This window comes from Ammospiza caudacuta, chromosome 27 (genome assembly GCF_027887145.1).
Source record: "Ammospiza caudacuta isolate bAmmCau1 chromosome 27, bAmmCau1.pri, whole genome shotgun sequence".
NCBI classification, from domain to species: Eukaryota; Metazoa; Chordata; class Aves; order Passeriformes; family Passerellidae; genus Ammospiza; species Ammospiza caudacuta.
This window is the reverse complement of record NC_080619.1, coordinates 4,024,033-4,165,530: the sequence shown is the minus strand read 5'-3', so window position 1 is coordinate 4,165,530 and position 141,498 is coordinate 4,024,033. Positions and strand designations below refer to the sequence as shown.

At 40.6% G+C, this 141,498-nt stretch overlaps 9 protein-coding genes and 6 non-coding genes across 19 annotated transcripts in view; 3 read left to right on the top strand and 12 right to left on the bottom strand.

Annotated features, from left to right (window-relative positions):
* MEOX1 (mesenchyme homeobox 1) overlaps positions 1 to 3,424 on the bottom strand; it is a 5,531-nt gene extending 2,107 nt beyond the window's left edge. The window contains exons 1-2 of the mRNA XM_058820724.1: positions 2,998 to 3,424; positions 510 to 682 (exon numbers count right to left, since the gene is read on the bottom strand). Coding sequence (XP_058676707.1) covers positions 510 to 682; positions 2,998 to 3,424 — 600 coding nt within the window. The remainder of the gene's footprint in view (positions 1 to 509; positions 683 to 2,997) is intronic.
* Positions 3,425 to 28,306: 24,882 nt separating this feature from the next.
* Positions 28,307 to 36,056, bottom strand: SOST (sclerostin). Its single transcript, XM_058820622.1, has 2 exons — positions 35,837 to 36,056; positions 28,307 to 31,160 (listed from the first exon to the last, which is right to left on the bottom strand). The coding sequence occupies exons 1-2, from the start codon at positions 36,054 to 36,056 to the stop codon at positions 30,742 to 30,744; spliced, it is 639 nt and encodes a 212-aa protein (XP_058676605.1). The 3' UTR covers positions 28,307 to 30,741.
* A 4,339-nt stretch (positions 36,057 to 40,395) lies between these two features.
* Positions 40,396 to 49,779, bottom strand: DUSP3 (dual specificity phosphatase 3). Of its 2 annotated transcripts, XR_009275726.1 has the most exons (4): positions 49,619 to 49,779; positions 46,131 to 46,357; positions 42,447 to 44,691; positions 40,396 to 42,118 (listed from the first exon to the last, which is right to left on the bottom strand). XR_009275726.1 is itself a non-coding variant. In XM_058820490.1 (3 exons), the coding sequence occupies exons 1-3, from the start codon at positions 49,738 to 49,740 to the stop codon at positions 44,486 to 44,488; spliced, it is 555 nt and encodes a 184-aa protein (XP_058676473.1). In that variant the 5' UTR covers positions 49,741 to 49,779; the 3' UTR covers positions 40,396 to 44,485. The 2 variants fall into 2 exon arrangements, 1 of the variants encoding a protein (XP_058676473.1); XM_058820490.1 differs by having other exon boundaries at positions 40,396 to 44,691.
* Positions 49,654 to 54,348, top strand: LOC131568425 (ras-related protein Rab-18-B-like). Of its 3 annotated transcripts, none has more exons than XM_058820488.1 (7): positions 49,683 to 49,966; positions 50,037 to 50,092; positions 50,386 to 50,447; positions 50,809 to 50,881; positions 51,829 to 51,914; positions 52,302 to 52,368; positions 53,210 to 54,348. In XM_058820488.1, exons 1-7 carry the CDS (start codon positions 49,902 to 49,904, stop codon positions 53,383 to 53,385), a joined length of 585 nt encoding a protein of 194 aa, XP_058676471.1. In that variant the 5' UTR covers positions 49,683 to 49,901; the 3' UTR covers positions 53,386 to 54,348. The 3 variants fall into 3 exon arrangements, with proteins under 3 accessions (XP_058676469.1, XP_058676471.1, XP_058676470.1); XM_058820487.1 differs by having other exon boundaries at positions 51,796 to 51,914; XM_058820486.1 differs by lacking the exon at positions 50,386 to 50,447 and having other exon boundaries at positions 49,654 to 50,092; positions 51,796 to 51,914.
* A 1,922-nt stretch (positions 54,349 to 56,270) lies between these two features.
* Positions 56,271 to 82,824, bottom strand: MPP3 (MAGUK p55 scaffold protein 3). Of its 2 annotated transcripts, XM_058820792.1 has the most exons (19): positions 82,730 to 82,824; positions 79,842 to 79,994; positions 75,467 to 75,585; positions 74,904 to 74,981; positions 73,208 to 73,288; positions 72,587 to 72,724; positions 71,655 to 71,736; positions 70,806 to 70,891; positions 69,269 to 69,343; positions 67,126 to 67,322; positions 66,005 to 66,069; positions 65,341 to 65,361; positions 64,575 to 64,616; positions 62,381 to 62,545; positions 61,625 to 61,705; positions 61,131 to 61,224; positions 60,111 to 60,219; positions 58,147 to 58,269; positions 56,271 to 56,598 (listed from the first exon to the last, which is right to left on the bottom strand). In XM_058820792.1, exons 2-19 carry the CDS (start codon positions 79,864 to 79,866, stop codon positions 56,419 to 56,421), a joined length of 1,761 nt encoding a protein of 586 aa, XP_058676775.1. In that variant the 5' UTR covers positions 79,867 to 79,994; positions 82,730 to 82,824; the 3' UTR covers positions 56,271 to 56,418. The 2 variants fall into 2 exon arrangements, with proteins under 2 accessions (XP_058676775.1, XP_058676776.1); XM_058820793.1 differs by lacking the exon at positions 65,341 to 65,361 and having other exon boundaries at positions 64,575 to 64,613.
* Positions 76,159 to 76,230, bottom strand: TRNAC-GCA (transfer RNA cysteine (anticodon GCA)). Its single transcript has one exon. It is a non-coding gene; the product is annotated as a tRNA-Cys (tRNA).
* On the bottom strand, positions 76,646 to 76,717 carry TRNAC-GCA (transfer RNA cysteine (anticodon GCA)). The gene has a single exon. It is a non-coding gene; the product is annotated as a tRNA-Cys (tRNA).
* TRNAC-GCA (transfer RNA cysteine (anticodon GCA)) lies at positions 77,148 to 77,219 on the bottom strand. The gene has a single exon. It is a non-coding gene; the product is annotated as a tRNA-Cys (tRNA).
* Positions 77,651 to 77,722, bottom strand: TRNAC-GCA (transfer RNA cysteine (anticodon GCA)). Its single transcript has one exon. It is a non-coding gene; the product is annotated as a tRNA-Cys (tRNA).
* TRNAC-GCA (transfer RNA cysteine (anticodon GCA)) lies at positions 78,156 to 78,227 on the bottom strand. Its single transcript has one exon. It is a non-coding gene; the product is annotated as a tRNA-Cys (tRNA).
* On the bottom strand, positions 78,670 to 78,741 carry TRNAC-GCA (transfer RNA cysteine (anticodon GCA)). The gene has a single exon. It is a non-coding gene; the product is annotated as a tRNA-Cys (tRNA).
* Positions 82,825 to 84,447: 1,623 nt separating the features above from the next.
* LOC131568686 (G protein-activated inward rectifier potassium channel 1-like) lies at positions 84,448 to 96,182 on the top strand. The gene is made up of 3 exons (XM_058820795.1): positions 84,448 to 85,098; positions 92,171 to 92,387; positions 94,152 to 96,182. The coding sequence occupies exons 1-3, from the start codon at positions 84,448 to 84,450 to the stop codon at positions 94,721 to 94,723; spliced, it is 1,440 nt and encodes a 479-aa protein (XP_058676778.1). The 3' UTR covers positions 94,724 to 96,182.
* A 1,390-nt stretch (positions 96,183 to 97,572) lies between these two features.
* LOC131568736 (acrosin-like) lies at positions 97,573 to 103,642 on the bottom strand. Its single transcript, XM_058820821.1, has 5 exons — positions 103,569 to 103,642; positions 102,415 to 102,624; positions 101,070 to 101,335; positions 99,052 to 99,197; positions 97,573 to 98,148 (listed from the first exon to the last, which is right to left on the bottom strand). The coding sequence occupies exons 1-5, from the start codon at positions 103,637 to 103,639 to the stop codon at positions 97,573 to 97,575; spliced, it is 1,269 nt and encodes a 422-aa protein (XP_058676804.1). The 5' UTR covers positions 103,640 to 103,642.
* Positions 103,643 to 123,438: 19,796 nt separating this feature from the next.
* Positions 123,439 to 133,178, top strand: LOC131568735 (olfactory receptor 10C1-like). The gene is made up of 2 exons (XM_058820820.1): positions 123,439 to 124,323; positions 133,005 to 133,178. Exons 1-2 carry the CDS (start codon positions 123,439 to 123,441, stop codon positions 133,176 to 133,178), a joined length of 1,059 nt encoding a protein of 352 aa, XP_058676803.1.
* A 1,505-nt stretch (positions 133,179 to 134,683) lies between these two features.
* LOC131568734 (histo-blood group ABO system transferase 2-like) lies at positions 134,684 to 139,841 on the bottom strand. Its single transcript, XM_058820818.1, has 5 exons — positions 139,777 to 139,841; positions 137,819 to 137,887; positions 136,992 to 137,024; positions 136,342 to 136,476; positions 134,684 to 135,401 (listed from the first exon to the last, which is right to left on the bottom strand). The coding sequence occupies exons 1-5, from the start codon at positions 139,839 to 139,841 to the stop codon at positions 134,684 to 134,686; spliced, it is 1,020 nt and encodes a 339-aa protein (XP_058676801.1).
* Between the last annotated feature and the right edge of the window lie 1,657 nt (positions 139,842 to 141,498).

Below are 141,498 nucleotides of genomic sequence, written 5' to 3'. Positions count from 1 at the left end.
CCTTTCATTAGGATCTTTTCTCCTGAGAAGCTGAGAAACTTCAGCTTCCCCATGTTTTGCTGCTTTGGAATGTGATTTGGAGAATTGTTTGCCCAGCATGTGAAATTGTTTTTACTTGATGACCAATGACAGCCACCTGTGTCGAGGCTGTGAGCAGTCACAAGATTTTATCATCATTCCGTTATTTTCCTTGCTAGCCTTCTGAGGAAATCCTTTCTTCTATTCTTGCAGTATAGTTTTAATATATCATTTTAGTTTGATATAATATATATCATAAAATAATAAATCAGCCTTCTGAAACATGGAGTCAAGATTCTCATCTCTTCCCTCATCCTGGGACCCCTGAGAGCACCACCACAAAAAAGGTGTTTGAAAGAATGTGGAGGCTTGGTTTTAAAATACCTCTGTGCCACTGCAAAAACAGACCCTTGAGTAACATAATCTGATTTTTAGCATTAGGGAGAAGTTGTGGGGGAGGAAAGAGGAGCTGGGGAGGGTTTGGGAAGTACTTGTCTTTCGGTGAGATCCAGGTTCACAGCTATCTCGTATCTCCTGAGCCTTGTCAAGTAGTTGTGGTGGGCAAATTCAGCTTCCAGCTCCCTCAGCTGCTCCTTGGTGAATGCTGTCCTTTCCTTCCGTGATCTGCTGCTGCTTTCTGCCTTATTGCTGGAGATCTGGGTCTCTAGGAGGCAAGCACACTGCTGTGATTTGGGTTATGCTGGTGTGGATGAACATGTGGCAGTGGCAGAGATCTAAAAAACTCCTTGAAGTGCTCAGTGGAAGATTTAAGATGTTTCTTTGTGCCCCCTTGAGCTCAGCATGTTGATTTGGAGAGGACAGAGGTGGGACAGCTTGTGGTAATCACCTAACCTCTGAACAGAGAGAGAAAATAAACGATAACCAATGCAAAGTACCTGGGAGCTCCTCACAGCCCTGTGGGAAGAACTCCCTTTCCAAGGGGCAGTTTTCACAGTGGGAATAATTTTAAATGAATATTTGGATATTATGGTGTGTAGCTTGGAACCTCTCATCCACACTGTGTGCCACACGGTATTGTCAAGAGAAATAATCCTAATCCATGGCTTGAGGTTCTGGGAGATTCCAGAGGTGGAAATGTGGCCCAGCTGCTTCAGTTTTGACAACAGAATGTGAGAAATGACAAATGTGTGAAAGGACAAATCATCTTGGGCAGGTTTTCCTACTGTACTGCCAGTTGAAAAAGAAGAAAGGAGAGCAAGGGAAGTTCAAGGAAATTCAGGAAAGGAAATTCAAGGAAAGAAAAGGAAAGGAAATTCAGGAAAGGAAAATAAATAAAATAAAATAAAATAAAATAAAATAAAATAAAATAAAATAAAATAAAATAAAATAAAATATGTTTGAGTGTGTCTCCTTCCAGGATCCCAAGCAGCTTCAATTCTGTGTTTAATTTAGCAGCTGCCTCTCCCCTTGCTGCAGTGGTCACTGGTAGGTGGAAGCTCAGAGCTCTCAGGGATGTCATTGCTTACAGCTCCCTGCAAGGAAGAGAGCAGGGGACAGCAGAAAAGATGAAAAGAAAGTGTGAAGAGTGCTAATAAGAGAGAAAAAAGAAAATTTTTTCTTCTGTTTAAAACAGGGAGATGTGCTTTGGAATCAGTCTCTTTAATGATAAAGATAATGTGAGGAAGCTGTAATCTGCTGTTTACCTATGACTAGCTGATGTTTAAATGAAAGTGGTGTTCACCTTTTAAATTATTATTATTTTTAAACTTCTTTGTATTTGGGAAAATTTTGCCTAAATATGCTTTTTCAGTATAAATGAACTTAAATTCTACAAATGTCTGCAAAACCTAGAAATCAATCAATCAATTAATATTTTTATCCCTGCATTCTCTGCCTGTGAAATGAGGCTACAGGAAAATACTCTCCACTTGGTAGCAGGGCTGTGGGAAAAAGCACAGTGTAGCTTTTAAGTGAATATTATGGTATTTTAATGAATAGAAGTATCTTAAATTTTAACAACCTCCTAAGTAAAAACAATTTAATGCATATTTCACTGATTTGGATCTGAGATATCAGCAACTTAGAGTTTTTATAACTATGAGATTATTGGTTTTTACACTATAGAATGTGCTTTGCCAGCTAGGGTGACACCATGAAAACCATGAACATTTTCTGCCCTGCTGGACATTGTCCTGATGGGCAAACTTTTAGAACCTCCTGTTCTGAGGTTAAAATATTTAACATTTAGGGACCCCAAACAGAATTTATATTTAAAGGAAGACTTTGCCTCTTGTACTCTTGACCACAACTGAGATGTCAAATCCCTAGTATGACATTCCCTACTACCACAGGCAGCTCAAAGTGAGGGATCTTTGCTTTCTGCCATTCTTTTGCTCAGACAAATGGCAGGTGTGAATGTAAAACTCTGTAACTCCACATCCTAGTGGAGTTCCGTGTGTGTACATGCCATGGGACTCCTGCTCAGTTCCAGCAAATTGTGCTGGTGAGTAAAATGCCTAGCTCAGTTCCCAAGATCTGCAGGAGTAAAATAAAATACAAAGACCAGAAAAAGAATAAGACAGTAAGTTAGTCATGTTAGACCAGTTTAGACAGTCCTGTTACTGTCTAAAGTTTCCCCAGTCAATATTATGAAATGTTTTGCCCAGCAGCTTGCTTTCTTAGGTCCCAGTCTCACCAGGTGTTCTCGTTTCTGCTCGGAATTCCTGCTCTCAAACCGCTCGGGCCCTGATCTCCTCAGGGAGCTCTCGCTGTCATCCTGCACTCCCAGATGTTAAAAATAGGTTAGAAAGTGTTGTAAAATAGTCGATAATTGTTAAGCATGTACTGTTAGTCTGGTTGTTATGTTGTAAAAGTGGTGAAAAGGGTGGTTATAAGAAATTACACCTGAGTGAAGTGCACCACTCCCCAAGCTAAATGAGCCAGCCTGGAGAGAACTGTAAGGGCCAATCAAGCACCTAAAACAGCACTGTCCCACAACCCTGATTTCACATCACCTACCTGAGCTTTCCTTTTTCCTTCTGGATGGCTTTTTCTCAGAGTCACTTGTAGGATTTGCTGGTGCCTCATCATCCTCATCCACAGCCACGCTCACCAGGCTGGCGCCGCTGCCCTCTGACTCTCCAGAAGCCAAGGCCAGCCCTGGGTTTGCTCCTCTGGTGGCCTCAGGCGCTGCCAGGTGCCACGAGGGGTGCTGGAACGAGGGGTGCTGCTCCTGGGGGAAGCTGTGGGCAGCTGGCACCAGGCAGGAGGCTGAGAAATCAGGGTAAGCAGCAAAATCTGCTTTTTGCTGGAAGGAGAAGGGTGCTGCTGGGTAGTGGCTGAGCCCTGGAGCCGAGCTCAGCTCGGGCTGGGAGCTCCTCACACAGCCCCAGAGCAGCGGGGGAGGCTGTGGGCTGCTCATGCAGCTGCTGCTGCTGGGATCCATCTGCTCCCAGTCCTGCCCACACCTCAGGGCTCCTGCCTGCTGACAGCTCAGCCTCCAAAAGCACCGGAGGAGCAGAGGGAAACTCTTCCAGATGTTACAGAAATCTCCTCCCTAAGCAGCAGTTTGCTGGTGATGCTGCAGCAGGTTTGCTGCTTTAGGAACTCTGGTTCTGAAGGTCTTCATTGCCAAGCAGATTTAGGCGGGGATTGCCATGAGCTGCTTCCTTGCGAAGTGCTGGGCATGAGTGAAACACTTTTTAAACACTGGGCTGGGGAGACAGTGACAAGTTTGTGAAGTGAAATGTGAGCGAGGGAAGGAGGGGTTAACACACATACCCTCAGCCCCTCCAACCAAAGCAAAGCAGGCAGCTATTAATCATCTGAAACCTTATATGCACATCTAATGGGATTTGCAGATGGAGCCTTTTAAAGAAACAATGTCTGTATTTTTTTTTTAAGGGAAAGAGAAGCACACACACAAAAAAGTCTTTAATGTTTCCTTGTAACACTATGAAGTTATTTTTATTGCATTGTTAAGAAAATTCTCAGTCTTGGGTTTAGAAAAAGCTCTAAAACAGGATTCAATAGACACCAAATCTCAAGAACTAAAGTGGGAAATAGAAGCAAGAAAGGCCTTCACTAATTATATATAATTTAAGGCCCAATCCTAAGGTTAAGAAAAATTATTAAACCTGGCTTGTACACACATGCAAGGCTTTGAGTGCTGTTTGTTTTGTTAGATTTGTAACACATGTATTTGCTGAGGGTTGGAGTTTGCTGCCAGTGGCAGTTATTCTTTCTGTATTATGCTTTCTAGGGAATTTTCAATACACCCTCTTGCAAGGAAATCTCCTGATTTTATGCCAATGAAAGGCATGTTTTTCATCTTTTGTTGAACATTTTATAGTTTTTCCTAACAGAAAGCAGATTTTTTTAGACCCCAGAGCCATCCCAGCTGAAAAGACATTAACAGGGAATCTGTTCTCAATCCCTTTTTCCCAGAAGTGAGAATGCCCCAAACCCTATGCCAGGGTTACTGCAGCTCCTCACTAGGTTGTTCTCCATATTTTTAATGACAATTTAGGTATGCATGTGTCCCATGTCTCCAGAATCTGCTTACAAACATTTCAAATACTCCTCCAGGCCTTGCTCCATGTTGTCTGTGCCTCTTTCCCTTCTCCCACCACTGCTGCTGCATTTTGTGAGCACAGGAGCACAGAGATTTAACAGACATGAGGTTTTCATCTTCCACAAGAGCTGAGGTGAGGTGATACTGAAGATATTTTGGTTTTTGTATAGTTCAGAATTGTGAAATTTCATGGAATCTGGGTGAGGTGGGCAATGTGTTTATCCTGTTGTATCTGTTGGTTTTTAGAACTTGGCCTTTTCCAGGAAATCGAATTATTTTAGTTTAAATCCTTCTGAAGAAGAACATCAAATTCCTTTCTATCACAGGAACCTAAATTTTCATGCAAAAGACTCACTATCTGATAGCTAATTCATTCTCTAGGAAGAACTCACCTAAATATTAAATCTGTTGCATTGAATAGTAAACATTTAAAAACATTTCGTACTCACAGGCAGGAGGAAGACCCCAGACTGTTCTTTTATGAAAGGTCAGGTTATGATGAATTTGTGAATGCTGCAATTTTTTCAGGAATTGGCAGGATCTCAGTCAGAGTCCAGAAAGTTTTGCCAACGTAGAATATTTAATTTATATTCTGTGTGTGTGTGTGTATGCGTTCACTTACACAGGTTACTCATGGTTTGCATTAATTCAAACTAAATCAGTTTTTCAGTCCTGCCTTCAGTCTACAAAGAGATCTCTCTAATTAGCAAACATTCATCCTTGCAGGGATAGAAGAAAGGAGAATTATCCCTTAGTCTCAAGCCCACTTGGGTCATTGTCTCCCTTGAGCTCTCGCTGTTATTCCTGCAGCCCCAGATGTTAAAAATAGGTTAGAAACTGTTGTAAAATAGTTGATAATTGTTAAGCATGTACTGTTAGTTTGGTTGTTATGTTGTAAAAGGAGTGAAAAGGGTAGTTATATGAAATTACACCTAAGTAAAGTGCACTACTCCCCAAGTGAAACGAGCCAGCCTGGACAGAACTGTAAGGGCCAATCAAGCACCTAAAACTGGATTTGCATGAAGGATCCAAAAAGAAACCAATCCAAAGGGACAAAAAAACAGGATAAAAAGGGGCATCTGACCCAGGGCACCTGTGCCACTCCATCTGGAACATTGGGGACGTCACTGCTGAAGACCTGCAGCATCCTCAACGGGATCGTTCCTGCTTGGCCCTCAGGCCCCCTTGCTTCAGGCCTTTCTTTTTGTTACAATAAATGCTGAAATCACTTTTAGTATTGGGAGTCTGGTCCTGTTTTTAACACCAGATGTGAGAACAGGACATGTCTTCTTTCTGGGAAGAAATTCTCCCTCCTGCCCAGCCTAGACCTCGCAACTTAAGGCTGTGTCCTGTTCTCCTGTCCCTGGTGCCTGGGAGGAGAGGAGGTTCCCTGAACTGCTGAAATCACTTCAGCACCAGGACTCTGGTCCCATTTTTAACACCAGATGTGGGAACAGGAGATGTCTTCTTTCTGGGAAGAAATTTTCTCTCCTGCCCAGGATGGAGATATCTTCAGTACTGGGAATCCGGTTCCGCTTTTAACATCAGTGGCTGTGTCCTGTTCTCCTGTCCCTGGTGCCTGGGAGGAGAGGCTGTTCCCTGAATTACTGAAATCACTTCAGTAGTGGGAGTTTGATCCCATTTTTAACACCAGTGGCCATGTCCTGTTCTCCTGTCCCTGGTGCTTGGAGGAGAGGCCGTTCCCTGAACTGCTGAAATCCCTTCACACCATGAGTCTGATCCCATTTTTAACACCAGTGGCTGTGTCCTTGGTGCCTGGGAGGAGAAGCTGTTCCCTGAACTGCTGAAAACCCTCCAACACCAGGGGTCTGGTCCCTTTTTTAACACCAGATGTGGGAACAGGAGCTGTCGTGGCCTTTCCTGGCCTGGGAAGCCTCGGGCCTGTGGGGCTCCCTCACCCCGGCAGCTGCCGCTGTCACTCGGCGCCTCAGCGGGGGCCGGGGCCGCTGCATCTTCCTGACACTTTTCTGCTGAAAAAACAACAACCAGCCCCTCCTGCCCAGCCCCGTTTGGTGCCTGAGGCTGCCACCTTTAACCTTCTTAAAGTCAATATTTCTGTGGTCAAGCTCTGGGAAATGGATGGGGAAAATGGCATGGTGGAGGTGGGCTCTGTGAGGAGCGCTCCCGTAAGGAGGCAGAGATTTAGCCTTGATTTTTTTCTTGGGAAAATTAATCCACAAATATCAGAGGTTTACGTCCAAAAAGGAGGCAGAGGAATCCTTTCACTTTATTCAAATAAAGTGTGCTGACAGGCACTGACCCCCAGCAGAACACTGAGGCTGTGGAGAAGCTTCCAAAATGGAATGACAGAACTGGGATTGTAGGTGTGGAGTTTGAATAGAAGTGTGTAATATCACAGGGTGGAAAACTTGTACTTTAAGGGTTTAGAATATTGTAATAAATATAGAGCAAGATGGAGGGTTTAGGGTGGAGGCTAGTCCTTCTTCTTCTCCTCCTTCTTTTTTACCTTCTTCTCCATGGGTTTGGGTCGTATTGTGTAATTAGATAAAAAAAAACAAATCTACAAAGCAAGATGGACATTTTAGGGTGGAGGATGATCCTTCTCCTTCTTCTTCACCTTCTCTTTCTCATTCTTCTCCACCTTCTCCTTCTCCTTCTCCTTCTTCTCCATGGGTTTGGGTGGTTTTGTGTAAGTGGACAGAAAAATCCACATTGCGGCACAGGTGATTGATTATTGGGTTAAAAGTAAAAATAATTTGGGTGTCATTTCTTAATTGGACAGTTTATCCTTAAAAGGCCTTGTAGAGAGAGAGATGGGGCTCAATTTTTAGTTTGTTGAAGTGCTGTAGAACTCATGGTTTGTGAGGCTGTAGCATAGATAAGAAGTAATGAACATCTGAGTCCAAACAAGAAATACCTTTTCACACATTTAATCACAACCCTTGCAAAAAGAAGTTAAAACTCAACAGTGTAAAGCTTAGACTTTAATAGTGGCAGAGAACCTAGAAAGGAAAAATTATCTCCTACCAAGGAAAGTTAAAGAGCCATGTGATTAAGGAGTGCTATTAAAAGACATCAGATATTGGACAAAATCTCATTAAATGTTAACTTGCATTTTGGTGTAATGCCATATGACATATTAGTCATGTTTAAAAGGCCTGTATTTGTAGAAAATCAGTATTAGATTTTTGATAATTTGAAGGAGGAGATTTAGAGAGGAAGTCTGCATTCCTTCTTAAAAAAAATAAATTAAAAAGCAGCTATTTTGTAACAGTGACATCACAGATGTATGATGTCTTTATTTCTCTTCTACCTAAACTTCTAAGAACAAGTTTTCAGTCAATTTGCAGGGAATTCTGAAGCACAAATGATATGTAATATGTGAGAAATAGTGTTGAAGGAAGATGCCAAACAAGCAGCTCCTGGATCTTCAGTAGTGAAATGAATATATGAAATTAAATGAGTAAATAAAGTTTTTGGCTGCAAAGACTTTTACCTAAAATGTGCTGCACTTACTGAGAGGAGCGTCTGCCTTGCTCTGCAGCTGGCATCACCACCACAAGCATTTCTAATTTAATGATAATGTTTCCCTTAGCACTAAGTCAATATTTCCGGGATTAATTAAATTTGATGGCTTCACAGTAGTGCAGGAAAAAAAAAAAAAGAAATCTTACTTCAGGTAGAGGAAACATCAAGATGTGTAAGAGACACTTTACATGATAATTTATCTTAGGACAGAGAGCAGTAGAAGCAAAAAGCAGAAGAGAGAGGGGGCCAGATTTAAGTTTGCAGAAATGTTAAAAGGAAAAAAATCACCAGCTAGAAGCTGCTGTAATGTTACACAATATTTTGTTTCTAAAAAAATTAACATGAAACCCTAAAATAAAAAAAAGGGTGCTACTGTCATTGAAATTGAGAAATTAGACCAAATGAATTCTAGGATGGGTAGATGCATACATGTTTTTCTTCTACCTTAGATCTGTTCCCACTTAATTGGGATTATTTTACACAGCTTGCTTAAAACATTATCTTTTGGTTCCTCTCTACTATTAGGAAGTGAGTATGAATGCAAATAGGTAAATATTTATAATATTGATTGAAATTTAGCAATTACAGCAGCTGTGTGCTAAGGGAGCAAAGATCTTGGCTTGCAAGTCTGGACACAACTTCTGTATCCCTTGCTTGTCTCTCCTCTTGAAGTTCTTTTTGTGCATTTTAGGCCCAACATAATGTAAAAATGAGGAATATTCCTCCCTTGAAAGACCATAAAAGCAAATAGTGTCTCAGCTACAACATTAATCCTTAAGACAGGAAAGACCATTTGCCAGAAACTTTGATAAATCATCTTTTTTTTTAATGACCCCTGTCTTTATTTTGTGCTTGCTATTGTAGCTGTTTCATGGAGAGCTGAATGTCCTGAAGAACGTCCAAGGCAGCAGAAACTTTCTATTAAATCAAGATTATTTTGTAGGATCAACAAAGGAACAGTTAAAGAGTTTGACTGGCAAATAGTTTGAAAAATACAAAATTAGCTCAGCTTTTGGCAGATTGCAAAATTCTGTTTTTTTCATCAGATAACATGAAAGAAACAGGAATCATGGCCAGGAACAGAGAAGAGCAGAACACTCAGCCTTTTAAAACCATTTTGTGTGGATATGGATTAACAAATCTGAGTTTTGAGGCAGAGCAGAATGCAACATTTTTTCAGGTTTTGTTTTATTAAGAATCCCATCTGTTTCTGAAGATCCTACTAAATACATTTGTAGGATTATCTGACAAGTGATAAACTCCTGAATTCCTTCAGTGACAAGAGGTTTGCACTACTTCTCTTGAGACCACCCTTTGCCTTTAATACCGCAGTAGAGCTAGTTAAATTAAAGGAAAAATTAAATTAAATTAAATTAAAATTAAAGGATAAATAAAATGAAAATTTTATAAAGGATTTTTGGAGGAGCCAGAATTCATTCCTGCGTTGAATGACTGTAATGGAAATTGTTTTTTTTTCCTAAATTATAAAAGAATTAGTTAAATTATTATTATGTGGAATGCAGTCACAGAATATTTTGAAGAGATCTGAGCAAATTCCAATATTCAAGGTGTCCTATGTGATCCTGTCTAGTAATTAAAGTTCAGCTTTTTTTTTAGGGAATTCTGCTGAAACCACAGAACACATTGTGTTGTATTTCACCTTAGAACTAGGACATCAATGACTTGTTTCTGTTCAGTTTAAATTCACTTTTCCAGGAAGGAAAAGAGAAGGAATGAATTGTTGTGGTGGAGTATCTCCCTCTATTGGTACATTTTAAAATGTGCTGTAACTGTGGTTCCCATTTCATTGCACCAATTCCACTGGGTTTGGAACATTTTTTTTTTTTTCATTAAAAAAGTGAATTTAAACTGAGCAGTGAATTTACACAGTGAAAAGTGAATTTACACAGCAGCCTGTCAGCTTGTCCTGAAATAAAGGCCTGAAGGACGCAGGTTTTGTCTGCTGGTGACACCAGGGGTTCTGTGCTGGTGAATTTGGAATAATTTAGACAAATTAATCCAAATCTATTGTGGAGTACAATTAAATTTGTATTAATTTGGAAAAATTAATCCACATTTATTGTGGAATACAATTCTATATACTATTTGAGGGATGCTACTAATGTTCTACAATTATTGGCTTAGTCATCACATCAACAAACTTACACATTTTAAACATCTCTTGCTTGCAGAAGTCTGATGTAATTTTCTTTTTCTGGTAAATTGATCTGATTTGATCTTCTTGTAATCTTGATTTAATTCTCAGAGCTCTGTTTGCTCTTGCCAAGGCCTCCTGTTATCAAATCTCTTGTGCTAAGCAGGTCCAAAGTCCATCACCTGTCAATATATAATATATAATATATAATATATAATATATAATATATAATATATAATATATAATATATAATATATAATATATAATATATAATATATAATATATAATATATAATATATAATATATAATATAATATATATAATATAATATATAATATATAGAAGATAGAATATAATATATAATATAGAACATATTATATATAATACATTATATATAATATATTATATATTATATAGAATATATAACATATAACATAACATATAACATATATAATATATGATATATGATATAATGTATATTATATATCGTATTATATAAAATACAGAATATAGAATATATAAGTAACAGCGAAATAATTACACATAATTATTTATTGTAACTATACAATATAAAATAATTATATAGAATATAAAAAATCGAAATAATAATATATAATTATTTTTATAATATAGATAATTGTAATTATATTTATAATATATAATATATAATATATAATATATAATATATAATATATAATATATAATATATAATATATAATATATAATATATAATATATAATATAGATTATATTTAATAAATATTATATATATACACACATATATATACATATATATACATATATATACACATATATACACCCCCTATATATATATATATATATATATATATATAAGATATAATATTAATATGTAAACTCCTTGCTCTATATGTAGCCAGTAAAACCTTTTTCCTCCCTCAATTTCTGTGTTTTGCTTACAAGCACAATTTGCTTTGGAGAATAATACACAGAAGTTGTTTAACCTGCTGCCTTTGCACAAAATAGTAATTCAGAATTTTTCGAAGGATACTTTGCTTTCACACCACGAGGTGGAGATGTCTACCTGCAATTCTAGGTAAAAAAAATAAAAAGGGGAAGTTGTGGCTGAGGTTTAAATAAAAAGGGTGCCTTCCCCCTCCCATCCTTCCACTTATAAATAAATAAATAAATAAAATAAAAAACAAAGGCTAAAAGTATGAGGATGCTTTATCAAGGACCTCCATTATTCTTTTGGTTTAAATAAAAAAAATTTAAAAATAACTGAATTGCAGCATTTGTCCACTGCTTGGTGAATTTCCATGGATTTTCCATCATCTGTTCCTCAGCCCCATGGGCAGGATTTGCTTCTCAACCCTCAAGATGCAGGTGAGAGCTGAGGATGCTTCCAGAAAGAAAAACAAGCCAGGAACTCCTTGGTGTGAGGGAAGCCCACATCCGGGCACAGGGATAAATAAATAAATTAATAAATAACAAATATATTAATTAATAAATTCCCAGCTGGAGCAGCTCTTGTAGGAAAGGCCAGAGCTGAAGTGCAGAGCCAACAAAAACACACCAGGTCAGACACCCCACTGCAGCTGATGGCAAAGGAGGAGAGAAATCATAAGGATTTCCAAATCCAAAAAAAGGATATTTATAAATTTATAAAAGATAAAACTTAAACTTAATATATATATAAATTTAAAATATATAACTTCATACACTTTTGAAAATTATAAATTAAAATATATACATTTACTAATTTATTAATCAGATTTTTATAAATCCTGGGTTTTATACAAATCCAGCATTTATAAAAAGAGAATTTTGCAGCCTTTTTTTTGCACTAGAACAAAGTTAAGCTCAGGAGTGGGGGCACATTCAGAATCCCTGAGCCTTGTGGGGCCTTTGGGTGCAGGGACATGGTTGTCACCAGATTTTGCTGAATTCATGTTCCCCTCTCCACGGCTGTAGATATATATACACTTATACTTTATATCGATATAGAAATATATATATATAAAATATATAAAGATACATATTATATATTTATTATTACTCCTCTTACTAACTTCATACACTTTTGAAAATGATAAATTAAAATATATACATTTACTAATTTATTAATCAGAATTTTTATAAATCCTGGGTTTTCTACAAACCCAGGATTTATAAAAAGAGAATTTTGCAGCCTTTTTTTTGCACTAGAACAAAGTTAAGCTCAGGAGTGGGGGCACATTCAGAATCCCTGAGCCTTGTGGGGCCTTTGGGTGCAGGGACATGGTTGTCACCAGATTTTGCTGAATTCATGTTCCCCTCTCCATGGCTGTAGATATATATACACTTATACTTTATATAGATATAGAAATATATATATAAAATATATAAAGATACATATTATATATTTATTATTACTCCTCTTACTATATATATTGTACTCCTGTTAATATATATATTATACTCCAGTTAATATATATATTATTACTCCTGTTAAAAAATACATATATTATATTCCTGTTAAAAAATATACTACTGTTAATACATATTTTATACTCCTGTTAATATATAGATATTATTACTCCTGTTTATATATATATTATATTCCTGTTATTATATATTATTACTCCTCTTAATATATAAATATTATAGTCCTTTTAATAAATATATATTATTACTCCTCTTAATATATAAATATTATAGTCCTGTTAATATATATTTTTACCCCTGTTAATATATATATATTTTTACCTCTGTTAAAAAAAAATATATTTTATACTTCTGTTCATATATATATAAAATTACTCCTGTATATATTATTACTCCTTTATACATATATATCACTCACTCCTGTTCTTTGTTGCTCAAGCACAGAGAGGCAAACTTGATTGAGGATGTAACAGCTATGGTTTATGGAGAAAAAAATTTAGATTTTCACATTTTCATGTCTTATTCTTTTTAGTTCCATGCATGCTAAAAAAAAATGTAAATAATTTTTTTTTTCTATTGGATATTTTATTTTAAAAAGCAACAGTTTCCTCAGCTGGAATGGCCTCTGTGGTTGCCATGACAGTGACTGGCAGGATCAGAACACAAAGGTGAGGAGCCTGTAAGTTGAAGGAGGCCTCATGTAGGGTTTGATTGATAGAAAAAGTGATTTTTAGCTTGGTAAGAAAGAGTGGGAGCAGCTCCTCCACTTTGCCCCTTGCTGGGTTCCCAGGGCCTTAAGCCCTCCAGCAAATAAGGAAGTATTTGCCCAGAAGCTGTGAGAACAGAAGCTGATCTAAAAAAACCCCAAGGAATCCTATTTATTTCTGAAGGACTCAAATTTGGGAAAAAAAAAAAAAAAGAAAAAAGAAAAAAAAAAGTAGAAAAAAGGGAAAAAACCAGGGGAAAACGCTAAAAATAAAAGGGTAAATAAAAATAAAAGGGGTAAAGAGGAGATGCTGATTCCAAAGTCTGAGTGTAGGAGGATATGGGGCCACAGACAGATTGAAACACTCTGACATTTGGGGTTTGGGTGGGATATTTGGGTATTTAGATATTTGGATATTTGGGTATTTAGATATTTGGATATTTGGATATGTGGATATTTGGATCTTTATTTGGATATTTGTCTCTTGGCCAGTCAGGCTGTGTGTTCAGTTCAGTTGAAATTCTCTCTTCCAGGAAGGAAAAGAGAAGGAATTGTGAAGGAATGAATTGTTCTGGTGGAGAATCTCCCTCTGTTGGTCCATTTTTAAATGCAATGTAACTGCAGTTCCTATTTCATTGCACCAATAATTGCAATTAACACGACTGACTCATTACTCAGAGCCCTGCCAGACCAGGTTGATGCCAAAATATTTCCCTTCTGATTCCCACAGTTGCTCCTTATCCATGTTTTTTAGGGAATCTTTAAGATAAAAAGCTGCTGCCTTTATGGTGCTGTAATTAATAAATCTTCAGGTCCTCATTAGTGGTAAAGATCTGGTAAGCTTCACTTAAAATGAAAAATTCTTGAATTTTTATTACTGTAATGTTCTGATTCCCAAATCCGCTGCACACATTTATCAACCACAAGTTAAAATGCATTTGTAGGATTAACAAAATATTCCCATTACCAACCAGTGAGTTCTGAGAAAAAAAAAATTAAGGGAAACCAAGGAAGAAATAATTTTATTATGCTTTGTTTCTTCTTGCTAGTGTTGTAAGAGTATCTCAGTAAAATGTGGGAAGAAGAGTGGCAGAATATCCTGTTGGAAACCTGGATGCTGAGAATTTTAAATTTTCTGTGCTTAAAGGCACAGACCCACGAGAGAACACTGCATTTAACCTAAAGCTATAGAACAAGCTTCCAAAATTAATTAATAGCACTGAGATTATGAGTGTGTAGTTAGTTAGAAGTGTGTAATATCACAGAGTTGAAAACTTAAAGTTTGGGGTTTTAAAATATAAGAATAAATATAAAAGAAGAGAGAAGTTTTAAGGTAGACACAAGTTGTTCTTCTTTACCTTCTTCTTCCTTCTTTTTCACCTTTTTCTTCCTTCTTCTTCAGCTTCTTCTTCCTTCCTCTTCACAAATTTAAATAATGTTTTGTAATTAGACAAAAAAGTCTAAATTATGAGGTTCAACAGATCAGTTATTGAGTTAAAAAGGAAAATAATCAAAGTGTCCTTCCTCAATTAGACAGTTTAATCTTAAAAGACCTTGTAACAAATGATAGCTAAACATTTTGTGCCTTGCAAATAAAAAGCTACAAAACTCATAATTATAAAACTGTTTCACAAATAAGAAATAATAAACACCTACTTGGCTCTCTCCTTTCAGGCACAATGGGATTTATGCTTGGGATTTAATACAGATTTGATAAACAGCTGGAGCCAAGTGTGGGAAATGAATTTGTAGAGAATTTTTCGAGTTTGATAGAAGGAGAAATAAAACTATGAAAGATGCATTGTAGTAGGAGCCACGAGGGGTAATTTTAGATTATTTGCTTTAAGGCATTTACAGCATGGTGTGGCAAAAGCTGATAGGCCAAGAAACACTTATAATTAGGAAATAATTAGTTTCTGATTGTGATGATGCGAATTATAACATCTGTATTGTCTCACCCTTCGCATGAGACTGAAAATGGAATAAAAGTTTTTAAAATTCCTCTCAGTTCCCCCATTTTTAGGTCAGAAAAAGGCTTAATCCAACATATATATTGTAATCATATTTCTTTTTATTTGGCAGCAATCAGAATCCCTGCTTGCTAGCCATGAATGACCCAAATCAAACATAAGATGTTTTTAACCTCTGAATGAGTGTGGTTATTCAGAAAAGATGAGGAACAGGGAAAGCTAAAAGGATTTTTCACTTTTTCCACTATATAGGTGTCTATGTGCTACACCCACAGCAGGAATTGGATATTCAGGAGCTCAGCACTCAATAAGAGTGATAAATTGCATTTTTTAGTTGTGTGTTCTGCCACTAGAAGCCAACAGCAGGAGAAGATTTAAAGGCCTGAGATGCTCTGCTCAGTTCTGTGCTGGACTGTCAGCCCAGTGCAAGTAGGAAATGGCCAAAATTAAACCCAAACTGACATTAAATCCACACTTTTAGAACACTGTAGGCTAGGTCCAATTAGGAATTACCACTTATTTATTATGAACAAGTAGAATTCTAATTAGGCTGATTGGAGCCTCAGCTACTCCCTCAGATGGGATTGGCAATTAAGGTACTTTTTGTGCCAGTAATTATGGTTTACCATGAAATTACTCTCCCTTCTGGCCCCCAAAAAAGCATCGAATTAGCCATGAGTAGAATTATATTTATCACCCTGCAGTAGAGACTTTGCAAATAAATACAAACAATTAGAAAAACCACCCAGAGTGCTGTGCCAGCACAGCAATTAGGGTTTGAAGAGAGGAATTTTTGCTGAAGCCAAAGTGGCTGGGTTGTCACTGCAGAGAAGAACCCTGAGGGGGCTGGACCTCTCCTGGTCCCCTCCCAGGACAGACCCAGCAGGAGGAAAAATGCAGAGAATTGAGTGTTCCAAAGGAGCCAACTTTGGGTATCGGATTAAATCATGGATTAAATCCTAGATTGTATAAATTTTCAGGGCTAATTTAATTGTTTTTTTTTTTTTTAACTTTTAAGTGAGTATCTTTGTGCAGAAATAGTGAACATTTTGTGCTTCAATTCGTTGAGCCATCCAAATATGCATGAAAATACTGAATTTCCTTTAGAACCGTCTGGTGCTCTCTGAGATGTCACAGTGACCCCCAGGTGACCAAGCCAGACCAATCCCAGGCTGGTGCTGAGGATTTCAGCCAAAAGTGCCACCAAAAGGTTACCAAGCACAAGCTAAACCTGAATTCTTCCCTTGCAAGAGAACTGGAAAGCAAATTTCATTTCCTGATATTGGAATTCTAGCCCTTATAGCTGCAGTTGTTATTTCAGTGACAATTTCAGCAGGATAATGAATAAATCAACTTCTGACTCTTTTTCTCTCCCTTTCTCTGCAAAAATCCATTTGTTTCTGGCCTCATAGCCAAAGAGGAGAATTCTGTGTGCCACAGAGCTTTGGGCTTTCATAGCTGGAATAACCACCCCCCTTCATTATCACATTAACATTGGAAGGCCATCTATAAATCAGTTGGGTTTATGTATCATCAGTGGGGGATCCTGGATTAAATCCTAGTTTGTGTAGATTTTCAGGGCTACTTTAATTGTTTTTTTTTTTAACTTTTAAGTGAGTATCTTTGTGCAGAAATAGTGAACATTTTGTGCTTCAATTTGTTGAGCCATCCAAATATGCATGAAAATACTGAATTTCCTTTGGAACCGTCTGGTGCTCTCTGAGATGTCACAGTGACCCCCAGGTGACCAAGCCAGACCAATCCCAGGCTGGTGCTGAGGATTTCAGCCAAAAGTGCCACCAAAAGGATACCAAGCACAAGCTAAACCTGAATTCTTCCCTTGCAAGAGAACTGGAAAGCAAATTTCATTTCCTGATATTTGAATTCTAGTCCCTATAGCTGCAGTTGTTATTTCAGTGACAATTTCAATGTTTTTGTACAGGATAATGAATAAATCAGCTTCTAACTCCTTTTCTCTCACTTTCCCTGCAAAAATCCATTTGTTTCTGGCCAAAGAGGAGAATTCTGTGTGCCACAGAGCTTTGGGCTTTCATAGCTGGAATAACCACCCCCCTTCATTATCACATTAACATTGGAAGGCCATCTATAAATCAGTTGGGTTTATGTATCATCAGTGGGGGATCCTGGATTAAATCCTAGTTTGTGTAGATTTTCAGGGCTACTTTAATTGTTTTTTTTTTTAACTTTTAAGTGAGTATCTTTGTGCAGAAATAGTGAACATTTTGTGCTTCAATTTGTTGAGCCATCCAAATATGCATGAAAATACTGAATTTCCTTTGGAACAGTCTGGTGCTCTCTGAGATGTCACAGTGACCCCAGTGGATAACTGGAGGTGACCAAGCCAGACCAATCCCAGCCTGGTGCAGGGGATTTCAGCAAAAAGAAAGATGGAATACAGGCAAAATAAAGCTTTGCCTGTCCTCCTTATATCTGCAATAGTCACTTTTCTGATTTGTGACAGGGAAAAAGGGAGAGTTGTAATGATTCTGTTCTTTCTGCTGCTGAAACATTCTGAGGACAGCAAACTTTACTGAAATATTCTGGAAAAAGAAATGGATTTCTCTGAAATGGAGGGTGGATTTTTCTCTGTAAAGTAATATGAAGTAATGAGTTATTTTTTTCTTTTTTTTAATAGCATACTTAAGTTCCAATCATGAGTCTGGCAATTCTTTTTTTCCATTTCACTTAGATGTAATTTTTGATCTTGAAAGCCTTAATAATGCAGTGAGGAATGCAATTCAGAGCCAAACTTTAGAAGTGAGTGGATTCTGAATGGCATAATAAATAATTAAGTTACAATTATTAATAAAAACACTTGCCATTAAAGGAAAATAGACAGAGTATGTCCATGAATTCCCTTCACCAGACTTATACAATGCATAATTCAAGGTACATTGCCAAAAGAGGGCTGATAATCATTTATCCACAGGCCTGTAAAATATGACATGATAATTCTCCCTATTTCAGTAGGAACGATCTGCCATGCAGACAGCACAGAATAGAACATTCGTATCATAGTAACTCAAACCACCAATTTAACTTAGACAAATGAAAAAAAAATAGGCTGCAGCCCACACACTGTGGCCTGGCACAGAGCAGCACCCAAAGATGAATGCAGATGATGAGATTAATTTGTTGGGCCCTTACTTATCACCTAGAGCCTGAGGCTTCCTATATTCTGAGCTCATTTCCTGCTGCATGCCCAAGGTGCTATTTCAGCTTGGCTCCAGCCAAACAGGGCAATTTAGTGCAGCCAGAAGGGGCCAGAATTACCACATTAAAATGCACTCACAGCTCAGCTCTTTGAGCCTTGGCTCTGTCTGTCTGTCTGTCCGTCCCTTGCTCCATCTCATGCCTGCTGCTTTTTGGCCCTGGCACGTTTTAGACCAGAGGGTCTCACAAGATCTGCTGCAGGATTTTCTTGTTTGCACTTTGTGCTGGTGTTTGAGCATGTCTTCTCTTCAGGAAAATTTTGGTGTGGAGTTTGAAAGAAACAAATTCCGCTGTGCTGCTCTCCAGCCTAAGGGGCAGAGTTGGGACACCTGGGAGGGTCACACTGACTTGTGGATTCTTTTGCTTCTTTTCTTTTGCTTCTTTTGCTTCTTTTGCTTCTTTTGCTTCTTTTGCTCCTCTTCTTTTGCTTCTTTTGCTCCTCTTCTTTTGCTTCTTTTCTCTGCCAATGTCAGGATTAAGTGTGTGAGATGGTATTTCTTATTTGGACTCTGATGTTTATTAGTTCTTATCTATGTTACAGCCTCACAAACCACGCAGCACTTCAGCAAATTAAAAATGGAGCCTTATCTCTCTCTCTCTCTACAAGGCCTTTTAAGGATAAACTGTCCAATTGAGAAATGACACCTAAATTATTTTTAATTTTAACCCAATAACTAATCACCCATGGCCCACAATGTGGATTTTTTTATCCAATTGCACAAAACCACCCAAACCCATGGAGAAGAAGGTGAAGGAGAAGGAGAAGAAGGTGAAGAAGAAGGAGAAAAAGAAGAAGAGGGATCAGCCTCCACCCTAAAACCTCCATCTTGCTCTATATTTATTCCTATATTCTAAACCCTTAAACTCCAAGTTTTCCACCCTGTGATGAATGCATCTAATAAACTTTTTATTTTTATTTACCAAAAATGCATTTTGTTTATCGCACTGCCTCTCTCATTTCAGCTGGAATTGTTTTGTTCCTGCAAATTGCTATGAAAAATTAAAGATTCACAGAGAGAAAGTTTTTTAGGCCTGACTGTTGGGAACAAAATCTCCTACAGTACCCAGAGTGTTCCTGTGTGCTGCATGTGATTCCAAAGAAAGATGAGCAATTTTCTTACATGAACTAATTAGTATTTAGCTTTGTGATATGAAAATAAGATATTGTTCTGATGACATTAAAAATCAGTGAAAAAAGCTTATTTTGACATCATTATCTGACTGTGGTGTTTGTGCATTTCTTTGCTCATGACACAGTCTTTCTTGTAGTACATTTAAAATCTCGTGGTAAATATTTTCTGGTGAACACAATAGATCTAACGGTTTAACATTTAGAATCCAGTGGTAAATGTTTTCTGGTGAACTCAATAATATAATTATTATTAATTATAATCTAATAATCTAATTATTTTACATTTAAAATCTAGTGTTAAATGTGTTCTAGTGAACTCAATAATCTCATGGATTTATATTTAAAATCTAATGCTAAATGTTTTCTGGTCAACTCAATAAATCTAATTATTTTACATTTAAAATCTAGTGCTAAATGTTTTCTGGTCAACTCAGTAAATCTAATGGTTAACACTTAAAATATAGTAGTAAATGTTTTCTGGTGAACTCAATAATCTAATAATAGAATGGTTTTCCATTTAAAATCTAGTGCTAAATGTTTTTTGGTCAACTCAATAATCTAATAATTTAATGGTTTAACACTTAAAATCTAGTGCTAAATGTTTTTTGGTCAACTCAATAAATCTAGTGGTAAATGTTTTCTAGTGAACTCAATAATATAATGATTTTACATTTAAAATCTAGTGGTAAATGTTTTCTAGTGAACTCAATAATATAATTATTATTAATTATAATCTAATAATCTAATGATTTTACATTTAAAATCTAGTGGTAAATTTTTTCTGGTGAACTCCATAATCTAATAATCTAATGGTTTAACATTTAAAATTTAGTGGTAAATGTTTTCTGGTAAACTCAATAAATCTAATGGTTTTACATTTAAATTCTAGTGGTAAATGTTTTCTGGTAAACTCAATAAATCTAATAATCTAAAGGTTTTACATTAAAAATCTAGTGGTAAATGTTTTCTGGTGAACTCCATAAATCTAATGGTTTTACATTTAAAATCTCACGATGTTTTTTGGTGAACTCAATAATCTAATAATATCATGGTTTTACATTTAAAAGCTGGGGCTAAATATTTTCTGGTGAACTCAATAATTTAATTCTCCCCAGAAATACTGGTTGATTAGGCTTGCATGTATTTTTGTTTTACAGGACATAAATAACCGGTCCTGGCAGCAAGATAAGATGCAATTCTTTGAGCTGCAGGATGGACACCACAAGTGAGTGACAGCAGCAAACCCGTGAGACTGGGGGAGAAAACTTTAATTTATTTGTCCAGCATGCACATGGAAAGGCCCTTCCCTCCCATTTGGCTGATGATAAATGACAAGATGTGACAGTTATTAATTAAACTGCCTGGCATGGCAATGTACATGATGATAAGGGCTAAGAAATGTGCAGCATTCCTCCTTCCCCATCCTGAGAATGAGGCCCCTGCACCGTTCTCTGGCCCAGCAGAGACTGGAATAAAGCAGCAATATTCCACCACGAGCTCCTAGTAACTGAACCCAGGGCCCTAAAAATTGAAATTCTCCCTTGTGTGATGTGCAGTAATTAAACTTCAGCATTCTTTCTGCAGGAAATGTTTCCCCTGTGTTGTTCCCACAGATTGTGCTACAAGAACAATTCCAGCCCCATGAACTGTTAACCAATTATGAAGGGATTTTCTCAGTCTGCTTTAACTGGGGATCAAAGACAAACCCCAATTTTTTTTTTCTTGCCAGATATTGTAATTTAGGACAGAGAACACCAAGCTTTGGTCAGTCCAACAAAATGGACTCAGTAACTCAGATCCATTTAAACTTTTCTGATTTGCCTTACCAATATTCCAACTGCTTTTCCTCCTTAACATATTACCACAAAATTCCAATATATTTATCCTGTTCTATTTCCATTTATTTCACATCTATATCCTATATAAATATCCTTCATATCTATATATATCTATCTATATCCTCTATATTTCCATATATATATATCCTATATATCCTTTATATATTTACTTTTAATATATATACTCTCTCTCTATATATATATCCTATATATCCTATATATCCTCTATATCCTTTATATATGTACTTTTAATATATATACTATATATCTATATCTATATATGTATATATCTATATCTATATATGTATATATATGTATATATATATCTATATATCTATATATATCTATATGTATATGTATATGTATATGTATATGTATATCTATATATCTATATATCTATATCTATCTATCTATCTATATATATATATATATATATATATATATATATATCTCCTTTATGTATATGCTTCTTGGAGCTAAGGATGTCTGTATACTGCCCAGTAACTCAGAGTGAAATTTTTGAAAATTAACTAATTTTAAACTGCCATCAGCTGCAGGTGTGAAGAATTCTTCTGCTATTACTGCTAAATATGTTTATTCTGGCTGATTAGTTTGGCTTTTTTGGCCTTTCATACATAAAAGATCTTTTTTTAAACTGCATAAATGCAATCTGGGCAAATACTGTATTAAGAGCTAGATATTAAAAATCAGTACAGCTCCACAGAAGCCCGTATCAATTGCACTTATCTCTTGGGCATGAATTTCTTTACTTATGGGAGGGTGGGAGGGTTTTTTGGGTTTGTTTGTGTTTTTAATTTTTTTATTTTTTGTTTGTTTTGTTTTGCCTTTTTGCCTTTTTTTTTGTTTGGTTTTGGTTTTTTTTTTTTCAGTTTTCTGGACCAGCCTCTCACCAGACTTCTGTGTGAGGTCTCCCTGGAAAGCCAGGTCTAAATAAATTTTACCATAACTGTCATTTCCCTAAAGACCACCCATAAAAACCATTTGCATGAATACCCTGTGCCATTCTACCTTCACTCTATGTATATATTAAAATTTATATTTCCACTTTTTGCAGAGAAACACAAATAAATTCAAGATCTTTTCCCATGTCTATACATAACACACACTTCAAAAATAATAGTGGTGTTTTTCAGTAAATACAGGCTGATGGCTCTGCTGACCAAACCAGAATTACAGATTTGAGGGCTGTGTAGCTTAAAAGTAAATTGGATGTGGGCTGAGTTTATTGCTCACATGCAAACTGCCAGCTCAGCCTGTGCTCCAAACCAACAGCACACATCCAGTCAAATTAGCAGAAGTTGGTTTTAAAAGTGAGAGTTTTCTCCTAAAATTAGGAGACTTTGGCCCCTTTGGGGTTCCAAACCCCTCAAAATAATAAAGAATCCTTACAGACACACAGAACTCCAAATAGAAGAAAGGGATCTGACTGAGGATGTGATGTTTGAATTCTGAATTGATGCCATTTTCCCACTCAGGATGTCCTATTCACTTTCTCCTGTGAGAATATTTGAATATTTGCATTTATTAACACTTTTCCATCGAATATTTACATTTATTAACACTTCTATTTCCACAAAGTGCCGTTGTTCCACTGCAAGGGCAGGTCCAATCCTTATGACTGATTGTGAGTTCTCAATGCCATATTAGAAACGGTACTAAAAAAAAACAGTTCTAGAGAAAAATATATTTCCCAATGGGCCCATTTTTGACTCCTGGGAGGACACTGGACACTTCTGATTTAAAGATTAATTTATTTGGAAGCCTATACTAATTGGTGATCTTAAGTACATATTTTCTATGTCATTGTTTGTCCTCTTCCTGCCCTGAATAATTTCCTGATTTGCACCACTTTTGTTTCTAGACATGCAGAAACTCAACATGAGTGAGAAGTTTCTGGTTTTGAGCGCTACCCTTAATCTGAAGAGCAATTTTAGGAGAAAACTATCACTTTTAAAACTTAACTTCTCCTGCTAATTTAACTAGGGGAAAAAAAATAAGGCCCCGCAAATAGCAAAACTCTCCAAATGGGGAAGTAATTACCTTAAATTAAACCTTATTTCTGGTTATAAAAAAACCCCAACAAAACAACAAAACCAACAACCACCCAATTCTAAAAGCATGTTGGGCAGGCTGGAAGCATTAGAGTTAAATAGAGTTTAGAGTGAAAGGGAAGGAAAGAGACAGGAGGAAGGAAGGAAGAAGAGATTAGAGAAATTGAGAGATGGAAATAGTCTCAGAGGAGCCACCGTGTCCCAAAACCTCCCCTAGGGGAAGTTTTTACACCAAAGAATCTGGAGGTCTGAATGAAGAATGACATCACTTATTTATTTAGCCAGAGCTGAGCTGTTTTCTTAATTAAAATAACCTCATGCTGCAAGCATTAAATTGTTGGGGGAGTGATAATGATGTCTGGTTAATTTAGGAGCTTGATAACCATGAAATAAATACCCTGTTATGGCTTGGTTTGAGAGTATATTTAATTTGCCTGGAAAGCCATGAGATAGAAAGCTTCAGCCTTAGGGTTGATGCTCCAAATATCCTGGGGTGGGAGTTTAATTTGATGCATGGTTTTGGATTTTCAGATCACCCAAGGTTTGGGGCACAGGACTCAGTCAAGACTTGGGGTACTTTGAGATGGAAATTATTATATTACCTTTTGAGATGAAAATGATGACATTACCCTTTGAGATGAAAATGATGGTATTACCTTTTGAGATGAAAATGATGGTATTACCCTTCTGGACACCAAGAACAGAGCAATGTGTTCTTTCTTCATCAGAAAATTCACAATTTCCATCTCAAGTTGAGTTCCCAAGTGGCACAACAGGAATCAGCTGTAATCTAAGTGGCCAATATGGGTAAAAAAAAAATATTATTCCCTTTACACACTCACCTGTGGGGGCTAAAATGGATGTTTATGGCTTCAGGAGAACTTGAAGCACATTTCCAACACCTAAATGGGGTCTGGAGGAACCATGGACAGGCCTCTGCAGCAGGGAGCCAGGGACAATGGTTTTAAACTGGAAAAAGTTCAGATTTAGGAAGAAATTCTTCATTGTGAGGGTGGTGAGGCACTGGGAGAGGTTGCCCAGAGAAGCTGTGGATGCTTCATCCATGAAGTGTTCAATTTGCCTGTGCACTGCCATGTGGTAAAGATGAGATGTTTAAAAAGTTCTCTTTGTGTTTGTTTTATACTTCATAATTAACAGGGCATGTGCTTGATGAGTTCAATTTCTCTGTACACTGCAATGTGCCAAAGGTGAAGTGTTTTAAATGTTCTCTTTGTGTTTGTTATACTTTTATTTCACAATTAACAGGGCATGTGCTTGATGAGTTCAATTTCTCTGTACACTGCAATGTGCTGAAGGTGAGGTGTTTTAAATGTTCTCTTTGCGTTTGTTATACTTTTATTTCATAATTAACAGGGCTGATGAGTTTTGCCTCTATTCAGGTTTCACTGATTAGTTTTTTACCCTCTTTTTACAGTAAGAAGTTGTTCTCATAGAAGAACAGTGAAAGCTTTAAGGATTGAAAGAAATAACCAGTTCAGCAGCATCAGAAATGCTTAAGAGAGAGAAAAATCAGCAATACTTCCTCCCTTTGGTCTTGAGACACTCTGTGTGTTCTACTCTACTCAGATTAAAATTCATTTTGGTGAATAATATAAAAAAAAATACATATTCCTAATGCAAACAAGGCATCATAAGCCTTGTCCGTGGAACTTTGCTGCTTGACTCTCCAAAATTCAGTGATAAAACCTCTTTCCACAGTTCTGGAAAGAGAAATGTCAATGCCTTGAAAAAACCTGGAGTTGAATTTTCCTTTTGGTGGCTCTGCAGGGAGCAGCTGCAGTTTTGTGCAGCTAAATGACATTGGCTGCGTGTGCTGCAAGTTCTGCAGTTTGTGCTGCCTTGATTTTAAATGCTGAGTTCTTTTAGAAGTTATTTTAGAGTTATTTTAGAATGGATTTCCATCGCTGGCCTGTCAAGGGGAGTTCCACTTTATCAAATTTCAGGTTCACAGCATGTTCAACCCAAACTCCAGCTGCATATAATGTGTTTTATGATAGTTGAAAGCTTTTGAGGCTGTTTATGACAGAAAAGTTGTTCTGTGTGCCCATATGCTGCACTAATTTGAGTGAAACAAGCTAATTATAAGTTGATGTCATATGGCTAAAAAAAATTACATGTTTATGCCTTGTGTATTTCACAATGCTGATTTTCTCAACCACATTGCAGAACACACATGGGATGTGTTTTCTGGGCCTAGGACCTCACTGGGTAAGGTTATGCTCTTTATTGTTCAATTTCTAATTAAAATGTTGAACTTTGTGCAAAATCTTTGGGGCCTTGTGGATACCAGCAGGATCCTTCTGCTGCTGGTAGGTTTATTTTTCATTTTTAAATGTTTAAAAATTTTTTCTTTTTAATTTTTTTTTCATTTTTTTCCCATTTTTTATTTCATTACAGCAGGATTCTACTTTTGCCAGAAAAAGAAATGAAGTGAGCACAGTGACTATTTTAAGGCAGTGAGTGCATTGTAGAGAATGTGCCACAGTCTACACAAATTGTTGGAAATAAAAATGAGGTGGAAAAGCAAAGATTTGGAGGAATCATGGATTCTGTCTGAAAAAAAGTGACTTGATTTCTTTTCTGGGTAAAAGTAGTGACCTGTTACTGCTGATACACCTAAATAATGCACAATTGTGCTGCTTTATTGCAGAAGTGACAACAAAGACATTCACTTTCATTTGAAGAATTTACAATTCCGAAGAAAAATTATCTAATTTAATAATCTAATCTAATCTGCTTTTGTAGAAGAAGCACAAAGCAGATCACTGTCCATTCTTTGAAAAGGAATGAAAATGTGTAATTTTGTGTAAAGGAGAAACTCAAATTTCCTACAAACCCACAGTTAGGGATGCTTTCTCCTCTGAAATTATGCAAAGCAATATTGGAGGTTAAAAATTAGAGGGTGATTGCATAAATAAATAAATAAATAAATAAACAATCCCAAATTCTCTGAAAAGAATCCATATGGATGTGGTGGTGGAGGAGAATGTGGCATTCCACCTCTGTAACATCCTATATTTTGATTTTTTCAGCTGTTAGCAAGGCACTATTTCCAGTTCCTCTCCTGATGAAATAAATTGCAAAAGTGCTGGCTGGAGGTGAGTGTTCCAGGAGAAAAATTACAGAAAATCAGTCATTTCTGCAGTGCTCCTCTCAGCCACCTTTACCCTGAGCTAAAACCAGTGAGAACTCACTGCAGACAGGATGGATTTTGAGAGGAAATGCAGCATAAAAGGATTCCTCACCCTCTGGGGTTCTTGTAAAAGCTTTTATGGCTTGCAAAGAATGAATCTTTACATTGTGAGCCTGGAAAATGCAAGATCTGAGTGGCAGTTTGACAGCAGGAAGCATTGACACTTTTGAACAAGAACTGTGTGGGACAATGTGGTTTTTTGGGGTAGGAATATGATTTTTGGGGTAGGAATATGATTTTTTGGGGTGGGAATATGTTTTTTTGGGGCAGGAATATGTTTTTTGGGGTAGGAATATGATTTTTTGGGGTAGGAAGATCTCTTCTAGGTGAAATATTTGGGACAGAGACAATCCTGGTCCACCTGAATCAGGCCTGATGCTTCTGAAGTGCCTGGAACCCAGGGTGGAGTCAGAGATGAAGCGCAGCAAGTCTCTCTCGCTGGCATTGATCACAATCCATATTTAAAAACCAACATTTCATTGATTTTAGATGCTTGGGAGACTGGAACAGCTCTCCAGGGAGCTGAACTGCTTTTCTCACTTCAGCACTGCTTGCAGGGCTCAAACTGAATCCTGGAATTCAAGGCTCAAATTCATGAAGGCAAAGGTAAGTTTGGAAAATGTCGTTGCAGTTGTGACAATGCTTTACTTTGAGTTTTTATGTGTTTTTTTATTATTTACTTTGGGGGTTTATGTGTTTTTTTTTATGGTTTACTTCGGGTTTTTATGCAGGGCTTTATTTTTTCCCCCTAGTCAAATCAGCAGGAGAAGTTAGTTTTAAAAGTGGTATTTTCTCCCAAAATTCTTCTTTATGTATCAAGTCATAGTGAGGAAAGGACAATTTATATACTGGTTTAAATTGAAAAAGCTGCTCATTTTACACCTGCATTGAAAGACCTGCCTGCCGTGTGCAGCCCAAGCTCAGTTTTCTCTGATTTTATTGAAAAATGATTCTTAAAGACTCAATGAAAACGAGCATAGCTCTACAATACCGAAGTGTAAAAGATTTTAATTGTTGCTTGGCAGCCCTTGCAAAGGGGATTCCACACCGGTTTTCTTTCTTTTTTTTTTTCAATGAAGGAAATCTGAAGCAATCAGATTTCAACCAAGATGTCTTGATTGAGATCTCTTGAGTTCACAGATTTATTGTTTTCTTTGGTGGCTTTATCCAGTTGTGGACACACAAATCAGGGAATGTCTGGGGGGAGCAGAAATGAGAATATGGAAATAATTCTGAGCTGCTCATGTGCCCAGGAAGAATTTTTCCATGAGAAACATCCTGTACCAGAGCAAGGAGCTCCAGGGTGGAGATTCTTTAGGGGTGTGTAGGTTGGCAGAATTAAGGATTTCAATTTTAATCCCAGAAAATGGACTTGACACCCTGACTGTTCTGTGAATCCCTGGCTTTGCAGGAAATCAGCTTTATGCTCTAGCTGGAAATCAATGAGTCTTTCTAGAATTAATCGTTGTTTCTACTTTATTAACAATTTATTTAAAATTAAAAATAACAGACTAATATTTTTAAAGCAGTATTACTTCTCGTTCTCTACAAGTTGAAACATTGCATAAATAATTTTCTGGAAAAAAATAAATACGTAATTCACTCTCTGAAATGATATCTTTTGTCCCTAGGTTCTGGTCTCACATAAAACAACTGAAAAATCTATCAACATTTCAAATTTCCACATTTATATTATTTCAGCATAAATTCTACAGGAGGTATACAGCATTTGACAATTCACTTTCTAACAATATCCTTTAATGTAAAAACATAAACATTACTCTGAGTGTTGAGAAGCTAAGCAAAGGAAAATTGCTGCCAAACTAAAGAAAAAACAAAGCTGCATATCCTAAAGACTTTTCTAGAGGAATTGATGACTTAGCAGAGGCTCACTTTTAATGCAGAAGCACCAGCTCACTCCCAGAGCTGGGTTTGCACAGTTTTACTGCTGCAGAGTGTGTGGCCACATAATCCAACCTCTACAGAACAGAAAATGTAAATGGATGTGTCTAAGCTGATATTAAAGTCAAACATGTTCTAGGAAATAAGGAATAATCACTATATTCTATGTTAGACTATGGATAATGTTAGCTGCTTACAGGACAAACATCAGTGAGCTTATCTGGTTTGGGAGGAGCATCTTGTTCGTAAATCTGCTCCGCTCCAATTCCAGGAGAATTTGTTGAATTGTCCCTAAAACAAATCATTGCTCCCAAATCAATATGGTTCTAGTTGCCAGTTTTGAACTTATCAACCCCATAATCTTCTAATTAAAAACATGAGATGGATTTGTCGCACTTTTACTTCTGTTTTGAGAACATTAATGTCACATTTTGGTTCGAGAGGCAACACCTGGCGCACGAGGACATCTGGTAATGTGCTCATTTCCCAGCAATTTGACTTCATGCACCAGAACCTGAAATCCCTGCTACCCCAAACTTTCTAGGGCTCCTTCAGAGACTCTCCTGGTGCTTTCAGAACTGCAGCGTTGTCCTGCATCCTGGTCTGGGGAACGGATTCCAAGATTCTATCCCTATAAATATTCCCTTTGGAATAAAGCAAAATGTGGCTGTGACCACACCAGCTTCACTCTCCTCTGCCTCCCTGCTCCTCCAGGACACACAAACTGCCATGCACCTCCTGTCACCCTGATTTTTCTGATGAACTCAATAAATCTCATGGTTTTACATGTAAAATCTAGTGCTAAATGTGTTCTGGTGGCTCAATAATCTAATAATCGGATGGTTTTACATTTAAAATCTAACGCTAAATATTTTCCGGTGAACTCAAGAATTTAATTCTCCCCAGCAATACTGGTTGATTATCCACAAGGCTTGCAGTATTTTTGTTTTACAGGACATAAATAACTGCCCAGTGCTGGGAGCAAGACAAGATGCAATTCTTTGAGCTGCAGGAAGGACAACACAAGTGAGTGACAGCAGCAAACCCGTGAGACTGGGGGAGAAAACTTCAATTTATTTGTCCAGCATGCACATGGAAGGGTCCTTCTCTCCTGAAAAACTCATATTTAAGTTTTTCTAAGCTTTCTGATGTTTACATTCTTGTAACAAATTTCCTCATATGCTTTATGTAAATAACTCATTGTTTTGCATTCTTTTCTGGAGGAGGAGAAATTTGACAGACTGTTGGTTTGTCCAGTGTCATTGGAGAGGTGGCACTGTCACCCTCCAATCCACTGCCACTTTTGGAAATCTATAAATGCTGGAGCCAGAAATTAAAAATTCTCTTTTTGCCTTGAGAGAGCTGCGTGCTATTTCATGTCCTGTAGTGACAGGTGCCTCCAGCTGCCTTTATCTCATTCTTTATCACACATAAGTGCTACAATCTGACCCATTTTTTGCCTATTTGACCCAGCTCAGCAGAACGAATTGGAACCTTGTGCAGTCAGAACATCATGGTGTGACCTCCGAGTGCCTTTTGATGGTTCAGCAAACATCTGGAGCTGCTGGTCTGTGTCACCCAGTGCCACTGCCACATTTTCTGAAAAATCCCTTCGCCAGGATTTCTTCTCCTGGGAAGATGAGAAGCCTCAGAGAAAAGTGAAAACAATATTATCTCGTTTGCTTCTCCCTGTTTTGCTGCTTTGGAATTGTTTACCAACAGGTTTGATTGGTTTCATGTGAATTGTTTTTACTTAATGGCCAATCACCACCAGCTGTGTCGGACTCTGAGGAGTCAGCCACGACTTTTTCATCATCATTCTTGTCAAGCCTTCCGGCCGTACCCTTTCTCTTAGTTTTAGTATATTCTTTTAATACAATATAATACCATAAAATAATAAATCAGCCTTCTGAGAACATGGGAGGCAGATTCTCACCTCATCCTGGGCACCTCACAAACTCAACAACCCAGAGCCACCTCCATCCATCCATCCATCCATCCATCCATCCATCCATCCATCCATCCTTCCATCCTTCCATCCATCCTTCCCTCCTAATAGGCATTTTCCAGCTCGTGCTGGTTGGATTTGCCGCTCCTGGCTCTGGCCAGATGCGGTTTCTTGTTCTTCTGGGGCCGGGACACGTCCTTGCCGAAGTCCTTGAGCTCGGACTGGTTGTGGTAGCGGGTGTAGCGCTTGCACTTGCAGGCCGTGGCCGCCCGGAATTTGTAAGTCCGCGTCTCCTGCTGGGGACAGGCCATGAGGACGCGCTGGGTGCGGCTGTGCGCGGGGATGCAGCGGAAATCGGGCGCGTTCTGCCGCCACCACTTGCCGCGGCCGATGGAGTTGGGCAGCAGGTGCGAGGGCTCGCACTGGCCCGAGCACAGCAGCTCCTTCACCGGCTTCAGGCTGCGGCACGGCCCGTCCGTCAGGAACCGCGTGGTGCGAACCTCCCGGCAGCTGAAGGCGGCATCTGCGGACAGGGAACGCGTTAGTGCCTCGGCTGCCTCCCTGCGGCCCTGTTCCTGCCTTCCTCTAATCCTTCATTTCTGCTCCTCCCTTCAGCCCTGCTCTTCCCTTCAGGCCTGCTCTTCCCTTCAGCCCTGCTCTTCCCTTCAGGCCTGCTCTTCCCTTCCTCTAATCCTTCATTTCTGCACCCTCCCTGCGATCCTGTTCCTGCCTTCCTCTAATCCTTCATTTCTGCTCCTCTCTTCGGCCCTGCTCTTCCCTTCGGCCCTGCTCTTCCCTTCCTCTAATTCTTCATTTCTGCACCCTCCCTGCGGCCCTGTTCCTGCCTTCCTCTAATCCTTCATTTCTGCTCCTCCCTTCAGCCCTGCTCTTCCCTTCAGGCCTGCTCTTCCCTTCAGCCCTGCTCTTCCCTTCCTCTAATCCTTCATTTCTGCTCCCTCCCTGCAGTCCTGTTCCTGCCTTCCTCTAATCCTTCAGCCCTCCTCTTCCCTCCCTTCAGCCCTGCTCCTTCATTCCCATAATCCTTCATTTCTGCTTCTCCCTTCAATCCTGCTCTTCCCCTCAGCCCTGCAATCCTTCATGCCTGCTCCTCGCTTCCTTCATTCCTACTCCTCGCTTCCTTCAGTCCTGCTCCTTCATTCCTGTAATCCTTCATTTCTGCTTCTCCCTTCAATCCTGCTCTTCCCTTCTAATCCTGCTCGTCTCTGGAGTCCTGCTCTTCCCTTCAGTCCTGTTCTTTCAGCCCTGCTCTTCCCTGCATTCCTGCTCTTCCCTTCCTCTAATCCTTCAGCCCCCCTCTTCCCTTCCTTCAGTCCTGCTCTTCTCTAAAGTCCTCCTCCCTTCAGTCCTGCTCTTTTCTGTCAGTCCTCTAATCCTTCATGCCTGCTCCTCGCTTCCTTCATTCCTACTCCTCGCTTCCTTCAGTCCTGCTCCTTCATTCCTGTAATCTAATCCTTCATTTCTGCTCCTCCCTTCAGTCCTGTTCTTCCTTTCTAATCCTGCTCCCTGCCTTCAGTCCTGTTCTTTCAGTCCTGATCTTCCCTGCTTTCCTGCTCTTCCCATCCTGTAATCCTTCAGTCCTGCTCCTCCCTTACTTCAGTCCTGTTCCTGCCTTCCTCTAATCCTTCAGCCCTCCTCTTCCCTTCCTTCAGTCCTGCTCTTCCCTAAAGTCCTTCTCCTCCTTTCGGTCCTGCTCTTCCCTTCAGTCTTGCTCCTTGCTTCCTTCAGTCCTGTAATCCTTCATTTCTGCTCCTCCCTTCAGTCCTGCTCTTCCCTTCAGTCTGTTCTTTCAGTCCTGCTCTTCCCTGCTTTCCTGCTCTTTCCTTCTGTCAGTCCTGTAATCCTTCATGCCTGCTCCTCCCTTCCTTCAGTCCTGCTCCTTCATTCCTGTGATCCTTCATTTCTGCTCTTCCCTTCAATCCTGCTCTTCTCTTCTAATCCTGCTCTTCCCTTCCTGTAATCCTTTATTCCTGTTCTTTCCTTCATTCCTGTTCTTTCATTCCTGTAATCCTTTATTCCTGTTCTTTCCTTCATTCCTGTTCTTTCATTCCTGTAATCCTTTATTCCTGTTCCTTCCTTCATTCCTGTTCTTTCATTCCTGTAATCCTTTATTCCTGTTCTTTCCTTCATTCCTGTTCTTTCCTTCATTCCTGTAATCCTTTATTCCTGTTCCTTCCTTCATTCCTGTTCTTTCATTCCTGTAATCCTTTATTCCTGTTCTTTCCTTCATTCCTGTTCTTTCCTTCATTCCTGCTCTTCCCTTTACACCTGTTGTTTCATGCCCGTGATCCTTCATTCCTGCAATCCTTCAATCCTTTTCTTCCCTTCATTCTGGGCTCTTTCCCTGCCAGAAAGCGCCCTAAATCTACACCAAACCCAAACCCCAACCCAAACCCCAACCCAAACCCAAACCTCCCATGCCCTGGCTACCTGAGCTGCCAGTAGGAAGGAGGAACAATTTGGGGAATAAATGTGTTTTTAAGGGTTTATTTTACTTCTCACTATCCTCCTCTGATTTTGGTAGTAATAAAGTCACTCTGTACCTCTAAGCCAAGCCTGTTTTGCCCTCAGCCTCCAAACCTCCAGCTCAGTTTCTCTCACTCTCTCACCAAGTGCTATAATCTGACAGATTTTTTTGTTGTTGTTGATTTTTCTCTCCTCTGCCCAGCTGTGGCAGGGGAGGGTGAGTGAGTGGCTTTTGTGGGCCAGTGTCAAAGCACAAGATTTCCTGCAGCAGATCTCTCTCTGAGCCAGACTTGAACAGCAGATTTGCAGGAGAAATACCTCAAAAAACTCACCCATGCTGCTCCTGACTATTCAGCTACTCCAGCTGTAAAACCCTTGAGTAACAAAGTACAAATTGGTGAATAAAATCCACCAGATACTTTTCCTGTCAGTGATGTGCAGGGGGAAATGGGACAGCTGGGAATTTTTGGCAATATTCTCCTGGCTCCATTTAACTGTGGGCAACACCTTCCTCCACTGCTCTAGTTTAACTCTATTTACTTTAACTCTATTTACTCCAGATTTAAATTTTTTTTTGCCAATAAAAAAAGAGTGCTTCTTAAGTGATTTTTAGTTTGCATGATGTGTTCCAGGTTAGAGAAATCCCAGGTAAGGACAGCACTAAGGAATTCCCACTATTCAGGCAGCAGCTTTTCCAAATTTCCTGTTCTCTGTGGTAATTCCACATGTCCCACAAAGCTCCCTGAGAGAGCTAAAGGCATCTTCTGGCTGTTAGAACCTTTTTTCCTCTCCTTTTTCTCAATGGATAACTCTAGGCAAAGGAAGCATTAGAAAATAGAGGATTTCTTAGCATTAAGTATTTAGAAATTTTCCAGTTGTAGGAAGATAATTTTTCCCAAAAGTGGCTCTTTTCCCTTGTTTAATTTACTTGTTGGGAAGACACAAAATTTGATTTTTAAGTGCTTATCAAATAACTTCAACTAGAAGTTATTAATTTACATTAGTTATTCATCTACATTAATGTTCTTCTCTTGTCAAAAGGACAAAAAGGACAGATTTAACTCAGGAACACTGTTTATGGTGGAAATCTTCAAAGTCAGCTCACAGAAGGCTGTGTCTGTTAGGCCCATTCTCCTCACTGTGTGCAAGGTTTAGTTCAGCAAAAGAGAATTCTGACCCTGAATTATTAGTGACACAACAGTATTTGGACAGACATTTTAATTTTTGTTTTTCCTGTGAAGTATAGAAACAGGATTTTCAGTGCTCAGATTTATATTTGTCAAAGTACAGCTAGCAAAATTTCATTTTTTTTTTTTTAATTTTGAAGGACTGCATTAATGAAATTAAGCAATCCTTGTGACAAAAACACTGCCAACTGAACCCCACATGCACTTCAGTAACACTCTCAAGTTCCCTAAGCAGTCAAGAAAATTATGTCTGTCTGTAAATAAATAAATGAGTGGAATAAGGTGCATTTTACCTCCATAAAGCACAGGCAGTTAAATATCCAAGCACTTGCCTCAGCTCTGTAGGTGATATTTGTGCATTTATGTCCTGTGAGTGTGCAGGTGCAAAATCCCTCATGGTCTGGTGCTTATGTTCCAGAAATGGCCACTTTGGATCATAATTTTGATTCCTTATGTTAAAAATCCCAAAATAAGTATACAAGCCCATTGTGTATCTTAAACAGCTGCCCACTCTCCTTCAGTCTTTGATTGCTTAACTTGCTGTGCTTTCCACTTGGAAAAATATGCACAAATCCGTGGGGCAGGTTCCCAGCTGATGGCAGAGTAGTAAGAAGTTAAAAAATGAAGGTGTTGAGATGAGATAAAAAAAAACCATTCTTTTAAAATATTGTTAACCCTCTGGTTTTAAATGCCCTAAAGGCAGCTGCAGCAGAAATTCCCAATTGCCTTCAAGCCGTCCCCAGAAAAAGGAGGCTGGCTCAGATCTGCAATGCCCAACAGTGGAAATTCTAAGTTTGATCTGTGCCTGTGCTGCTCTGTGCTTTGTGCTGTGTCTGGAGGACCAAACTTGCCCTATTTTCCAGTGGAAAACTTTTTTAAATCCACATTTCTCTGTTTGGGGTTGGCTTTCCACCTCCTGTCTCTCCCCAAAAGGATGATGTCTTGCATCACTGCTAAAGTTAGACACTTGGTCGGGTGACAATGGATTTTGGAGCATTTTTGGCTGCTGGAACCTGGCTGAAGATCTGTCAGCCAGGAAGCAGCAAATTTCTCTCATTTAGCTGAGCACAGCCTCAATGTGCCACTTTTGGTGTGATCTTAGCCACAGCTGGTGTGGATGTTCCTAAATTACAAATTTATATTATTGTCTCCACTGTCAACCCATTCCCCATCCTAATATTAAACAGGGAAAGAGAATTTGTGATATTTCCTCACAAAACACAGAGAAGTGTTAAGTAAAATCTACAGATATTTGTTTTTATCTACAGGTATTAATTTCTACAGGTTGGATGTTTTGGAGTTGTCTGCAGAGTAGCAGTATTCAACAGAGAGCTGATGTTTGCATCAGTAAACTCCAATATATTCTTCCTAATATTTATATTCATACTTTTTCAACAGCAGATGCAAATCCCTGTCACTTAAAGCAGCTGGGCCACACCTAAAAGTGTTAATAAACAAACATAGATGATCACAAGTTTTCTTTTACAAATTGCTATGATCCAAACAGAAATAATGATATTTTTCTTACCGCTGAGGTCTGGAGTTTGTTGTATGTGTCTTCCTCCATGTTTTGCCTGGTTCATGGTGTTGTTGTTGCTGAAAGTCGGCTCCATTGGCGTTTCTGGATTTTCAGTGATCTCAGGAATGATTTCTGTAGCATCATTTTTAAACACCTGCCAGCCTTGCACAGAGTGAAGCGTGATTTGTGTCAGGACACAGACAGCACACACAGCCCAAGGGATCTGCATGGTCACAGATCAGCTTTTCAGCACCCTGACAGCCTCAGATCCTGGCCAAAGGCACATTATTCCCCTTTTTAAAATCCCTTTTAGAACCAAGCCAGCCAATGACTATACAAAGTGGGAAGGGCCAGACAACTCATTCATCTCAGCTTTTGTCAGTGTGAAATAAAATGGGTGTGTGGGGGTGGGTTGGTGACAATATTTTACAACTGTTATGCAAAAACTTCTCTCATCTACCTCATTTTTGAGCCTGGCAACAAAAGGTGATAGACAAGACTACAGTGAATTGCAACCTGCCAAGCCTTTCTGCAGTTTTGCTCTGACAGTGGTGTAATTAAAACCTGCTTCTGCCTCCATCCATATTTGAAACTTTGTCTTTTCCAAAGGTTTTCCAGATTTTTTACATTTTGCTGTTGTTATTCAGCAAATTCCCTCTTCCCTTTGCTCAATGTTTAAAGTGAGTAAATCTAGAAAATGTAGCTCAGTAATTCTGCTTTTCAGTCTCTGCAGGGAAATTATTAGGGTTTTTTCCCTCTCCTTTCCATAACAAGGAGCTTTTTTCCCTCTCCTTTCCATAAAAAGGAGCTCCACATTTTGTTTCATGTTCTTCTAAGCATCATTTTCCTTACTTACATGTAGTAAATCTATTTTTGGCTTGGAGCTGTACTGAACAAGCCGTGAAGGACTCCAAGTCCTGAAGGAGCAGGGACTAAAGAAGGATTTTGGTATTATTTTGGTCAGACAGGAATAGCACCATGAGAGCCTTGTCCAAAGTGACATCAGAGCTGCAGAAAAGCAGCACAGGAGAGCAGAGCAGAGCTGAGTGCTGGCAATCACTGAGTCCTTGCTGCTTTTTTACTCCTCTGTTTAAATGCCCTCAAAGTTGGATGTATCCACCAAAGCTCAGTTTCTGTTAATTTTTCGTGCAATATTTCCAAAAGCTGTTGTCTCTAGTGGGCCTGCACTGACAACAATCTCGTTTAGAGTGATCAGCTGTCACATAAAACAGAAAAATCTTCTTGATGTAGCTTCTCCCAAGCACTTAGACAATATGTATTCACTCTTCTATACAAACTATTACTAACTATTGCATTTATCTGTATAACCCACATGGAGAAATAATACCAAAACAATGTCTGAATGAAAAAACCAGAAGATCTATTTAGCCTGTGGCTTAAAACTTCTTGTCCATAAGAAGGGGGGCGGCCTAATAGATGCCAGGAATGAACCCAAAATTCAGCCATTCAGATTCCTTAACTACAAAAACATTTTTTTCACACCCTGTAGCTGCTTGCCTGCTCACAGCCCTTCCTGCAGCAAAGCAGACAGGCTCTGTGCTGCTTCCCGCCCCCAAAAATTGGATTTTTGTAGTTTTAATGAAGCACAGGAAAAAATAAAAAGAGTTATTAGGGAGAGAGTGTTCTCAGAATGAGCCCTGACAGGGTGGGACTGATACTGGAGCTGAATATATTATATCAGAATATTATATAAAATTATTATATATATTATTATATATAATATTCAGAGCTGAGCAATTCCATCCTCAGCCACTGCTGTGGTTCGCCCATAGCCAGAGCCAAACCCACACAGGGAAATGGATTTGTAGAAAATTCTCAAAACTTAACAAAAAGCTCACACAGTATACATGTGTATGCAAACTTTAAAATAAGAAATACTAATTTAGAAATACCATGGAATAAGGTAGATATTGTTGAGAGAGAAATTGAACTAGAAAGAAGTTTCAAAAGATAGCCTTGGAAAAAAGAATAAATGCTTTAAAAAAATAGAACTATAAAAAAATACATCGTAGTAAGACCCACAAAAAGTAATTTTAGATGATTAAAGCATTTACAGCATAATGTAGCCAAGAAATGCTTATAGGGTGGAAAACGTAAGACTTTGGGGATTTAGAATATAGAAATAAATATTTAATTTCTAAAATTATATTTAGAAATAAATATATCTAAATGTATATAGATAATATATATATATATTATCTATGATTTAGACTATAGAAATAAATATTCTATAAATATTTATATATTTATAGAAATATTTTTCTAACATGTAGAAATTTGTATGATAATTATTTATAATAATAAATTTATTATATTATCAGTAAATATAATAAATTCTATTATATTATAAATAAATAGTAATTATTTATACTAATAAATTTATTATATTATCAATAAATATAATAAATTCTATTATATTATCAAAAAATATATCCTAAATATATTTAGAATATAGAAATAAATATTGAGGTAGTATCTTAAGCAAGATGGAGGTTTTAGGGTGTAGACTGGCCGTTCTTCTTTACCTTATTTTTCCTTCTTCTCCATGGCTTTGGGTGATTTTTTTGTAACTGGACAGAAAAGTCCACATTGCAGCTTTGAGGGATCAGTTATTGGGTTAAAAGGGAAAATAATCTAGGTGTCAGTTCTTAATTGGAAATAAATATGAAGCAAAATGGAGGTTTTAGGGTGGAGACTGGTTGCTCTCCTTTACCTTCTTCTCCATGGGTTTGGGTGGCATTTTGTAATTGGACAGGAAAATCCACGTTGCAGACTTTGAGTGATCAGTTATTGGGTTAAAAGGGAAAATAATTTAGGTGTCATTTCATAATTGGATAGTTTAGTCTTAAAAGGCCTTGTAACAAGAGATTGTTGGCCATTTTGTGTTTTGCTAATGAAACCTGCAGAACTCACGTTGCGAGGTTGTTGCATTGATAAGAAACAATAAACACCCGAGTTTGAGCATGAATTATCATCTCAAGTGCCTTCAATCCAGACCCAGAGAAACCAATAACCCCCAGCAGAAAAGGCCTCAGCTGTGTCTGCCCTGCTCAGCAGCAACACAAACATCTCTGTAAGATCATCACAAACCCAAAAATGGGAATAAAGTTAACCCCACTGAGCCCAAAGCAGTGCTCTGCTCTGAGGAGGAAGCAGAGCCACCAGGAGTTAATTGGCATCTCCTGCTCAGCCTGAAGCCACTGCTGCTGCTTTCTGAACTCCAGAAGAGTTCAGAAACTCTTGAAACACTGTCCTGAAACACTGGCATTGAAGCCTGCAATTCAGGCACAGCTAAAGCAGCTCCTGAAATTCCTCAGTCATTCCAGCTCCTGAAATTCCTCAGTCATTTCATCTCCTGAAATTTCTCAGTCATTCCAACTCCTGAAATTCCTCAGTCATTCCAACTCCTGAAATTCCTCAGTCATTCCATCTCCTGAAATTCCTCAGTCATTCCAACTCCTGAAATTCCTCAGTCATTCCAGCTCCTGAAATTCCTCAGTCATTCCAATTCCTGAAATTCCTCAGTCATTCCATCTCCTGAAATTCCTCAGTCATTTCATCTCCTGAAATTCCTCAGTCATTCCATCTCCTGAAATTCCTCAGTCATTCCAGCTCCTGAAATTGCCTCAGTCATTTCATCTCCTGAAATTGCCTGTCATTCCATCTTCTGAAATTCCTCAGTCATTTCATCTCCTGAAATTCCTCAGTCATTTCGTCTCCTGAAATTCCTCAGTCATTCCAGCTCCTGAAATTCCTCGGTCATTTCAGCTCCTGAAATTCCTCAGTCATTCCAGCTCCTGAAATTACTCAGTCATTTCGTCTCCTGAAATTCCTCAGTCATTCCAGCTCCTGAAATTGCCTGTCATTCCATCTCCTGAAATTCCTCAGTCATTCCATCTCCTGAAATTCCTCAGTCATTTCATCTCCTGAAATTTCTCAGTCATTTCATCTCCTGAAATCCCTCAGTCATTCCAGCTCCTGAAATTGCCTCAGTCATTTCATCTCCTGAAATTGCCTGTCATTCCATCTCCTGAAATTCCTCAGTCATTCCAGCTCCTGAAATTGCCTCAGTCATTTCATCTCCTGAAATTGCCTGTCATTCCATCTCCTGAAATTCCTCAGTCATTTCATCTCCTGAAATTTCTCAGTCATTCCAGCTTCAGGTGCTTCCCTCCCCACCCCTGGGCCTGAGGGTTGTGCTCAGCATCCCAGCCCAAAGCTGTGCAGGTGCAATTCCAGCTTCTCTGTGCACAAACTTCACACACTGCCCAGGAATTCTGGTTTTGACCTGATCAAAATTCTGAATTTTGACATGATCAGAATTCTGTTTTGACATGAACTTTGCTTCTCAAACAGTTGTTTGTTTTTTGTTTTTGTTTTTTTTTTTTTTTCCATGCTGCAGCCTTTCCCAATCAACTTCCAGTTGCCTCAGAAGAATTCTGCAATGTCACAGAGTGAATAAAGTCTGAATGCTGTGGTGTCATCTCCTGCAAGAAGCCAAAATAAATGGATTCTTATTATTTTCCACCTCACACTGCTAAGTCATTCTGGTGGCTTGTCCTTTCCAGTGGTAAGAATTCCCTGGATTCACACCCCAGCACAGTTCAGGAGCCAGGGATGGCTCTCCAGGGAGGAAGAACAAGCCTACAGCTCCATCTGGTGAGTCAGCCAGCCAGCAGCACCAGCCTACAGGAGCTACAATTAAAACACACAACCAACACTTTGTTATTTCCAGGATTTATTTGCAGAATAAATTAATAAATAACTACAACTAATTCTCACCAGCAAATCCTTAAAAGACACCTCTCAGGCTTGTTCTATTTCTAGTTTTGCTCTTTGGTGAAGCCCAGAAAATAATTTTAGGAGAAATTTCTGTGCCAAACTAAGATTTCACTAGATAATCTCTGTGCTAAAAACATCATAGTAAACTAGCAGAACTAATATAAAAAATAAAATTAGGTAAAAATTTCTGCTTCTGGCATCAGAGTGTTGCTGTTTGCGACAAACAGTTCTTTCCAAACGTACCTCCCTAAATTAGCATTCTCGTAAGGAAGATCTCACAGCAAAGGGCAGGTGCTCAGCAATTTCAGAGGAATAAAAAGCTCTATTTTTTTCCAATACATTCTCAATTTCATATTACAAGGAAAGAAAGCTCTCATTCCCATATTTTATGTATCTTTCCTTCTACAATCAGGAAGAGAAATTTGGTATACAGCATATCACTGTGGGTCACAGACATACAAGACCTTCCTGGCCAGCTAAAATGGGCAGAGGAATTTGCAGCATGACGGTACTTGGAGAGCAAGACTCAGAGGAAGGCTATGATCCATTAATGGAGCAGTGCTCTGACATTTCAACTATTTTTAGCCTGCTCTAAAAGCAGAAATGGTTTTGTTGCTGAGTTGCCTATCAGTGATTTTAGATATGATACACTGTCTCAATTTTAAAACCAATTTATAACATTGTTTTACTTATGCCTCTCCACTCTCATATTGCAAAACATTTGCTAAATCAGTTTTGTTATACTGAGACAAATGGGCCAGAGTTTCCATAAGAGTGACCAGTGTCCCAAGAAGTAAAAATTATCTTGAATATAAGAACAGATTCCCCTGTTTTGATTTTCAATATTTCTTGTTAGTGACAACTACAGAAATATCACCATAAAGTAAACACACTCAATTTTAATAAACCATTCTGGTTTATTAAAGGTCAACAAAGATCTAATGCCTAATGGTTTCTTAGCTCTTTAATAGACTGGAATTTTGATTTCCAAGTAACAGGTGAAAGATAAAGTGCATCCAGTGTGAACTTCCCTTTTTCTTCCTTATAGTGCAAATAGGTGTTAAGAATACATGGTGTGAGACAATAATAAAAAAAAATCTATGTTTAAAGTATTTTTTAAAGGGCAATTTATAAATTAAACTGCAGTATGAAAAGTCAGCATTGTAGAAAAGGAGAAAAGGTAAGGCCAGTATTCCTGTTTCTAAAGCCACTACTCCTACTTCACACGACATGAAATTAGTAACTAGGAATTTTGAGGAAGCAATTAATCTACTCCTGATTAAGTGGATCAATGGGAGAAAGCAAACAGGTGTGTAATTAGGTAGTGGAATTGATTACTACTTATTAGTACCGAACCATCCTGGTTCAAAGCCAGCAGGGAATACTGACTGACAGTGGAGATGTGACAAGAACACCATGCAGAGTGTCCCTCCACTGTCACCTGAAGGACACAACAGAGAAAAGGCTCCTTGATGTGGCAGCTCCATCCTGTGGAAGGAAAAACAGGAAGAGTGGAGCTAAAGCAGAATAATCTGCTCTGGAATTTAACTTCAAGAACTTTACCTTGCTGTACAGAGCCCCCACTGCCTCTCCCCCACCTCAAACCACACAACCCCAAAATCAGCAGTAAAACAATGCATGCATGGCCTTTGTGATTTCTGATTGTAAACCGATGCATGCATGGCCTTTGTGATTTCTGATTCTAAACAATTTCTGATTGTAAAACAATGCATGGTTGTCCTTAGTGATTTCTGATTCTAAACAATTTCTGATTGTAAAACAATGCATGCATGGTTTGTGATTGCTGATTACTGACCTGAGTAGACAAAATTTCATCTGGGATCACATGTGCTACTATTGAAGTGTTTCTCTTTAAAACAGTGTTAAGATTTTTCATTCTAGAACTCCATTAAAGCACAGGTGAGAATGGAGCAGTCACCCAGGTTTCTGATGGTTTAACCAACAATTCCAGTTTGCAGTGGGAGATCACTGGCATGAATACAATGCTGTAAATCACAGGTACACATTTACCACTAAGTCAGGCACAGTGCAAACAAAGCTCCCTCTCCCAACACTCATTTCATCTGTAGTAAACAGAATCAAGTCATCATTTATTTGAATACAATGTAAATATTTCCTATACAGTGTGGTACATTACAGTGCTCATTTTTATTTCATGATACCATGCAAGCAATCCAAGAAGTCAAGAGTGTTCTTGTGCAAACTGCTTTGTAAGGAAGGAATCTGCACGTGAGGTCATTCCATTCTGTTACTGAACAGTGATAGTAAAGAAGAGATAAAGACACTGTAATTCCATACAAGCTTTGAAAGGCATTATATTAGGATACTTATATTATATATCCACCACAAACACTTCTAAATATTAATATTATTTCTTCCTTGTTCAAGTTCTTCCCTCAGCATTTGTAATTGACGTTTTTTCTACTATGATCTTGAAATAAAAGAGCATTTAATAACAGACTATTTCATGTCCATTGTAACAGAAAAGATAAAAAACTATTCTTGGAGACACAGTGTACATCAAGCATGGGTTCTGAATGGCTTTACTCTCACACTGTGTATAGCATAAATCCACACAAAACACTGCATGCACTTTCTTTTCCAAGTGAATGCATCTGTGCATTTGTACATTTGCTTCCCATTCCCTGAAGTTCCTGCATTCAAACCTTAGGCACCTGTGTGCATGAAAAAGAAGCTTTAGAAATTACAGTGCTCCTATTAAGAGTGAGTGAAGGGATGTGTTGGGGCTTTTGGGAGCTGGTGCTCTGGTTGAAAATATAGGGAGAAAATGTTTCTAAAATCATGGGATATTCAGGGGAAATGGAAAGAAAGGCTGGGCCTGGGAAAACATTAGACTTTAATGGATCATGCAAAACTGCACCTGTATAATAATTTAATGACTGTGATAAAAGATATGATTGTTATATGATAAATGACATAATTGTTAAATGTGATGGTTGTTTGGAAATTGGATATAATTATTGTTTAATCATAATAAGAATCATGAGAAACTATGTTTGGGGGGTTTGATGGAAATTACTGAAATCCATGCTTGGATGAAATCAATGTATTGGATTTTTGGATTGGGAGTGGCACTGGGGACATTGGGACAGTCCCAGTCCAGTGTCCCCAAGGGCTTGTCCTCAGCACCAGCTCCATGCAGGATGCCAGGGACCCAAGCATTAGGTCCAGTTTGCACTGGGAACAGGGAAATGGGGACACTGGGGACACTGGCAGTGGCACTGGGGACACTGGAAGTGGCACTGGGACAGTCCCAGTCCAGTGTCCCCCAAGGGCTCATCAAATTACAAGAATCCATGCTTGGATGAAATCAATGTATACAATAGAACAATGTAAGTTTAATAATGAATATGGAGTTATATAATAAGGGTATAAAACTGTGTTCATCCTGAACCCATGTCAGAGTCAGATTTGGGTCTGTGCCCCTGACACCCAGAGCTCTTCAATAAAAGCAGCTGCATATAATCAATCTGTGATTATGTGCTCCTGAACTGGTGAGACAGCTAAAGACAAAGCTTGAACAAATCACATTCAATGTCAACGCAAACCACATATGCTATGGAGCCTGCAGGGGCTCTGAAATGTGTGTGAAGACAGCTGAGTTACCCCTCTACAAACATCCCTTGATGGCAACAGCTCCAAACAGCGACACAATTTTGTCCCATCTCGAAAACATCACAGAGTTCCAGACGGACACTTTCACTAGACAAGCAGCAATTCCAGCCGGGCGGTTGAAATTCGCGTCTCTACAGCGCCTAACCCGTCCTCTAAAGCTCCGAGAAACCGAAAACAGAACCAGCGCAGCGCTGTGCTCTAGGGCTTGACCTTGCCCTCCTTGAGCAGGCGCTCGTTGAGCTGGCAGAGCTGCCGGAGGAAGCCGTCGTTGGGGCCGATCTCGCGCTGCTGGCGCACGGCGCAGAGCGCGCTGCGCACGTCCATGCCGCGCCGCAGCATCAGGTAGGCGATGACCAGCGTGGGCGAGCGGCTGTAGCCCTCGCGGCAGTGCACCAGCACCTGGCCTGCAGGGAGACAGCCACAGCTCAGGGTTAGGCTGCAAAACAACGGGAAATGTAATAACAGGTGATGCGTGTTGGGAAGGGTGAAAGTTTGCCAAGCGTCAGCCGGTAGAGCGTGGGACTCTTTGAGCCCCACGTTGGGCGCCAAGTGTGCCTGTAAGAGCCGAAATGAGGGATGTGGGACTCCAGGCAGCTCTCCAAAATGCAGCGTATTCCATCCAAGAGGTTACAGCGGGCCAGGGTCACTCACTTCAATGTCAAACAAAACTAATAATTTGCAGTAGCCGGTTAATCTTAAAACTGACTCCAACATCACCCAGCTCCAAGGCTCATCCTTGTTTTCCACATTAAAAAAACAGTGGTAGGTGTGGTAAACAACTGCTCAGACTGAAATGGAACTGCTGCAAATCCAGACTGACTCTGAATTTACTGACCCTGAAACTTTTGAGATTAAACTGAGCAGATTCAGTCATGGCACAGCAAACCCTTCTCTCCTCTTGCAGCCTGTTTCAGCGAGTCACAGTGCTAACTGCAAGAGTTGCATTTAATTTTTAGAATTTTTCATACTCCGCCAAACTGGATGAAGAATTTATTTCCATCTGTCAAAACCCACATCACAGCTCCAGAACCCCTTTGCCCATTTCAGAGAAAGAACTTCTAGAATTGTGGGAGTTCTCATTCCTGCTATTCAATGCTCAGTCACGAAGCAAGAAGGAAATTAGGCATGTGCAGAAATAACTGGAATGTTGAAATAGCTAGACAACACAAACACCATCTGTCCCACTGCACTGCGTCCTAGGATTTCTGCTCTGAGGAAACACACTACAGAGAAATGTGGCAATAAACAACATTGCAAATATGACCTTCAACTTTCCTGCAATCCTAGGAAATAGAGGCAATCAACACATAAAATAATACAATGACTTAATATAAGAAAAACTATAAGGTGACAGTCTGTATTCTTACTGTACATTTGGGAAAAAACCCCATGTAACAGGTTATGTGACTACTCTTCAGTACTTGTATTACTTATATCAATTCTGCCTTTAAATTGTAATTTCTAATGTCCTTAAACCACTTTTAACTGCTTAACTTATTTTTTAAAGAATATTTTATTAGAAGAGAAGAAGAGAAAAAGCAAAAATATCTAAGGAAAAGTAAAATCATCTCTTGCCAGAAAGAAACTATAATAAGATGCATCAGCTGTTTCTCATTTCAAAGTCAGCCCTACATAATTCTCTTTGCCAGGTACTGGAGACCTGCATGTATAAACACAAGACTAAGCTGTGCCTTCTTGTGCCTGATCCAGGGCCTTTATCTGAATTTTTCCCTTGGTTGTTCTGTGAATAATAAGAGCAAAGAAGCATTTTCAACAGCAAATGACTAAGAAACCTATGCAGTGCACAGAAAACATGGTAGAAAGGTATTTCAGTTTGCCTTACCATCCTTCTGGGAAAGGGCTTTGTCAATAAAATCAGCTGCCTCCTCAAAGTAGCGACTGAGGTTAAATTCCTGTGTATCATTAGCTTTAATGCCATGGTATCTGATGCCTGAGCCTTCATAGAACTCTGCATTAGTGTTCACATGCATGAATGATTTCCCCTCTGCTGCATTCAGAACATGGGTTATCCCCAGATGCTGCAGCCTCGTTATGTTCTTGGCTATGAACCTGCATGACAAAAAGTGTCAAGAAAATGATTAGAATTTGGTGAATCATCTCAGTATTTAGGTATTGAGAACCAAACCCTCGGATTTTTCTGCTAATAGATGCCAAATGTGCCCAGAAAGTGAATTAGCTACAGGTTATAAATTCACAAAAATATTCAGAGCCATGGTCCCTTACTTGAGCATGAGAGAATGCTGATTTCTTGTCTGACACTGAGGAATGCACACATGAAAGTGAATCTGCATCTGTTAGATCCTACTGTGGCATAAAATTCTAACTTTCTGAACAAAAAATTCTGACCAAAGTAGGAAAATACTGGAGATGATAACACATTAACTTCTAAGGTTAACAGTTATCCACATAAAATGATTTAAAAACCAGTTAAACAACCCTGCTCAGTAACACAAGTGACCATGCACCAACCTCAGCTTGTGCCCTGGGATGCAATGTACAGTAAGAGGAGCTAACCATAAAGGAATATCAGGAGAGCATTGACTCCTTTTTGCCATAATCCCACTACTTTTCATTCTGAGTCTGATGATTTCCTTATGTCACTTGAAATATTTGCCTCACTTTCCTGGGAAATAAAAAAAACCCACATGTTTTACCACTCTGTGTGGTCTCCCAGTAAAATCTAAGCCCCACTGGCCAACATCAGCAGAATGTGAGAGATCCTTTAGCTGAAGGATAAATCAGTTCCTGCACACTGTGTGAAAGGAAGTAGCCTAGACAGATTGTTTTTAAAAGCAGCTTTCAGTATGTGTTTAACTGGATATGGAAACAAATATTTTTTTAAAACTCCCCACAGCTCAACTCATAAATTGCAAGTACAAGAGGTCTTAATATTAAGCTGAGCTCCAGATAAGCATTTGTGCAGTATCATCCTGGACAAGTTTCTGTGAGATGGCAATGCATCCAGGGCTTTTGGCTGGACACTTAGGTAATCTAAAAAAATAAACATCCAAATTAGTTAGTTTACATCTATATGAATCTCTGAGTCCATTCACTCACAATTTTGATCTAATTCAAGGCCATGAACATCTTGAGAATTTCCTTCTTCCTGATGATTGCACACCCCTTAAATTCTAGTGAAAGCAGATGAAGATTTATGCATGACTGAAGCTTCTACATTTTCTGCTGTCTGTGCCAAGCAACCATGGCAATGAACCAAATATTTGTAAGACTTCATTACCCAAACAAATGCTGACAGATTTTCCATCTGGCAGGACATCATCTGTGCCAGGGGAGAAGTTTCAGTGTCTGGAGAATTCTGCTTTCAACACAAAAATCCTACAGAGCAAGGCCAAACCAAAAAGTGTTAATTCAGTGGTGAGTTCCTATGCTTAGTAGGGTGAGAACATGGTTTAATTAACATTATATAGATCAGCATATATCTGAGTGTTCAGCATCAACAGGAACTCCCATCCTGAAATCATGGTTGAATGTGACAACAGATTGTTATTTTTAAATTATTTACTGCACAAATCAGCTTGCAAACTATGACTTCCTTTTTTCCCCAGGAAAAAACTACTTGTTTTTTTACTACACTATTTTATAACTACTACAAATATGAAGGAGATGGTGGCTGTCAGACATCAGGCTGTTTACTGGATGATTTCAGTCCCCTTTCTAGATGTGAATGTCCTGGCAGTAACAAATATAATTTGGTTTGCCTTAGGAGTAAGTTAGTGACAATCTATGATCTTGACTTGTACTTCTTTAGAAGGTAAAAATCTAAAATAAGTACAGGGATCCAGTGTATTTAAAAAAAAAATCCCCCAATTTCACAGGAAAGAAGTGCACAGGAATGGACCAAAAAGGGAATGGAAAATCAGCAGTGTGAAAAATGTGAACTTTAGGATTGGCTTTTCTCAAATATTAAAATGAGTGTTATATGTGTTGTGTTAGAAAGTAATGCTGTATTAATTCTCTTAAGTAGTGTGTTTAATATGGTTTTAGGTTATAACAAAATGTTAAAATGGAAACTATGCTTTGTAGGATACTTTTTTCCTAAAGAAAGGATTCACACTGAGATAGCAGCCACAGGACACCTGAATCTTTCAGAGAAAGAGAATTTATTGCTCCATTATCAGGAGAAACGAACTAACGAACTTCTTCCTGCCTCGCTCTGTCAGGACGACGCTGTCAGGATTCAGAGGAAGAAGCTGACACTGACCAGACAGAATCCTGTGTTTAAATGGAATTTATGCATCATGTATGAGGTGTATGAATATGCAACAGGCTGTTGCTTTTAAGGGTTAATCCTCGGTTAACGGGTGTCCTTTTTCGGGCTTATTTTGCCCAGAAAGAGGTACCCAGATCCTCTGTAACTCTTTGTTTCTATTGTCTCATATTATCCTAAGCCTCTGTAACTCTTTGTTTCTATTGTTTCATATTATCCTAATCCAAATTGCCCAAATTTTTATTACTCTAATTATGTTACTATTTTTACAGCCATTTTATCACTATTCAACTTTTAACATTTCAAAAACAAGTGAGTGGCGTTTTTTACGAGCAGGATAGGACTGGATAACTGAAACCATGATGTGGCGTAAAAAATAAACCCCGCTGAGATCCAGCAGAGCCCGTCCTGCAGCCTGACTGCCCTGGGCTCGGAGCACCGGGAGCTGCTCGGTGACGGTCACGGCCCGACCCGGCCCTGCCCGGTTTCACTGCCCGCCGGGCACCGCACCTGGCCCGGCCCGAGTTCTTCACCCTCCGGGCACTGCACCCAGCCCAGCCCGAGTTCTTCACCCTCTGGGCACTGCACCCAGCCCGGCCCGAGTTCTTCACCCGCCGGGCACTGCACCCGGCCCAGCCCGGCCCCTCCACACACCGCACCCGGCCCAGCCCGAGTTCTTCACCCTCCGGGCACTGCACCCGGCCCAGCCCGAGTTCTTCACCCTCCGGGCACCGCACCTGGCCCGGCCCGAGTTCTTCACCCGCCGGGCACTGCACCCGGCCCAGCCCAGCCCGAGTTCTTCACCCTCCGGGCACTGCACCCGGCCCAGCCCGGCCCCTCCACACACCGCACCCGGCCCAGCCCAGCCAGGCCTCACTGCCCGCCGGGCACCACACCCGGCCCGGCCCTGCCCCTCTTCCCGCCGGGCACCGCACTCGGCCCGGCCCGGCCCGGCCTCTCCACACACCGCACCCGGCCCGGCCCCTCCGCACACCCCACCCAGCCCGGCCCGGCCCGGCCCCTCCGTCCCCCGTGCCCGCCCAGGCCGGGCCTGCCCCGCGCCCCCGCTCCGGCGCACTCACGCGTTCCCCACGTGGATGCGCGGCACCACCTCGTTGCTGTGCGCGCTGGGCAGGCTGTAGCAGCCGCTCCCGTTAGACAGGAGCTCGTTCAGCTCCTCCACGGAGAGCTGGAAATCGCCCATGGCCGAGCCCTTGGCGCTGCGGCTCCAGCCCGGCCCGCTCCCGCCCCGCCCGGCCCCGGCCGCCGCCTCCGAGGCGGGGCCGCACCGCCGGGAGCAGCGGGGGCCGCTCGGGGAGCGCAGCAGCAGCAGCAGCGGCGGTGCCTGGCCCGGAGCGCTGCGGGATGGAGCCCGCAGGCCTCACCCTGAAGCTGCTGCTGCTCGGGGACAGCGGCGTGGGCAAGTCCAGGTGCTGGAGCGGCCCGCGGGGGAGCCCCGAGCGCAGCCCCGCGCTGAGGCCGCGCTCTCTGTCCCCACAGCCTCCTGCGGAGGTTCACGGACGGCGCCTTCGAGCCGCGCCTCACACCCACCGTCGGTGAGCCCGGGGTCCGCCCGCCCGCGGCTGGGCTCCTTCCCGCTTGGGCTCCTTCTTGATGGGCTCGTTCCTGTTGGGCTCCTCCTTACTGGACTCGTTCCTGTTGGGCTCCTTTCTTCTTGCTGGGCTCCTTCTTGCTGGGTTCCTTTCTTCTTGCTGGGCTCCTTCTTGCTTGGCTTCTTTGTTTTGGGGTCCGGAGCCAGGATCGTGCAGATGTGAGGGCTGCCCAGGGTGTTCGGGTGCCGAACTTTTTCAGCAGTTCCTCCTGACGAGCCTCCCTTTCTAACTCTCAGGTATTGATTTTAAAGTGAAGAAAATGCTGGTGGACGGCCGTGCAGTGCAGCTGGCCATATGGGTATGTTTTGTTCCAGACAGATGGGGGTGTGTTGGGTTTTGAGAGGTGTGCAAGCTTCAAGAGCTCGTTTTTGTGGTTTCCTCGTTTCCTTCCTGCTCCTCCTCTCTCTTTGCTGAAGTCTTCCTCACGTTGAGATTTCATGAGTGTCGTGATGGTACAGCAGGAGCTGCAGACAAACAGAACCGCTTCTAGTCTTCCTTAGTCAAGGTTTGGGACTTCCTTCCATTTCATGTTTTCCTTACTGCTCAGGAGTTAAAATTTTAAATTTGCTTATCTTGTTTAGTTTAAAATACCCTTTTTTTGTTGTTATAAATGTATTTGATGTTGTGTGTTTGGGGTTATTTCCCCCCTCCTTCTGCAGGATACAGCAGGACAGGAGCGTTTCAGAACAGTGACTCCCAGTTACTACAGAGGAGCTCAAGGGGTTGTTTTAGGTATGAAATAAATGGAAGAAAAGCATGATTACAGAAATTGTGGGCTTTATTTCTCCTAAATGTGCATGTCCTTGCAGAAGGAAGTTATCCAAGATAATCAGAGGAATAATTATGGCTGAAACACTGGGTATGCAAAACCACAGGCAGGAAATATTGCTGCTTCAATTTATTGCTTAAATTAAAAAGACAGAGATGTCATGGTGCTGGCTGTTGAGTGGATGAATTATTAGCTTTGTAGCTATCACATGGGTGATTTTCTGATAATAAGGCTAATCAGGGGTTGTGTTGTGTTCATTTCCCCATGATTTTGCTTTTTTCTCCCACCAGAAACTATTGATGTGATTGTTGTGATTATGGTAAGACTTGAGGTTTGTACACAAAGCCCTTTCTGTGTGGCAACAGCAATTAGAAAACAAAGGGGTTCTTCCTTTCAGGATTTGTGAAGACTAACCTTAACTTTGCTGTACAAAATATTCTTTCTGTGATTTTTAAACTTTAGTGATTTATGTAAATGCAGTTATTAAGTTACCAGTACCCAAAAGTGGCTTTGAACTCAGTCCATGTTTTACCAGCAGCATGTGCATGTAGTTATACATAAAATTAGCTGACAAAATACCTATCTAAAAATATTCTCTGTGGCCTAATTCAGCACTACCAACAGATAGAGTATTTCTGTTGGCAAATCTGATTTTCCCTCCAGAGGTGCTTGTGTTCTGTAATCCTGAGGGAGCACAGCCCAGTGTGTTCCAGCTGTGGGAGGAGTGTGTGGTTAATCCCTCTTTCTGTAGTTTCCTAGCACCTTTTGTTTTTTCCAGGCAGTAGTTAGGAAGTGTGGATGGACTAAATTCTGTGACAATGAAGGAAATGTTGTCCAAGGCTCTACAGCTGTTAAACTCCTTTTCCTCTGTTCTCAGTGTATGATATTACAAGAAAAGCAACTTTCACAGGACTAGGAAGGTGGCTGAACGAGCTGGAGATGTACACCACCCCCAGCAGCACTGTGAAGATGTTGGTTGGCAATAAAACTGATAAGGTCAGTTTGGGAATGCATCCTTTTCCATTCTTCCCTGGGTTATTTATTCATCAGAGTGTGTAAATGTGAGGTGAGTGCTGTAAGTAACACAGCTGTTGTGTCAGGAGGTAATTCACTCTGCAGCTCAGCTGGGAAGGCTCCATCTCTGGATTATTTATTCATCAGAGTGTATAAATGTGAGGTGAGTGCTGTAAGTAACACAGCCAGCCTGGCAGTGAGCTACAGAGTGGGAGACTCCAGTTGATTATTACATATCACAGACATTTTTCCTTTCAACAAAACTTCATTTTTGAGGTTTAGTTCTCATTTCAGTGCTGCTTTTCTGGGTGCTTTTTGAAAGTGGCAAGTGTAGCTTATTTCAGTTGTGTTCTTCATCTGTCTCTGCAGCCTGAGCGTGAAGTGGAGAGAAAAGAAGGGCTCCAGCTTGCCAGGAAACACTCACTGCTTTTTATAGGTATGAACCTCTGGGACAAAAACTTCCACATTCAAATGCTTATTTTGGTATTGCCAAGCATGAATGTACAATTGTTTTTCAGCTTGATGGGTTGTTAAACCTTTTTTTTAAAATACCTAATTAATATGAGTTCCTTTTGCTGTAATTCCTGTGCAGGGATGTAGGTTTCAGATTCTGCATTGACCAGAAGCATTTTTCTCTGAAACAGAGAATTTACAGAGATTTTTTTTACAGAAACAGAGATTTACTGCATATACTGTACAGGCATAAATTTCATATTCTCTTGAAACTAGCAGGATTTTTCAATTCAGAGCCCAGAAGACTGAAATTTTCCTCCTTACTGATGTCTGCAAGGACCTTGGCTGATCTTTCATTTCCAAGTTTCTGTTGCAGCTACATAAAAGACAATATTTGTAGAGCAACAATAAAATGTACAATGTGAAGATATAAAGGTGGGAGTTTCTAAAGAGGAAGTTTCTTGAAAAGATTTCTAGGAGAAATTAAACACATAGGGGACAACATGCAATTACCTCTGTATTCTTTCTCAGCTTGGTTGTGGAATAATTATCTTCTAGATTTACTGTCACAACCTGAGAAGAATTTCTTTTTTTTTCCATTATGGAGAAAATGGGCAACTGTGGATTTCTTTTTGGTGGAAAAATGTGATACTTCAGACTGGGTTGTATTTCTGTTTATCCTACATAAGTGTACATTTAAGAGAAAGGAGAGGAGATTCACTAATTAAAAAACTCCCATCTTCTCTCTGGTCCCAAAATACATTTTTCTAAGTGGAATATACTCCCTGCAAATAAGATAAAATATTTTTTCCCCTTTTCTCCAGAGACCAGTGCCAAGACACAGGATGGAGTGCACCATGCCTTTGAGGAGCTGGTCATAAAGATCCTGCAGACTCCAGATCTTTGGGATAAGGGCACAGGGAAAAAGGGAATCCAGCTCATGGAATCTTCAGCACAGCAGCATAAAGGGTTATGTGGTGCCTACTGTGCACTTATTTAAATGTACAGCTGGCTGTTCTGCCTGACTGGAGGCAAAAAAAAAGGGGGTGGGGATGGGATTCCAAGCACCAATCTGTGCCATCAGTTGTGCAGATGCAAACCACAAACTCATTAGCAAAATACATTTTTATTCGTTAACAAAATACAGTTTCCCCTTCCCTTTTGCACAACTGCTGCCTGCAGGTATTTTTCTGGTAGCTCTCAGATTTTTCACTATTAAATCATAGTGCTGCTTAGAGAATTGTGCTGTTGCTGTATTCAACATGGACTTTTGCTGGAATTCCTGCCTCAGCATAAATTAATTGGTATTCAGTTCTGGAATATTATTGAGAAGATTCTCTTCCCTTGGATGGCATGGGAGGCTTTGAGGCACCCAAGTCACTTTCATGTAGTTACTCAGCAGGAGTTTGATCAGTGGACAGAGTTTCCTGATTTTGGATGGTTTTAAAAAGTCAAAATTGCTACATGTGCCCAGACAGTAAGCTGAGTTACTGGTTAATTTTGGGGCTGGATGAAGAGGATGTGAATTTTAATACTTGTCAGGAAAAGTGCAGGGCACTGGTGATTGCTGTTCTCTTTGCACTGAGGATCAGGGATTTTTAGGGTTGTGATGAAGAGGATGTGTATTTTAACAGGAAAAGTGCAGGACACTGTGGTGATTGCTGTACTAAGGGTCAGGGATGAGGTGCACTCATCATTTTGGGCTGTGGTTTTGCAGTCACTGAGAGTCTCTGCAAACCCTTGTTCTCTTCCAGAAACCACAGACAAAATTGAAAATTTTATCAGAATTGATAAAAATGTTATCAGAAATTGATAAAACTCAATTTCACAGAAAATGTGCTGCTTATGGGAGACTTTGCACTTGGGTGTCTGTCACCAATCCCCCTATGAAGTTACCCTTTTGTCTTTTACATTTGTAATGGCAATATTGTATTTTTACTAACTTACGTTAAAATAAATGAAAATTCCAGATGTAACTTGTGCCTTGCTTCTGTTAATGCATATTCCTACTATTAGACTGTGTTAGATAATAAAGCAAACATAACAGCTTTATTTACCACTAGCCATGCAAAATATTTTAAGATGTTATGATAGCAACCTTGCTTTAAATAAATTCTGACCCTTAGCTTTTTAACTTAAATCTGAATCTTCTAAATATATTCATGTCTTGCAGACACTAAAAATCAGTGTGTAACCTGAAATACACAGCTAGGGTGAGATCAGTCTGGCCATTTATTATTTTCATAAAATGATTTAGTTTAAAATGCTGTTACTGAAATAATTTTTGAAGTATTTCCTATAGTTTTTCACAGGATCAAGGTATATCTGTCATGAATTGCCTCTCTAAGAATCCTTTTTGGTAGCACATGGTTGCAGAGCTGACAGCCCACTGCATGTGGAGGAGTCCTCAGCATTTTTTGAGGTCACCAGGCTGCAGCACTGACAAATGCAGGAAAAAATTCTGTTTTTGTAGCAGTGGGAACAGAACCTCAATGCCCACGGGCAGGACCACACATGGAAGTTCTCATTTGGAGAGGATGGGTGGGGATGATTCTTCTGCACAACTTTCTGGGCTTGACATAATGTAGATTCAGTGACACTGGTGTGTAAGAAATGTGCTTTTAATATGCAGCTTTTAGTTCTGCTAAATGTCATGGAACAAGAAGAACATTATGTGTTAGGATATAAGGAACACCAAAAGCTCTTGTTTAATACAGAGGAAATATCAGACCTCAGCAGGCAAGTGAGAACAGGAACTAGTTACAGCTACCATGCACCTGTGCAATGCTCTCCCCTCAAATCCCCCAAGGATGAAGCACAGCTACTTCCAGAATCATCTCTGCACCTTCCTAAGACCCACTCAAAAATACTCTATATTCAAGTCTCAAATATATACAAGGTCCTTTAAGAGTTTTCTTCTCCAGGCCAATTAGATGCTCTGGAAGCCTTTACCAGATTTGGAACAGAAGTGGTCACAAATGCTGGAAGGATGAAGATTTTGACTTGTAGCTCCTCCTTTGAGTGCATAAATGCTGGAAGGATGAAGATTTTGAGCTGTAGCTCCTCTTTTTAGTACATAAATGCTGGAAGGATGAAGATTTTGAGCTGTAGCTCCTCTTTTTAGTACATAAATGTTGGAAGGATGATGATTTTGACCTGTGGCTCCTCCTTTGAGTGCCCTTTTTGGAGCTGTTCCATTGGTGTCAAGGCTGTGGCCCACCATGTAGCACAGGCAAAGATGTTTTGCAGAAACAAAGCTTCCTAACTGTCCTGTTTTAGAACCATTTGCAGTTGTTTTCATGTACACTATAAAAATCTGTGGTTTAGGATTTAATTAAATTTGCTTTAATTTAATTAAAGGTACCCTCAGAGGTTGTTCAGCTTTTGTGACTGGGAAAGTGAGCATAAGTTGTGGATGAGCAGACAATACCTGTGAGCTGTGCAAGATAATTTGGAGTACAGGAAAATGTGATGGACATAAAAACCCCTCCTATAGCTGGCCTAGTTTTTAGTGCCTAATTAGGAATTGAAATTAATGCTTCTGTGTGAAGGGAAGCATGTTTTGCTGGCCAGCTGAACTTGTTGAGCCTCTCTCCAAAGAACACTTCCCACCCAGCTGAAGGAGCTTGTTCCTTCATTCTGAGGTGTTCAATCTAGCCACAAAAATTTGTGGCCAAAGGACAAACCTTCCATCTTTGTCAGTGTCTCAGCACAAAATGCTTTGGAAGTGTGGGAGTCTCTGTGAAACACCACTGTAACAAAATGCACAATTTCCAGTGTAAAGATCAGTAAAAGACTGGACTGGCTTATATGGTCTGAGTATCAACTTCTAAACGACAGCTGCTATTCAAAATTTGACTCAGAAAGGCAGTGTCAACTTGTGACTTTGTTTAATCTTTCCTCATACATTCTTTATTTATTGCCTTCTAGGTAAGACCAGCAGTTTTGAAGCAAATTCAGTGTACTCCCCTTTTCTAATTAATGTATTTACAGAACATTTTTATACAGTCTTTCCCTCAAACATGGTAACAAGCTATGACCTAACCCAGCTGACTGGCACCCAGAATGAATCCTTGTTCAGTTTATCTAACACAGTTTTCAGCTCATTACATGCACTCTGGAGATCTTCTTTCACCAGTACAGTGTCAATTAAATGGCCATACTGCTCTTCAATGAATGCTGCTGAATTCAGAATTTCCTGCTGTTCTTCATCCTGTTGATCCAAACAAGATATTGGTATGAAATTTGCAGCATGTCCTTCTAGTACTTCAAAGTATGTATATATTATTTTAATATATATATTAAGCTATATATATAAGATTATTATATGCATTATATATATTACTATACATTATAATAAATATATATATATGTATAAAGTATATGGTATTTTAAAGCATAATGAGTCATTACTCTGAGAACATGTAACAAAAGCTGCTACCATTAGGAAAAGGTGTTGAAGATATTAAAACTGAGATCAAGGAGCAGTATGCTACAGGCAGCTGTTCCAAAAAATGCAAAGGGCCTCAGGGAAGGGGGAAAATATGGTATAGGAGGGACAGAAAATGGTGATACTTCATTTTATGTAGTTTAACCCAAGATATGGCAACCACACTCCTCAAAACTGAAAAGAAATTATGCATCTACTGTCCCAAGTTCAGTATTTTTGAGGGTTTACACAAAAACTTACCAAGTGAACTAAGTTTAGGTTATCATAAATATATATATATATAATATATATATTATATATATAATATATATATATTTTATATATATATATTATATATATATATATATATACACACACACATAAATTTAAGTTTAGGTTATCATAAGTAAAACCACTATGCACTCTGTCACTCTGTTCAGGTTTACACATCACCAAGCTGCAGCTGATCCAGGTTTGATCCTCAAGACATCCACACACTGTGATTTGTGTGTACACCATTAAACACTGCTGTGGTTGTCACTTTGGGGGTATAACAAAATTACTTTTTGATGGCTGCTCATAGGAAATGTAAAATTATTGTTGGTTTATCTGAGTTCAGCAGCAACTTCCTGTCACTGTGGTATTTTATGAAAAATCCCTTTGCCAGGATCTTTTCTCCTGAGAAGCTGGGAAGCTTCAGCTTCTCCATGTTTGGCTACTTTGGAATGTGATTTAGAGAATTGTTTACCAGCATGTGAATTGTTTTTAATTAATGGCCAATCACAGCCAGCTGTGTTGGACTCTCTGAGTCTGTCATGAGATTTTATTATTTATTCCTTTCTAGCTTTCTGATGTCTCCTTTCTCTTTCTTTAGTGTCGTTTTAGTATATATTTTTCATATATTATATTATATTATATTATATTATATTATATTATATTATATTATATTATATTATATTATATTATATTATATTATGTTATATTATATTATATTATAAATCAGCCTTCTAAGAACTTAGAGTCAATTCTCATCTCTCACCTCATCCTGAAACCCACAACAAAACCACAACAATTAATAACCACAACTCCCCCTGCTGCAGCCTTGATGATGTACCCAGATGAATATGGAAGACTGGCACTTGGCTTTGTGTTACTTTAAAACTTGAGGAGATAAGGAATCAAAAATTCCATTTTCTGAAGTTACACCTGAAAGGCTACAGGACCTACTTAGTGCCCCACTTTAACTCTTGTTATGGAAGAGGAGTTCTTTCAAGTAACAGAAGTGCCAGCCCCAAATATTTCTTTCAAGACATTAGAACTTGGAATACTCACAAGAGGGGATGAGATTTCTTCTGACATGTGAGATTTTAAGACATGTTTTTTCTTTTCTGAAATGAGAGGCTTCACAAATATAACATAAGGCTTAAACTCAGGAGTCCTCAAGTGCTTTACTGCCTGTGAACAGATGATTTTTTTTGTTATCAGACTTGTTTTTGCAACATTTCCATGAGACTCAAACTGGTTTCAGTGGTTTCACTGGTACTGTGGTGTGAAGTCCTGTTGCCTACACATCTGACCACAGCAATTTTTTGCCCTTCAAACAAAGGCTCATGCCAGAATCCTGGCTAGCACCCAAGACTTCATGGAGCATTGCCTGAATAGCACTGGGATTCCAAGGGGCAAGGACATGGCAAAAAATACTGAGGAAAGTATAAAAAACCCCTGACTTCATGGGCAAGTTATGGTTTGCTTCACCTATGCTGCAAATTTAATTAAAGAAATGTAATTCTTTGAACAACTGCTGGACAATCACTTGGCAGACACTAAATCAGAAAATCTGACCTTAGCAGTCAGTTCTAGGAGATACCCTTGAATTTCAGGGCATCCTGAGAAACTGCCTTAGCACAACACTGCAAATTTTAAACCTGAAATTCATCTGAGGTAGCACCACAAACCTTTTCCTAGCCCAGTTAGAAAATCTGGATCAAATTTTCAAGTATTAACTCACAGCATGGGGGTACTGAGAGCTGGCACTGCTTTCACTGCTCCTGTCCTGGGGTGATTCATGGTGTTACTGCATTCTGTATCTGCACCCAAAAATGGGTTCTGCATCCTTGAGATCCTACAAATGAGAGCCTTGGGGGGGTGTGGGTGTGCCATGGCCAGCATTTTTAACATCAGAACTAGAATGGAAACAACAACTCTGTTCTAAGGATTCTCTCTGGGTCCTGAGCAGGCTGGGACAGGGTTTTTTAAAATCAGATCTAGAATGGAAATAACAACTTTGTTCTAAGGATTCTCTCTGGGTCCTGAGCAGGCTGGGACAGGGTTTTTTAAAATCAGATTTAGAATGGAAACAACAACTCTGTTCTAAGGATTCTCTCTGGGACCTGAGCAGGCTGGGACAGGGTTTTTTAAAATCAGATTTAGAATGGAAATAACAACTCTGTTCTGAGGATTCTCTCCAGGACCTGAGCAGGCTGGGACAGGGTTTTTTAAAATCAGATCTAGAATGGAAATAACAACTCTGTTCTAAGGATTCTCTCCAGGACCTGAGCAGGCTAGGACAGGGTTTTTTAAAATCAGATCTAGAATGGAAATAACAACTCTGTTCTAAGGATTCTCTCTGGGTCCTGAGCAGGCTGGGACAGGGTTTTTTAAAATCAGATCTAGAATGGAAACAACAACTCTGTTCTAAGGATTCTCTCCAGGACCTGAGCAGGCTGGGACAGGGTTTTTTAAAATCAAATCTAGAATGGAAACAACAACTCTGTTCTAAGGACTCTCTCTGGGTCCTGAGCAGGCTGGGACAGGGATGCACACTGGTCCTACAGCAAGGGAAAAGTCCCACAGTGAGCATTACTAAAGAGACATCCAGGCTGTGCTGGATTAATCCCTTTTCTGACCCAGAGATGGGGTAACTGAGATGTGTTTTAAAAGCTTTTATCCAATTTTCAGTCTCATGTGAAGGGTGAGACAATACAGATGTTATAATTCACGCCATCACATTCAGAAGCCAATTATTTGCTAATTACAATAAATTATAAGTGTTTTTTGACCTATCAGCTTTTGCCACCCCATGCTGTAAATGCCTTAAAGCCAATTACCCCTCGTGGGTCCTACTACAGTGCATCTTTCACAGTTCTATTTCTTTAAAATATCTAATTTTATCTGCAAGGCATGTCCCAGCTGGACTGTAGGAACTGCAACCACTGCCCTGCATTCCCAAGAGTGCCATTCTGCTCAGGCAGCAGGAAATGATATTTGCATTCTTTAAAAGAAGCTGCAGGACTTACTTCAGGTACCACATCCACCAGACAAACTTTCTTTTTGGCCATCACAGACCGGATTGCCTCCAGGCTGGTGCCATACAAATTCTCTTTGTACTCTCCGTGTTCCACAAATCTAAAAAGTCAATACACTTTTAAATATCATCTACAAAAAATATTAACAATATTTAACTTGGAACATTTGATAGTTGTTTGCTGAAGTCAAAGCAAAGAGGGAGGAGAGAGGCAGAAAACCAGGAGTGGGTGGGGAGAGATTTTATTTTTTTTTTTTACTTTTTTTTTTTCCTTCCTTGCTTTGTAGCAATTCTTCATAAATCACTAACAGTTAATCAGCACTGCTGACAAAAAGGGGAAGAAGAATGAATATTTTTCACAGAAAACAGAACAAAGCTGGCAAGGCAATGGACTGCAATTCTCCCATCTTTTGGGAGCCTGGTGAAGATCTGAACTTGGAGAAAACATGTTCAGGCTCACAGTGTCAGGTACAACCACAGGTTCCATCTAGCACACACTTTCAAGGAGACTTGTGAATAAAACTTTTTACTTTCAAGGAGACTTGTGAGTAAAACTTTTTACTTTCAAGGAGACTTGTGAATAAAACTTTTTACTTTCAAGGAGACTTGTGAATAAAACTTTTTACTTTCAAGGAGACTTGTGAGTAAAACTTTTTACTTTCAAGGAGACTTGTGAATAAAACTTTTTGCTCATCATATTAAACAGACAGTAAGCAGCCCAACCAAGTATCTGTTATTTTCACTAGATTCAATTCTGACCAATCATTATGCAGATTATTTAAATTCTAACTCAGGATCCTCCTACTGATGTTATTCCTAAATTGCTTCCAGCTCAATATTTGAGTTTGCTCTAACAGTCCAGACTCTGTAAAGAGCTTTTTACATAAAAGCTGAAAGCTGAATCCTTCTAATCTTGTCCAACTTGTCACCTGATTTTGGTATTCATGATGTAAAATTGTGCAACCAACATTTTTAAATAATCAATTATAGCAGTATTTAAAAATTAACTCACTTGTTTTGCTGCACATCTGTCTCAAATGATTGCTTAGAAACAAAATTGTATTCTACTCCTTCTCTCTCATGACTTTTCCTTGACCTTGTTGTATCTAGAAGAGAAGGGAAGCAAGACATGGGAGACACATCAGCCTTTGCAAATGTTTTCTCTACTTAGTTCCAGTCACATTTTCCCAACTTCAAACAAGAAAGTTACACAGTGGCAAATTTAAATGAACAAAATATAAATCAGACCCTATAATTTTGTTTTAGACTAAATTTCAAATATTGTGTGACCAAAAACGAAGTTATTTTGCTCCCAGGAGTGCTGTAACTAACAAAAAAAATTTAGGAAGATGAGAATTTACCATGAGAAAAAAAATTGGAGTACTTCATAAATATTAATATAATCAATAGTCAGAACAGAAATGATTAGTGCAGATGGCAGGACATTAATTAGACAGCATTTATGGAATACAGATGTAACAAACACAATCAGTAAATTTTACTCACGTGGAACTGCAACCCCATACTCCTGGGGGTTCTCTGACACAACTTTTTGCTTGAGCTCACTTAACTTGGCCCCCAAACAACCTAATAAAATAAAATAAAATAACACTGTCTGACAGGTTTCTGTGTGAAATTAAATAATGCAGAAATAAATATATTACTTTCACACAAAGAATATGATTTGGGAGTGAGCTTGAAGAAACCTCCTTCATGAGAGAACTCGTGACCTGCTCTGCCATATTCTGCTTTGAAGATCATCAGGAACAAATTTAATTCTTTGAACTGCTGGACAATCACCTGGCTGGCACTAAATCAGGAAATCTGCTCTTAGCAGTCAGTTCTAGGAGATACCCTTGAATTTTAGGGCATCCTGAGAAACTGGTTTAGCACAAGGCTGATAAGCTGAAATGAAATTTTATACAAAATCTTGATAGATAATTCTAACATCTGCCTCTTCATCAATAGTTCTGACAGCCTAAACACTCGAGTAAAAACCAGAAAGTGAATCAGAAAAATGAGAAATAGTCCTGCATCATTATTTTTAGAAGGATTTGGTGAGTTTGATTCCTTGTTTTGGTTTTTTTTTTTCGCTTTTTTTTTTTTTTTTAATGTAATTTAAAATAAAAGACTGAGTTCAGAAAAATATTTTGAAAAACCCACCAGAACCCCAAAATGAAACATGTAAGAAAAGCCTCTGGAAGTGCAGGATAAAGGAAGAAGGAGAAATATGAAAAACTTTGAACACATTGGGTACCTTACCAATCAAAACCACCAGCCTGTGCTGTTCACCAGGCTGTTGCTGATATTTTGTGACTTCTTCATATGTGAGGAACTCTGCTCCATCTGCCTGCTCTGCCTGCTTGCCCTCGTTGCCATTGTTTTCTTTCTCTTTTCGACTCAACCTAAAGCTCCTGCGTAAACCAGCTGGGCACAAAACACAAGAAAAAGATAAAATTCAGATTTTTAAACTTGTTCAGCCTCAAGTTGTTGTCTTCAAATGGGAGTTATTCCCATCAATTTTGTTTATCATCAAATCAGTGATCAGATTATAGGAGAAATCTGTAATAAAAGCTGCTGCCATGAGGAAAAGGTGCTGAAGATGTTAAAGCTGAGATCAAGGAGCAGAATGTTACTGGCAGCTGTTCCAAAAAAGGCAAAAAGATAAAAGGAAGGGGGAAAATATGGATATGGGATAGAAAATGTAACATCTCATTGAATATGGGATAGAAAACCTAAAATATGGGATAGAAAACATCATATTCCACTGAATATGGCATAGAAAACCTCACATAGGGGATAGAAACCCTCACATCCCATTGAATATGGGATAGAAACCCTAAAATATGGGTTAGAAAACCTAACATCCTATTGAATATGGGATAGAAACCCTAACATCCCATTGAATATGGGATAGAAACCCTAATATATGGGACAGAAAAACTAACATCTCATTGAATATGGGATATAAAACCTCCCATCTCATTGCCTATAGGACAGAAAACCTAACATCCCATTGAATATGGGATAGAAAACCTAAAACATGGGTTAGAAAATCTAACATCCCATTGAATATGGGACAGAAACCCTAAAACATGGGTTAGAAAACCTAACATCCCATTGAATATGGGATAGAAAACCTCACATAGGGGACAGAAACCCTCACATCCCATTGAATATGGGATAGAAACCCTAAAATATGGGACAGAAAAACTAACATCTCATTGAATATGGGATATAAAACCTCCCATCTCATTGCCTATAGGACAGAAAACCTAACATCCCATTGCATATATGGGATAGAAAACTTCCCATATGGGATAAAAAACCTCCCATCCCACTGCATATGGGATAGAAATCCTAATATGTGAAATAGAAAACATAACATGCCATTGAATATGGGATTGAAAACCTCATATATAGGATAGAAAACCTCACATTTGGGATAGAAAATCTCATATTCCATTGAATATGGGATAGAAACCCTCACATCCCACTGAATATGGGATAGAAACCCTAAAACATGGGTTAGAAAACCTAACATCCCATTGAATATGGGATAGAAAACCTCACATAGGGGATAGAAACCCTCACATCCCATTGAATATGGGACAGAAACCCTCACATCCCATTGAATATGGGACAGAAACCCTCACATCCCATTGAATATGGGACAGAAACCCTCACATCCCATTGAATATGGGACAGAAACCCTCACATCCCATTGAATATGGGACAGAAACCCTAAAACATGGGTTAGAAAACCCAACATCCCATTACATGTGGGATTGAAAACTTAAAATCCCATTGAATATGGGATAGAAAACTTCATATATAGGATAGAAAACCTCACATTTGGGATAGAAAATCTCATATTCCATTGAATATGGGATAGAAACCCTCACATCCCATTCAATATGGGACAGAAACCCTAAAACATGGGTTAGAAAACCTAACATCCCATTGCATATGGGAGAGAAAATTTCAAATACAGGATAGAAAATCTCATATCCTACTGCATATGGGATAGAAATCCTAATATATGAAATAGAAAACCTAACATCCCATTGAATATGGGATAGAAACCCGAATATATGGGTTAGAAAACCCAACACCCCATTGCATGTGGGATTGAAAACTTAAAATCCCATTGCATATGGGATAGAAAACTTCATATATAGGATAGAAAACCTCATATCCCATTGCCTATGGGATAGAAAACCTAACACCCAACCACTAATAAAATCCCCCTCATAAAACTTTAGCTGCTTTAGGTTATGCCTCTTCACAGAGATAATTTAGCTTATGAATGTATGGGAAATTAATTTAATAGTTCAGTTTGGATTTTTTTCATGTGGAGGTGGGTTCTTTTGGGGGTTTTGTTTTGTTTTCATTTTGGTTCTGGTTTTCTTTGGGGTGGGTGTGCTAGGGAACAGGTAAAGGTTTGGTTACTCACCTATGTAGTGTCCATTGAAATATCCTTCACAGTCACAGTCTTCTGAAAATTCAAAAGTGGGGTAGGGCACAGAGGAAAGGAGTGAGAGGGAGGAAGGAATATCAGACAATGTGTGTGATACAAGTCTGGCTCATTGGCAAGGAAAGAAATTTTATATCCTGCATTGTTTGCAGGTACTTTTTTAACATAAACTAAAAAATACTTGCCTTTACTAGTGGTTTGTATTTGAAAAAATCCTTGACTTTGATATTGAATTAGAGAATTTTATATCTTGGTATTTACAGTTCCCAGAGTTTATGGAATTCAACAGGAAATATGTGATATTTAGAAAGGCAGCTGGTACACGACATACAAACTGCATAAGCCCAACAGAATTGCTCATAATGAAAATAACACAGAAAACAATGAAGACAAATCACTTAGAATGAACATGGGTGCCCTAAAATGTTAAACCCTAATACTTCTTTATTTTTTAAACATACCAAAGACTGCATTTAACTTGCAAGTCTTTGAACCTCACTCAGAAACCTCCAGAACATGTAAACACATCTCAAATCCTTTCTCTTGAATCAGAAAAGCAAACTCACCATTACTTAAGTCATCAACCTGAATTAGATTACTTTAAATAATAATTCACAAAGAAAATGTCCTAGGAACAATATATCTACTGCTCCCTTTGGAATTTTAGAAAATTTTATTATTTTTATTTTAGAAAATACTTTGGTTGGTTGTATTCATACAGAAAGTGAGTGAGGAGAGCACCTACCTTTGTCAGAAGACTGATCATCTATAAGTTAGCATGAAAGGCAGAGTTGGGATGATATTAAAAAGATGGACAAATAATTGAGCAAAATTAGAGAAAATAGAAAGGAAAGTTCTGGTTTAATTTGCTTAGCAGGCTTTTCTATCTTAAAAAAAGTACTGCAATACAATACCCTTATCAACTGATTAAAGAATTTGGGGCAGAAATGGAGTTATTATAACCAGTTATCAGCTTAATTGTCTTGAAAACATCTGAGATAAAGCTTAAGCAGCACTCCTCATTACATGCCTTTATTTTCATATGAATCTAGACTTGTTTCATGCACTCATATATGAATTTCCAGAAGATGCATTAGGTTATTTTTGCAGCTTTCAAGTTTGAAATCACAGAAAAAGTGTGAGCAAATGTTAAGGCATCTAAATATGTGAGGCCAGATGTTTTTGAGAGCAGAGAGAGAGGGACAGCTATGAGTTTTGAAAACAATAAGCACTGACAACACTGGATAAAGCTCAAACCCAAATCCTCCTCCTCCCTTGTGTCCATGTATATCAACCAGTGGCAGCTGGTATTTAAAATATCAATCAGTGGTGAAATAATTGTTGAAATAACAGAAAAAAATTATAATTTAGTATCAATTAAAGCACCACTGAAAGAACATCTGACTTACATAAAGGTTTCTTCAGAGTTCTGGTATTCTGCAGAGTGCCTGTTGTTCTCCTGTAAGTCAGTCGTCTGAATAGGAAATAATTCTATTTTACATATGGGAACTCAGAATTACAGAGAATTTATAGCATGGAAAATAAAGAATGACATAGTGCTTTTCTTAAAAAAAAAATTAAAATGTTTCTGATTCAACTATTTAAAAGGCTTTATTTAAAACTATGATAGTCTCACATTGTTACTAGTAAGGGAATGAAAAGAAAATTTCAAAACATTTTATGCTTTCATATATCAGAGCATGGAAATCAATAGTTTATCAATCTGGTTTTTTTTCCTATTTCCCTTTTGCCCACATGATCTTTTATTGCAACATTAAGAAAAGTAAATAACCTTTGTCCAAAGCAGTCACTGAGCTGTGCATAAGTAGAAATTATCCACCTTTTTCCAGATCACTTGGAAGTTTTCTGTTATTTACTAGTAAAGAAACCAATTTACCCAGCTTGTGTGAAAATGTAAGAACAGAGTTTCAAGTAAAATCTTCCTTAAGTGTTAAAATCAAGTAGGAAGTTTATGATATAATTGGAGAAGATGGAGCTTTTTAGCACTTTCCTCTTGGCTGTATTTACCCTGCCATGACCATGCCTTTAATTTTCTGCGAAAAAAACCTGGCATTGTCACAGATATATTTTATGAAAACTCCTTTTGACAGGATTTTTCTCCTGAGAAGCTGAGAGGCCTTAGAAACAAAATGTAAACAATGGTTATTTGCTGCTGTGGAATGCAACAGGTGCATCTGGGATTGGTCTCATCTGGTTGTTTTTAATTAATGGCCAATCACAGTCCAACTGTCTCAGACTCTCTGGTCAGTCACAAGATTTTATTATCATTCCTTTCAAGCCTTCTGATGAAATCCTTTCTTCTATTCTTTTAGTATATAATTTTATTTTAATATAATATATATCATAAAATAAAAAATCAACCTTCTGAAACATGGAGTCAGATCCTCATCTCTTCCCTCATCCTGGGACCCCTTTGAACACCACCACAGGCATAAAATCAATTTATCAATATAGTGACAACTGTATACACGTAAAAGAAAAATAAAACCTGTAATCTTTGCTGACAAACCTTTCTTGGAACTGTTTGGAGGGGATCAAGCCTGCTCTGAGGTTGGTGTCCCCAACACGCTTGGCTTGCCACCACGTGGGATCATCCTGGCTCACAACCTCCAGCACGTGGCGGCGTTGGAACGGCAGCCCGGCCTCCTGGCAAGGAATGGCTCTGTCCTCCTTGGGGTTATAGCAGAAAAGTGCCCTCATAAACACCTGCAAAAGAAAGGTAACATGTCTGGCAGGATCATTAGCTTATCAGACTGACCCCAAGAAAAGTTTGAAAGTCGCTTTTCCCAGCCCGGTGCTTGAAGGAGTCAAGGATCTTCATTTCTTGGTCTCAAGGTTGTTTGTTTTATCTTATCTGTAAAAAATTTTCTCCTGCCCTGATGAGGTGAGCTCAGCAAGACAGTCTGAGGCACTCTGCCTGCCCTCAGGGCAGTGTTATGTCTTTATACTAAAAGCTATGTGTACAATATTTACAATTACTTTCCAATACCTATCACCTATGTTACACAGTGAGCTTCTACTCTAAACCAATCCCAAAGTGCCAACATCACAGCAGAAAATGGAGAACAAGAAGAAGAAGAAGGAGAAAGGCTGGAGACACCCAGTTCCCTCCATCTTGCCTCCTGAACCCCCATGCTAAAAACCCTAAAATCTACTTTTCCACCTTGTGATAACTTCACTTATATTCTACTTAAACTGTTTTGGCTTGCTGATCTTCATACAAGGTTGGTAATTTGCTCCATGGGTCTAAATCAAAACCACAGGGGCATTTTGTGCTCTGTGCCAGGGTCCCTGAGACCCCTGGCAGGGGTCTTGGCTGCTCAGGACAGCCAGAGGGATGACACGTGTCATTTCTTCTTGTCCTATCTGGAATTTGAAATGTCTGCCTTTAAAAGGCTTTCCCCAATGCTAACACTGCTATATATATACTTTATTCCTCCTGCAAGCACTCAAAAATACTGACACCTGGTAGCTTGTGCAGTAAAATAAATTAACTTTCCAGGATATATCCAGTAATTATGGAATTGTGGAACATTGAGACCCAAAAGACCAAAGTTCCAAGAAACACAGATGACAATTTACATTAAGTACAAAATGCAATAAAGGAATGGTTGGAAAAAAATAAGGGAAGGGAGGAAACAGTAAAAATGGATTTTCTTCTCCTTCTGAGAAGCTAAGAGGCTTCAGAAACAAAATGTAAACAATGGTTTTCTGCTGCTGTGGAATGCAACAGGTGCATCTGGGATTGGTCTTGTGTAGATGTTTAGAATTAGTGACCATTCAAGGCAGAGCTAGCTCTCCCTCTCTGTCTGAGCCACAGACCTTTGTTTTTTATTCTATTCTATTCTATTCTATTCTATTCTATTCTATTCTATTCTATTCTATTCTATTCTATTCTATTCTTAACTTAGCTTGCCTTTTAAGATGAAACTTTTCTTTCTATTATTTTTAGTACAGTTATAATGTAATATATATATAATAAAATAATAAATCAAGCTTTCTGAAATATAGAGTCAAATCTTCGTCTCCTCCCTCATCTTGAAAACCCCTGTGACCACTGTCACAGATTTTTTGCAAAGTTGCCCAGTCGTAAAGACTGTTCTTAAAATGTTCCTTTAATACATCAAAATCAACTGTTCAACTTTGGATTTGTATCTTAACACAGTTTAACACAAGGGCAGAACCAATACAGAAAGTGATTTGTGGGCTTGAAGGAGAAGTTCAGCAAGCAAGAGCAGGGAGGCAGAGAGACTGACAGAGGAACCTTGTGAGGGACCAGCTGAGCCATCACTTATTGCTGATCAGGTAGGGCAGCTGAAATGGGCTGCTGGGGTCACATGGTGATGCTGCTCTGCTTGCAGAGCTCCATTTTCACTCAAATGAGTGGCAAAATGCCCAGAGAAAATGGACAGACTGCAGCTGCCACGGTGAGAGGAGACAGCAGAACACTCAATTTAATTACACAGACCAAAAAGAGAGGCAGGATTTCAGAAATGCTCTAAAAGAACACGTGCCAAGATGGAGAGGAGCCATGAATAGAAGGGTACTGCACAAAAAAGCACTGTGCTGTCTTTGCAGCTCAATCAGGAGTCTGTGGCACTTCCCACTGGAGCAGGAATGGTAAAGATGTGCTGAGTGGTTCAGCTGCATACCTTGCTGTCTTTGAGACGATCTTCTTCTTTGATGGCTGGAATTATCTTCAGTGTTATTGACCCTTGAGACTGAGCCTGAGCAAAACAGAAATGGTTTTTTACTTTGAAAGCAGGACAAGGATACAATGCAGACTATTCAAGCTCCAGTTAAGGAGCTAGCAGCTGTCTCCTCAGAACTCTAACAGGCCAAGCTAATCCACAATTTAACTGCATTACAGAGAACATCAGGATTTTCCATGACTCCACAACAGTGGAGACATCCACAGTAATTACTTGGCTAAAACATATTAAGACCTGCATTAAAATTCCCTTGTTTGCTTTTAGCAATTGCATTAATTTCTGGGCTACACTTCAGAGTACATTACATATTTCTGGGGCTTTTAGTACAACACTGACTTAAATTTTTGCAGACTAATAATTTTAAAGTGCTGCTTTGAACAATACTGCTGTGTTTTCTCCATATAGTGGCTAACTTGTCAAGAGTGAAATATAAACATGCACAAAATAAACACCTACTTTCACTCTAGAAATCTTTGCTAGGAAATTACAACTATTAGTTATAGTAAACTAAAAAGCACTTCTGGGTCCTTCAGAAATCTGGAATGGGTTTATCTCATCAGAAATCTGGAATGGGTTTATCTCATCTGTTTTAGATGCCTTATTTTGCATGAGATGAACTGTGTTTCAGGCAAGCCTGCAATTCTGCACAGATTAAAAAGCAAACACAAACATTTGTAGCTTTTCTTCAAATAATAAACCATGAAAAAGAAAGTGTTACACTTCAGGCATTAACTCACATGGGACATATGTAATTAGAAATCACACAGGACAGATAAATAGCATCCCAAGATCCCCATAAATTAAACTTTACACACTATTTCAAAATGGTTTTGACACCTCCTGCCCTCCAAGTTAAAAGCAGTCATTGGCATTATTGGGATTTTTTGATCTCAATTGAAATGAGGTGATGGAAGTGACACCAGTGTCCTTACTGTGTCCCTAACTCCACTCCACGCCAAGACAAGGGGAATTACAGCACAAAAGGGAAATCAGAGATAAAGAAGCAGAAGAGCTACACCACTTTCTACCAAGATTTGTGGGTATTCATGTTAGAGAAGCTTGAAGCAAGAAATTGCTCATGTCACCAGGAATCTGCTGGTAAAGGACAGACTGACAGCTCTCCTGAACACACAGACAAGACTCTCTTCAGCTTCCCAACATTATGAATCATCCTCTAGGAGTGTATTTATAATTTGCAGCTTGCTTGCCATAAACAAAGTATTAAAGGGAAGTTCTTGACAGAGCAACATGTTAATTTTGTATTTGTATCTTACTTGGTACCAATCCAGTTCGCAGAAGTTTCTGAAGTCAAAAGGAGAAGACTAATCCACTGGGAGAAGAAAAACTCTTAATGCAAAGACAAGCAGGGATTGCATCTTTTAGCTCTATATTTTAAACTCATGGTTAAATTTCATCATCTACTGTAATTACTAGATCACCAAACAGAAAAGATCTTGAAATGAAAATCAGTGCAGACCAAAATCTGACTTATTTCTTCTGGTCGTTTGTGAAGCACAGTAATACCATTGACTTCTCTTAGTTCATCTCCAACATGGACAAGACCTGAAAAGATGGTAAGGAAATTAAAATAGGTCTAGAGACTGGAAAGCACTTCTCCTCTGATGTCCAGCCTAAATCATTAGCTTGTACTTCCTCAGCTCCCTCATCCAGACTGATGGATTTAGTACCAAAGCCTTTGTTGGAAATGTGCCTCAGTCTCCTGCCTTTATTGCTAATGGCACTTTTCTTTCCATGCAGCACAGGCTCAAAGGAAAGCAGCATGCAGACAGGCAAGGAACCCTGGAAAATCACTCTTTGGATCACTATTAAGTATACAACTGGAATAGTTTCATGAGTGTGCCCAAATCAGGAGACACACAGAAAATAAAGGCAGGAATGACATATCTGTCACCTGACAGATCAATACTTCACACTCACAGAAAGAATGCTACACTAAATTTTTTAACAAGCCATGAAGAGACTCTACAAGATTTAGATTTGTTTATCCAGTTCAATAAGAAATGTTGTAGTTGTCATATATACAGCTACTGTTAACTGCCATAAAATAAATTCTCAGTAAAGCAAACAGAAAACAACACATGATACACTGAATAAACCAAGGTACTAGATTAAAAGTTAAAAACATTCTTTGCATTTTTCTACAGCTCAAACATACTTCTTCCATCTCTGTTTTCATTTTTTCCTAATAAAAAGCATATGTAATTAGATGAACAGGTTACTGATAAACACAGAAATGTTAAGAGCATGCCCAGGAAACTTCAGAGGTTTCCAAATTTAATTCAGAAATGAACTACTGCAATCATACCACTGCGATCAGCTGCACCACCCCTCATGATCCTGGCTACAATCACAGCTCCTGTGTGCTCATCTCTTCTGATGGTAGCTCCCTGAAATAAAACATACCCCCCACCCAAAAAAAGGTAAGAAATTTACCCTGAATTCACCAACCAGAGAATTAATGTGTATACTATTATGACTTTTAAACCAGAATTAATTTATTCTATGATTTTTCTCTTTCTCCCTGATGATTTCCACCATTACTCAAGTTTTGCCCATGCCAAGTGATTATGGGAAGGTGCACCCACCTTCCTTTCTGCTGCCTTTGATTATTGTGGTCATCAAAGCCACTCAAGTGTGCAAAACATATTATTGTAACAAATTCCTTCTCCTCCTTTTCTGAATCTGTATACAATACAGTCAGCACTTTTATATGTAAAAGAAAAAAAGCCAAGTAATTGGATTTTTTTTTTCCTCCTCCTACCTCTGCTGGCAATACAAAGCTTTAATAATTTCTTTCCCAATACAGCTGTTTTGCCATAGGGAATAAATTCTTCCATTTCCATTTGTATAAAATTAGGACTTTGACAATATAATGATTATATATAGGTATCAAACATACTCTCACTGACTTTCATGCAAGTGAACACATGAAGTCACTGAATGCTAGCTACAGCATCAAAAGAATTAATAGATATAATCAGCATAATTGCTCCAACATATACAATTTCTTCACTGTTTCCTGGCATTATAAACTATGCCCATAAAGCAGCTAAATGCAAAATTGTGAAGGTGCATTTATCATTTACCAAATTGTTTTTTATGTTACTTTATAAGCTTCAGAACACTCCAAGTTTCTGAAGGCTATTTGATGACATCTTCAAGTATCTCCTCCATACTCCCAATAACACTCTTGCACTATAAAGTTTTATAACCAGAGATAGGGGATCTAATATGTACCAAGGGTTCTTTATTTTTCACTAGCCGAACAATTTTCACTGATTCCTCATCAAAATCATCATCAAAATTATCAGGCAGAGGTGGAAGAGCTGGGTCAAAGTTCTTCTGTGCTACAGTGTCATGTACTACAAGCATTGCCTGCATAAAGGAAATAAAAAACAATAATGTTTAAAAATGTAATGGAGTAATACCACAATTCCCATTCTCATCTTTCCAGTATTACAGCAAAATTAAACCTCCCCCTTTCTTCCCTCACCACAAATCCTCCAAAAATGATTTAGCAATTACCTTACCCATCATGTAAACTACACACTGGTGTATGTCAATATTTAAAATAAATCCAGGCAACAACAAAAAACACAGTGGACAATGAAAAGCAAGAAGGTATAATTTTCTTCTCCTTTTCTTTTCTGGTCCCTCAGAAAATATTAAGGAAGGGAAGAATAGAAGACAGCATGGTGCATTATGCAGGAAAGCTGTCTCTTTTCAATTTTTTTCACATGCTAAAGTCTGTGCAGGAAATCCCAGTGGAATAGAAGTTTGTGGGAGGCTTCTATATAACTTTTCTGTTACAAAATGTTCTATCACAATTCTGCAAAGACATTTCTTCGTGGTTTTTACCCTGAGATGTGGTGTTGACAACAGCTGAAGCAGCTCCTTTTCTTCATTATTCACTGGTGCTGTCTGCAATTCTTCTATTACCTTTAAAATAAAAATTTACAACCTCAAAATTAAAGGAATTCACCAAACAAGGTCATGTATTTACATTTCTGTTGAGTGTTTGCTAACATCTATCATCCATCAATGTAGTGTGCACAGATCAAAACTGATCCCAGTCCATAGTACATGAAACCTGAAAGAAACCAAAGCTTCTTTAGCTATTTTTATTAGATAGTACAGAAGACAGCATTAGGAATCAGAATAACAATCCCTAAACATACATTTTAAGAGTTATTCCATCAATAGAATTTCAGGAATGAGTTCTGAAATTTTTAATTCCATATGGAATACATAAATGATACCTGAAACAACACTCTTGCATTATTTGATAAAAGACTCTAAACTTGTGCAATCATCTAGTATTACCTGTGTGGAACATGCAACATAACTTCCCTTGTTCCCCTGCAAAACCTGGGCACCAAAATATGCCCTGGACTCTCAGGCACTTTAAATGAAAGATGAGAGAAATAATGGAGGCACTTCTGCACTGGGCTGAGTGGGTGGGAGGAGAGAGAAAGCAAAGGAGGGAGGAGGAAGGGAAAATGGATTGAGACAAAAGAGATTTCCTTACCCTGTTAAGGGTTCTAAGCAGGGAATTCATATAGCTCTATAAAAAACTCCTCTGCTGTTCTGAAGATGGAAATTTTGTGTGACTTGCCAGGTAGCAGTGCTGAAACTTTTGTGGAGGTGGTACAGTGTGTGTGGAACAGGGAGAGGGGGTGTGCTGCATGTTAAGGGGGGCACTGGGGTCTCCTGACTTTGAAAACTGAAATGGTCCAGCTCCCAAACCTTCCACTGCCCCTTCCTATGCTATGGTAGGGAACAGGTGCATGTAAAGAGCCAGCAAATGCCATAATAAAAACAGTTTGAAACCTTCTGAAAATGGAATGTGCTGCTTTGTGTTGTCTCTGTCTCAACTATGATAATTCAGCACATAAATGAGGCTTACAAGAGAGAGAAAAGCTCTTTACCAAGGCTTGTAGTTTTAAATTGAAAGAGAGCAGACTGGATATAAGGAAGAATTAGATTATCCATATTTAGATTGGATATAAGAAGAATTTTTTTATGATGAAGGTGGTGAGATGCTAGAACATCTGCATGGTGAAATGCTGGAAACAAGGCTGCCAAGAGAAGTTTGGGATGCTCCAGCACTGGAAATGTTCAAAATCAGGATAACAGGGCTGTGAGCAATCTGATCCAGGGAAAGGTGAGATCTGTGGGGCTTAGATGAGATCACCTTTGAAGGTCCCTCCAACCCAAACCAACAGCAGAGCTGCCTGGGCTGTAATGGTTTTAAGGCTGAATATGACTGAATGCTCAGCTGGGATATTTCCACACAGGGCTGAATGATTTTTAGAGCCTCTCCCTTAGGAAGGTAATTCATAATATCCTTTCCTTCCACCTGAATGTGTCCATCTTCACTAAACATTTAATAACTTGGTATTTTTGAGCTCTCATTTCCTTGATTAATCATGGCCAACAGATTACAAAGACAGCTGGGGGAGATGAGAAATATGTTCACATACAGCACAATTGTAAAGCTTTGATTTGTTAGGAAAGCAGGTGTAAATAATAGGAGACAAGAATTTTTACTCACATCTTCAACTAATCCTGCTGCACTGTGTAAAACAGGAGTTGGGCTCTGTCTTTCATAATGCCGGAGCTTTTCATGAATCTGAAAAAAGATTATTCAGGGATATTTCTACAGAGAGATACAAAACTTGCTAAATATACCTACACTGGAATGTTTTTCTATTTAAGGAATATAATTTATCTAAGATGTGTCAGAAAAATAATCTCTCTTAGGGTTATTTTTGTTTTGTTTGGGACTCTGTTTTCTTTTTGCTCACGGTAGTTTCAGACAGAAAATCTGTAAAGACTTTAGGAGCATAAGGAAAAAATGAAGCCATTTCACATTACTTTTTAGCTATGGGGCACTGTATCTTCATTTTAGCAAGAAGAGCAGAAAAATTTATTTATTTCTGAACAAAATATGCTAATTGTCAAACATTATTAATGTTTGTTCTTAAGCACACATATGTTTTGCTTGGTACAGAATTCTTAAAAAAAAGTTTGGCAAAGTAAATGCTTGATAAATCCAGTGAACAGAGAAAAAGTAAACTGTAAGGAGAATGTACATAAATAAATATAAACTTTTACCTTCATCAGGTAGCTGAGACTCCTTTCACTAAAGACATCCCTAAGGAATCCCATTTCCTCTTTATGGTTTGAATCAGGTCTTAGCTGAGATGTCAAAAGGGCCAAAGTTTCGTGCAACCCTAAATTTAGATTCAGGACAGAACAAAAACATTGTACACAGGATTTATCACTGGGCTTTCTACTGCAGACTTAACAGTCACTACATTTATTTGGGTAAAACATTGGTGATCATCAAATTTGCAGAGTTTATCTTGTGTTTATCATGTTTATCTTGTGTTTATCCACCATTCATTTTGCAACATTCCCTTCATAAGTGGCAAACACAGCATCATATTAAAGCAAAGGCTAACAAAGCAATATATATATATTTTAAAATTTCTTTCACATTTCCCACTTCATGTTCAATATGCTTTGTTTCCAAAACCTTTTGTTTCCCTCTTACAAATGTTGAATTTTTAGTACCACAGCAGACTTTCAAAAATGACTGAATGAGCTCCTTTAGCAGCTCCACCTCCCCATTCTGGTGGTGATTACAGAGAATTAACAAAAGAGAAGAGCACACCCCCAAAACTTTCCCTGCTCAGTCTCTCTTCCTTGCATGCTGGAGCTCTCAACCAACACCCCACAAGCTCAGAGCTCTCCATGGATTTTTCCTGTGGCAAAATTTGGGCAAAGGGAAGGTGGCAAAAAAGAGGGGGCACCTGGAGTTGAACCAGGGACCTCTTGATCTGCAGTCAAATGCTCTACCACTGAGCTATACCCCCTAGCACAACACCTGCACCTGGGAAATTTCAAAATATTTCTTGGCAAAGAAAAACATTTTGTTGTCCAGGGACTGCATTTCTTCCCTTCACAGCTCCACAAAGTGCCTACTAAAGGTACACACAGCTAGACCTCAGAAATTAGGAGAACAAAGCTTTCATACCATTTCACAAATTCAGTCAAGCATTAACAAATATAAGCAATCTAATCCTTTCATAAAGAAGATCAAAAAGAAATTCTGGTGGTGATTACAGAGAATAAACAACAGACAAGAGCACACCCCAAAAACCTTCCCTGCTCAGTCTCTCTTCCTTGCATGCTGGAGTTCAGAACCAACACCCCACAAGCTCAGAGCTCTCCACGGATTTCTCCTGTGGCAAAATTTGGGCAAGGGGAAGGTGAAAAGAGGGAAAAAAGAGGGGGCACCTGGAGTTGAACCAGGGACCTCTTGATCTGCAGTCAAATGCTCTACCACTGAGCTATACCCCCTGGCACAACACCTGCACCTGGGAAATTTTTAAATATTTCCTAGCAAAGAGAAAGTTTTGTTGTCCAGGAACTGCATTTCTTCCCTTCACAGCTCCACAAAGTGCCTACTAAAGGTACACACAGTTACACCTCAGAAACTAGGAGAACAATCAAAGCTTTCATACCATTTCACAAATTCAATCCAGCATTAACAAATATAAGCAATCTAATCCTTTCATAAAGACCAAAAAGAAATTCTGGTGGTGATTACAGAGAATAAACAACAGACAAGAGCACACACAGACACTGAGTGCTTCCAGCACAACCCCAAAACCTTCCCAGCTCAGTCTCTCTTCCTTGCATGCTGGAGCTCTCAACAAACACCCCACAAGCTCAGAGCTCTCCATGGATTTTTCCTGTGGCAAAATTTGGGCAAAGGGAAGGTGAAAAGAGGGGGCACCTGGAGTTGAACCAGGGACCTCTTGATCTGCAGTCAAATGCTCTACCACTGAGCTATACCCCCTGGCACAACACCTGCACCTGGGAAATTTCAAAATATTTCTTGGCAAAGAAAAACATTTTGTTGTCCAAGGACTGCATTTCTTCCCTTCACAGCTCCACAAAGTGCCTACTAAAGGTACACACAGTTAGACCTCAGAAATTAGAACAATCAAAGCTTTCATATCATTTCACAAATTCAATCAAGCATTAACAAATATAAGCAATCTAATTCTTTCATAAAGAAGATCAAAAAGAAATTCTGGTGGTGATTACAGAGAATTAACAACAGACAAGAGCACACACAGACACTGAGTGCTTCCAGCACAACCCCAAAACCTTCCCAGCTCAGTCTCTCTTCCTTGCATGCTGGAGCTCTCAACAAACACCCCACAAGCTCAGAGCTCTGCATGGATTTTTCCTGTGGCAAAATTTGGGCAAAGGGAAGGTGAAAAGAGGGGGCACCTGGAGTTGAACCAGGGACCTCTTGATCTGCAGTCAAATGCTCTACCACTGAGCTATACCCCCTGGCACAACACCTGCACCTGGGAAATTTCAAAATATTTCTTGGCAAAGAAAAACATTTTGTTGTCCAGGGACTGCATTTCTTCCCTTCACAGCTCCACAAAGTGCCTACTAAAGGTACACACAGCTAGACCTCAGAAATTAGGAGAACAAAGCTTTCATACCATTTCACAAATTCAGTCAAGCATTAACAAATATAAGCAATCTAATTCTTTCATAAAGAAGATCAAAAAGAAATTCTGGTGGTGATTACAGAGAATTAACAACAGACAAGAGCACACACTGAGTGCTTCCAGCACAACCCCAAAACTTTCCCAGCTCAGTCTCTCTTCCTTGCATGCTGGAGTTCAGAACCAACACCCCACAAGCTCAGAGCTCTCCATGGATTTTTCCTGTGGCAAAATTTGGGCAAAGGGAAGGTGAAAAGAGGAAAAAAAGGGGGCACCTGGAGTTGAACCAGGGACCTCTTGATCTGCAGTCAAATGCTCTACCACTGAGCTATACCCCCTGGCACAACACCTGCACCTGGGAAATTTCAAAATATTTCTTGGCAAAGAAAAACATTTTGTTGTCCAAGGACTGCATTTCTTCCCTTCACAGCTCCACAAAGTGCCTACTAAAGGTACACACAGTTAGACCTCAGAAATTAGAACAATCAAAGCTTTCATATCATTTCACAAATTCAATCAAGCATTAACAAATATAAGCAATCTAATTCTTTCATAAAGAAGATCAAAAAGAAATTCTGGTGGTGATTACAGAGAATTAACAACAGACAAGAGCACACACAGACACTGAGTGCTTCCAGCACAACCCCAAAACCTTCCCAGCTCAGTCTCTCTTCCTTGCATGCTGGAGCTCTCAACAAACACCCCACAAGCTCAGAGCTCTGCATGGATTTTTCCTGTGGCAAAATTTGGGCAAAGGGAAGGTGAAAAGAGGGAAAAAAGAGGGGGCACCTGGAGTTGAACCAGGGACCTCTTGATCTGCAGTCAAATGCTCTACCACTGAGCTATACCCCCTGGCACACCTGCACCAGGGAAATTTAGAAACATTTCTTGGCAAAGAAAATTTGTGCTGTCCAGGAATCCTTGACACCTCCTTTTGCACTTTAATGGACTTCTCAATGGCTTTGCATGGGGTCAAATGTCATAAATGATGGGGAAAAAATGAGAAATTCAGGTCAATCTGATGCCTGCAGGGAATTTCAAACACACAAAAGCTCACACAGGCAGCCAGTGCTTCTCCCTGCACTTCCCCAGTGTTCTCCTGCCCCTTCCACCTCTGAGGCACCTAAAAAAGCCAGGCCTGAACAGAGGAAGAAAAGACAGGTGGAGATTTCCATTGTGGCAGAATCAAAGCTTGTGGCTTGTTGTCTAAAAATTATTTTAATCACCAGTATCCCAGTTTTGCAGCACACACAGCAGACAAACACCAGATTTTTCCTGGTGAACAATGTCTGGGAACACAAGACCAAAACAAAACAGGAAATAAGAAAAGGTGGAGGGGGCTCAAATATATTCCTGTGGCTATTCTCTCCATGAACCTCAGAGTGAATTTTGATCCAGGAGATTCAAACTCACTCCTGCTTTAACCCTAAGCATCATTTAATATCTGTGACTTCCCTCTGGGCAGCATACTGGAAAAGTTAGTAAGCAGCTCTGAACAAAGTCACTTATTTTAAGTTAAAAGTAAGAATATTAACAAAGTTTACCAACCCCTGTTTAGAAAATATTAAGAAATGACCCAGCAAGCAGCAGATATACATGGGCTGATCTTTAATAAGCAGGAGTAGAAGGCACTGTTACACTGAGAGGTCCAACTCTGCCTACAGAAACTTATCAGAATATATTCAAGTTTATCAGAATATATACATGTTTATCAGAATACACTCAGGTCTATCAGAATATATTCTGGTGCTCTAGGGTTATCAGGAAACTGGTTCCTGACAAACTTTATTAATTTTTACCTTTTACATTTCACCTTCTTTCTTGTAAGTAATTGCTCAAAAACTCCAGCTGAATTCTCTTAATTCCATTACATTTTAGTCCAATTTGAATTAATTTTATAAAATTTATAAGATTTCAATCCCTGTTCTGTTGAAAACATGCAGCTGAGTTACCTGAGTCTTCTGAAAGCACTGGCATGGCTCTGTTCTTACTCTTAGAGAAAAATGTTCAACTTCAAGAGGATTGTTTCTTTTTCTTAGAGACAAATCTTCAACTTCAACCAACAGGATTGTTTCTTCTTTCTGGGCTGTGGTTCACAGGCAGTCCTGAAATAAGCAAACATAATATCTAAGCTCAAGCATGCAAGAGAAATGTCAGGCATGTAAAAATAGCAATTTTCTAGTATTCAGTTTAACCTGGATCAAGCAGGGCTCTGCAGTTATTCTGCTATGCAAGTAACAATGGAAAATACCAGGTTATGTAATGAAATGTAAGTAAAATGGAAAAGGTTATATAATAACCATGTTGTATCTGGGATAAAGCTGAGGCTGAAGAGAGCATCTCTCAAGATAGGTAATTTTAACAGAAAAAACAGAAGAGAAGAGATGTTTAAAAGCCCTGGGAAATATCACGTGCAGAAACAGAGCATGCAGGAAGATGCCACATCACGAGATGTGCTGGGGCTTCCTAAAACTCATCTCAAAAAAGTGTCCACATCCCTGAATTCTGATGGGAACCACGCTACAGTTACAGCTCCTCAAAGCTGGCAGGGCTGGCACTCTGCCAACCTTGGTCACAGGTACTACGGATGTTATAAAAATAAAGCTACTTCCACTGCTCAGAAATGGCTTTGGATACTTCTCTTGCAGATTTCTCTTGTCACTCGGAGCAAATTACTCCAGAGCATTTTTTTTTTTTAAATTTAAAACAACCCCCAAAACTGAATCTATGCATGTAATTGCCAGTCCAAGATGAAACATTGTGTTTCAGGGCACTTACAATCTTCTCCATGCTTATAAAATTCATTGGAGTAGTATTTTATAAAAATAAACTTCCATAACAGCACACATACTCCAACTCTTTGCTGAATACAAAAAAGGATGCTCCTTGTGCTTCTATTTGTAGATAAGTCTATCATATTTTGGTTGCATGAAACAAGTTTGATGCTTCCAATTCAAATTTTCTTGACTAGCTGCCTGAAAATACCATAGTACCGCATGGCAAATTAGCATTTCCTTATTTAGAATCTTTTAGATTTCTGAGTTTCTCTACAATACAGTGAAATACTAAACCCAACAGTCACCTGTGTTTTACACCCTGTATTTTCTACTACTACAATTAATTAATCCATCTAGGCATCAAAACATGGTTGGAGTTCTCTAAATAAATTATCTGAGTGTTGAAATTTCACTCTAATCTATGGATTGTGCTCCAGTGCATTATATATACCTTTATTTAAACACTCTTATTGCCTATTGCTTAGAAGAAATAAACATTTCACTCACTTCATGCCAAAGAAATTTATAGGCAATTCATTCAACTGCTTTGGTTCCTTGATTATGGCATTTCATTTGACTCATATTAAAATCTTCTCAAATGATTAAGAAAGAACTTTAATTGCCTGCTTCATCTTTGCAACGTGTGCTTCCTACAGTCAAACCTATTCAGCACCAAACCCCACAAAATGGCAAGTTATTTTCCAGATTATTAGTGAAAAAAAAGCCCACACAGGAACCTGAAAAACACATTTCAGCATCTTAGAAACCTGACAGCAAACTCAGGAGCATCAGAATTAGTCGAGTTAGGCACAGCAGTCAAAATGGAGGCTTCCCCTAGAGGCATCTTCCATGCTCTGTAAAAATCCCGTTACACAGAACTGCCCGGAATGAACACTCCAAAGAATGGAAAACATTCCAGAGCCAGGGCTGGCTCTCAGAGGTATTAAAATCAGCCCCAGCACGTGATATTTTGCAAGATGTGTCTCAAAACCATCAATCTGTCCTCTCATCACTATAGCATCAATAGGCTCAAATACACTTTCCCTCTTTAAAAACATCTACCTAAACCTTAATTCATTTTTCTTGTCCAGCTGTTCCCAAGGCTGAAAGCCTGAAGCACCTTTCTTACCTAGAAAAAGGGCTGATAATATTCGGAAAGGGCTAAATAAACTCAACTGATGCTCACCATAGGGTCAATGCAGGAGATAAAACAGAAGCGTAATATGACCGTAATATTACCAGAAGCATAATATCCCCATTAACTTATAGAACAAACCTATTGTGGTTTACAGCCTAACACAACAGAAAGCTTCTGTAATCCAGATTGTATGATTCAAAGCAGCAGCTGCTTTCAGAAAGCATCTGCAGTTTAACATTTCACATTAGATCAGAAGATGCATCACTACGCTAAGCGGGCCATAAGTGATAGCTGATGGCCACACAGGTTTTCTCCTCCTGTCAAACCTGAGTGAAGCTCTTCACGGGTACCTAGTTCAGGACGGAAAAAGACACTACTCTGGTGCCGAACGAAGCACAGATAAAACCACACAACCTTGATGAGCATCACCGGGCCGGACTTTTCCTCCGAGCCCCCGGTCAGGGGCAGCCCCGGCCCAGCCGCGCTGGGCGCTCCGGGCTCAGCCGGGCAACCCCTGACCGGGGTGGGGACCCGGTGACACCCACCGGCAACCCCGGCAAGGGCTGTCCTGCCCCGGAGAGCTTTATGTGAGCTCCACCGAGCTGGAGGTGATACCTGCGGGCCCAAACCTCCTCACAGCCCCACCGCGTACGGAGCGAGGCTGCGCTTCGCACGGGACCGGAGATGCTTCCCGAGCCGTGAGGCGAGCACGCTCCGGGCCCACATCCACCGGGGAGCCCTAACCCGGAGCGAGCCTCCAGGCACACCCAGCGCACACCCGCGGGCTCCCTCACGCCGGGCCGCGCCTCCAAGGCAGCACCGGAGCCCGGCCCGAAGAGCCGCAAAATGGCGCCGCCCCCGCCGCCTCAGCGGCCCCCGCGCCGCGCCGCGCCCCGGGCCCGGCGCTGCCCCGGGCCGCCGTTACCTGCGGGAGCGGCCCGGGCTGGGCTCCTGCGGCGCTGGAGGCTGCCCCGGCCGGCCGCGGAGCTGCCCGCAGCCTGCTGCGCACCTCGCTCATGCGCCCTCAAGAGCCGTTCTAAGCACGCCTCCCTCCTTCCCTCCCCCAAGCTGCCACGGCCTGAGGGGCGGCTGGATCGCCTCGGAGCCCTGGATCGCCCCGGAGCGGCGGCTGACAACGAAATCGTGGCCTCGGCACCGCCGGGGTTAGCGTCTGCCAGCTCCGCCCCGGGGTTTCGCCCCAGAGCGAGCGGCTCAGGACGCCGCTGTCCCGGGGGAGCTCCGGGCGCCGGGCGGACCTGGGCGCTGCCTCAGGCCGGCTTCCGGAGTTCCCTTGTTGAAGTCACCCTTGGGGACTGTCAGGAAAGTCCAAAACGCCAGAAGTTTATGTCCCAAAAGGAGATGGAGGAGTCCTTTGATTTATTCGAATAAAGGGAGAGAGTTCACTGGGGCACGCACCCGCGGGGTTTTCTCTCTTTGGGTTTCAGAGGACTCGGTCTCCTTTTTATTCTAACTCCTGGCAGCATGGTGCCCTGTTCCTTTCCCCATTGCTGAGGTACCAGGAGGGTGCAGCCACTCCATAGTCCCCCTTGAACCTGGCATTTTACCCCAAAGTTCAGCCTTGTGCAGACCCGTGCCTATCTCAGGAGCCAAGCTCTCCAGGACAGTAATAAACCTGCTGCCCTAAGTCAGTAGAGACATTAAAACCCATTTCAAAGATGTTAACACCCATATCTTCATCCATTAAATTATTTGTAAAGACATCAGTAGTTAATTTAGTAGCTGGCAGAGGGCTGTGTTTTGGAACCAGTATGAGAATAATGTTGATAACACACTGATGGTTTTGGTTGTTGCTAAGCAGTGCTTATCCTAAGCCAAGGGCTTTATGTCTCATTCTCTGCCAGTCAGGAGGTGCACACAAAAGCTCAGTGGAAGAGCCAGAACAGGTTATGGACTGGCCAAAGGATTTCCACACCATAGAACACCACACTCTACATATAAATTGCGGGAGTTATTGAAAGGAGCACCGACAGGAGTTCAGGGACAGAGTCTACTATCAGCTGGCAGGTAGTGTGATTGTATTGTGCATCACTTGGGTGTTTTTACCTTGGGTACGTGGGCTCGGCCGGGCACCTCCAGCGCCGAACCCGCCCCGAGCCCTGGCTCTCCCAGGCACTGCGTCCACAGCCCAGCCCGGCGCGGGGCGGGGTCTCTCCCCGGCCGAGCCACTGTCTCCACAGCCAACCCCGGATCACCCCGGACCGGCCTAGTCCCCCCTCCCCATCCCGGCTCTCCCAGCCCCAGCCCCAGCCCCAGCTCCTCTCTCCCGGCCCAGCCCCTCTCTCCACAGCCCAGCCCAGCCCGGCTCTCCCCGCCCCATCCCAACCCCTCTCTCCCCGCCCCATCGCGGCTCTCCCCGCCCCAGCCCAGCCCGGCTCTCCCCTCTGGCTTGCTTGCTCCTACAGCCGTCTGCCCGCTCAGGCTGCAGCTGCTCCAGCCGTTCTCCTGCCCCGCTGGCGATTGGGCAGCGCTGGCAGCACCGCTCCAGCTCCGGCTCCGCGGGCATCCCGGAGCTCCCCGCGCCCCGGGGGTTGGCGGCCGCAGCGCGCAGGCAGCGCGGTGCGCTCAGCCTCCCGCCCCGCCGCATCCCCGGCGTGCCCGCCGAGCCCCCGTGCAGCCGAGGGCATGGCAGCCGTGCGCAGGAAGTTTGGGGACGAGTACCAGGCCGTGGGCCTGGCCCGCTGCAGCGCCCGCAGGGAGCGGCAGCGCTTCGTGGACAAGAACGGGCGCTGCAACGTGCAGCACGGCAACCTGGGCGGCGAGAGCAGCCGCTACCTCTCCGACTTCTTCACCACGCTGGTGGACCTCAAGTGGCGCTGGAACCTGCTCATCTTCCTGCTGACCTACACGGTGGCCTGGCTGGTGATGGCCTCCATGTGGTGGGGCATCGCGTACCTGCGCGGGGACCTGCAGCAGGCGCACGGTGACTCGTACAGCCCGTGCGTGGCCAACGTGTACAACTTCCCCTCCGCCTTCCTCTTCTTCGTGGAGACCGAGGCCACCATCGGCTACGGGCACCGCTACATCACGGAGCGCTGCCCCGAGGGCATCGTGCTGTTCCTCTTCCAGTCGCTGCTGGGCTCCGTGGTGGACGCGTTCCTCATCGGCTGCATGTTCATCAAGATGTCGCAGCCCAAGAAGCGAGCCGAGACCCTCATGTTCAGCCGCGCCGCCGTCATCTCGCAGCGCGATGCCAAGCTCTGCCTCATGTTCCGTGTGGGCAACCTCCGCAACAGCCACATGGTGTCTGCCCAGATCCGCTGCAAGCTCATCAAGGTGAGGCGGTGGCACAGGGTGGCACCTGGGTGGCGGGGGTGACACGGGTAGAGGTGGGCACAGAGGGCAGCAGCGTGAGGTTTCTCCTGTGTAGCCGGTGCTGGTGATGCCAGCTGGCAGCTGTGCCCTGCCCCGTGCTGTCCCTTGGCTGGGGCGGTGGGAAGGACTGTGCAAGATTTTTCCTGTTCGCAGCAGGAGCCGTGAAAGAGCCAAGCAGGTGTAGGGAAAAATTGTCTCATCAGAGAGCCCCCAGTGGATTGCGAGGCTGGCAGAAAGTCAGGATGGAGGGATGGATGTGTCAGGATGCAGGACAGCTCCAAGGATGGGTACTGAGGCATGCTGCTTAGCAGATGATGGCTGGGAATAAGGAATTGATTTGTGGTGGTATTAAACTAGGATAAAGATCAACCTTGACCTCCTCTTCCTCTTGGAGGAACTTGGTGAGCTTTAACTTGCAGTCCCTTATCCCAGCTATGTTCCAGCTAGTGACCTGAGAGCATTTCAGAGGGATTGTATAGATGCTCCTTTGATTGTCACCAGTATCTGTTTATTAATCACTGACAATGGCCAGTAGAATTCAGAATGGAAAAAAAAAAAAACTGGGATTCAAAGGGGAATATAAAAAACAAACCAAAACCAAACCACAAAACAACAACAACAACAACAAAAAACAAACCCAAAGCAAACAAACAAAAACACCCAGAAGAGTTTGGCAGTCACAAAGGTCCAGAAGATAAATTGGGCTGGAACAGAATGGAAGAAAAGCACTAAAATCCTAAGCAATGTATAATCTCACAGCAGCTGTGACTTGTCAGGGGAGCATCCTTGGTGAGGAGCTCTGTCTGAAGCTCCTAAGCTGTCAGAAGCTGGATCCCAGTGATGAGATTAATTTCAGGATATCATATTTGAGTGTTATAAATGTTCTATCTGGTAATTCTCTCTGGCCTATTTAATAATCTGCATGAATAAACATGAAGCAGTAGGTGTTGGGGCAGTGGTAAATATGAATTATAAGTCTGTGTTAAATATGAGTGGTAAATCTGTTCTGTGCTGAATGCCATCCTGAGCTGTGAATTTTTCTTGCTACATAATACCACTTAAAATGGAGAATCTGCTAAGGTTTAAAAAGAAAATGTTTATATATCTATATCTATGGGAACAAGCTGTCAGGAGTTACACTGGAGCAATTTTTGTAGGAATTGGAAAGCCAGCTGAACCATGGTTTTTGTTGCTTTATCCTCCAAAAATCTCCTTGAAAGTGTTTAATTCTATCATTCAGAATGGAATGCAGGTCAAAGTGGAATAAAAGTGGTGTCACATTGTGTTTTTACAGAGAGGGCAACTAATTTTCTTTTGAAATAAGACACCAAGTACACAGCCTGATGTCCTTTCTGCTGACAATTCTATTGCTACACAATGCTGGTGACTGAGCCAGAAAACTGAAGGACATTTGATGGACCTGCATGACCATGGTATCTTAGGATAGCTGTTTTGTTGGCCAGACTATGAATCAGTGAGCAATTCTTAATTTTATTTTTTTTTAATATGATCATCATGTTGTCTTCAAGCTGCTTTGTGACCTTTGACAAACACCAGCTATGAGCAGAAGATTTAAAATTGAGTGTGCAGTAACTGCCCCCTCAGTCCTCATTGCAAGGTGTGGTATTTCTGTAAATCCTGGTCACTGAACTGGACACACCATTCTGGGAGCCACTGGTGGCTCTCCAGGTCACCCTTGAATTTCCATCAGCTGCTTTAAAGGGACGTTTTGTGTCCTGTAAATTAGGGTGGATGTGCCAGAATTTGCTTGCTGTCTTCAGCAAATCCTTTTGAGCTCTGCCCTCTGTACTTCCCTGCAGCCAGCTCCTGCACCTGATCAGGTAGCCAGAATTTTCTTTTGTGCTGGTGCCACAGTGAATAAATGTGAATAAACACATCACATTTTTGTACTTGAGCTAGGAGATATATTCAGCAGTGAATGTGGTGTTTCGCTGAGACCAATGGAGCTCTGAGGATTTACCTTTGTACACTAACCTGAGTTTGTCTGAACAGCATTTCCTGACAGTGTGATGATGCCCTGGTCCATTCAGTGGAATAAAATGGTGCTGCCACACTGGGCTGGCTTTTCTTTGGGTCCAGCAGCATGGCAAAGTGATACCATGCAAAAGTCCGTGGCTCTATTTAAAATGAGTTATGGAGAGCTTGGAAGACAATTACAAGATTAATTGTGTGTTTTTCAGCAAAGACTTTTCCAGAAATCCAAGTCTTTTCTAGTTTACATAGAGTGCTACAGAAGCTGGGAAAAGCAAAATCCTGGGGCAAGAAATAGAAAAGAAAAGCTATTTGGAGCTAGCTGCTGAAAATGTGCAGTTTCAGGTCCTGGACTTTTTAAAGTCACAATGAACTGTATTTTTCTGCCTTGATTCCTGGACCTTTCTAGTGTGCCTAAGGCAGCAGCCACAAGTATGGCAATCAATATTGATTTTATAAAACTCAATCACAGTACACATTTGTACATTCTCTTGATCTGGCTACATATGTCATTAATAAACATGATGGTATGCCCATCTATACAGTATTGCAGCTAGTATAGGACATTTTGATTCAGAAGGAATGTAAAATCATCTTAGCCTGTTTTCAACAACAGTTTTAACATTAGTTTCATTAGTACCATTAATAACAATAGTTTCAACATGTGCTAACAATAGTTTTAAAAATGCAGTTGTGAAATATGATAGCCACAGGGCAGTGAGCTTTGGGTTAGAACCAGCAGGCGCCTGTTCTTTAGGCTGTACTTACTAACAGCTTTGAATGAGCTGAAAGCAAACAAAATTGTACCAGAAAGTTTGCAGATGGCAGGTGACAGGCATTGGAAATAAGTAAGAAGACCCATTATATTGTGATTTCAGTAGGCTGATAAGTAGGGCAGAAAGTGCAAAACAAAAGAGATTTTTAATATTACAGAATTGTTCAGATTGGAAGAAACTTCAGGAAGTTTGGGGTCCAACCTTCTGCTGAAAGCATGGTGAGCTAGATCAGACCAGGTTATTCTGGGTTTTTTCCAATATAGTTTTGGAAACCTCTGAGAAAAAAAACCTGCACAGTCTTGCTGGGCAAGCTTTTCCACAGTTTAATTGTCCTCATGATGAAAATATTTTCCTTCAATCCAATCCAATCCAAACTTCCCTTGTTTCAGTTTATACCTGTTGTCTCTCATTCCTGCCAGGTACCTCTGTGAAAAGCCAGGCTCTGTCTTGGTCATGTTCCTCTCATGTTCCTCATCCCTGTTGGGGTGTTTGTTAGATCCTCCTCCATGCCTTCTCTGCTTTGGTCTGAGCAAGCCCAGCTCACACAGGTCCTATTTACAAGCAGACTAAAATAAAAAGCAGCAGTGATCCTAGGAATTCTCTCCAGTGGAGCTCCAGGTGTAATGTCACAACTGATAAACTCCACACAAATCTTCAGCGATGGTAACCAAGTAACAAGATCATTTTATTCCATTGTTCCATAGACTTCATATTCCAGTAATACAAAATACAATAACACTTCTTGCAAGCTGATAGTCTGAGTGTGGGGGAGGAGCAATGAGCATGTACCAATTCAGCATTTTCTAGATTTTTTTCTAGATATGTTTCTCTACAATATTAAGCTTGATGGTGCTCCATCTTTTGAGTCCCACTTTTTCTGCTCCAGTGCTTGATTAGTTCACCTGGATATCAAAACATAATTATGTGAGTTCTCTCATGAGTGAACTGGCAGAGGGATAATAATAATGATAATGATAATAATAATAATAAAGCTGCATTATCTCTACAGGGAGATATGCATGTTTATGCATAAACAGGGTTTAGAAAAGCAAAGAGAATTAATAAAGGATGGGAGTGAAGATTTAAAGAGCAGGATGTATTTGTTCAGACACTAAAACAGACTTAAGTGGTGATGCAGTAGAAGCCTGCCTTGTAATAAAAACTGAAACAAAGATGCAGTGGCAGAAAGTTAAAGACACAGGAGTCTTTTTTGCATTTTAATTTTTTTTTTACTTACCTGTGATGCAATTAACCTTTAGAGGAATTCTTTGAGACTTTTAGATTATCCCTCTCTGACCACATTTAAATTGCAGGCTAGGGCATTTCTAATTCATTGTTGCCTTGTTCAGCATGTATTAATCTGCAAAATTTCCTTGTCTTTGTGTTATGCGGATGGTGAAAATAAAGAGTCACAAGTGTTCCTTCCAGACTTATTCCTGACATTTCATAGCCCTCTGTCTTCTTGTTTTGTGATCCTCTGAGTAAAGCTGTAGATGTAAATGTAAATATAAAACAAAGGTCACTGGCTAGGAGGCTGAGCCTGTTGGGGCTATTAAGCTCTCTTCATTCAGGTTAACCTATTTTTATTCAACAAACAAGTTTAAAAATCCTCCATGCCCTGCATAAATCAATCCTGCATGTAAGATCCTGAATACCTCAAATAAAACCTTCTGCTTTCTCCCAGATGTGTTACCTCTCATCATCCTGGCTGGGTTTGTTTACTATTGAATGGGTTTGATTGAAGACTTCCACAAAGAAAAACGCTGTGTAGATCAAACAATTCTCAAGTCAGGCAACAGTTTGTGCAAAATGGCACATTTTTTGTCTAGGTAGATGCGTTTGATGAAGATTTGGGACAATTTGAGATTTAGATGTTGGCTCATACTGGTTAGAACAAAGATTATACCTGGGCAATCAATTTGTGCACCCACTGCAAGAACAGCAGCCAGGCAGCAAAAGCAGTGTTGGTCTGCAGCTTAGCTCTGCAGGAAAAGAGAAAAGATGATTTTGCACTAGGCTGATTCCACCTTTGCTTATAACAGACTGTCATGACTGCTGTGGAAGTGTTGATCACTTTTATCTCACAGTAACATCACTTTCATCTCACAGTAAATCTCACAAAGAGATTTTTATCTCTTTACCTTTCAGATCATAAATAATTTGTGAAAATGCTTTCACATGCAATCAGCTGATATTTTCTCTGTCTTCATCAGCAAAGGAGAAAGTGAATCTTGGCCTCCTGTGTAGGAATGTGCCCTGGAGTGACTAAATTATCTTTTGGCTCCTTAAAAAAGGGAAAAAACTTAGAAGTTTCTCTCCTCAATGAGGTAAAAAGACACTTCATAGGACCTTGGGGACTTCACCTCAAACTTAAGGACGGCCAAGTGGACAGAGGCCAAAAGGTCCTGCCTAAGCAATTCACTAGAAACAAAGAGAACAAAGGAACTAAATTGGTTTTGTGGGGTGTTTTACCAGGAACAAGAATCTCTTGCCCCTGGCTTGATTTTTCTCTATAAAGAGCTTTGTTATTTTGCCTGTTTTTAAAATATTTCTGTTTCCAACACTACCACAGAAGCCATCCTGCTGGTTTTATGTCATTTGAGGTGGCTGAGCTATCTCAGGTGTGATAGAGACCTCCAAGAGCTTATCAGACCTGGCTCAAAGAAACCCCTGAATCACTCCTGTGCAGGGGAGAACTTTGTTACTTAGACAGGAAGAATATTTCTTCCTCAGCAGCAAAACAAGCAGGTAGCACAAAGATGAAACCAGGGATTGTATTTAATAATGAGCTGTGCTCCAGCTGCTGCCTAGCTGGGTATGTAATCCCCAGTAAATACTAGGCAGTTATAAAATCAGCATTTTTAAGGTCCATGTGAAGAGGGGAGACAATATGAAGATCAACTATTTGCTTGGGGATTTTCTTTAAAGACAGAAACTTTCTTAAAAGAACACTAGGCAGATCTGAGTTGATGGAAAACTGCTGCCTTTGGCTTGCTCTCAGTGAACAAGGTTTCCAAAATGCAGCACAATTAAAACTATTTATTTGTTTATTTATGATAGTAGAACTTATAATAATATTACTAGAAATATAGATAGTATAGATAAATATATATAGATAATAGAAATATATATATATAAATATAGGTAGTAGAAATATAATAATATTTATTTATTTATTTATAATCAGTAGTCATCTTCTTGAAGAGTTAAGTGCTTTTTGGTCAGAAATAAACAGGAAAGATTTGAAATAGGATTTATTTATCAGCTGTGCAAAGCTGCTAATTTTGGTGGGCAGTTTCCACCAGACACCTTCAAAGCAATCACATGAGGAGCTACCTGGCCAAGTGATGTAATTTTTAGTTAGACTTTGAATACCAGGAAAATTTGGAGAGAAGCCTGTGGGGTAGAGGGAAGCTGCTATGTCAGTATTTTTATTGAAGCCATGGAATGATGGGAAGAAGAATGAGGCACTTTGTTTAATAATAAGTTCAGTTTGTTAAGGTTAATATGCAGTAGGTGGTACAAGCAAGGGGTGAGAGCATCATCAGCATCAATTCAGGTGATTTGTGAAAATGCCACTCACCAGATACACTGTGCAATTAATGTGGTGGTTACCTTTGAGTTAGTACATCACAGTGCCAAACAAAAGTTAGTAACATACAAAAATAACAGAACATTAATTCAAACATCAGAATAAAATGTGTCCAGCTTCAGATTTTGGTCTCATTAACAGGAACTTTTGCCACAGGGTATTCATGTTGAACATCCATTACAAGGCATGTAGTGTGTGGTACATGACATTTTTTGTCAAAAATAAATGTATATTAAAAAGATATAAAAATAAATAGATATTAGATATATAAAATATATAATATATAACTAAAATAATCAATTATATAATAATTAAATTTAGAAAAATATATCTTAATATATTATTAATAATGCATTATAATATAATGATATATAATTATATAATGATATAATTAATAATATTGTAACATATAAGATATAAATATACACACACACACACACACACATATATATATATATATGTCACAGTAAAGTTTGTAGGTGGTGATGAGATCCAGTGGCATAATAAGAAAAGTCAACCTATATAATTTAGCATTATTTCATCTCCATGATGAAGCCCCCAGACCTACCACATGCAGCTGATAATATCATGCAAGAGGCAGATTTAAACTTTATTGCATTGATTTTATGTTTTGCCTCACACAGTGATTACTAAATCATCTTTTTCTCTTTAGTCCAGACAGACACCGGAGGGGGAATTTCTGCCACTGGACCAGTGTGAGCTGGATGTTGGATTTGGAACTGGAGCTGACCAGCTGTTTTTGGTTTCCCCTTTAACCATCTGCCATGAAATCAACTCAGAAAGCCCCTTTTTCTGTCTCTCACAAAGATCCCTGAGGAGTGAGCAATTTGAAATCGTTGTCATCCTCGAAGGAATCGTTGAGACCACCGGTAAGGCTTGGAATAATCTGCATACTCTGATTTTTAATCTTTGTTTTTTTCAGTGCTGATATTTTTAGCAAGGCAGCTGTTGGTGCTGCATGCTGCAGCATTTCCTGCCATATGCTGCAGAGCTGCAGTGGCTCTCACAAGGAACAGAGACCTCCCTTCCCCACAGGGCTTGGCACTGCCAATCCCCAGAGTGGCCAGCAAGGGACACAGCCTGCCACTCTGTGTGCCACAGCTCAGTGCTTTTATGAGGCCTCTGTTTTAGGGATCATCACTCTGAAAGAAAGCTGAACTTTAAAATTTGCCAGTGCTGCAAAGTTCCTTTCAGCCTAGTGTGGTATTTTCTGGTTCCCCAGGATGAAGGAGGTATTGAGAATCTGACTCTATGTTCTTAGAAGGCTAATATAATATAATATAATATAAATAATTGATAGATAATTTATAGATAAATTAATAATTTATAGATAAATTAATAATTTATAGATAAATAAACCTATATATTATTATATTATATTACATTACATTACATTATATTACATTACATTACATTACATTACACTATATTATACTATATTGTATTATACTATATTTTATTATACTATATTGTATTATATTATACTGTATTATACTATACTGTATTATACTACATTGTGTTATATTTTAAGGAATACTCTACTAAAACTATACTAAACAATAGAGAAAGGAAGCAGACAGAAGGCTACAAAGAATGATAATGAAAACTCATGACTGACTCCTCATAGTCTGGCACAGCTGGTTGTGATTGGTCATTAATTAAAAACAATTCACATATTGGATCAGAAATCTCCAGACCACATTCCAAAGCAGCAAAACAGGGAGAAGCAATCAGATAATTATTGTTGTCATTCTTTTCTGAGGCTTCTCAGCTTCCCAGGAGAAGAAATCCTGGCAAAGGGATTTTTCCAGAAAATATGACAGTGACAGCCTAGCTTACACTGACTTGAATTCAGAGTAAGAAATTCATTATTATACATAATTATACAGACAAATTTGACTGAATTTTTTCTGAATTTTGACTGAATTATTCTCTCAAGGCTGAATTGGGATTATTCAGCCTGGAAAAGGGAATCTTTGGGATGACCTAATTGCTTCCAATACTCGACATGGAGAAGAAAATTAATTCTGTCCCAGCTAAAACCAGCACACAAGCTAATACTGTTTTATTTTATATTTTGCTATGGCTTGGTTGCAAGTCTGCATAAAAATGTAGTCAGTCAATTAGAGGCACTCCATTGACTGGACAATCAGATTGTCTAGGAACAACTGCCCCATTTTATAACCTATAAAATCGTTGGCTTGCTGGCTGAAATTTATTTTCATCTGTCAGCCTCTGGCAAGCAGTAGTTCCTTCTCCCAAGAAACAGTATTACTTACTCTCTCAAGTCTGAATAGGGATTTTTCAGCCTGGAAGAGGGAAACTTTGGGATGACCTAATTGCTTCTAATACTAGAAACAGTAACGAAAAATAATTCTGTCCCAGCTGAAACCAGCACACAAGCTAATACTGTTTTATTTTATATTTTGCTATGGCTTGGTTGCAAGTCTGCATAAAAATTTAGTCAGTCAATGACTGTCAGAAGATTGTCTAGGAGCAACTGCCCCATTTTATAACCTATAAAATCACTGGCTTGCTGGCTGAAATTCATTTTTATCTGTCAGCCTCATGTATTTTTGGTTCCATGTGCCAGTCTGCTTGCTCACATGGAATGCTCTTGTCCATTTGCACAGGAATGACGTGCCAAGCCAGGACCTCCTACACAGAGGATGAAGTGCTGTGGGGTCACAGGTTCCTGCCAGTCATGTCTCTGGAAGATGGATTTTTCCGTGTCGATTATTCTCAGTTCCATGCCACCTTTGAAGTCCCCACTCCTCCTTACAGTGTCAAAGAGCAAGAAGAAAGCCTGTCCCAGTCATCTCTCTTGAACAGTCCTTTTGAGAAGAAAAGCAGAAGAGAACAGGTTTGTCCTCTTGACTGTGCTGATGCTACAGGAGAGAAGAACAAGCTCCCTGCTAAACTCCAGAAGATCAGCTCGAGGAAGGAGGGCCTTCCACCAAGAGCCCTGAGAATGAGTTCCTGTAACACACAGAAGAATTTCAGCACTGGAGATCTCTTGGAAATTGAAGAAATAAGTCCCATGTCTGATGGTGAAGACAGTGATCACAGGATGCAGCTGAAAGGCTTAAAAATAAATGCCAAGGCTCTGACTCAGTCAACCAGCAAGCTCGAGTTACAGAAGGATTTTCCAGGTATGGGCACCCTAGAGGTGAAATTGGAAGATAATTTCCCTGCCAAATTTTGAAAAATGAACTCTGATTACTTCTTTCAAGAGCTGAAGAAACACAAGTTGCTGATAAACTGCATTTGAGACTGCTGCCTTGGAAGAGTTGTATCACAGTAAAGTCACAACTTGGTTTTGCTGCTTTCAGGAAGAATGATCCTTTTTGTATAATTGTTCTGTACAGATCCAATCTAGGTAGCATAGCAGGACTTTGAGGGGCAGTAAGGTTACCCTGTCATGCCAAAGAGGTTCCTGCCCTGATAATCCTTATCAGCATGCTCATTGCAAATCCAGCCTGTCTTCCGTGTATGCAGATGCTTTTTCACAAAGCAAGGATCAGATCCTCAGGCACAGATGGAAGCAAGAAGGGTGTAAGAGCAGCTGGAGCCTGGTTTTGTGCAGCTCAGGTCCTGGAGTGCTCCTGAAGGGCAGAACATCAGAGCACAGGAGGAGTATGTGACACTGCTCAGCCCTAGCCCAGCTGTCTCTTTGCAAAGAGCCTTTCCTGCTCCATCCTTCTTTCCCAGTGACTGTGGCACACTCCCTGTGTGCTCCCAGTGTCTCATCCATGGTTATTCAGGTGAGGAAGCAGTGTGCAATAACCATTTGGGTCATGTGGCCCACATGAGCTCTCCTAAACGTGAGGATCTTTATCCTGTCCAGAATTAGACCTCAGCATTTGATTTGGTGGAACATGTGCTGAATTTTAATGGCCATATCACCACTCACTGTGAAGGAAACTTGAGATCAGTAGCTCAGATTCTTGGCATGTTTTATACTGCAATTAAATGACATTTCAGTTTGGAGACATTGTAAGTAAATAAATAAAAGCCAAGTGCTAAATAATGCTCAGTCATTACACATCTCAGAGTTTTACTAATGAATGGTAGTCTTTGGTGTTGCTAATTTTCATTTTGTTACATTTGCCTTCTCCATTTATATATGATTCTCAGTAATTTTGTAGATTTGATATTTATTGCTATTCAGCTCAATCCACCTCTGTCTGTGAGAGAGGCTTTTTCTTTCCTGGTTGGTAGTAATTATAAACACACCCTGCTGTTTGTAAACAGTGTTCAGTGCTCAGCATCCAGTGTTCATCACCAGACCACTCTCCAATAAAGGATCAATTCTGCTCTTGTTACATGGACAAAATTCAGTCAGATTTAATTAAAAGGGGTGGCAATGGCCATGTTGTTTGCTAGTGCATTCCTTGATGGTAAAATTATGTATCCAGGCTATGAACAGCTTGGCTTGCAGAACTCACTATTTTTTTTGATCTGTCTACAGTGTGAAACTGGAAAATGCTGTTTTATGCAGGGTTAAGATGTGCTGCTTTGTTGTTGTTTACCTGTTCTCAACATGAATTTCAACAATATATATGTGCTAAAATCTGTATTTTCATTTATCAACTGTATTTGTATGGAGTACGTAGATGACAGCATGAAGTCTTAAGTGATGATGACTCTCCCTACTCTCCAGAGCTGCCAAAATTAGTATAAAATAAAATTACATCCACCTCTGGTCTCAGGTGTTCTTTGCTCAAATGTGCATGTGTGTGTTGGAGCAGAGCAGCTGCAGGAGATGAGGCCCCACCCTTGGGCACACTCCCCCTCTGCTGTGGGGCAGAGTCATAGTATTAATTAATTGTTAATGAGCAACGGCGCTAATTATCAATGAGTTACCCAACTTAGAGGCCAATGTTTTTTACACTGCCACTTATAAAATAATTAAACCTCCTAATTTCTATACACACTGACACACAAAAATTAACTTACAGAAAAAGTAATTGGACCTCGGAGCACTTCACCATAGGAGAATGGGTGAGTATAGATCTATACAGAATAAATAAATATCACCTAAAATGTTGAATTGACTCCAAGGCTTTGGAATGCTGAATGCTTTATATTATATTATATTATATTATATTATATTATATTATATTATATTATATTATATTATATTATATTATATTATATTATATCTATACTACAAAGAATCCTAAAGAAAACTCATGACTGTCTCCTGACAGTCAGGACACAGCTTGGGCCTGATAGGCTAATTAACATAAACAATTATTGTATTTACAGGGAATGTCCCAACAAAGGCAGGAATGATGAATCTGATCCCATGTTCTCAGAAGGCTAAGTTATTATTTTATAATGCTATATTGTATTAAAAAAACACTACACTATACTAAAGAATACAGAAAGGATACTTACTGAATACTAAAAAGATAATAATGAAAACTTGTGACTCTTTCCAGAGTCTTGACACAGCTTGGCCCTGATTGGCCAATGAGTCAAAACAATTCCCATGAAACCAACGAAACAACCACCTGTGGGTAAACAATCTCCAAACACATTCCACATGAGCAAAACACAAGAGAAACAAATGAGATAAGAATTGTTTCCCTTTTACTCTGAGGCTTCTCAGCTTCCCAGGAGAAAAATCCTGGGCGAAGGGATTTTTCAGAGAATGTGAATGCCACATCTCCTGAGTCACAAGAGAGCCCAGTTTCAAGTCCAGGGATCCCCCTGATGGGCAGCATAAAACAATGTTCCCTACTGCTGTCCTCAAGAGCTGTAGCCCCTGTGACCAGTGTTCCCTTCTCCCATCACAGCTCTGTTTTGCTGGTGCCTGGCCTGGGACTCCTTGTCTTGCACAGAAGACTGGACTGGACTGCAAACACGTGCTAACAGTGGCTATAGGCAACTTTATTTCCACAACTAAATTTCAGCATTTGTGTGCGTGCAGAGGAGGAAGATGGGCAGGAGAGAGGACACCTTTGACCCTGAGGCTGCCTTTGGATCAGCAGGCACTGCCCCAGTGTGAAGTGGTCATGGTCCACTGCAGCCTGCGCTGGATCTTCTTCATCCTCCTGCTTCTGTCTTGTTCCCCATGAGGCTCTGCAGCATCTGGTGCACCTGAGTTAGGAAATGCTGCAGTATCTCGTACGGATGTGGCGTGGGAAAGAGAGAGTCTGTTGGCATTGGCTCCACAGAGAAATTTGAGGGCCAGGGTATCTCTGGCATGGTTGCTGCAGTTGGCTGGTAAGTACTGGCTGTAGTAGAGCAGCCTGCCTCTGTTGGTGTTGGTGTTGGCTGCACAGGGGGGGTTGTGCTGAAGGTTGGCTCTGGCGTTGGAGCCTCTGTGACAGTTGTCTGTGGACATGCAGTGGGAGTAGAGGTGGAGCAGCCTGATGGTGTTGGTGTTGGCGTTGGCTGCTCAAGAGGCATTGAGATGCAGGGTGACTCTGGCGCTGAAGTGGCTGTCACAGGTGGGCACACGCCCATCTGGATCAGGATCCAGTTGTAGAAGTACTGAGTGGAGGTGTAGACTCCGGGCTGTTTGGCTTTGGCGCAGCCTTTCCCCCAGCTGGTCACTCCAACCAGCCAGAAGTAGCTGGCACGGTTGTCTTTGCACACCAGAGGCCCTCCACTGTCACCCTGCAATACAGGAAGGAGGATTAGGGTGGCTGCTCTTGCACATTCCTACACCTCATACATGATGCATAAATTCCATTCAAACACAGGATTCTGTCTGGTCATCATCAACTTCTTCCTCCGAATCCTGATGGTATTTTCAGGGCTGAGTGAAGTGGGAAGAAGTTAATTTCTTCTGATAATGGAGCAATAAATTCTCTTTCTTTGAAAGATTTAGGTGTCCTGTGGCTGCCATCTCATTGTGAATAACTCATTCCTTTCTTTAAAAAAATATCCCACATACTTGGTTTCTATTATAACATTATGTTATAGCCTAAAACTGCATTTAACACGCTACTCAAGAAAATTAACGCAGCTTCACTTTCTAACATGACACATATAATATTCATTTTCATATTTGCAAAAATCATAAAATATGCATTTTTCACACATATTCATGCACCTCATACATGATGCATAAATTCAGTTCAAACAAAGGATTCTGTCTGGTCAGTGTCAGCTTCTTCCTCTTAATCCTAACAGTGTCGTCACAACTGAGCAAGGCAGGAAGAAGTTCATTTCTTCTGATAATGGAGAAATAAATTCTCTTTCTCTGAAAGATTTAGGTGTCCTGTGGCTGCTATCTGGTGTGAGTACCTCATTCCTTTCTTTAAAAAACTATCCCACGTACATAGTTTCTATTTTAACATTATTAGTTTCTATTATTTAACATTATTTCTATTTTAACATTTTGACATTATAACCCTCTATTTTAACATTATGTCATAACCTAAAACTCTATTTAACATGCTACTTGTGTAAATTAATACAGCATAACTTTCTGACATAACGCATATAATATTCATTTTAATATCTGTGAAAATCATAAAATGCACATTTTTCAGAATCAAAAATGTCAAGTCCTACCTGGCAGGTGTCCATGGCACCCCGTGGGTAGCCAGCACACAGGTTGTGGGTGTGGATGGCCCCGGCGTACCAGCGGCTGCTGTTGACCAGCCGGATATCCATGAGCCGGACCTTGGCTTCCTGCAGGACATCGCTGGCACCCTGAGCTGGGAGCACAGCAAGGAGTGAGCACCCAGCAGCTCCCTGCCACCTCCACTCCCCTGTCTGGTGCTGTGAGGAGATAACCCAAAACTCCACAACTTTGTGGAAGTTGTAAAGCCGGTATGTTTATTACAGTGCCGGACGCACGTGGAGATTGCTCTCCTTAAAAGGCATGTGTACCTTTGAGAACTTCAGGTCCCTTTTTATCCCCCTCTCAGATACATATGCATTCAATTTCACAGTAGGTTCATACATATTCATTTTTACAAATTTCATGTGACATTTGCCACTAGTTCTTCTTTTTCAGAAAGAATTCCTAGGTCAGGTTGACCTGTTCTCACAGCAGTCTCTCTGTCTTTCTTTATCACCCTCTGCCTCCCTTTATTTCTGTCCTTCACAGAATCCCTGAGCCTAGGCCTTGCATTCAGCCTACATAGCTATGTTTCAAACTACGGACTTAACTCAAAGATGTACATTTCACCAAAATCAAAATGGATTTCTACCCTGGAAAATTTCCACTTTGCCTCACTGGGGGTGAAGTCATTCCCCTTTGATGCTGGCCAGGGGTCTCTGTACAAATCATGAATGGGATGTGGCTGCTGTGGAAAGTGCCTTGAGCTGTTTTATTTTCCAGCATCAGTCTCAGTACATGGTTATGATAATGGGAAGATGCCAGCAGCTCACATCTTAGGCAGCAGACCAAGAACTTAATGTTACAACTTACTTTGTAAGTTTGTGTGACCAATCACACAAAGCAAAAGCACATTGACAGTAGTTCCATCCAATTGCTATAAGCACAGGTACCTTTGGTTAAAACAATGTTTGCTTCTTTCAAATACAATACTTGTAAGCTTTACACAGAGCTCCAATATTAAGCTTCAAACTTCCTAATATCTTGCTAGATAAACTTTTCTGTAGCTTAGAGAGTTATTCTAGACAAGCGTTAATACACAGACCATTGTTCTATTTGTCCTTGCTTTTCTACTTTCTAAATAATTTTTCTGCAGACCTATCTCATGGCTGCTGCTTAGCTCTAATCACAGTTCTGCTGTCTCTGGGGCCTGCCTTTTGCAGCTTTCCCAAAACCCTCTGATTTTGTGGATTCCCACAACCAGGGCTTGGCTTTGCCTCTGGAGCAGCTGTTGAAGGTCTGTACCCTATAGGAATGTGCACTGTGTTGATGGAGTGACAAAACTATCCTTTGTCTCCTTGTTTGCTTTATCTCTCTCTCTGAGTGACCGCATTCACACCTCCCTCCAGAGGGGGCATTTGCTGATAACAGCTCTTGAATGTCACTGCATGGCTGATAAGAAATATAACATCCCATTGGGAGATGTGAGCCCAGAGGGAGGAGCCAAGAATTGCTACCCAGATATAATCCAGAGGTTTTGAGACACCAGCACGGCTTTCTCCACTGCATTCCCCAAAGGAACAGCAGCTGTCTCTTCCTCCACTGGATCTTCAGAGGCAGAATACATCCTTCTTTGCAGATCCCCCTGCTCCAACAGAACCCCCCCTGACACTGCAGGAGGGCTGAGCCACAATTCCAATGGCACTGCCACCAACACCCTGACCCACAGGGTGTCAGGCTGGGTTCTGACTCTGTCAGTGTTGTTCTAGTGTACTGCATTGTTTATTTCATCCTTTTATTTTTTTTCCTTCCCTAATAAAGAACTGTTATTTTCTGCTCCCATATTTTTTTGCCTGAGAGCCCCTTAATTTAAAATTTATAGCAATTCAGAGGGGTGGGGACGGTTTACACTCTCCATTTCAGGGAAGGCTCCTGCCTTCCTTAGCAGACTCCGACTCCTGGCTTTCCAAACCAAGACAGCCCAGCTCACCCACAGTGTGGAATAAGTGAATTTTTGGAAGCTCACCTTTAGCACTGGCAGAACTCCATCCAGCAATGTAGCAGGTTTTCAGCTCCGACACCGTGAGCGAGGCGTTGGGCACGCAGGCGAGCTGCACGTAGTCGCTGCACTTCACGGGCTCGTCCAGCTCCAGCAGGGCAATGTCATTCTGCTGGGAGTCAGCCGTGTACTCCTGGTGGGCCAGCAGCCTCTTGACGTGGCGCACCTGAGCCTCGGGGCCCAGGTGGCTCAGCTGGGTGGCCCCGATCAGCACGCGCCACTTGGTGACGTTCCTGCAGGGCACAGACAGGGCTGAGAGGGAGCAGAGCCGGCTGCTGGTGATCCCTTGGGATTTGAGCTTTTGTGTTTTTTCGTCTGTGACCGTGTTCACAGGAATCTTAGGATGAGGGAAGAGATGAGGACCTGACTCCATGTTTCAGAAGGCCTGATTGTCGCAGATATCTTTTCATTAAAAATCCTTTCCTTAGGATTTTTCCGTTCTGAGAAGCTGAGAGGCCTCAGAAACAGAATGTAAACAACGGTTATCTGCTGCTGTGGAATGCAACAGGTCGATCCACGATTGGTTTCATGTGGTTGTTTGGAATAAATGGCCAATCATGACAGAGATGGTTCTTTCTCTGTCCAAGCCACAGACCTTTGTTGATTCATTCTTTTCTATTCTTAGCCAGCCTTCGGATGAGAACTTTTTCTTCTATTCTTTTTAGTATAGTTTTAATGTAATATATATCATAAAATAATAAATCAAGCCTTCTGTAATATGGAGTTAGATCTACGTCTCATCCCTCATCCTAAGATCTCTGTGAACACCGTCACATCTTGATTTATTATTTTATGATATATATTACATTAAAACTATACTAAAAGAATAGAAGAAAGGATTTTGTGGGAATCTACAAAATTAGAGGGTTTTGGGAAAGCTGCAAGATGCAAGCTTTAGATACAGCAGAACTGTGGGCCAGAATAAAGCTCTGGATCCAAACCCTCCATCAGAACCGACTCCTTTCCTTCACCATCACCTTAAATCTTCTCTGCCAGAGGTAAACCCAAGGATTAGACCCTGTTATGTGGGGAAGCTCCATCCCACCCCCACCAGAGCTCCTGCAGGCCTGGAATTGTCTCCACAAGCCCAGCTGCATCACACAGCCAGCCAAAAGTGTCTGTGGGGTGAAACACCACACACCCAGCCAGCCCAAAGTGTCTGTGGGGTGAAACACCACACACCCAGCCGGCCAAAAGTGTCTGTGGGGTGAAACACCACAGTGCCTCTATTTGGTTCAGCACCAACGTCCAGACAAACTCAGGCACGTCCTGTCTGGCTATATTGGTAATTATTCCAATATCTCCCCCTTACCTGGCCTGGAGGAAGCAGTGTGCTGCTGTGAGGACCCACTGTGGGCTGATGAGGGACCCTCCACACGTGTGGCCGCTGCCATCTTTCCTGGGGTCCTGGATGCTGACAATCCAGGGCCAGGCCCCGGGCAGGGCCCCTGTGCCAGCCATGATTCTGTAGTCAGCAGTTATGGAGTCGTAGTCAGCCATGGGCCGCTGCCCACAGGTCCCTCTGGAAGCACAAAGTCATTATCAGAGTGATCAGGTTCTGGAATGTTCTGCCCTGGGGAGGTGGTGGAGTCACAATCCCTGGGTGTGTTTAACAAAGTCTGGATGTGGCTCTGGGTGCCAGGGTTGAGTTGAGGGGTTGGGGCTGGGTTGGACGCGATGATCTTAAAGGTCTCTTCCAACCCAGTGATTCTGTGATTTCCCTCAGCTCTGCTGGAGAAATACATCTGGGGAAATACTCTGCTGGGTGCCATCCCTGGATGTGTTTAACAAAGCCTGGATGTGGCTCTGGGTTCCAGGGTTTAGTGGAGAAGATGTTGGGCCTGGGTTGGACTCGATGATCTTGGAGGTCTCTTCCAACCTGGTCATTCTGTTCTGTCCTTTGTGCTCACACCATTCCCACGAGGTCATTTCCTCTGCAGTGCTCACCAGTGACACCAGGACAGGAGGACACAGCCTCCAGCTGTGCCAGGGGGAGTTTAGGCTGGGCATGAGGAAAAAATCCTTCACAGAAGGAGTGACTGGGCACTGGGATGTGCTGCCAGGGAGGTGGGCACTGCCCTGGGTGTGTTTAAACAAGGCTGGATTGATACTGGGTACCAGGGTTTGGTTGAGGTGTTGGGGCTGGGTTGGACTCAATGATCTTGGAGGTCTTTTCCAACCTGGTCATTATGGGAATTTTGGGACTGGGGAGGTGGTGGAGTCACCATCCCTGGATGTGTTTAACAAAGCCTGGATGTGGCACTGGGTGCCAGGGTTTAGTGGAGAAGATGTCTGGGTTGGGTTGGACTCAATGATCTTGGAAATCTCTTCCAACCTGGTCATTCTGTGTTTCTGTGAATTCTGTGTTTACTGCCCTGCCCATTCTGGCTCCTTCTGCCCCTTCCCACATGGAATTTGGAGTGTGACAGGGGGTGACAAGCCCCCTCCCAGAGCCTGGGGCCATACCTGCAGTTGTCCCAGGTGCCATGTGCAGGTGTGTACACAGCCAGGAGGATGAGGAGGTACAGCAGGCTCATCACTGCCAGCTGAAAGAAACAAAGGCTTGTCTCTTCCAGGGCAGCCTGTGAGCCGAGTGCCTGCAGCAGCTGCACTGCCCCTGGCACCTGCAGCCCTGGGGCTGATGTCACAGACTGGGTGGTTCCAGGTTCTGGGCACGGTGGCCTCAGAGGGCAGGGAAAGGCCACAGCCTTAGAGAAACACAGGATGGTTTGGGCTGGGAGGGACCTTGAAGGTCACGCAAGGAAAAAGGGGTCCCGTGCCTGCAAAATGACAAATCTGGCACAAAGGGAAAGTCACTCCAAAGGCTTCCCCAAAGGGAGCAGAGGGACACCCAGGTCCCTCTAAGGGAGTAGAGGGACACCAAGGTACCCAAAAAGGAGCAGGAGGACACCCAGGTTCTCCTGAGGGAACAGAGGGACACCCAGGTACCCAAAAAGGAGCAGAGGGACACTGAGATTCCCCAAAAGGAGCAAAGGGACACCCAGGTACCCAAAAAGGAGCAGAGGGACACACAAGTTCACCAAAAGGAGCAGGGGGACACCCAGGTTCCCCAAACGGAGCAGGGGGACACCCAGGTTCTTCAAAGAGAGCTCAGGGACACCCAGGTTCTCCCTCTTTTAGGGAGCAATCAGGATCCAAATTCTGGGGCTTTTTAAGGCTGTCAGGAGCATCCCTGGGCCCTTACCCTTTGATTTTTATCTAAATCTGCAGTGGTTTTGATGAGACATCAAAATGAAGGGCAGAAAGCAGATCTTCCTCCTCTGAAACTGCAGCTTCCCCCCAGCTCAGAGGGAGCAGAATAAACCTTGGCTGGGAGGAGTTTTGTTACAGTGACCATCACCTGGATCCTCTGGGGAAAATCCCAATTCTTGGCTGGCCACATACATACAACAATCACAATATAATAGAGAGTTTTCTGCCATGTACTTCTTTTTCTTCTGATTTCTTCAAAATGTCCTTAAGATCTTTAAATTCTGTATTCCTCATGTCTCATTTCAGCAATATGTCTCTCTTCAGACTTTGTTCATTGAGGCATGTCAAGGTTAGTTTAATAAAACTTTAGAGTGTCAATAATTTTTCCAGTAATTTTCCCAAACTTTGTTCCCGAAGTTAAAAGTTAATTTAAATTCATTAAAATTAGTTTTACATTTTTAAATTAAAAACTGCCATGCCCCTCTATGGCAGTGGTCACAAATGCCATTATTAATGAGAGAACTACACATTTCTTCTTTCTTAGGCATAAGAGCATATGACAAATCTAAACTACAATAACAGAACTATACATCACTAAAGCTTTTTTAATATTCACACAATAGTTCCCTTTTCTTGGATCCTGATCTGAGGCTGCTGTGGGGCTTGCAGGGAAATTATTTTGTGCAATTATTGCCAAGGTGGAAGTGAGAAGGAAAACCTAATTCCTAAATTAACACAAATATAAATGGAGTTTGTGTGGTTCTGGCACCTCCTGCCTGTGCCCCAGACTCTCCCCAGCAGGAAGGTGTTTGGTGGGCCCTGATCTCCAAAAATCCATCCCTGTTTTCACAGCCTTGTGACAGAACTTGAACCCCAGTTCAAGTGGGGGTGATGCCTTTTGGGACTACATAAACACAGAGGCCAGAAAAAATTAATAAAATAATAATAAAATAAAAGTGGAATAAAAAGTGGTTAAATTTATTGAAGGGCCTTCAATAAAGGTACATTTTGGGCAGATGAAGTTCCTCCACGTGCTACACCCAAAAAAGAACTATGGCTCATGGATTTTTTATATTTTTATAAGTTTAGTCCTTTTGCATATTGGGGGTTAATCTTCCAATTACAGCTTCAGGTAATGAAGTTATTTACCCACAGTTTGCTCCCCCCAATTCACTTTTGTTCACATCTCTTGGGGCCTGAGGCAGTGAGGTGTCCTTGGAGAGGAATTGTTGTGTCTGACCAGAATGGGAAAGCAGCAGCTCACGTTGAATATAGAGTTTAGAGTTATACAGGAAAGAATTGCGGGATTACAAATAGATGAAAAATAGAAAAGGTAAATTTGAAGGCATCAGTGGTGAATAGCAGCCTCCTTGCAGCATGAGGAGCACAAACTGCTGCTCAGAACTTCAGCGCATGGCCCAAACCCACATGGATCAAGTGGAGCAGGAACAAATCTGCCTCCAGCTGTCCTGAGTGAGAATCTGGCTAAAGCTGTGTCTGCTCAAACCCAGCCTGGCCAAGCCTGGAGGAAGGATTCAATGTGAAGCTGTAAAAAGTTCACTCACTCAGGCTCTGCAGGGCCCCTTTGGTGATGCTGGTTCAAGTCAGCTTGGGGGTACCTTGAGGGCTGATAAAATTCCCTGTGTTATGTTTGCCCAATTATCCCATCATAAAAAAAGCCCCAAACAATATTTGAGGTAGCAGCAATTTTAATTGAATTGTTTAGAAAATATACATTGACAGTATAATTTGATTAAAAATAAGGGATAATTTGGGGGGTCATTTTTGATGAAGGCTTCTCCTCTTCTTTGATGTCTTTCAACTCACCCTTGGGTTACACATGTGCACCAAGCCAGTACAATGTAAGCCAAAACTAACATATTACTTCATTTAAGCATCAAAGCAATAAATCTCTTATAGCTGGCATTTTCCTGGGACCCAACCAGATTTTCCCTTCTTTCTGTTAGTTTTTAGTAACTGTCATCTCTTGCTTTTTCCTGCCCTTGAACATCTGCAGGAAAGGGGGGGGTGGAACCCCTCCTCTCAACCCTTCCTCTCCCTTTCTTTCTTGGCATGACACCTTTTCACTGTTTTATTATTTCCAAATATTAATTACTGTATCCATATTGATTACTGTTGCCAATTCTGTCAGCACGAATCACACCTATTTACCACAACTGGAAATGACCTTGTGAGGGCCTTGGGTGCTTTGCCAGTGGAACAGAAAGCCCCAGTGACCTATGTGCCAGGCAGAGCTGCGACCAGGCTTGTGCCAGCTCTGGCAGACCTGTGCTCATTCATCTCTGTGGTTTGGGGAAGGAGTGGCAGCTTTTTCTAATGAACCCCTCTTCATCAGCAGCACAGGGAGAATCCCAATGACTTCCACCTTGAGGGGAGCCAGGTGGGTTCCTGTGTGTCACAGACATCTTTTATGGAAAATCCTTTCCTCCTGAGGATTTTTCCTCAGGATTTTTCCTCCTGAGAAGCTGAGAGGCCTCAGGAACAGAATGTAAACAATGGTTATCTGCTGCTGTGGAATGCAACAGGTGCATCTGGGATTGGTCTCATGTGGTTGTTTGTAATTAATGGCCAATCACAGCCCAGCTGGCTCAGACTCTCTGTCCCAGCCACAAACCTTTGTTAATCATTCCTTTCTATTCTGTTTTTAGCTAGCCTTCTGAGGAGAACGTTTTCTTCTATTCTTTTACTATAGTTTTAATGTAATATATATCATAAAATAATAAATCAACCCTTCTGAAACATGGAGTCAGAACTCCATCTCTTCCTTCAACATAAGACCCCTGTGAACACGGTCACACCTGTGCCCATGTGGCCTCAAGGGGACACATCCCTGTGTCACAGAGGGGCAGAGATGTGGCACCTGTGCAGCGATTGTGACCTCACCTGCCCAATGCTGGGTGTCCTGAGGGCAGGCTAATGAAAGAGCTGGCCTGCAGGATAACTCAGCTTCTTCCTCTACTACTCATGTCCCTGCCTTTTAAACAAATTTATTGCTTACTGTCCTCCTCAACTTTCATCCTCTCTAAGGTAATTATGATTTGACTCTTGGGATAGTGTGACGGTGTTCACAGGGGTCTTAGGATGAGGGAAGAGATGTAGATTTGACTCCATGTTTCAGAAGGCTTGATTTATTATTTTATAATATATATTACATTAAAACTACGCTAAAAGAATAGAAGAAAAGGTTCTCAGAAGGCCAGCTAAGCTAAGAATAGAAAGGCAACAATGATAACAAAGGCAGCTGCCTCAGACTCTCTGTCTAAGCCAGCTCTGCTATGATTTGCCATTAATTAGAAACAACCACATGAGACCAATCACAGATCCCCCTGTTGCATTCCACAGGCAGCAGATAACCATTGTTTACATTTTGTTCTTGAGGCCTCCCAGCTTCTCAGGAGAAAAAATCCTAAAGAAAGGATTTTCATAAAAAGATGTCTGCGACAAGATAGATCACAGAGGAAGGAGATATGGGATAAAAGCCTAGGCTGGTTTATACCTTGTAGCTGCCCAGATACAGGCCAGGCTAGAGCTCTTATTTGCTGATTCTCTTTAGCCTAGGATAGGTAAGTAGGGGGTGATTATAGTCTGAGGGGCACAAAGCCCACCCTGGCTGCTGCAGAGGGAGTGAGAAAAAGGAGAGCAGCAAAGGCTGTAGTTAAAGTAGTGGCTGAAATTTGGCCACTCCTGCAGAGGAGGAGGGAAAGCCAGAGAAGGGAACGTGCCCTGGAGCACTCCAGAGGAACCTCTGAACCTCCCGTGGGCTGGGGCTCTGCCACTGATCCCAAAGGTGTGAGCCTGCAGTTCAGCAGCTGGTACAGGCACCACTGAAATTCTGGATGGCAAATGCTCTTCTATTGGTTGTATTTTTTGTACTTTTGGTGAGCCACAGTAATTTCTTTGCAATCAGGTGATGGGATTGACACAGATCTCTCTATTCCGGAGCATGTCCTGATGTCCTTGGTCACCCAGAGCTTTGCCCTCTGCTCCTGAGAGAGGCAATGGCCACAACAGGGAAGGATTTCTGTGAGTAGCAGCTTCACTGGCAGGTTTGGACTTGGTGAATCCCCACAGACAACTGACATGACTGGTGGTCAGACCCAGAATGATGTGCTCACAACCCAGAGTGAGCTCTGGGATGTTTCCTGAGAGCAGCCAGACTGACCCAGGTGTTTGTGATTAGGACAACACCTTTTGTCTCTCCTTTTTCACTATTTACAAGACTTTGAAACATCATTGCTCATAGAGAGCTCTGACACCCTTGAGTTACCTTTTGTGTTCAGTTTCTTGTTTTCTGTAAGTTACAATCAGGGAAAGCTTGACCTGATAATCCAATCTACAACTCTGGTGAGAAAGGAAGGTTCCGTGGGGCCCAGAAATCCGAGCTGGGGTTTGTAGGACTCTTGCAAAGTAAACAGGGATGTGGGAATCTTCCTTACTCAGGGTCACCAAATGTGGTGGAGACCACAGGACAAGGGAAGAGATGAGAATCTGAATTGTTTCAGAAGGCTGATTTATTTTTTTATTATATATATTATATTAAAAGAAAATGATATATTAAAACTATACTAACAGAATAAAGGATTTCATCAGAAGGCTAGAAAGGAATGAAAAGGATAAAAATAAAATAATAATAAAAAATAAAATAATGAATACTAAAATAATAAAATAAACAATAAATTAAATAAAAATAAAAACTACAAAATAAATAAATAATAAAATAAATAATAATAAAATAATAAAATAAATAATAATAAATAAATAATAAAATAATAATAAAATCTTGTGGCTGCTCACAGCCTCGACACAGGTGGCTGTCATTGGTCACCAAGTAAAAACAATTCACATGCTGGGTAAGCAATTCTTCAAATCACATTCCAAAGCAGCAAAACATGGGGAAGCTGAAGCTTCCCAGCTTCTCAGGAGAGAAGATCCTAACAAAATGATTTTTCACAAAATGTGACACAGGGAGCAGAGTTTTCCAAAGCAGTAAATTTCAAAGGCAGTGCTAGGCTTCCCCTGGTGCTGAGTTCAAGATTCAAGTCCTGACTGTTTGTGTGGAGAGCTCAAAGTTTAAATGAGGTTTTGCTCCTCACCTCACCTCTTTCCAAACCGGAATTTCTCCGCAGTCATTGCTGAGGGAATAGCTCCTCCAAAAAGGATCCTCTTTCCACCGGAGAAGATCTGCATGGTCTGGCAGCAGAGGCAGCATGCTGGGGCTGGGCTCTTCAACGTGGGCAACACCTGCTTCCTCAACTCTGTGCTGCAGTGCCTGACCTACACCCCGCCACTGGCCAACTACCTGCTGTCCCGCGAGCACAGCCGGGCCTGTGAGTGCTGGGGGAACATCTCCTTGGGAAATCTCCCTGAAAATCTCTCTGTCAAACCCCAAAGATGCACAGAACATGGAGTTAGATTTAGGGAGAATGTGGTGGTACCACTGTGAGTGTCTCTGGGTCTGCATTGAAGGCACTTGAGATGATATTTCCAAACATAGTCATGTTTGGACTCATGTGTTTATTATTTCTTATCAGTAAAACAGTCTCAAATGTGGTGGTACCAGTTCTGGGTTTCTCTGGGTCTGGATTGAAGGCACTTGAGACAGTAGTTCATGTTCAGACTCAAGTGTTTATTGTTTTTCATCAGTAAAACAGTCTCACTACTGAGTTGGGCAGCTTTTCATTAGAAGGCACAAAATGGCCAACAATCTCTGGTTACAAGGTCTTTTAAGACTAAACTATCCAATTAAGAACTGACACCTGCATTATTTTCCCTTTTAACCCAATAACTGATCCCAAAGAGCCCACAATGCAGACTTTCCTGCCCCATGATAAAATGCCACCCAAACCCATGAAGAAGAAACTCAGGATGACACTCTGTGCCATCTTACTTCCATCCATAACACACTAAAAACCCCAAAACCTCAATTTCTCGCCCAGTGATACACCTACACTGCTCTCTATAATCTATTTCACACTTTTGTGGGTTCCAGTCTGTCTTGAAGTCTGGGAAACTTTCTCCATGAATGAGGGTCAGAGTCAGAGCTCCCCTGGGGGTCAGGGCACCCCAGAGCAGACACAGAAATATTCCCTGGGTTTCCACAGGAGAACAGCAGTCCTTTGTCAGCCCCATGAGTTTATGTTCTTTGAGCACTCAAGCCTAGAAGCCACTTGTCCTACCCAGCTGTCTTGCCCTTCATGAAGACATCTCTTTGTAGCTCCAAGGTTTTACTCCTGCAAGTTAAACATTCTTGGCTTATTGCACAGAAAACTGTCAGTTCAGAAGCCCTCTTAAGAACATTTTCTAAAATGCCCTGGGATCGCTGGGATAAAATCCCTCTTTCTAAAATGCCCTGGTGTGGTGTTGTGAGGTCGCCAGGATGAGGTGAGAGATGAGAATTTGACTCCATGTTTCTCATAAGGCTGATATATTATATTATATTATATTATATTATATTATATTATATTATATTATATTATATTATATTAATCATACCATACCATATTATACCATATTATAGTATATCCTATATCCTATATACTATATACTATATTATATCTTGTATATTATATATTATGTTATATTATATGCTAAAACTATACCATAGAAAGAGAAAGGATACAGCAGAAAGCTAGAAAGGAATGAGTAATAAAAACCCATGACTGACCAGAGTCCCGACACAGCTGGACTGTTATTGGTCATTAAATTAAAACAATTCACATGCTGGGTAAACAATTCTCCAAATCACATTCCAAAGCAGCAAAACAAGGAGAAGCTGAAACTTCCTAGCTTCCCAGGAGAAAAAATCCGGGTAAAGGGATTTTCCATAAAATATCATGGTGACACCTGGGATGGCTGGGACCCTGGGAGGAGTGGAGCATTGCACTGGGGTGGGAGAGGGGCATTACCCCGCTGCTGTGGATATTTTGGTAACCTCAGGACCTTCCCTGTGTTCCTCCTCAGGCCACCACCAAGGTTTCTGCATGATGTGCATCATGGAATCTCACGTGAACAAGGTCCTGCACTCCCCTGTCAGCGCCATCCTGCCCTTGGCTGTCCTCAAGGTTTTCAGACGTAAGTCATGCCCCGTGCTTTGGCAGGTTTCCTTCCCTCCTTGTATGAGAAAACCACAAACTCCTTCTTTTTTAGGCATAGGAGAGCATTTCCAGCCTGGCAGGGAGGAAGATGCCCATGATTTCCTGTGCTGCACTGTCAATGCCATGCAGAGAGCTTGTCTGAGTGCAAGCAATGAGTAAGCACAAGCAAATCACCCTCAGAGCATTCTGAGCCCTTTGGGCTGCTTGATGTGCTCCCAAAAAAAAGGAAAACTTGAACCCTGGGCTTTCAGGGCAAGCAAAACCCATGGAGGAGATAATGGTTTGTCTTAACACTTGTTTCCAGCTTGGACCTCTCTTCTCAATCCACCACCATTGTCTATCAAATATTTGGGGGCTTTCTGAGATCCAGAGGTATGTTTGCACAATTATTACTCTCTTTGCCCTTGTCTGTGCCTGATATTTGGTCCTGGGACTGGTGGGGCAGGTGCAGTGTGTAAATGGGCAGTGTCAGTCAGTTCAACATTGCTCAACATTTGGATTTTTCCTTCCAGTCACCTGCTTCAGCTGTGAAGCCATTTCTGACTCCTACGAGGCCTTCCTGGACGTTCCTTTGGATATCAAAGTAAGAGGCTTTGCAGTTGTGGTACAAAATATCCCCTGCAGCTTCCCAGAGCCAACACATTTGTCTTAAAAATGTACCCAGGAGATCTTGGTGTGGGTGGGAAGGGCAGTGGAGAGTCCGTGGCACTCTGTGGGTGCTGTTTTTAAGCTGGACAAGCAGCATTATCCTCTCTGCACCCTCGATATATCCTCATCCTTGCTTCCTTTGCCCTCCCACCACCCCTGTCTGCCTCCCAGGCTGGTGGGTTGCATTGTTTGCACCACTGGTGCCCCTGCACAGGTTGGCATCAGTTGGACTGAGCAGGGGTACAGGGAAGGGAGCTCCTGATGGCTCCAGGAGCTGCTGGGACACAGGGAAATGTTCAGCATCACTCTCTGCTCCTGCCTCCTTCTGCACAGGTTCATGGTGGGTCTCTCCAGCATCAGCCACAGGGGTTTTCTGGGGAAAATGTTTGGGCTGAGGGCATTTCCTGCAGCTCAGAGTGCTCATTTCTCTCCCCTCCAGGCAGCCTCGTCCCTCACTGCAGCTCTGGAGGAATTTGTGACACCCGAGCACCTGGATGGTGATAACTGCTTTAAATGTGACAAGTAAGACGACTACTGAGAACTTATTAACACAAAATCCTGTGTGAGGGGGCTGAATGTCGTTGAGCAGAAGTCATCTTCTTGTGGAGGTTTCCTGCACACAGATGAGATGCAGCTTTTAAAAACCATAGCAGTGAAAAGCCTTAGAATAGCAAAAACTGTGTGAGGCAGGAGAGGTTTCCTGGCCACTGTGGTGTTTGTAAGGTCCTCAGGACAAGGGAAAAGATGAGGAATCTGACATTCTATTCTATTCTATTCTATTCTATTCTATTCTATTCTATTCTATTCTATTCTATTCTATTCCATTCCATTCCATTCCATGTCATAATATAATATTTATATATCATGTTATATTTACATATAATATTATATATAATATAGATCTCATATCACATTATATTATATTATATTATATTATATTATATTATATTATATTATATTATGCTAAAACTATACTAAAGAAATAGAAAGGATACATCAGAAGGCTTAACAAGAATGAATAATAAAAACCCATGACTGACTCCTCAGAGTCCAACACAGCTGATGGTGATTGGTCATTAATTAAAAACAATTCACATGGAACCAATCAAAGATGCACCTGTTGGTAAACGATCTCCAGATCACATTCCACAGCAATCAGATAATTATTGTTTACATTCCTCTCTGAGGCTTCTCAGCTTCCCAGGAGAAGAAATCCTGGGCAAAGAGGATTTTTCCAGAAAAATAATGGTGGCATGGCCGCGTTGGGGCAGGATTTGTGTACATTTCAGCGCTGGGCTCTGTGCTTGGTTCCAAGGTGTAAGAAGAATGTTGCTGCCTCCAAGAGGTTCACAGTCCATCGTGCCCCCAAGATCCTCACGGTGTGCCTGAAGAGGTTTGACTGCTTCAACGGTGGGAAGATCAGCAAGGTGGGTACACAGCTGGGGGACAGCTTTCTCTTCCTGGAGCAGATTTCCTAGAGCTTGGCACAAGCCTCTGTGTTGGGTTAGTCCTGTTCCCTTCTGGGGAGAGTGTCACCATTAGGTTGGACATGACACACACACACATGATCAGGGTTTAAGAAGAAAAAAGTTTTTATTTTGCAGTTTTCCAGCTTATGTACTCTTAACAGAGTGTGAATTTAAATTAATCTTAAATTAAGATTTAATTATACCACACTAACTTACTGTATTCATTGGTGCAAAGCAATTAGCATCAATATAATTGGCAAAAGTTTTACAGAAATTTAATAAAACACGTATACACATCTACTTATAGGCATAGTCTAACTTACAAAAATTTTCATATATCTTTTCTATATCTGTTTCTATATCTGTTTTTCTGTTTCCATGCTAACAACCTTGTCTTCTTCCTTGCTATAAATACACTCAAAAATCATCAATTGTTATTTTTTTCTATTAACTTTGCTTGCAAGCCAGCTGTCAAACCCTTCCATAGGAGGAGGCAGGCAAGCGCTCTTCTCCAAGAGCTGCTTTGGCCAAGAACACTCTCCTGCCACCCAAACCATGTTGCTTTATGGAAAACCAGCTGTTCATGAACCCCAAAGATGTATTTGAAACCATAAATTGTTATTTTTTCTATTAACTCAGCTTTGCTTGTAAGCCAGCTGTCAAACCCCTCCACAGGAGAGAAGAAGACAGGCAAGTGCTCTTCTCCAAGAGCTGCTTTGGCCAAGAACACTCTCCTGCCACCCAAACCATGTTGCTTTATGGAAAACCAGCTGTTTATGAACCCCAAAGATGTATTTACACACCTGTGGTCCCCTCCATAGGAGAGAAGAATTTCCTTGGGAAGACAGGCAAGCTCTCTTCTCCAAGAGCTGCTTTGGCCAAGAACAATTTCCACCCAAACCATTACACATTGCTTTATGGAAAACCAGCTGTTCATGAGACCCAAAGATGTATTTGAAACCATAAATTGTTATTTTTTCTATTCACTCAGCTTTGCTTGCAAGCCAGCTGTCAAACCCCTCCACAGGAGAGAAGAAGACAGGCAAGCTCTCTTCTCCAAGACCTGCTTTGGCAAAGAACACTTTCCACCCAAACCATTACACGTTGCTTTATGGAAAACCAGCTGTTCATGAACCCCAAAGACGTATTTGAAATCATAAATTGTTATTTTTTCTATTAACTCAGCTTTGCTTGCAAGCCCCTCCATAGGAGAGAAGAATTCCCTTGGGAAGACAGGCAGGCGCTCTTCTCCAAGAGCTGCTTTGGCCAAGAACAGTTTCCTGCCACCCAAACCGTGTTGCTTTATGGACAACCAGGTGTTCATGAGCCCCAAAGATGTATTTACACACCTGTGGCCCCTGGATGTGGCAGGCTCTGCTGTGTCACAGGTCAGGGTCACTTCTGAGCCCTGCTGGTGTCCCTGCAGGTTGTGGAGTACCCTGAATTCCTGGACCTTCGTCCCTACATGTCCCAGGCAGATGGAGAACCCCTCCAGTACTCCTTGTATGCTGTCCTGGTGCACAGTGGGGTCAGCTGCCAAGGAGGACACTATTTCTGCTACACAAAGGTGAGCAGCAGTTTCCTTCCTTCCTTCCCCATGGGGAAAATGTGTGCTGGGGGAGATAAACTTTCCAAGGTTTTGGGGCAGAAGGTCTCCTTAGGAGCTGGGCTGGTATTGTATTTGTGTTGTCCCCAGATGAGGGAAGGAATGATGAATCTGACTCCATGTTCTCAGAAGGCTCATTTATTATTTTATAATGCTATATTATATTAAAGAATGCCATACTATACTATACTAAAGAATTCAGAAAGGATACTTACAGGAGGCTAAAAAGATAATAATGAAAACTTGTGACTCTTTCCAGTCTTGACACAGCTTGGCCCTGATTGGCCAATAAGTCAAAACAATTCACATGAAACCAATGAAACAATCTCCAGTTGGATAAACAATCTCCAAAACACATTCCACATGAGCAAAACCCAGGAGAAGCAAATGAGATAATTATTGTTTTCCTTTTTCTCTGAGGCTTTTCAGTTTGCCAGGAGAAAAATCCTGGGCAAAGGGATCTTTCCAGAAAATGTGAATGCCACAGAATGGATTTTTTTTAATATACTCTTTGCTTGGTAGTTTTCTGACTGTGTTTTTGGAGGGAAACCATGCAGAAATCCTTGCCTGTCACTATGGTATTTTCTGAAAAATCCCTTCAGCAGGATTTCTTCTCCTGGAAAGCTGAGAAGCCTCAGAGAGGAATGTAAACAATAATTATCTGATTGCTCTGGAACGTGGTCTGGAGATGGTTTACTGACAGGTGCATCTTTGATTGGTTCCATGTGAATTATTTTTAATTAATTACCAACCACCATCAGCTGTGTCAGATTCTGAGGAGTCAGTCACGAGTTTTCATTATCATTCTTGTTAAATCTTCTGATGTATCCTTTCTCTTTCTTTAGTATAGTTTTATAATATAATATAATGTAATATAATATAATACAATATAATGTAATGTAATGTAATATAATGTAATAGAGTACAATGTAATACAATACAATACAATATAATACAATGTATATTATATTATATTATATTATATTATATTATATTATATTATATTATATTATATTATATTATATTATATTATATTATATTATATTAATTTCAGCCTTCTGAGAACATGGAGTCAAATTCTCATCTCTCACCTCATCCTGGGCACCTCACAACACAAAAATTGCCTTTTTTTTCTTTTTTTCCCAGGCCAGCAATGGGCTGTGGTACGAGATGGATGATGAGTCTGTGGAGCTCCGTTGCATTGACACAGCTCTCAGGCAGCAAGCCTACCTGCTCTTTTATGCCAGGTAATAACCAGGATGCAGATCTGATCAGAAGATGTTTCCTTTTCCCTGTTTATTGTTTTGCTTCTCCTACTCCAGAGTGTTTTTCAATTACTGCCTGCATCATTCAGTGCTGTGAAACCTTTGCTACCCCATGTACCTGATATTTGTCTGCTCTCTGATGCTGGAATTATGTACAGAAGAGCAAGAGAACTTAAAGGGGCCTGCAGGAAAGATGGGGAGGGATTCTTGTATCAGGAAAGGTTGGACAGGATGAAGGCTGTCACTTTTCAGCTAACCCAGGGCAGGTTTACATTAAATATTAGGAAGAAATGCTTCATTGTAAGGGTGGTGAGACAATGGAAGAGGCTGCCCAAAGTAGATATGGGTGCCTCATCCCTGGAAGTGTTCAAGGCCAGTTTGGACAGGGCTTGGAAAAAAACCTGGTCTATTGCTTATGTGACAGGGGGTTGGAATAAAATGAGCTTTAAGGTCCCTTCCAACACAAACAAGTCTCTGAATTTATGAAATGGAGGCTGCAGAAGGTACCAAAATGAGGTTTTGCAGACTAAATGGGAAGACTCTAGTTGAAATTTCCATTAGTGGCCTTGGTTAAGTCTTCTCTCTGTCATAGGAACCTCTCCAAGAAAATCACTGAACCCCAGAGGAAGCTGCAACAACAGCCTTAAACTGAGATCAGTCTTTTTTCCTCCAGATGCTCCGATCTGAAGATTGGAGAGAGGGCTGCTTCTTCCTCTCTGACAACACCACATGCCCCTTCCTTCCTCAGCCACTGGGCAGGCAGCAGCAAGAAGGTGGCTTCCATTGGCCCCCAGGGTTTGCCTGGCAGGAGGAAGGTAACTCTGGGCAGGAGGAGCAGGGGATTTTCTCTAGGATGTCTCTCAGAATCTCTGCTGGTCAGAGATGTGTTAGAAAATCTCTTTCCCCAGCTCAGCAGTTGAAGAAAGAGTCAGAACTCTTCTATTCTCGTTCTCAAGGTTGTTTATTGTTTCTGATCTATAAAATTCTTTCTCCAACCTGCTGAGGTCCGTTCAGTAGGTCAGACAGAGGCACTCTGGTGTTATCTTTTTGTACTAAAAACTACATGTACACTATTTACAATAACTTCCCAATACCTATCACCTATTTTAGTGAGCTTCTACTCTAAACCAATCTAAAAATGCCAACATCACCCAGAAGATGGAGGCTATGAAGAAGAAAGAAAAAGGACAAGGCATGCCCAAATTCCTCCATCTTGGGATCCCAAGCCCCCATTCTAAAAACCTCAAAAAATCTATTTTTCACCCCATGACAAACTATTATTCTATTTAAACTTTCTTGACTTGTAATTCTTCATATAAATGTTGGTAATGGTTTTTTCCAAGGGCTAAATCAAAGGCACAGGGGTTTTGGGCTCTGTGCCAAGGTCTCTGAGCCCCCTGGGCAAGGGCTGGAGCCCTCCAGAGGAATTTGCTGGGTTCTGACAGATCTCAGCATTTCTGCTTTTTCTCCTCCCATCCTGCAGCATTCTTCACAGCCACAATGCTGCTTCGTCTCAAACACCCCACCCAGATCCATCCCATTTGTGCACCTTTGGCCATTTGTCCTTGGCAGCCTCTAGAAGAGCCTTTGGGAGGCTCTGAAATGTCCCCTCCCAGAACTTCTGGGGGTTCCCCACTGACTCTGGCCCTTTCAGGAGAAGAGGACAGGAACTCTCCACAGCTCTCTTTGCAGGACACAGTGCTGGAGGTGGAGGATGCTGGCACGGAGCAGGCCTGGAGCAGGTCCCAGCTGTGGGATGGCCACAGCTGCTTTGTGGACACCATGGACTGTGACCCCTCAGCAGGGAGGAGAACAAACCCTGCCAGCAATGGCCATTCTCCCAGGGATGCTGCAGCTTCAGGGCCTTCCAGGAGGAGCCTGCAGTGGGCTGGTGCCCCCAGGGCTGCCCAGGAGCAAACCCTGCTGAGGCACAGAGAGACGAGCAGATCCGTGCGGGGCGGCTACAACCTCCGCAGCCGCTTTGTGCTGCACACAGAGCCCTCACCCAGGAGGAGGAGGAGGAGGCAGGCAACAAATCCTCCATGTCATGACCATGCCCACAGAGCAGTCCCAAAGCCCTCCAGCATCAGCTTGAAGCAGGCTGGCACACTCAGACAGCAAAGCCCACCGAGGTGGAGGGAGCAGAGGAGAAGGGGCTGGGAGCGCCGCAGCCGCTCGGTGCAGCGCACACACCATCACCACCTCTTTCTGGGCAGGAGGAACAGGGGCAGAAGGAGTCCTCCACATCGTGACAAAGCCCCAGTGGATAACAACAGCGGCTTGAGGAAAGCTGCCATGCTCAGGGCTGCTCAGGAGCCATCCAGAGCCAGGCTGAGGGAGCAGAGAAGATCCCTGCGGCCGGGCTACGATCTCCGCAGCCGCTTTGTGCTCTGCACCCACCAGCCTCCAGCGAGGAAGAGGAGGGTTTCCATGGCCAAGAGATGCGTGTCAGACAAGCACTCAGAGCACCCCAGGAGTGCTGCAGTCAGATTGTGGCCCTGGCTGAAGCAGAATGGAAGATTAGCGCTGCGGTTTTTAGCAAAGGTGTCCTTGTTTTCTACACGCCTTCTCACACATGAGGGTTTATTTACATGGATGATGATGTTAGTGGCTAGACTAAAAAGGGTTTAATTATAATTCTTTATTCCACTGTGTAGATAGTTATTGCTACTAATATAGCTCAGTATTTGGAAGCAATATTGAAGCAATTATGTTAAAGGTAGAAAATGAAATGTTAAGTAGAGACTGACATTGCTCACCCTTCCCAATGGCCCTGAACATTTTTCTCAGTCTCCAAGTGAAACCTTGCTGGCTGTCCCCACTCAAAGGAGGAATCTCCACACTCTGAGAGGGGAGTGTGTCCTATTAAAGAGTGGGACAGGCTTTTAGAGTATGAAGGGATGGGCTGTCAGGGAGCCAGCTGCAGCAGGACACTGTCTGAGCAGGGACACAGCTGCTCCAGCTGTTTACACCTCACCAGGAACTGAGCAAGGAGAGTCTCCTGTTTTTAGTTTTAAAAACACTGAGAGCAGCTTGACCAAACGGTCACATTGTCACTGAAAACATCAGAATAAATTAAGCTCTCTAATGTCACTTTTAGTATCAGAAAGCACACATTACCTTATTAAAGTGCTCCTCTCAAGATGCACACGCTCTTTCTAAACTTTGCACTAGTTATACATTTTAGCAATTAATGTTCATTTGCTATAAATTGCAAAGTACTCTTCATTAATTAGTTTTCTGTCTTCTATTAATTATTGACTTCTTGCTTCTCATGCTAATCAATTCATATTTTCAGTCTTTTTATTATCTTTTTCCCAGATAGAGAGAGCTATCGTGTTTTAAACCCAGATGGAAATCAAGCACCACGCAGCTGCTTGCTCAACCACCTCTTCTTCCCCACCACACTGGTGCAAGGGGGAGGAGATTTGAAGTAAAACTTGCGTGCTGAATCAAGAACAATTTAATATTTGAAATAAAGTCAAGTACAACGATAATAGTAATTAATAATGATAATGAAAAGGGGCCAAATGCAACTGCAATCGCACACCACCTGCTGACTGATGCCAGAGCAATCAAAATCCCTTCCCAAACCAAGATCAGCTGCCTTTCTAGGCAATTGCTCCCAGTTTATATACCAGGCATGATGCTCTAGGGCGTGGGTGTCCCTTTGGGCAGTTCAGGTCACCTGTCCCAGCTGTGTTCTCTCCCATTTTATTTTTTGGAACCTCCTCACTGGCAGAGCAGAAGATGAGGAAACAAACAGTTCTTGACTCAGGATAAACACGGCTTAGCAAAACCTAAAAATTCGGTGTTATTAACTCCATCCTCATTCCAAATCCAAGCCACAGCACTGCAACAGCTAAAGAAGAAATTAAAGAAGAAATTAACTCTACTCTACCTGAAACCAGGACAAGGGGATTACAGTGAATTGGCTTTGTTAGTTCCCTCTTTATCTCAGGGTTCTGCACAATGGCCTCATGGCTCATAAATCCTGCATTCCTTGTGTCCAGCTTCAGCAATAAATCCCTTTTCCAGCTCTGAGACCATTGAAGCTTATCAAGGTTGATTACAGTGGTTTTAGCAAAACTTAAAGCTTCAGGAATTTTCCCAAGCTGTGTTCCCACTGTAGCAGCTTATGACAAACCTTGCTGAATGTTGGCTATGACAGAGTGGAAAATTACACTGGTTGTGATTAATTAAAACAAGGAATTAGAACATTTAATTAAAACAATTCATTAGAAAAGGTGTCTGTAAAGTTATATCATTCCCAAATAGATACTCCCTGATCTGAGGGCAGGAGCAGCAGGGATGGCCAGGCCTTCACATGGAAGCGAGAGTCACAAGTGTCACAGTTCTAACACCTCTTTTAGCAGAAAAGTTGAATAAACCTGACAAAAGAAAATCTAAAAATGTATCAGATTGGCAGCCAATCCTGTTATGCTGTAGAAGGGCAATCCCACTTTTGCATGGTGAAAACTTTTAGACTACCACCCTAAGGTGGGTGAAGATCCCTCCCTTGAGTAGGGAAGCCCCTTAAGGTCACTTCTCAAGGCTGAGAAAAATAGAAAATAGATTTTCTCGTGGTTGTTGCATGGGTAACATCAATATCTACTTAATTATTCTTTTGCTAAATTTAATATAATTGCTTTTCTATTCCTTCAAAATTAGTGCACTAATACTAGTAGTTATGGCTACCTGTGCTATGTAACAAATAATTCTGATCAAGTTATTTTGGTTAATCATTGCAATAAATGTAAATAAATACTTCATTTTATTTGTAGAAATATATTTGCTTTGCCATCTTTAATCCCATGGGACAAAGTTGTCTACACGCCCAACACACATGGAGAATAGAGAGATTTGATGAATAACTCTAAACCACAGTTTAATATCTGAGTTCAGGCTATCATTCTCTGGATGGGATGCATTCCAGGAAAGAATTACCTAGTGAACACAGATAATCCCACATAATCTCCACAGTAACATGCAAAAAAAAAATGCCAAATAATGTAGATTGCACCTCAGGAAATAACATTTGTCCCAGGCATGTTTCAGGTGTAGCAGGTTTTTTTTTCAAAAATAAAAAAATGAATTGATCTTCTATTGAAATGATATTCTGTTCCAATAATCCATTTTTTCTTCATAGGCTGTAAGTCTCCCTGAAAGAGAAGCCCTACCTGTGTAGGTGCCAGAGGACAACAGCATCTGGAAGAAGAGACAGAAGAATGAAATAAAATAAAGTAGCTCAGCTGCCAGTAGGAGAAATCTGTGGTTAATGTTTTTTTGGAAAAGGCCACATCACAAATCTGAAGTGTTTTTACCTGTGTTCCCAGAGGAAAAGGGTCTGGTGGGTATTGACTGCTGCAGTTGTGGGAGTCAGGAATTTTCTTCTCATTGTTTAGGTACAACACAATTTAGGTACAGCACAATCTTTCTCTGGTTCTGTTAGAACAAACTGTAAAGAAAGACCTTCAGAGCACTTGCATTTCTATTTTAATCTGTTATGTTTTCACCTTTCATGGTCTTGGGCCTGCTCTTGCCTGAATTAAGGGATTAAAAATTGATGGGGAGACAAACTACAAAGAGGAATGGGAAAATGGCTTTAAATGTTTTGCAGGAGGAAAAAACATGTGCATAACTCACATTTAACTCTGATTTTATTATTTTCTAATTAATGGTGCAGGAATGGCCTGCCTTAGGAGATCACATCATACCATTGCAGATAGGCCCTTCAGATTTCTCAGAGATTTTCCTCCGTAGATAATAATTTCTGTCTTTATTATGTTTCTGGTTAATTAAACAAAGACTGCACTTTCAGGCTGTCACCATACAGAAGACACATCACATGAGGTGGCTCTTCCCTACAAAATCACTTTCTGCTGTTCACAGGATAGGGCTGTGATGCAAAGGTCATTCTAAAATCAGTGACTAAGAATAAAAGTGGGCGAAACCAGTCAAGGAAAAAATGATCAGTCTGAATGAGATGTTTTAATACTGGAAATATGAGTGTCAGCCACTAATTCAACTTTTAATCAATCTCTTTGGCATTGAAAGGGGCACCGTGGTGAGAGAGACAATGTGGACTTCCTGATGGGTCTGAGCAAGAAACCACACAATAAACTAAACAACAGCAAAATAAAAAAGATCTTTTAATAGGATACAATAAAAATTAAGATTGTTAATGAGTGAATATTTTGTTCCTTATCCCCAGATGAATGTGGACTGTATCTTTGCTTCACCTTCAAATTTTATTGAGAAAGCAGAAGTATTGTAAGCCTGTATGATAACTGTCATTAATTAAAATAATAGTAATTACTGCAAAGTAAAACCAGATCTTGATATTTCTGTAGGATATCTGGGTTTATATAGAAATAAATTTCCAAGCTATGTAAATCTAGAGGTGGCTGTGAGTCAACTCAAACAAGTGCATCAGATTTATCCAACCACTAACAACTATTCCTTGTTGCTCCCATCAGCACTAGCCAGTCTCTGTGGACTTTATAAATACATATAAATACATTATAAAGAGCTGTGGAAAATCCTCTCCTCTCCTTCACTGCAGAGTGCTCAGAGTTGAAAGCTTTTCTGGAGATCTCACAATTTAGGGTTTTTTTTCCCTTCCTCTTCTTCCACCACACTCCACAATAGGTAACAGAGAAATTACTTTTGTTATATTCAAATGCTGCTACTGATGATTTTGAGACTTGAATTGATTAGTCCATAAAAAGATATCTGCTGTATTTTCTTTTATTTTTCTACAGGGTAAAAATGCTAGCTGAGCATTTGAAGACAGTAGTGAATATGCAATGAAGGCAATGCTATGAAAGAAGAATCTATCAAAAACAGAGACAAAAATAAAGGCATAAGGCTGCCTTATTTTCTTCAGGAAGTTTTATAATCTGTTCAGAAGATCTTTTCTCATAAATTCCAGCCATCCTTTTGTCTGCTCAAGCAGGCAGTTGTATTTTGATTGCAGATTTGCCCGGCTGTTTGCAGCTTCATCTCAAACCAAGAAGGATGATCCTTGGGAACCTCAGTGGACCGAGCGAATTCAGACTCCTGGGTTTTTCTGGAAACTCTCATTTGCATCCTTTGCTCTTTGTAATTTTATTATCTCTTTATATCCTCACCTTGGTGGCTAACACAGTGATAGCTTTCACAATAAACACTGACAACACCCTTCACACCCCCATGTATTTCTTCCTCACTCAGCTGTCCTGTCTGGACATCTGCTATTTATCAGCCATGATCCCAACCATCCTGGAGAACCTGGTGGTGGGAACAGTAAGTATTTCCAAGGCAAGATGTGCCATGCAAATGTTTTCCTTCCTTTTCTTCGGGGTTGCTGAATGTTTCCTCTTGGCTGCCATGTCCCTCGATCGTTATTTCGCAGTTTGCCACCCCTTGCACTACACAATTATCATGAGCAGCAGGGTCTGCAGGGGCCTGGTTGCTGGCTGTTACATTTGTGGGGCTGCTGTGGGTTTAATTCACACCCTGCTAACCTTCAGCTCACCCTTGTGTGGCTCTGCCATCGACCACTTCTTCTGTGAGATCCAGCCCATGCTGGACCTGCTCTGTGGCAGCACCTTGCCAAGAGAGCTCCAGGTCATTCTGGTGGCTGTCTTTGCTATTCTCAGCCCTTTCTTACTCATCATTTATTCTTATATTCATATCATTTCCACCATTCTTCACATGGCATCAGCTGAGAGCCGGCAGAAAGCGTTTTCCACTTGCTCCTCACACCTCTTGGTTGTGACTCTGTTTTATGGCACTGCAGGCTCCACATACCTGAGGCCAAAATCCACCTACTGTGCCGCTGTGGATAAATTCCTCTCACTCTCTTATTCTGTGCTGACTCCTCTGTTGAATCCCATCATTTATAGCTTGAGGAATAAGGAGGTAAAAAGAGCCCTGAAGAAAAAATGGAGAAAAATTAATTTAGCGTGGAAGTGAAATGGAATATTTGGGGTGTCTCAGGTGTTTGTGTTGGTATTTTTCACTCTCAATTCTTGTTCAGTGAAATGAATTTCCAGATTCACTTCAGCTTTTGGAAGTAAAGAGGGAGAAGAGTGGAGATTTTCAGCTGTAAGAGGGAGTGTCAGAAGCTATGTTAACATTTTGGAAGGAAACTTCTTCCACATACTTAAGAAATTCTTAACTAGATAAACTTTTCCCCTTTTCCTTTTCTGTTTCTTTTCTTTCTCTTTCTCTTTCTCTTTCTCTTTCTCTTTCTCTTTCTCTTTCTCTTTCTTTTCCTTGCTACTTTTCAGAAACTTTAAAATTCTCTTTTACATACTTCTGACTTTTTGAACATAATTGTAATATTCAGGAGCCTGATTTTACTGAAAGAACTGAGAAGAATAAGTTTTCATCCTTCTGCATTTATTTCCTGAAAATGTTCAGTAAATTTCTCTGGGAGAGGATATAATTCAGGCTATGATATGGAGCCCAGGAAATTAATGTGTACTGAGTATTAATTCTGAGATTGTTATTGGAAAAAAACCAAAGAAAAAGAGGTGTGCAAAATTGCATTCCTGCCCCACTGCCTCAAAGATATTTCTTGAATTTTAGAATAATTGTTTTAAACATATTAGACCAAGTCTAGGCATTTGAAGACCTTAACCACTGTAAAGCTCTGTAACTGTTTTAATAAAATTATTTTTATGAAATCCTCAAAACTGGAATGATATTGGAAAGTTAAGAACATGATTTCCAACAGCAAGGTGTTTTTGGGCAGCTGGGAGATGCCAGACCAGTGTTAAACCCAAAATAAGCAATAACCACGGGCCCAAAAAATCTCTCTACAGGAGAATTTGTTTGATTTATCTGACAAACAACAGAAAAGCTCTTGTGGGGGGAATGCCTTGATACACAACGTCCTGTTGGGATGTTGGGGGACACAGAACAGATGATGGACTTTGGACCTGGTTAGCACAAGGGATTTGATAACAGGATGCTTTGGCAAGAGCAAAAGAACTTTGAGAATTAAATCAAGATTGCCAGAAGATCAAATCAGATGGATCTACCAGGAAAAGAAAATTACATCAGCCTTCTGCAAGCAAGAGATGTTTAAAATGTGTAAGTTTGTTTATGTGATTTTTAACCCAAACACTGTAGTAAGACATTACTAGCCTCCCTAAAATAATAAATAAGTGTCACCATGATATTTTCTGAAAAATCCCCCAGGATTTTTCTCCTGAGACGCCTCAGAAAAGAAATGTAAACAATAATTATCTGATTGCTTGGAATGTGGTTTGGAGGTCATTTACCAACAGGTGCATCTCTGATTGGTTCCATGTGAATTGTTTTTAATTAATGACCAATCCCAGTCCAGCTGTGTCAGGACTGGGTTTTTATTATCCAAAATTTTATTATTTTATTATCCATTCTTTTCCAGCCTTCTGTTGGCTCCTTTCTCTTCCTTTAGTATAGTTTTACTATAGCATTTTCATATAATATAATATAATATAATATAATATAATATAATATAATATAATATAATATAATATAATATAATATAATATAATATAATATAATATAATATAATATAATATAATATAATATAAAATATATCAGCCTTCTGAGAATTTGGAGTCAATTCTCATCTCTCACCTTGTTCTGGGGACCTTCAAAACCCTGGAACATAGAAGCATTTTTATCCCTCAATAAATCATATTCAGCATTTGTATCCCACAATAAACCAGATTCTGATCACCAAATCAGTCTTCCCTGTCTCTCCTCATCACTGACAACCTCCCTGCAGATATTTAACATGGGAATAAGGTCCCCTCTCATTCTTCTGGAGGCTGACCAGGCCCAGCTACCTCAGCCTGGCCTCACAAAAGAGATTCTGTGAGGATTCATGGGATTCATTGTCCTCCACTAGACAATGACACAATTTTTGATCATGTGTGCTCCTCCTGTGGAGAAGTTTCTTGAAATTGTGGAGTTCTGTGGGCCTGGAGGAGAGAACCCTGGGGTCAGACCTCATTGTGGTTTGCTCCATCCTCCTGAGGGGCAGGTGTCCATCTGTCCATCTCTTCACCCTCATGGCAGTGACAGGACTTGAGGAAATGGCTGGAGCTGACTGAGGGCAGGTTTAGGTTGGATATCAACAAAAACCATTTCACTCAGAGGGTGGTTGGGCCCTGGCAGAGCCTCCCCAGGGCAGTGGGCTCAGCACCACGTCCACCTGAGCTCCTGAGGTGCCTGGACAATGCTGTCACACACCTGTGGTGACCCTGGGGGTGTCCTGTGCAGGGCCAGGAGCTGGGATGGATGGTCCTGGCAGGTCCCTACCAGCTCTGAGCTTCTGTGGCTCTGTGACCTTGCTGAGAGCCCATTTGTCCCCCCAGAGCTGCCTCTGCCATCAGCCCTGCACAGAATGGCCGTGAGGCCTCAGCTGTCACAGCAAACCTGCTCTGGAACAAGGCAATTATTGCTCTTGTGATAATGAGCAGATTATTTTGACTTTAAATTGGAACACATCAGGAGCTCACTGCAGCATGTCTGCATCATTGATATTATAAGTATCTTGAGTTTATTTGGCTTTTGGTTTCTCCAGCTCTTCCCCTGTGCCCTTGCTGTCTATTCCCTCCTCTCCATGAAGTTTCTTTCCAAGACTCTGAGTGCAGACGTCCCAAGGCATCAGAGTTTCACCAAGTTTTAACTAGGCCTTTGTGTTTAGCTGGGTCCCTCCCAGGGGAGATACTGGGCTGCAGAGAATTGGGGAGAGGGCAAATCACCAGCTAGGAAAGTTCTGAATCTCAGGAGCCAGTCTAATTGCAGAAATCCTTGTTAGCTCCAGCTAATTGCTCTTAGATTTTACCAAACACAAATGTTTCCTTTTCTGAAGAAATGGCAGGATCACATCAACACAAATCTAGATGAGACTGGGAATACTCCTCTCCTTTGGTGCTACACCCTTGTAACATCAGAGATGGAGAGAGTGAGGAGTTTTTAAAAACTTCAGAACAGCTGCAGGACCTGTCAGGACATTGCATTGTGTTCATGAGGCCAACAGGCATCTGACTCCTCATAGGCCTGGTTTACCTCTGCCCAGAGATGGACAAATCCCAGGAGCAAGGACCAAAGGGAAGCAAGAATCCCTTCCCAGCAAGAGACAGGTCATAGGTACTGTTTCTGGCTGGTGCAAGTTCCTTTAACCAAAGCTATTGCTCAAAAGTTCAAAACCACATGCTCTGGTGTAAACCAAAAATATCTGTAATAGAACAAGCAGGGCAGGATGTCCTCCTGTACCTCATAGCGTAAAATGGAGTGAATTCAGACTCCTGGAATCTCTCATTTGCTCCCTTTGCTCTTTGTAGTTTCATTATCTCTTTATATTCTCACCTTGATGGACAGTACAGTGATAGCAAAACATCCTGCAAACACTCAGACCAAACCTCCTCCTTCTCACCATCACCACTACATAAAGAAGTAGATGAAAACATTTCCTCTCCTAACAATACACTGATTCCCTTTTTCTCCCCAGAATTCCAGGTAAACATTAGGGGTTTTCATTGCTGAGCTGTGCTTGCACAGAGCCAGGGCCTTTCCTGCTCCTCACAGTGCCCTGCTGGCCAGGAAGGGGGAAGGTAACCTGCCAGGGATGAGGAGAGACAGGGAAGACTGATTTGGTGATCAGAATCTAATTTTATTGTGGGATACAAACACTTATTTACTATTTTAGGGAGGCTAGTAATGTTTTACTACAGTGATTTGGTCAATAATCATATAAACAAACATACATTTTTAACACCTCTTGCTTGCAGAAGTCTGATGCCATTTTCTTTTTCTGGTAAATCTGATTTGATCTTCTTGCAATCTTGATTTCATTCTCAAAGTTCTGCTTGTTATTCCCAAGGCATCACAGAACCTGAAAAATAGAAAAGCTGAAACCTGAGGCATCGCATCCATAGTGTAACTTCTGTTTAAGTTCTCCTTTGTGCAGAGCACCCCTGAAGGTTGTCTCAAGCTGCTGCTGCTGCTGCCTCCCAGACAGGGAGAGAGGCTTGCAATGAACACTTTGGGCAGCAGATGGGAGCAGCAGCCTGGATTTGCTGGATTTGTGCTGCAAGCACCACCTGGAGAGAGGAATTCCTATGGAATTTGCAGGGAACCCCCGATGAGGGGAGAGAACGATGCATCTGACACTATCTTATCAGAAGGATAATTAATTACTTTATTATACTATATTATTCTGTACTACATTACTATACTATATTACACTATTACTATATTACACCATATTATACTACATTATATTATACTGTATTACACTATATTATTACTATATTATACTATATTACACTATATTAATACTATTAGAATTACTATAATTATTATATATATTACACTATATTCCCTCCCCCTGATGAGGGGAGAGAACGATGCATCTGACGCCATCTTATCAGAAGGCTAATTAATTATTTATTATATTACGATACTATATTACACTATATTACACTATATAATGCTATATTACACTATATTATTACTATATTACACATCATTATACTATTACTATATTACACAATATTTCACAATTATACTATATTACACTATCTTACACTACATAATGCTATATTACACAATATTACACAATATTACATTTTAATATATTACACCATATAATACTATAATATTACTGTATTACACTATATTACACTATATTATTACTATTTTACACTATATTCCCTCCCCCCAATGACAAAAGGGAATTATGCATCTGACTCCATCTGACCAGAAGGCTAATTAATTACTTTAAAATACTATATTGCTTTAATATAAATGACTTTAAATTTTTTATTTTAAGAATATTAAAATTTAATATTTTAAATAAATATCAATATTAATTACTCTAACATTAATTACTTTATTACTAATTACTTTAATATTAATTACTTTAAATACTATCTTGTTCTATACTATATTAAATTACATCTAAATTAAATCTGCCAAGCACTCAACCCTGCACACCCTGCACAGAATCTCGTGGCTGTCAGTGACAGTCCTGACACACACACACTCACTTGGCCCTGACAGGCCAAGGAAACAAAACACCATCACTGTGCGTAAACAATCTCCATATTGCATTCTACTTTGGCACAACCCAGGCACAGCAAATGAAATAAGAATATTCTAGGGAAGAATTGTGCCTTGCTTTTCTCTGTGAAGAAAACGTGGGGCTTTTCTCTGTGAAGAAAAATGTGGGGCCTGCACACCTGGCCCCGACAGGCCAAGGAAACAAAACACCATCACTGTGGGTGAACAATCTCCTCATTGCATTCTACTTTGGCACAAACACAGGCACAGCAAATGAGATAAGAATTGTTCTTCCTTTCTCTGAGGTTCAGAGAATGTGAAACCCAGAAATATTCTTGGGGAGAATTGTGCCTTGCTTTTCTCTGTGAGGAGAATCGTGGTGACAAATGCCAGCTGCTGGAGCTGCTGCTGTGCGGGGAGGAGCTGGGGGAGGCTGTGTGGGGGTGGTTCAGCAGAGCTGCAGGACTGTGTCACAAGCACAGAATGTCACAATGCTGGAGGCATTTCTGGAGATGGAGCTGCAAAATTCACTGGCAGTGGAGCATAGTGTGATAAGGCTGAGCTGTGTCTCCTTACTTCTATTCACTTCTGCATCACAACCTGCTCGTATTTTCCCCACGACCTCAATCTAAAGACTGCTCCCCTATTCTGGTACATCCATTTCCACCCATTATTCACCCATGTACATAACAATTTTTTTAGAATCATAGATTTGCTGTGCCCTGCTCCTGTCAAACCTGACCCACAGCATGAATCTCTATTTAGAGACCATAAACATTTAGAGACCATAACATCCATGCTGAGCCAGTGATTTACCATCCTAGAATTTAAGTAATCCCAGACTTAATCCTGATTCATCTCTGACTTCCTGGCTTGCTCCACCTTATCAGTTTGGCACTTTTCCCACCCACAGCCAGTCCTTCTGCATTCACAGCTGCTCTGCTCTGCTCTGTCAGGGTTCCACTGCCCAGGACAGGTTCAGCCACCTCCAGGCACCAATTAAAATGCACAGCCCCCTGTTCCCTCAGTGAGAAAACTCATTCTTGGGAATTCTCGTGGATGCATCACTCTGAATTTCATCCAAACACTTGGATGACAGTCTGCTAGGGAGTGAACCTGACTTCTGGAGGCAACAGGCCTTGATTCCTGATTTGTGTTCCCTTACTACAAATCCACCTCTATTTCACATTCCTGCAAGTAAAAGAAAGTTTGTAATGGCTCTAAGTAGATTGTAAAGATTTAGATTTGTAAAGGCTCTAAGTAAAGTGTACAGCCTTATGCATGAAACAGAACTAATTTAATGCACCAATTTGAGTGCACCTGACTTCTGAAGGCAACAGGCCTCGATTCCTGTTTTCTGTTCCCTGACTACAAATCCACCTCTATTTCACATTCCTGCAAGTATAAAGAAATTTTTTGATGGATTTGTATACATTTGTGAACCTGACTTCTGAAGGCAACAGGCCTTGATTCCTGTTTTCTGTTCCCTGACTACAAATCCACTTCTATTTCACATTCCTGCAAGTATAAAGAAGTTTTTAATGGTGGTTTTTACAACCACACCCTTTTTATTTTATATAACCCTTCATCATCTATCAGTTCAGTTTCTCACTTAAGGCATAGTCTCACCTTATTACAGTCTCACCATTCTTATATTATAGAAATATAAGTTTATTATTTTCTGCTTAACACCTGTGTATTGTATTTTTACATCAATCCAAGCTTCTTCCAAGGCTGCAGATCAAATCCTTCAGTGTCTCTGGAGGTTTCTGTTTTTCTGATTGCCACAAGGAGCCATGGAGACTTTGTGCACTGTTGTAACTTTCTGTTCTGGGAGTTCTTTCTCCCCCATTATCTCAGTGTAACTCAGGAACTTTCACCATGATATTTTCTGAAAAATCCCTTCGCCAGGATTTCTTCTCCTGGCAAGATGAGAAGCCTCAGCTACTCCATGTTTCGCTCCTCTGGAACATGATCTGAAGATTATTTATCCAAATATGTGAATTGTTTTTAAGTAATGGCCAATCACAACCAGCTGTGTCAGACTCTGAGGAGTCAGTCATGGGTTTTTATTATCATTCTTGTTTAGGCTTCTGATGTACCCTTTCTCTTTCTTTAGTATAGTTTTGGAATACATTAAAATATAATGTAATACAGTTATATTATATTATATTATATTATATTATATTATATTATATTATATTATATTATATTATATTATATTATATTATATTATATTATATTATATTATATTATATTATATTATATTATAATGTATCAGCCATCTGAGAACTTGGAGTCAAATTCTCATCTCTCACCTCATCCTGCAGACCTCACAACACCTCAAGGGCCATCCCAGCTCACTACCTGGCCTGCCAGATTGTTCCAGTTCTTTCTTCCTTCCTCTCAAGCAGAACCACTCAGTGTCACCTGGGCACATCCTCATTCCTGGCTCCTTGTGGCTCTTCCTGTACAAGGGGTAGGAAATACCACAGCAGTGAGTGACAGCATGCACCAGGGGAAATGGATTTGTAGGGAATTCTCCATGTCTGGCAGAAGGCTCACACAGTGTGTGCATCTGTGTGCAAACCTGGAGATGAGAAATGCTGACTTGGAGATGCCATGGAACAGGATAGACATTGCTGGGAGAGAAATGGAGCTAGAAACAAGATTCAAATAATGGTTTTATAAATAAGATTAGATACTTTGGAGAGATAGAACTATGAAAGATGCACTGTAGCAGGACCCACGAGAGGTAATTTTAGATGATTAACTTCAAGGTATTTACAGTATGGTGTGGCAAAAGCTGATAGACCAAGAAACACTTATAATATACTGTAATTAGGAAATAATTGGGTTCTGATTATGATGGTGTGAATTATAACATCTGTATTGTCTCACCCTTCATGCAAGATTGAAAATGGAATAAAAAGTTTTAAAATACCTCTCAGGTACCCCATTTCTGGGTCAGAAAAGGGATTAATCCAACAATCCACAAGCCATTCTAGCTCTGACAATGGTGATGTGTGTCAGCATGTCCAGGAGCCTAAATCCTTTGTTACCCTTCACACACTGATTTCTTATCACCATTGGAACTAGATTTTGGAAGCTAGTAAGGCTAAATCTCACAATCTTTATACTCTCTTAAAAGTTAAATAGCAACTCAGCATAGACTCTATTATACCATCCCTTGCAGCCAGGTGTTTGACTGAATGGAAATAACAGAAAATTACATTTCCTCTGGCCTAATCTGTCCTGCTGCATAGTGTTGCCCTAGCCCAGGTACAGAACTCTGCTAAGTCTGTCCCATTCTTGCTGTTCCAGTAGATTTTGCCATCACCCACTCCCATTAACCCTTTCCTGGCCAGGTTTGACCCCAGCACAAGGCAGGAATTTGCACGGTGCAAGGATCAGCTAAAATTTCTTACCTTGGTAAGATGAGGGCCACTAGGCAGAGAATTTGGTGTTCCTTATTCAGAATAACCAACTGAGCTCACTCCTGTCTGTGAAGGTGCTGGGAAACCTGATTCCAGTTTCCAGAGGCATTGGGATGGGAAGCTTTATGGAGAAGAGAGATTTTCCAGTGCCCAGGATGTTCCAGGGGCTGCAGAACCTGTGCAGGTCTTTGTTCTGCACTGGGAGCCCTGCCCTGTCCTGTCTCCCAAGGGGTCAAATTTCACAGGTTAAACCTGTTCAGCAGTGACTGAGAAATCAGATAGCAGCAGAGGATTAAGCCTCACAGAGGGGAAATGCTGCAAAAATGAAGATTAATTTACCCCCTCACCTAATTCAGCACTCTGATTTCATGGGACCAGCATCACCTGTGCTCTCTGAAGTGATTCAAAAGGGCTGGTTCATACCAGAATTGACTTTCTCTGAGTCTTACATCTAAATCTGTGTCCTGCTCCATTAATCTAAAATTATTTGATTACTTTTGCCTAAGTAGCTAGTTAAGTAAATTAGTAACCAACTAACTCAATTCCCCAGAATGCTTCAGCTGAATGTTCACACCAATCTTTATCTGAAAACTCATCAAATCACACAGATTCCTCTTGTCTGGCCCTCTTTCAGTAACCTTTTACTGCCCAGTTTTGGACAAACCAGGTTTGAGCACGATGTTGTCTCCTTGTTCTGTTTTCAAATCTCTATTCTTAAGGAATGAAATTGCAATAAAGCACATACCACCATTAAAACGCCTCCCCCGTAAATCTTTTCACCAGGTTCAGTGTAGCATGCAGCAAACACACCTGTGAACAACAGCTCAGCAATGTGCTCAGGCCTTGGGGTCCTTGGCAAGCAACTTTCTCCAGCAGGGCCAGAATTTCACACAAGGATCCTTTTTCTTTGGTGGTCCCCAATCTGTGTCCCTTTCATGATGATCATGAGGCAGATTTTAAGAGCTGAAATGAGGGATGTGGGACTCCAGGTGGCTCTTCAAAATACAGTTTATTGTATCCAAAATGCAGTCTATTGTATTCAAAATGCAGTTTATTGTATCCAAAATGCAGTCTATTGTATTCAAAATGCAGTTTATTCCATCCAAGAGGTTACAGCACTCCAGGGTCATGGGCAACAGAGCTGTGCCTACAGCTGTCAGCTCCAGAGACCCTTAGTTTAGGTTCCAATGCATTCTATACTTTTCTTTTGGTTACAATGCATTCTATATTTTTCTTTTGGTTACAATGCATTATATATTTTTCTTTTAGTTACATTGCGTTCTATACTTTTCTTTGCTGAGCATCTTCATACAGTAGAACCAATCTATACCTTAACTTTTATCTCTAGCCTATCATAACTACTGTAATTACCATATTCATGTTACTGTTCTCCAATCACTCAAAGTCAGTACATTACAGTTTAAGCTGGAAGTTGTTTTTCAGTTTTCTTGCAGTGGAAAATTCTGAGACCTTTTTTCTACTTGCAACTTCGCTGCCTTGTTTGCCTGTCTATCTTTGTGCTTGGTAAAAACATTTTCTTGTTTGAGGTGGGTTTATCCTTTGCTCTAAGCCATAAAAACCCCTTCTAACTAACACACCCTTTGCCTCCTTGGTTATCCAGTAAGACTGGCTCAGCAATTCTTTTCTTCTATACCAAAACTTGCTTCCATCTCTATTCCTTCATCAGACTCTACATTTAAAAATCTTTCTGCTAAGCATCTGTGAGACTTTCCTTGTCAAACTTTCATCCTTCCCAACAGCAGATGAGGGAAACTTCAGACAGAGAAGAAGAAAGGCCTCACACTCTTTGTTTGAGGAGCTTGCCTCTGGCTGTGCTGGTGCACAGGGCACATCCTCTTCACCAGGATGCTGCTGGAGCTCAGCTCTGTGTCCCAGTAGTACTCTGGGGACAGCAGCCTGGTGGGTTTGTGCTGCAGGAGGTACCTGTTGAGGTGGCTCTCGTGGTGCCAGGCACCCTCAATGCCATTTTCTCTGTCCTGCAGCAGCCCTGCAGAGCAGGCTCTGGTCAGCTTGTACACCTCAGCCACGCTGCCCCCATAGAAGCTGGCAGTGTAGTGGAAGTCCCCTTGTCCCTCAGGGATGGCAGGTTGTGACTCAGAGTGTTTCTCAGCGGCTTTGTCCTCCTGCTGTGGGGTGACCTGCCAGGAGCTGATGGTGGCCACCAAGGCATCGATGATCTCCACACCAATATGTGCCAGGAGCTGGACATTGATATCCACGGAGTACAGATAATCCACCTCGTGCTGGAACTGGCTCTGGATGTAGGAGCTGAGGATGTCCATGCGGCTCCTGGAGATGTCCTGCCACCTGGGGTCATGCTGGACAGGGATGACAAACAGGTGGTTCTCAGGGGCCATCTGAAGGTGGGAGACCTTCTCGGGACAGTCTGTGAACAGGTAGAAGTTCACGGGGTGCCCAGCAAGGAAGTATTTGTTGGCAGAGCTCATGAACCCTTCTATGAACTGGACATAGCTAAGAGACATGGAAAGGAAGAGAATGGAGAGGCTCCTTCTGCTGAGGAGTGACAGCTTTTCAAATTCATTTTCTTTCTCTTTTTCTATCTATTGCTCCTTTTTATGATGTTTGTGTCCTTTATTTAACACAGCTGCTGGGTTTTTCTCTGCAGAGAGTTTTGTTATTTTGCCTTTTATTATACCTTTTTGTTTCCAACACTACCACAGAAGCCATCCTGCTGATTTTATGCCTTCTAAGCTAGCTGAGCTATCTTGGGTGTGATATAAATCTCCAAGAGCTTATGAGACCTGGCTCAAAGAGGAAAATATTACTCTGCTGTGAGATGTTTTCACTCTTTGGCCAGTTGGGGCCAAGCTCTGTGGAGACTCTGGAAAGAGTCAGGAGTTTTCATTATTATTTTTTTTAGCATTCAGTAAGTATCCTTTCTGTATCCTTTAGTATAGTATAGTATTTATAATATAATATATAAAATTAATTATACATATAATTAATTATTATATATAAGTTTTATATAACATTATATATTATTATTTTAATATAAATTATATATTGTTATTTTTATATAATATATACATAGTATATGTAATTATATATATATAATAATATATATAATCATATATGTATAATTTATATATAGAATATATATAATTTTCATTACTATCTTTTTAGCATTTAGTAAGTATCCTTTCTGTATCCTTTGGTATAGTATAGTATTCTTAATATAATATATAATAATTAATTATATATAAAATTAATAATTATATATGATAGTAAAAGTATATAAAATAAAATAAAATTAATAATAAATTAGCCTTCTGAGAACCTGTAGTCAGATTCATCATTCCTTCCTTCACCCCTTGCAGATACAATCATGCTCCACCAGCAGTACTGCAGAGAGGTTTAACTATTTGACAAGAAATAAAGGACAAACCAGTACTTTTCGACAGCAAAAGTGACCACTCCAGTGACCAGGTTCTTCTGCAGATATTGAGCATCCAGGATGTCTCTGCTGAACGTGCCTTCCCAGACAATTGGAGCCAGCCATGGTGTCAGCACCAGCACATCCCTCCTCCTGCAAGGGGTTGGGAATGAAGGCAGGCTCGAGATGGCCCAGGAAATTCATCAAAACAAACACAGATGTAACACTGAATTAATCATTCCAGTCTCACTTTGAAATCACAGCACAGATTTCTGAATAGGCAATTCCAGAAAATAATTTATCCCAGTGACCAAAAATGTTAATTCCATAGGTGTTTACACATCAGGTATGATGGTGACTGCCATCACAAAAAATAGTAGTTTGATTTTTTAGCTTCTGAGTTGTGACAGAGGATGCAAAAAACTGAATTAAGATAAAATTAAACCAAAATATTTTCAACTTTCATCATCATTACTTGGTTTCCTTTCTGAAAGTAACAAATTACAGATTCTTCATCTATGCATTTTTGATGGTTTATGGAAGAGTTGATTTTCTTCTGTTTCATTCAGTCTGGCTCTCGGCTATCCTGTCAGTACCACTCTGTGTTTCTGACATCAATGGGATTTCATGGTCATGATATTCCATTGTGCCAGAGCAGGTGCACTTACCATGGAAGCATCAGAGATGTTTCACCTATTTTTCTGCAAATGAAAATAAAAAAATATTGGAAATATTATACAGGGAGAATTAAAGGGTACATAAATGAATTGTGGCACAGAAGTTTCAGATTTATTTTTTTTTTTATGAGAGATGAGTGCCACAAGAGATCTTTGTGTGGTTCAATGTCAGTGAGCATCCAGACTCCACCACAAACACTATTTTATTATTTATATGAGTTCATATACAATGTGACCCTGCAGGGTGGCTCATATCAAAATGGAAATTTGCACTTCCAGGGCATGAATCTGGTGCCTAAAAAGGAGTCTTTTAGGTGAGTGTTGTCCTCATGGCCTGGACTGATCCTTTGGTAAACTCTTTCCTGTGGTGGTGTTTGCAGGGGTACCAGGATGAGGGAAGAGATGAGAATCTTGACTCCATGTTTCAGAAGGCTTGATTTATTATTTTATTATATATATTATATTAAAAGAAAATTATATATTAGAACTATACTAAATGAATAGAAGGAAGGATTTAGTCAGAAGGCTTGAAAGGAAAGAAATGGAATCATAATAAAATCTTGTGACTGACCAGAGAGTCTGAGCCAGCTGACTGTGATTGGCCATTAATTAAAAACAACCACATGAGCCCAATCCCAGATGCACCTGTTGCATTCCACAGCAGCAGATAATCATTGTTCACATTTCATTTCTGAAGCCTCTCAGCTTGTCAGGAGAAAACATCCTAACAGAAGGATTTTTCATAAAATATGTCCGTGACGCTCTCCTGTATGTCCATACCTCTTTTATTACTTTTTCATTTTGCAGAATGAACTTACAGGACTGAATCGTCTCCAGGGGAGGCTTTGTGTTCCCGAGCTCTGGCTGGGGAGAAAGGGTAGTGGTACCTTGGACAGGATAAGAAGGCAATGAGTCAATGATAAAAACAAAATCAACCTCTCACCCACTTCCATTGTGACTGAAACTATAAAACAAATCTAACAGAACATTTGTGGGGTCAGTATGGTGATGAGGGTTTGCCAATCTCAGCTGTTTCAAGACAGGATGCGAAAAATGCCTATTTTATTATTGGCTTTGGCAAATATTAAAATGAATATTATATGTGTTATGTCAGAAAGTGATGCTGTATTAATTTCCTTAAGTAGTGTGTTAAATAGAGTTTTAGGTTATAACATAATGTTAAAATAGAAACTGTGCTATGTAAGAGACTTTTTAAAGAGAGAACTCAGCAGCCACAGGACCCCTGAATCTTTCAGAGAAAGAAAATTTATTGCTCCCTTATCAGAAGAAATTAACTTCTTCCTGCCTTGCTCAGCCCTGAAGAAGCTGTTAGGATTCAGAGGAAAAAGTTGACACTGACCAGACAGAATCCTGTGTTTGAATGGAATTTATGCATCATGGATGAGGTGTATGAATATGCAACAGGCTGTTGCTTTTAAGGGTTAATCCTCTGTTAACGTGGGCCCTTTTTCAGACTTATTTTGCCCAGAAAAGGTACCTGGACTGTCCATAACTCTTTGTTTTTATTGTTTTGCATTGTCCTAAATCCAAATTGTCCAAATTTTTATTACTCTAATTATATTACTATTTTTATAACCATTTTATTACTATTAAATTTTTAAAATTTTATTAAAAAGTGATTGGTGTTTTTCACACAGGAGTTTAGCCTAAAGTTATCTGAAGATCAATCAGCTCTGAGGATCTGTGAGTCATTTAATTTGCCCCAGACTGTTTGCACCAAAGGCAATGTGTGTGCTTTGAGCAGAGTTTGGTCTCAGCTGATGCCAGAACTCCTCTGCAGCTGCCTCTTGAATCCAGATGTTCACAGCATCCCTTTGCTCTGGCCATTCTGTGGGATCTGAGTTTTAAATTTAAACAAAAATGTGAGCATTTGTGCTCACATTTGAGCATTTGATGCTCTGCTGCAGAGAAAGAATGGCTGAAAATTTGTCCTGATTCCTACAACTGGAACAGATCTTCAATATTGTTCCAGCCAACTCTGAATTAACCCCACCTGCTCTGATTTCAGGCTCCAGAACACTGAATACAAACCTGTCCTGGTTTGAAAAGAAGTGAATTTTTGAGAGTTTGTAGTCAAATCAATCAAGGCTGAGATTTGAATATTGGCATGAAACCAGCCACCTCAAAACAACTTTTTTAGATTGAAGAATACTTGAAATATTCTCAATATTATATATACATATATAATGTATATTTTTATATACAATATATATATTTTATATGTATATGTATTTTTTTTCTTTATATTATTTCTTGATAATATTTGAAGTACAGGTGAGGGGTTGCTCATGCATACCTTCTGTTCCTTATTTTAGAAGAAGAAAAACTACTTTCAGAATGGGCAGTCTAGGTAAACAACTAAAAGATCCTTGCAGCAAACTTAACAACCAAGGGAGACTCAAACAAACCATGATAAATAAATTCAGCTGAATCAAGCACAGCTAAACCCAGTCCACAGAATTCCAGCATCCTTGTGCTGGTCTGGAGCACAGAAATGCGGGATGTAAACATGAAAACACACATTTGTACTCACAGGAATACACAGAGATTATTAATCAGACTTTTAGAATTTCACAGAAAATGTTAAAAGTGTCCACACCTTGCTTATTTTCATCTTTTGAATGTAAAAGGGGATTTTGAATTTGTGTAAATTCAAAGCTTACATTGTACCTGCATTTGTTAGAAGAAACCTGTCTGAGTCTGGGCAGTAGAAAGAAATTCTTGTTGAGAATAATTATCAAAGTTAAACACCCACCAGATTGCACCAGTGATCCCTGCTGTCACTAGAATAGCCAGGCCATGCAATTTTGTCATTCCCATCTCCTTAATGCTGCAAAAAAAAAAGATTGTGAACTCTGGATTGACAGCAAAGTGGGGAAAAAACCCAAAACAAACACAAAAACAAAAAGGCAGCAAATACTGGTTATGAAATACTGAATAAGTATTTTGTTTTGCACTGCAAGTTTGGACATAATACAGAGAAAAATTAGTTTTTCTAGATAGAAAGTTTGACACCTAGGTATTTATAATACATACTACATCTTTACACACTGAGCTCTCATTTTACAATAGTATAGTAAACAATTTTTAATTGTTCAAAGCAATAATTCTCATATCAGATTTTCTCTGAATCAGGTTTTATTGTTTTCCCCAGCCAGTGCCCTCTCTGATCTTTGTCTTTCTTTCTTCCTTTCCCTCTGTCTCCACCTTTTTCTGTTGTTTTTCTATTATATTTTGTTATTTTATTTTATTTTTTAATTTAATTTTATTTATTTTTTGTCTAACTCTCCTTTTTGACCTTGCTGCCTTGGTTTTCCTGCTCTGCCCCTCACTGCTCAGTTCTCTTTTTTTCTAATTTGAAAGTCACAGTCCTTTTCTCTGGCTCAGCTTCTCCATCCATTCTGGGGCTGTTCACAGCTGGGGTTCAGCCACATCTTCCTTTGTCCCAGCCTTCTGAAAAGTCTCTGGGGCATTCTGTTTGTCAATATTGACCATCCTCTGATTTCAGCATCTCCTGCTGTCACCCCTTTCTCAGCCTAATTTCTTATCTATATCACAATTTTACAAGCTATGAATTCTACAGCATTTCACAAGCAAGCTACGAAATGGCCCCGTCTCTCTCTCTACAAGGTCTTTTAGGGGAAAAGAACTTATCCAATTACGAAATGACACCTCAACTATTTTTGCTTTTAACCCAATAACCAATCACCCGTGGCCCACAATGTGGATTTTTTTAATCCAATTACACAAAACCACCCAAACCCATGGAGAAGAAGGTGAAGGAGAAGGAGGAGAAGGAGGAGGAGGAGGACGAGGACGAAAAGGGAAGGAGGAGAAAAAGGAGGAGGAGAAGAAGAAGGAGAAGAAGGTGAAGGAGGAAAGGGAGAAGGGGGAGAAGGTGAAGGAGGAGAAGGAGAAGGAGGAGAAGGTGAAGGAGCAGAAGGGGGAGAAGAAGAAAGAGAAGAAAGGAGGAGAAAGAAGGAGAAAGAAGGAGAAGGAGAAAAAGGGAAGGAGGAGAAAAAAAAGGAGAAGAATCAGAAGGAGGAGAAGGTGAAGGAGGAGAAGGGGAAGAAGAAGAAAGAGAAGAAGAGAGAAGGAGAAAGGGGGAGAAGGTGAAGGGGGAGAAGGTGAAGGAGGAGAAGGGGGAGAAGAAGAAAGAGAAGAAGAGAGAAGGAGAAAGAAGAAGAAGAAGGAGGAGAAGGTGAAAGAGAAGAACGAGAAGGGGGAGAAGGTGAAAGAGAAGGAGGAGAAGGGGGAGAAGAAAAAAGAAAAGAAAGGAGAAGAAGGAGGAGAAGAAAGAAGGAGGAGAAGAAAGACCAGCCACCACCCTAAAACCTCCATCTTGCTCTATATGTATTACTATATTCTAAACCCTTAAACTCTAAGTTTTCCACCCTGTGATATTACACACTTCTATTCAAACTCTACACCCACAATCCCAGTTCTATCATTCCATTTTGGAAGCTTCTCCACAGCC

Coding starts and splice junctions, on each gene's coding strand:
- LOC131568735 (XM_058820820.1), top strand. CDS start 123,439: ATGATCCTTGGGAACCTCAGTGGACCGAGCGAATTCAGACTCCTGGGT. Junction 124,324..133,004: donor ATAGCTTGAGGAATAAGGAG/GTAAAAAGAGCC, acceptor ACCTGATTCCAG/TTTCCAGAGGCATTGGGATG.
- LOC131568425 (XM_058820486.1), top strand. CDS start 49,739: ATGGCCGAGCCCTTGGCGCTGCGGCTCCAGCCCGGCCCGCTCCCGCCC. Junction 50,882..51,795: donor AGCTCAAGGGGTTGTTTTAG/GTATGAAATAAA, acceptor CTCTGTTCTCAG/TGTATGATATTACAAGAAAA. Junction 52,369..53,209: donor ACACTCACTGCTTTTTATAG/GTATGAACCTCT, acceptor CCTTTTCTCCAG/AGACCAGTGCCAAGACACAG.
- LOC131568686 (XM_058820795.1), top strand. CDS start 84,448: ATGGCAGCCGTGCGCAGGAAGTTTGGGGACGAGTACCAGGCCGTGGGC. Junction 85,099..92,170: donor TCCGCTGCAAGCTCATCAAG/GTGAGGCGGTGG, acceptor TTTTCTCTTTAG/TCCAGACAGACACCGGAGGG. Junction 92,388..94,151: donor AGGAATCGTTGAGACCACCG/GTAAGGCTTGGA, acceptor CCATTTGCACAG/GAATGACGTGCCAAGCCAGG.
- LOC131568736 (XM_058820821.1), bottom strand. CDS start 103,639: ATGAGCCTGCTGTACCTCCTCATCCTCCTGGCTGTGTACACACCTGCA. Junction 102,625..103,568: donor GGCACCTGGGACAACTGCAG/GTATGGCCCCAG, acceptor TTGTGCTTCCAG/AGGGACCTGTGGGCAGCGGC. Junction 98,149..99,051: donor GTGCCATGGACACCTGCCAG/GTAGGACTTGAC, acceptor CCTGTATTGCAG/GGTGACAGTGGAGGGCCTCT.
- MPP3 (XM_058820792.1), bottom strand. CDS start 79,866: ATGCCAGTGCTTTCAGAAGACTCAG. Junction 72,725..73,207: donor TGTCAACACCACATCTCAGG/GTAAAAACCACG, acceptor TCCTTTATGCAG/GCAATGCTTGTAGTACATGA. Junction 67,323..69,268: donor ATCGTCTCAAAGACAGCAAG/GTATGCAGCTGA, acceptor TTTCTTTTGCAG/GTGTTTATGAGGGCACTTTT.
- SOST (XM_058820622.1), bottom strand. CDS start 36,056: ATGCAGATCCCTTGGGCTGTGTGTGCTGTCTGTGTCCTGACACAAATC. Junction 31,161..35,836: donor ACAAACTCCAGACCTCAGCG/GTAAGAAAAATA, acceptor CCCTGTCCGCAG/ATGCCGCCTTCAGCTGCCGG.
- DUSP3 (XM_058820490.1), bottom strand. CDS start 49,740: ATGGGCGATTTCCAGCTCTCCGTGGAGGAGCTGAACGAGCTCCTGTCT. Junction 46,358..49,618: donor CGCATCCACGTGGGGAACGC/GTGAGTGCGCCG, acceptor TTTGTCATGCAG/GTTCATAGCCAAGAACATAA. Junction 44,692..46,130: donor AGCCCTTTCCCAGAAGGATG/GTAAGGCAAACT, acceptor GTCTCCCTGCAG/GCCAGGTGCTGGTGCACTGC.
- LOC131568734 (XM_058820818.1), bottom strand. CDS start 139,841: ATGGGAATGACAAAATTGCATGGCCTGGCTATTCTAGTGACAGCAGGG. Junction 137,888..139,776: donor GGGATCACTGGTGCAATCTG/GTGGGTGTTTAA, acceptor ATCCTGTCCAAG/GTACCACTACCCTTTCTCCC. Junction 136,477..136,991: donor ACATCTCTGATGCTTCCATG/GTAAGTGCACCT, acceptor AACCCCTTGCAG/GAGGAGGGATGTGCTGGTGC.